The 144179-nt window shown below is 41.9% G+C and overlaps 2 protein-coding genes across 4 annotated transcripts; one reads left to right on the forward strand and one right to left on the reverse strand.

Annotated features, from left to right (window-relative positions):
- Positions 1-17027: 17027 nt before the first annotated feature.
- RAD23B (RAD23 homolog B, nucleotide excision repair protein) lies at positions 17028-55632 on the forward strand. Of its 2 annotated transcripts, none has more exons than XM_030467140.1 (10): positions 17028-17508; positions 34007-34088; positions 35980-36059; positions 37955-38202; positions 41638-41693; positions 45643-45770; positions 50231-50351; positions 51451-51578; positions 51972-52148; positions 53897-55632. In XM_030467140.1, exons 1-10 carry the CDS (start codon positions 17443-17445, stop codon positions 54008-54010), a joined length of 1200 nt encoding a protein of 399 aa, XP_030323000.1. In that variant the 5' UTR covers positions 17028-17442; the 3' UTR covers positions 54011-55632. The 2 variants fall into 2 exon arrangements, with proteins under 2 accessions (XP_030323000.1, XP_030323001.1); XM_030467141.1 differs by having other exon boundaries at positions 17153-17508; positions 45649-45770.
- Positions 55633-100301: 44669 nt separating this feature from the next.
- Positions 100302-105344, reverse strand: KLF4 (Kruppel like factor 4). 2 transcript variants are annotated; one of them, XM_030467975.1, is made up of 6 exons: positions 104958-105344; positions 104759-104876; positions 103725-104631; positions 103470-103634; positions 101827-101962; positions 100302-100449 (listed from the first exon to the last, which is right to left on the reverse strand). In XM_030467975.1, exons 1-6 carry the CDS (start codon positions 104960-104962, stop codon positions 100446-100448), a joined length of 1335 nt encoding a protein of 444 aa, XP_030323835.1. In that variant the 5' UTR covers positions 104963-105344; the 3' UTR covers positions 100302-100445. The 2 variants fall into 2 exon arrangements, with proteins under 2 accessions (XP_030323835.1, XP_030323834.1); XM_030467974.1 differs by lacking the exon at positions 100302-100449 and having other exon boundaries at positions 100861-101962.
- Positions 105345-144179: the final 38835 nt, after the last annotated feature.

Raw genomic sequence — 144179 nt, forward strand, 5'->3', positions numbered from 1 at the left:
ACTCCTACCTAGTCTGCGTATGCACTAATTGTCTCAAGACACGTACTGTGTCCTTGGCACAGAAATGTGGATTGCTTCTGCACTGCTATGTTGTTTTCCCATCAAATATCAGGATAGCTGAAAGATGGATAACTTCTTGCACATGCCATTCATTGGGTTGAACTGCTGTTGTTTATCACATGAAGTCTCTTCCATCAAACGGATGGGTTTCTTGCAAAAGGTATGGGAACAGAGACTGTCCTGGATGTTTTTGCAGGATGTGATGTGAGTGTGTATGCTATTTCCCTAGTAAACTGAGGTAGAGATAAAAATAAAATTTGAGAGCTGATCATTTGTACATAAAATAGACCTAATCCGAATTTACTGCTGCGGGTGAACATCCAAGACTTCAAAACCTGCTGGGGTAAAAGATCTTTCACTGACAACTCTAAAATAAAGTTACCAGTTGAAGGAACAGACAAGGCCTTTTAATTGTGACACTGCTGACACTGAAAGAAGTAATGAATTCTGACTGAACCTTCTAATTTTAGCCATAGCCAGGCTACATTTTATCCATGAAAGAGAAAAAAGCTGGACACATTGGCACAATTTGGCTGCAAGCAAGTCTCACCTATGCTTGACTGTCCCTACCATTTCACTGACTTCAATTATGACAAAGAAATACCTGGCTGCTGAAATGTGCTCACAAACTCAATTTGTTCACCTGCAGCAGAATACATAGAATCATAGAACCATAGAATGGTTTGGGTTAGAAGGGACCTCAAATACCATCTAGTTCTAGCCCCCCTGCACCTTCCACTAGACCAGGTTGCTCAAGGCCCCCATCCAGCCTGGCCTTGAATATTTCCAGGGAATGGGCAGCCACAACTTCCTTGGGCAACCTGTGTCAGTGTCTCAACACCCTCAAATAAACAATTTCTTCCTAATGTCTAACCTAAACCTCCCCTTTTCAAGTTTTAAACCATTTCCCCTTGTCCTCTCACTACACACCTGTGTCAAAAGCCCTACCCTAGCTTTCTTGTAGGCCCCCTTCAGGTATTGGAACCTTGCTATGAGATCACCTCAGGGTCTCCTTTTCTGGACAATCCCAACTTCTTTATCCTATTTTCATAGAGGAGATGCTCCAACCCTATGATCATCTTCCTTGCTCTCTCCTCTGGGCACATTCCAGGAGTTCTATGTCCTTCTTATGCTGGGGACTCCAGAACTGGACACAGTCATCCAGGTGGGGTCTTACAGAAGCAGAGCAGACGGGGAGAATCACCTCCCTTGACCTGCTGTCTGTGCTTCCTTGGATGCAGCCCAGGACCCGGTTGGCTTCCTGTGTGGCAAGCACACACTGACAGCTCATGTTGAGCTTGTGGTACACCACCACCCCCAAGTTCTTCTCCTCAGGGCTGTCCCCAGTCCTTTTTCCTCCCAACCTGTATGTGTGCATGGGATTGTCTCAACCCAGGTGCAGAACCTTGTACTTGGCCTTGCTGAACTTCATGTAGTTTGCTCAAGTCCACTTCTCAAGCCTGTCAGTGTTCCTCTGGATGGCAATCTGGGTATGACCCAGATTATCACCCTCTGTTTCATAAAAATGTGAGCTTCAGGGGAATTGTATGAGCAGGAGTTCTGCTGGAAGAATAGAAAGCCTGTTGTTATTTGTACTGCAGCAGAAAATAAGGGCTCTGATGGAGTCTCTGCCCATTGTCACACTGTGAAATCCATGTCCCAGAGATCTCACCATCTGGAAGGAGCAATCAGACTGTGGTGCTGGGGAAGAGCTGCTCTACTACTAAGCCTCATGTACTTGGAGGTCTGTGAAGGTTTTGGACAGACCAGTGGCCCTGGACTGGGACACTAGTAGTGAATGCAAGCAGTGAGACTTTGCTCAGCAGCCTTAACCAAAGCCTGATTCTGATGAATGTCCCCCACCTGTTATTCCTCCTTTTTCAAAACTGCATGTTGTTCTGAGAATAAATGTTGGCTTCTGGTAGTAAACTACTAGGCCACTCACACAATCACTTAAACTGGTAATCTTCAATATTTCTTAAACATTGACAAGCAGCATTTTGCATTATATTTTCCACAGCTGATACTTTCATTTTCCTCAGTGGTGGAGTATCAATGAAATTAATGCATCTGTTAACTAAATATATATAAATATATATACATTTTAGAACTCTAAATATTTTAGAATATTTAGTAGCTAAAAAATTTTATATCTTTTCAGAAGCATCTGCTAACAATGGGTACTATTTGTCTTTTTGTGAAAGCTATGCAAGTTTGCAACCATATAGACATACATTAAAGGAATATTACTAAAACCTGGCATATAATTTATTTATATACTGAAAATATGTTAATTAATTTATTTACTTACTGAGAATGTGATGAGTTCTGTCATACTATGGATCTGAAAATAACCTGTTGTTATCCAGCATGGATAGTTTCAGTGAAACAGAATTAAGCATGGAGAACTAGAGTAAGTACAAAGACTAAAGATTAAGTAGAATTAGAAATAATATTTTTTAAAAATCTTAACAATATGGAAAACAGTCAAAGAGGAAGCCACTTCAACAGAAGAGCATGCTCAAAGCCTACGCAGTCTTTTGAGAAATGCTTAACAAGACACATTGATCAGAACGCATGCCACTGAGTGATACAAAAAATTATTGATACAGAAGCTGATGCTTTGTCAACATCACTAAAGAGATGTAAAAAGGATACATAGAAAGCAGGCAAAAATAACTTACCTGACATCCAGGTCTGCAATTAAGTAAGTTGGATAAAATCCTATTGCCTGAAAAGGTAGCTTGCTATCACAGTTATGGACAAATGGACTTTACTTATTAAACTTCTGTTATCTACTTAATTGTTCATCATTCCCTCCAGGACAACACAAAAAGATCACAGAATCACAGAAAGTCAGGGATTAGAAGGGCCCTTGAAAGACTGTCTAGCCCATCTCCCCTGCCAGAGCAGGGTGACCTTCAGCAGGTCACAGGTGGGTTTTGAATGTGTACAGAGAAGGAGACCTGAGTACCAAAGACAGATTTGTTTAAATAGTATGACTGAACTTTAATGCTCACTCCAGTCAAAGCTGAAGATGTTCGATACTCGACACTTCAGATTTGAAATGCTTGTTAATGATTTCCTCAATCTACGAGGACAAACATCTCAATATTTTTGCTAAAGGACTATTCAAATTACATATTCCAGGGCTAGGGAGAAAAACCTTTGAATGTCATTGAATTGGAACTATTACTTTGACAGCCTTCATGTGCAATTTAATATTACTGTGGTTGGCAGTGTTAAAATGATTTTGTAAAAAAACAGAAAACAAAAAACCCCACACTAATTCACTAATAATACTTTTATCTTTGCCTCCATTTGAAGTGTTAGCTAGGAAATTAATTGGCACAAGAGTCTTCGTATTAAGATTAGTGTGTGAGGGAATAGACAATGACAGCAGTCTTTTGCCATCATGGAAATGAAAGAACAAATGAATTGTATCTTGCTTCTTGTAAGAACTAAACAGATACTTAAAATTCATTTCTTCTAGAAAAGTATATATATTGGAGACAACTAAATAAATGTATGACTATGCAGCTGAATTCATTAGGTCTTATATAGTCATAATAGGTTTTTGTATTAGTTTTTATATTAATGCATATAAGCAGTGGTTTTGAACAAAGTATTAATAAATCATTGAGTGCTATACAGAAAGTGAGCTACCACTTTGAAATAGAACATCAGGAAGCAATACTATTTAGAAGCAGTATTTTTTCCAAGATATTTGATTAGCATTTGCTATGTTAACTATGCCCATATTCACAATAATCAGAATACTGCATATACTTGGAGTACAGACATTAGTTTAATAATAAACTGGAGAAAGCAGACTTAAACTGAGAAATAAAACATAACCACACTTGAAATAATTTTAAGATAATTTCCTAAATTTACTTTAACTACAAGGAAGAAAATGAAATTTTCCAGACTACTAGGCTTCAGGAAAAGATCACCAAATTTTAAAATTATATACATATGCAGTCATAAGCTTCCTAAGTTAATAATAAACCACATTGAAGTCTCCTAAAGTAATTCTGTTGGCATCACTGTCCTTTAAATAGAGCATGTCAAAAAAAAAGTAAGAATTTCTGCAGGACCCAATAGTACGATGATGAACTTTTCTAGAGCTTCGGTGCCATCTGCTGGATGGGTAAAAAGAATACAATGAGTCTGACACATCTATGTGGTATTTCTGCCACATGGAAATCTGACAATGGACTGTCCCCAGAACTGCTAGTAGCTAGCAATATAACTTCAGAATTAAGAAACAAATGTTTCTTGGGACTGGGCATCACTCCAGGGAATGGAATAAAGATGAATAAAAGAAGATGTAAAACAGTAAACTGATGTCTTTATTCCATGAAAAGAGGAAGTTACCATTTCCAGAAGGATGAAAGTAGACACCAATTTAATAGCTTATGAAGAAGCTTCTCCAGCAAGATGCCTTTTCAAGACAATAACCTCTCAGTTTGAGCTCTAAATTTAGCACTTAAGTCTAGCTTTATGCAAAAGGAGTTACTCTTCAAAGATAAGAGACATAATGAGGACAGATGGTTTAAGATTTGCATCTTAGTTGTAAAACATGAAAGACCAACAAGTCAAACTCCAGAAATAAAAGATTCTATAATTACTTTATGCCCTCTCAAGACCTACGGGAGTGAAAGTTTTATTTTAATGTACTGGACTCTGGATTTCTGCTATGCAAGTTTGGACACACTGACAAACTTTAAACACTGTAATATATGCAAAACAATAAGCCTTCAGGGATACTCCCACTTCAGAGAGCAAATGACAGTGTCATTTGGGAAAGAAAAGTGAGACACTCTAATAAATGAGCAGTAAGATTCAGCAATCTTCTTCAGAAGCAGCAATCAGATACTTGAGGAATGTATGCTGAGGCACAACCTGTTTTTTCAAACCAAATACAATCAATATTTTAATATTAAGACTGATAAAATCATAACTTATCATATTAAAATGACCTTCTTACTGTAGGGGTGACCAGTGTGGACTTTTATCATTGTTTTTTCATGAGAAATGCAAACATGAATGTTCTAGCTAAGGCACTTCATCTCCACTTTGGTCCTGGGTATGGAACCTTCTGGTTCTTTTGGATGGTCTTATGCTCTCTTCTTTTCCACCTGCTGGAAATTAGGAGTGTCTTCTGCACTGCTGTAAATCTCTGGTGAGACCACAGCATTGCTTCAACCATTGCAAACAGCTGTAGTTACTGCATGGGGCTGCTGTGCTGAATGGTTTGTGGCTGGAAACTGTTGGGCTTCCTTACACAGTGCACATACTCTGTCCAGGCTTCTCAGCAGGTACAAGTAATTTGCTGCACTGGGTGGCATGTACACATGCAAAAGTGTATAATCCACATGGCTGGTCTATGGTGCCTCAGCTGAAAATGTGAAAAATGTATTTTATAAGAAGCAGCACACTGCTGAGGGTTATGGCCAGCTTTAGTTTTCTGCCACTCATTGTAAAGTGCTCTTGCTCCACTACCAGCTTCACTCTGTTTACTACATCACCCCTCTACCACTACATTTTATAAGTGTGTACATCTACGGAAGCAGAATCCTTTCAATCTCTCGTCTTATAGCAGCTGTGCAAGAGCAGCGAGCAGGAGAAAGAGTAATTCATAACTCCTGGTTACTCCTTCCATTTCTTTCCTCAGTGCAGATTAGCTTGGGCAGCATGACCTCTCCATTGCATCTGACTGAAGGTTCACTGAAGTCTGCCTGCTTTGCCTGATTTGATGTTTGTCCCTTATGCTCACCTTGCATGAATTTATGCTCAGCTTTGTGGTTTTAAAGTCCTTTTCACTTAAAAAAAAAAATAATTATGCATTCAGGCCTTTTGCACTACTAATAATCTTATTTATATGTGTCAACTGTAGCAGAAAATAAGTACTAATGTAACCATCAATATTTGTAACCAGACAAATGGAAGTGTATGTTGCATAAATACCGAGATGGACATGCTGCTTGTTCAGTCCTCTAGTTTATCTCCAAAAATGCCATTTAGCCAAGAAAGTATTAAGACAAACCCAGCAATACCTATCTAATTTTATTTTCCCCTTCACTGAATCTATCTTCCAACAAGAAATATGTCTTCATTTAAATTAAGAAAATATTGTGAAGTCAATTTTTAAGTCATTGCACTTTTGCAGACCTATTGAGTCCTCCCCACAGAGATGACAGAACTGCATGCAGCTAAAATAAAAACTACTAACTGGTTGGTTACTTTGGTGTCTGGCAGATGTCTTTACTCCTGGTCAGGCCAACCTACCCACTGCTCTGAACTACCTCTTAAACTTGCAGTTGGAGGCCTAGAGAAGAGAAGACAGTGTCAAGAGAAGAAACACTTGGTTAGGAATAAATAACAAATAGCATAATATTAAATCCCAAGAAAAGCTGTCCTCCATTTTTCTATTTTCCATTTTACTGGTAGCCATCTGAAATCAGAGCCAAACCTGCCAGCCTCACATGTACGACAGTCCCTCAGAACAGTGCAGATAGAGACAGAAAAGCTGCAATAGAAAGTAGCATATGAATTAAAGGTGACATATCTGCACTTCAGGTAGCAATAGAAAAGGCTTTGCCTGAGAAGTTTAGTAGTAACTCAACCCTGAATGTGAAATAACCTGTCATACATGCAAATTCATCCATCAAGTTGATGGACTCTGCAGAGGTCAGGTTGGTGACAACACCATTGAAAACTGTCCCGTGTTGTTCTTGTCTGTACACTGGAGAGACATGGACTTGGTGGGAGACCATTCTGGATGGCTGCACTCAGAATAGTGATCAGTGGCTTAATGGACAAGTGGAAATCAGTGACAAGTGGTGTTCTTCAGGGATCAGTACTGGAACAGGTGCTGCTTAACATCTATGTCAGTGATATGGACAGTGGAACTAAGTGCACTCTCAGCAAATTTCTCAATAACATCAAGATGTGTTGTGTGGCCAACAGCCTGGAGGGAAGGGAGGCCATTCAGAGGGACCTTGGCAGGCTTGAGAGGTGGTGGGTCCATGCCAACCTCAAGAAGTTCAATAAGGCCAAGTGCAAGGTCCTACACCTGTGTGTGCTAAACACAAATATAGGTTGGATAAAGAATGAATGAGAACAGTCTTGAGGAGAAGGACTTGGGGTGCTGGTTAATGAAAAACTCAACAAGAGCCAACAATGTATTCTTGCAGCCCAGAAAGCCAACCATATCCTGGGCTGCATCAAAAGAAGTGTCGCCAGGAGGTCAAGGAAAGTGATTCTGTCCCTTTACTCTGCTCACATGAGACACTAACTGGTGTACTCTGTCCAGTTCTGGGGTCCTGAGCATAAGAAAAACATGGAGCTCTTTGATAAGGCCAGAGGAGGGCCATGAAGATAACTAGAGGGCTGGAGCACCTCTTCTCTGAAGACAGGAGGAAAGAGTTGGAACCACAGCTAAAGAAGAGTTCATCCTAGAGAAGAGAAGGTTACGGAGACACCTTGTAGCTACCTTCCAAATACCTAAAGGGGGTCTACAGGAAAGATGGGGAGAGAATTTTTATAAAGTCACGTAGCAGCCGGACAAAGGGTAATGGATTTAAACTGAAAGAGTATAGATTTAGATGAGACATAAGGAAGAAATTCTTGACCATGGGTGTGGTGAGACACTACAACAGGGATGTTGTGGCTGTCCCCTCCCTGGAAGCCTTGAAGGACAGGGTGGATGAGGCTTTGAAAAACCTGGTCTAGTGGGAGGTGTTCCCACCCATGCAGGGGACTGAAAGATGATATTTAAGGTCCCTTCCAAAACAAACCATTCTATGGTTCTTTGATTCTGTGATTCTATGATATCGTATTTTTTGCAGGCACCTGATACTTGCATGAGCTACTGTGAGCACAGACATTCTGATGGTAAGTTGGATATAAAAATATACATATGCTAGCTGAAGATTTGACACTGAAGTGTGCAATGCAGTCTGTTACACTGGACTGTCATTCATGGCTTTGGGAGAAAAGGGAAGGTATCTCTGAGATAAGAGAGATTGCTGTTAGAAGCTCCTCAAGATTGGCAGGTGGAGGGAACAATCTGTTAATCTGTTTTACATTTCAGCCTTTCACAAGTCTGTAATTATTCCTTCTGGCCAAGTTGAATTGTTTGCCGAACCTTGAAATTTGGCTGGTAAGTAGAGCTCAATTGGAATCTGCACTACAGCCAGCTAAGAATCTGTACGGATCACTTCTAAAAGACAGCACCTAGCATGCTGCTTAGCCCTATAATGAAACAAGGTACATTCCCAGTGAGCTTGCTGCCTCATTAGCATTCAAAGACCTGCTGTGGCAGTTTACATGCCACTATCTGTGGATACCTTGATGAAAAATGACAATGACAACATAAAAGGGAAGGAAGACTGCAGAGCTAGAAAGTATGGGCCAAGTCCTCATGGTGGCCATTTCTGACCACACGAGAAACTAACATGAGTGACAATACCAATGCCAACTACATTGTCAAAAATATCAATACTGTTTTGGTAGTTTTCATACTTTTATTGTATTATCCGATCATTAGAGCTAGACAAATAATGACAGCCTCCTTGTCCTCTTGGAGGCTGATGGGTGCCCCAGCTGCTGGTTTTGTCAGATCCCAGGCCACCCTCCTACTGCCCCTGGTGGGATGACTTCTTGTTAGGATGTGAGCTCACCTCAGGGCTGCCAGCCCTCCTCTTCAGGGGTGGCTGGGGTCCCTCACAGGAGCCTTCTGTGTCCTGACTTGGAGTAGAATGTCTGGGCACCGTCCCCTGCATGCCCCCCTGTGATTCTTCTTATGCCCTGAGGGTGGGAATGGGGGCTTCAGGGGGGCTGCTAGGACCTGTCAAAGAGCAGCTCCTCTTCATGGACTGCAACAGGGTTGGGCTGGGGGAAAGAGACCCTCCTCATCAGGCAGCTGGGACTGGAAACAGCTGTAGGGCTGCCCCTGTACTCCTCAGTAGCACGGGTGTTGCCCAAGTTGATGCAGTATTAGGCCTCTCCGCTGCTCCAGTCCACAATGATGTTATTTAGTCAGTGCACAGATCTCATCATGTGCCTGCCCAGGGTGTCCCACAGGTGCTGTAACAGGTTTTCCTCATCCAAGCTAAAGAGGAGCAGGAGGGGCTGGTCTCACCTCTGTGGTGCTTCTGCTGCTGCTTCCAGGGCATTTTTGAAGATCAGCCCCAGCTCCTGTAGCAGCTGGGACATCACAGGCTGGAGCAGAGCTGGCTGCTATCAGAAGAAGAATGCTCACATGTGGGGACAGAGGCTGCCCACAGGAGCCCTGAGCACCAGCACTGCAGCTGAGGGCTGTGATGCTGCAGGGTGGTGAGAATTTGGGACAGCTGGGTGTCCAGGAACTCCTTCTGCCAGGCAGATGACTGATGGGGCTGCAGGTGGTGGGATGACACGCTCCTCAAATCATTGTCCCCCTGCAACCTGAGGGCGATGCAGTGACAGCACCAAGCTGACTCTACACAGTAGAAGTGATTTGGGTGCTGCCATAGGGAGGCTGTGCCAGGCAGCACAGATTATCAGGAGAGCACAGGCCTGGGATGTGGGTGCAGGGACTGCAGTGGGGAGGAGGCCAAACCTGTGGTAATGAGTGGTGGGGCACAAGCTGGCCTTGGAGACCTCCTGGTTGGGCCTTTCTGATGGACTTGTGGACTGGTATGTGCCCTATCTGCTGGCCTGGACCTCCTTTTGGCAGCTTCTGTGGCCTGGATTTAGTAGGGCTGGTGGGGTGGCCTCTTGCGGGGCTGGGAAGAGTCAGGGGAGCTGCTGGCCCTTCTCTTCTTGCCTCCCCTCGCTGTCCCCCCCCAGGGGGATGGTCAGCCGCAGGCCACCTCAGAGAGCCCTGGGCATGAGCCCTGCAGGCTGTTGGTCTGCTGCTGCAGGGCTGTGGGCAACTCAATGGCCAGGAGCTCCTCCTGGCTGGCAACCAACAGCTGATGGCACTGCAGGTGGCTGGATGACAGTCTCTTCAAAGTCGTTTTCTGCCCGTACCGAGTGCAAGATGGAGGTCACCCTCCTCCTGCAGAGGGGGCACTGGCTGTTGCTTTCAGCCCACTGCATGATGCACGGGTAGCAGAACTGGTGGAGGCATGGCATCACGTAGCTGGCCTCCTCCCAGCTGTCCAGGCAGATGGGACAGCTGTCTTCCAGCTCTGTGGCCATGTTGTCCACGTGCTGCAGTGAGCTCGGGGAGCTGGAGATGTTCAGCTGCTCCCTGCCGGTGTTGTGCTGGAAGAGGAAGAGAGGCCACAGTCATGGGCTGGCCCCTGAGAGGGGTGGAAGAAATGCCTGGGTTCCTCCAGAAGGGAACCTTCCCAGATCCCCAGGGGAAGGTGTCCCCTCCCAGCTCACCTCTGCTGCGGTGAGCAGCCTGGGTGTCCAGGCTGCCTGAAGCTGGCAGGGCCAGGGAAAATCCTGTCACGGCTCTGGGGTCGGGCACAGGGAACTTCAAGGAGAAACTCCCTGAGCACAACACCAGCACCAGCAAAAGCCTTCTGCAACACTCCAACCTTATAGGCTGCTCAGCTGGAGTGATGACATGAGTCAGCTGGGTGAGAATCAGTGCCCGGATATAAGCAGAGAGGGACACGGGGTCACAGTCCATTGCTAGATGGTATCACAGGCTGTCTCTTGATGGCATGAGAACCCATGGGTCACAGACTTAATGAAATAAGAACCCATCACCCAGAGTGACATCAAAACCCATTGTTTGGGGATGTCACCATCCATCACTTGGTGGCATCACAACTCTCCCATGGCACTTGCATGTTTCTGTGGTTTCTGTGACCCAGAAGTTAGCATTATTTTACATATGGCTTCTCCTGGACTTGGCTACACATACAAGTGAATTCCTGATGAACCTGAAGGACACACACTCTCCAGTTGTCAGACTATACATATGCTAGGAAAGCAACACACTGCAGCAGCTACATTATTCCACAGCAGATTGTCTGTACAAGATACGAACATTGTGGCAAAAGCCTCAGAGCATAGCATATTGTTCTCTTTTACTGATAGAGAGGATAAAAAGCAAAGTGTTGGAAAGCGCATGCTCAAAATCAAGTAATGCATAAACCCAAACTCAGGTCTCTTACAGGAATATCTATTTTGCCGTCTAATTCCTCACACCACACTGGAAAATATTAGTCTGTATGTAGTGAAGTACAATGGAGGCCAGGTTTGTTGAAATGAGTTTTAACTACACTTTGATTATATTAAAATACTTTCAGATAACCACAGTGATGAATGTAATATGATTAAAGATTCATACAAAACAAAACTGATCTAATTTACTCATAGTAGGCCCACTTAGAACTGTAGGATTTTATTCACTGTTTTTTCAGATAAATATTATTCTTGGAATCAATGCATCCAATTAGTTTATGCCAATTTCTGATGTCATTTCCATATGAACTTTTCATGGTACTCTCAGCAACAGTTGTCAAGAATCTGCACTCTGGAACACTGTAAAGTCCCCCTACATCAACAACAGCTCTTCCTAATAACAGACCCAATCATCAGAAAACTGTCTTCACAGACACACACTGCAAATAGTCAAACACATATAATTTTTATTCCCTTCCTTTTCAGCTGTCTGACACTCCAAAGAAACCAGTGAATAAAGAATGAAAGTTTTCACAGTTAAAAATGTTTGTGCATTTCCAAATAAATTCTCTCAAAGCATTCAGAATTCAATATTTTCCTCACTGACAGGTAGTTTTTCTGCATAAAACACTTTACAGAATTTAATCCTGATGCCCAGTCAATGCCTCGTCCAGGCATTGACACTGATGGACTAAGCTTCCAGAATCATTAGCCATGACTGTTAGAAGCCTGGAAAAGGACCACTGCTTTAAAACACATTGAGCAACATGCAGTATACAGCCTGGCATTTCAACCACAAGCCCCCATATGACCTCTCTTGGCAAACCTCATATCCTGAAGCAGAAAAATGACACTGATATGACTGCAAGAGAGCCTATAAACAAACAAGCAAACAAATATAGGAAGAGGTTAGATTATAACTGCACACATGGCACTGGCACGAAGCTGTAGCTCTCAGAAGAAACAGTCCTTGCAGCCACTCCCTGAATTAAGATTCCTCTCCCTATACTTTGTCCCTTGCTTCCTTAATAAATGTACTTACTATAGCTACTTCACCTACATTTCTGTAAGGGGGGAAGTAGGAGCAATCAAAGATTTTGCTGCTGAATGAGAAAATTTATGATAGGTTTAAGAAAAATTTACAGATTAGAGTCAGTTGAGAAATCTTTCGTGGGTTTTCCCATGTCTAGTACTGATTATCACAAGATGGGAAATATCATCTAGATATTCCTAACACAATTACTACACCATATAGTTAGTGCAATAAGTATATAAGTCTGTCAAGATGATAGTTCAATGCATTTGCCAAGCTGCTACTTCAAAGTGAATTCCCAGCATTCTTGGCAGCTGTTTGTGTGCCAATCAAATGAAAAAGTTAACAACAAAAAAGCAAGCACTCTCAAAGCAAAAGGCCTCAAGCATGAATTGCTACTTAAAAGAAATTTCAGTCCTCCCTTTAACAATAAAGACTGGGTTTCATTTTTATCTTGTATTATATGTTAGTGTGTACAAACTACAGGTGCTTCTGTACAGACTCCATGCTGTCCAAGCACTGATGGAAGCCCTAATGTGATTGTATGTGTTTCTGAGTGTGGTGCTGAAAATGCACACAATGATGCCCCTCACTTACATAAACACCACTGCTTTGGAGAGGGATTTTTCCAAGTCTGAAGGCTTCTTTAGATAACTTTTTTCAGACCTTGAGTCGACCATGCTGCTCTTCTGGAGTCCTTCTACACATCTACCTACGTAACAGCTCTTAATAATCACCATTTCAAACTCAAGATCTTGCCTCTTCCTCCTGTATCTCTGCTGCTGCTCATCTGCTGGCATCCGGCTTTACAGGACTGGACTACTACCCTGCCTCCTCATGGTTCAGCTTATCCCATACAAGCTGCTTTCTCCTCCTTCAGAGCTTTGTGCAGGCATTGCTATTGTTTCTGTTGCTTCTCCATTAGTTTTGGAAAGTCAGCACTTGCCTCCGAAAAGTCTGAAAAACTACTGCTATGAACGTGATGCCTTCTTGCAAGGATTGTTACATTCCTTCCTTCCATTCTAGACCTGGGGACACTTTTTCGCCCCACATATGTTTTCAAGGCCTTTGCTGTTACTTAATACACATTATACATATCATAACATGAGATACCATTAGAAAGCCCCATTTCACAAAGTAAGTTCTCACAGCAAGTCAACAAGCAAAATTGGCTCTGGCCCTCTAGTCTCACCAAGTTAGCATGTACCAACAACAGCAAAACTATTTTTGCTGGGACACCAACAGTTGTGTCCAAGGACAATCAGGTCCTTGCACATTCAATGTAAATAAAGAGGCTTTACCATACCTGTTTAATTTCTTGGCTGCCAGATTCTCCTCCCATTAAATATAACATTATTGAGAAAGACTGACAAGGTCACAGACTCCAGCTGCTAGCTACTGTGGGCTCTACAGCGTGTATACACACTCTGATAAACTGCCAGCAACTCCTGAAGCTCTGGATAACTCTCATTCAGAAAGGGGCCATGCTGTCTCATGTCCCTGTTCATTAAAATCTTTCCAAATTCCAGAAGTACTGGGGTTACATAACAAAACCTAGCTGCAGGCAAAGATGTACCAAATACTTTCCAGTTGGCTTCGGTAGCACACTTTGGTCTCATTGCCTTTCCCCCCGCCTCTGCAAAAGACAGCTGCAATTAATGGCTTTGCCAACTTGTAAGACATGAAAATACATGCCTCTATTGGGGAGACAGCAATTACTAGGCAATCATGGACAGTGGAAAAGTGCTGAGCAGGACAAAGCCACAGTGTCATGAAGTTCGAGTAACAGCTCCAGGGGTATCACGTTGCTTTGAAACAAAAATCCAGCAGTTCTGAAAACAAACAAAAAAATAATTGCTGTACACATTTGACATAAAAATCTCTTTCTAACTTTTGGGGTTTGTTTAACATCTCTCTCAAATCCGTGTAAGTTTTTCTGTTTGCACAGAAGAGGTTTGTGTGTTCAGTGAGCAAGCATACAAATAATTGTAAATGAAGCGGGTAAGTGTAATACTCCAGTCTGAAAGCAGGGAAAATAGCCAAATTCTTCAGGCAGAAAATGAAAAAAACCACCAACAACTATTGCTGGCTGTCAAAAGCACTATGTAAATAAAAGACAGAGTACTCTAGGAAGAAAAAACAGCCCTTCTGCAGCAGCTGGGAAGCAACCTGAAGAAAGACCTGGAGAGTCAAGCTCTGCCATAACATGTTTTATGGAGCTGAAGGGGCTAAGTTTAAAGGAACATCAAGAATTTGTTTATTTAATTTTGGCCCCATACAGTGAGTTGTTTCAAGTTCCTGTATGACTCAGCAAGGCAAAAGAAAAAAAAAATCACAATTTTTTTTTCACATTCAATTTTCTTGCAGTTCAAAAAAACATTCAAGAAAACCTTAATCCTTAGTGGTTCACAGCCTTAGGAGTCAATTTGCAGTTCTGCTAAGGCTTTTACAAGCCCTCACAACAGATTTTAGTAGCCACCATGTAAATTAACTCTTACTCCACCACAAAGTAGGCAGAACAGTTTCATACTATAACCCGCAACCACAAAAAACAGAATATGAGTAGTTTATACTAAATATATCCTGAGCAGAAAAGAGTTGTGAAACTGACATAAGCCCTTGGCACCACAAACTTTTATTTGCACGTGAAGCTCAACATATACATGCTGGACTACTGAATAAAAACTTTTTTTAAATTCCTTTAGTTTACCAGCAAAGTACAGATTTAGACCTGGTACCAGTCAATAGTGAAAGTGAGCATACATTAAATTTTAATCATCCATCCAAAAGATAGCAAACAGTATTTTAACTCATACTTTTTGTTTGTTTGTTCATTTTGTCTTGTTTGTTTGTTTGTTTGTTTGTTTGATGGGGATTTCCATGCAATGCAAGGAAGATATTCTACGCTGCCAAGAATGCTGGATTCCTACTTGCAACAGTCACCAGTTTACTCTTGGTTGTGAAAGCCCTAAGAGAATTTGACTAGCAGCTGTGTGTCAAAGGCGGATGGTGACAGAAGTAGCACCACCAGCTGGTTGTGCAACACATGTACACGCTCATGGGCTTCTGCAAGGAGCGGTGTCTCACCCTTCATATTTCACTGCAACCTGCTGGCCCCTGCTCTGCTGCACTTCTAGTAAGACATTGTTTTGAAAACAAGCTTACTGTAATAATAAGTTAAAATACGTTTTTTTGTTACAAAAATTACATTGGCAACATGGTAAAAGTAAAAATTCTAAAGGCATTACACAATACTCAGAAATCGTGTCTTTTAATTTCTTTATGGTAGTAAGTCAGCCCAACATCAGCATCCTCTTCTGCAAAGAGAGTCTTGGTTACAAAGAAGATGTTCTGGAAGATCCCATACCTAGTGTTGGAAGAGGTTCTAAAAAGCTGGGACAGAGGCTTTTTAATAGCATAGCTGGCTCAACTTCAAAGTTTATTAGTAGCAGGGCACACTCTTTTTACTGTTTAAGGAGTACCAGATGAAACAATGGTTAACAACTCATCAAGCACTAGCTTGATGAGGTAAGCTTAGGTAAGCACTTATTTTTGGAACCAGCACTGGCTGGATTGAAGCTCTGTGTTGTCCCACTGCACCCACCCCAAAAGTTAGGGATGGTAATGGAAGAGAACTAGCCTAAATCTCTAGAGTGTGCATTGTAATGCACTTTTTTGTGTGCATTAGTGTGCATTTTGTGTGCATAAAGTTTGTTCTGATTTTGAGAAGACATTCAGTCTTCAGAAAGCTTGCCTTAGGTGTAACGATACGTGGCTATCAATTTGGATGAAAGTCTACCACACAGCTGAACTGCAGCTTTGCTGTGGTGACAGGCAAAGATGGTTTCCTGATCTGAGGTCTCTGCAGGTCAGCTGATGCTGATGAGGAACTGCACCCATGCTAAATGGGCTTGTATCAGCCGACAGCAATCTGTGCCCTTTGGTGTGCTGAGGCAAGGAGCTGGCTTACTCAGCAGCACAGCCACCTCACCGTACCAGCAAGGAGACACTGGGCAGCCACAGCTCCCAGCCACCAGGGACTCACTGGAGTAACAGATGGGGCAGTGAGGGGCCTAGAGAACAGGTCTTATGCAATTACTGAGGGAACTGGGCATGTTTAGTTCGGAGGAGGCTGAGAGACCTCACTGCCCTCTACAGTTACCTCAAGGGAGGTTGTGTGTGTGGGGGGGTACCGGCCTCTTCTACCAAGTGAATGACAGGACCAGAGGAAATTGGTTAAAGTTGTAGCAGGGGAGATTTTGTTATTAGGAATTATTTTTTTACTGGTAGAGTGGTCAGGCACTGGGACAGCCTGCCCAGGGAGGTGCTGGAGTCATCATCGCTGGAGGTATTTAGGAACTGCATGGATGTGGCACTTCAGGGCATGTTCTTGGAGCCAAGATTATAGGGGTTTTGGTTTTTTGCTTGTTGCACGTGTGTATGGTTGGACTCGGTGATCTCAGAGGTCCATTCTGTGACTTGGTGTCAACTCCACCACCACCCACAGCCACCCTGCAGGAGAAACCTGCACCCTTCAGGCCCCTCTGCCCCCTTTAAACACGCATGTATGCATTTACAAACTTGCAACAACAGCTTGGACACGGTGCACAGGAGATCACGAGCCCCCGGGCAGTCGCTTCCCTCACAGCGCTCCCGGCACCCGCCGCGCGCCCTTCCGAGCCTGCGCTGCACGCGCTCCCCAGGCGGCGCCGCGAGCGCAATGGGGGGAGGGGCAGCCCCGCGCCCAACACAAGCCCGGGGCGCTTGCGCATGCGCGCCCTTCCTACCCGGCTCCCGCGAGGCCTTCGGCGGGCGGGAGAGGCCCGGAGAGCTCGCGCAGGAGCGCACTGCCTGCCCCGCCCCCCGCCGCCCCCCAGCGGCGCGCGCCCGTGTGCCATCTCCCAGTTCCCGCCGCCTGTCCCTCTGTCCTCCCGTCCTCCCCCGCAGTCGCCTGGGCCGCTGGGGGTGGAGCCCCCCCACTCCGCCTGCGGACTGTACCCCGCGCCCCGAGTCTGCGCGGCGCAGGTGGAGACGTTGCTCCGCCTCATCCTCTGTCCCCTCCTCTTCCTCAGCCCCCTCCTCTTCCTCCTCTTCATCACAGTCTTCTCGCTTCTCATTCCACTTGTCTTCCTCCTCCTCCTCCTCGCCTGTCCCGCTGCGCTGCGGGGCTGTGGGGGCAGGAGCTCGCCGGGCGGCCAGCAGCTGCCGCCGCCATGCAGATCACGCTGAAGACGCTGCAGCAGCAAACCTTCCGGATCGACATCGACCCCGAGGAGACGGTGCGGCCCCTATGGGGGGGTGGCGGTGGGGGCCGTGCTTCGACCCCTCCCGAGCTCAGGCCTGGCTCTCTCTTCCCGAAGGAGAAAGCGAGGCCCGGTCCTTGGCCGTGGGAGGCCCTTTTTTTCTACCCTTGGGACGGGGGTCGAGATGAGGAAAGTGGGGGGACAGGCCCCAGCGCTGGGTGAGGGGCGGGCAGCGTGTTCGGGGTGAGAGGTCACCGAAGCCTGTGGGAGGGACTGGGACCGGAGCTCCGTGAGGGTAATATGACCACCCGAGAGGACTCTTGAGGTGCGGGGCTGGAGCCCGCCAAGAGGAGTGGATGTTGTGGTCTCCTCCGTGGAGGAGAGGAGCGGCGAACTTGAGCATGGCGGGGTGGGGACCGATACGGTCCCCTTTCTCAGGGGATCCCTTTTTCCCGGAGTAGAGAGGGCTCTCCTGTGTGGTTGGAGTGACTTTGGAGAGCTGGAGGAAAAGGTCTCATGTGGTCAGTCCCCCAGTCGGGGACTTGCCTCGTTTTAGAGAAGAATGCCCAGAAGGTGGAAGGGAGAGCATTTCACACTGTACTCTGGAGCAGAGGAGCTGAACTGTAGGAATCTGAAGGTTTTCCGTTCAGGGTAATTCTGTATTTTTATATAGGGAGCACTGGGAGTGGGTCGTGACCTCTTGGAGCCGGGGAAGGAAAGTGAGGTGCTTGCTTTCCACGCACTCCCACCCAGACAGAACAAGTCGGGAGGACTGTAGAGTTCTTCTCTACAGGAGTGTATACGGGATAGGAGCTCTTGAGCGGTTGCTGTTACTGCATCCCTTTGTGCTTAGGCAAGTGTGTAGTGTGTTTGAAGGTATGTGATTGTGGGGAGGCTTTATTTTGCCTGTGTTATGACTTGTGGTGAGTAATCAGCTCTTAAAAAGATGAGGGAGTGCACGTAAGATTCTGCAAACCGCTGTAAAGGTGAGTGTTGGTGTCACCTGCAGAGCAGGAGTAGTTTGGGTGTGAAGTGAGGTTTATAATAGTCTCCCTTACTGGCGGGTTGCACTGACTTTGTCTCTGTACCTAAAGGATATGAGGGGGGAGAGGACAGCTTCACAGGTAAATGTTTTCTGTTGGCAGATGGGGAGTCTGCTGAAAAATCCTCAGTGAAATACAGCATTCTGAGATGAGAATAAATCCTCATGTGAGTGTGCAGGGTTGGAAATTGCCTTGTCACTTGAGTGAGCAAGGGTGGTTGCCTTTGATAGCCTTGTGGAGACATCCATGTGGTCTTCTTTTGCAAGATTTGGGGAGTTTGGCATCTGAAAGTGTGTCTGCAGCAGCCCTTCACATGATGTCTGGGCAGTGAAACTCTGGAAACACTGGAATAATTTTTGCATGTTTTTTATAAAGACTGTTGATTTATCCTCTTTCACTTATGAAGAATAAAGAACTAAGACTACTTGGACTAAGAATTCATTTGGTTGAACAGAGCAGCAGAGGGAGGTGGGAAGTGTCTAGCTGAAGCATTTTAAAACATTAGTCTTTGAGAAAAGTGTGCTTTTAACCTTTACTCCTGCTCTCTCTGTTCAGTAAGGTCGTGGGAAATAAAGTCAAGGAGAGGACTGAAGGAATGTTGCCAGCCAAAACCTTCATCAGTTTATGAGATGGCAAAATGCTTTAGCTAGAAGTAGGATTATGGGAAATTAGATTATGCTCTCTTGTTTATAAATACAGTTGCTACAGTAGCTCAGTAACTGAAATAAGACTGTTTCACATAAGCACAACACTTCATGTTTTGACTAAGAATGACTGGCAAGAATAAATATGAGTAGGATTTGAGGAGAATTTTGTTTTGAAGTTAGCAGAGTGAAACATTGATTTTATTAGCTGTCAGGGTGAAAAATGTACTTAAATTCTTAAATTATCTTGGCCTAGTTTTTAGAAAATTGCAGAGAAATCCTTCTTAAAAGTCTTCTAAATTGTAAATAAAGAGAAGAACTTTTTTGTGTCTTAATTAAGAAACCAAATGTGTTAAAATTGGAAAATGTCTCAAAATGTAGTAAGTTAAGTGTTTCACAAGTATGAAAGTTCTCAGACTGATTTTGAAAAATAATAATTGTAGCTATGTGTTCTGTTTTCTTAGCTTGATTTGCTAACATCCTGGAACAAGTGTTATTTGTTCTGTGGAGTTCAGGAAACAGCACATTTAGTCTTTGAACTGTATTTGTATGTTACTTTCCTAGAGGTAGGCTTGTCTACTTGGAGCTGTGCCCTATACTGTGACAAGGCCTAAAATCATCTGGATGTGATAGGCCCAGGAAACCTGGTGCTCTGTAATGGTATTCTGGTTCTTTAAAATTGGTTTTCTGGTTCTAGCAATTTCTCCCCTTATTCTCAACACAAAATTAATCTCAAGAGACTTGATGTTACAGTGCGAGGTAGTATTCAAACAAGTTCATGCTTGTAGCAGAAGCAGTTATGAATTGTAAGGAACATTTAAACAAAATTTCCATGGAGAATTTGGGAAGCAACAAATTTATTTCAAACAAGCTGTTACATAAAGCAGATGATTTTTATTGACAGTTGAATTTTAAAGTTCAAAACATGATTTTGATATGGTGAGTCTAGTTTTAGTTTGCATTTTACCATATGTGCTCCCTGAATATTTTGCCTGAATAAAAATTAGACTTGAAGCATGGAGTTTGTGATTTTTTGTTTGTGAAAGATGACTGACTAAAAGATAAAGCTTTAGGCCCTATATTTGACAAAGGCTATTATCAAATGGAGAAATGTTTGCAGGCATGTCTGGTTTTTTAAGTTTTGGGGGAAAAACCTCTTAGAGTGCATGGGAATGAATGTACTCCTCATGCTTTGTAGAGGGGTGAATATACTTGTTGTAATTGTTCTAGTGTTCTGCGCTGGGCAATTCAGTACTTGAGCATTCAGACTTAAGTAGGATAAATGGAAGTGTTATCTGTGCAAACTTCTTGAGTTTGTTGAAGTCTGTGAGAAAATAAATATGTTGAGCATTGTGTTAGCAGGAAATAATATGCCCTGTCTGAAACTGATGCAGACCTTTACAGGTATGACTTCTCTGAGTAACTGTGATGCTACTGTGGGCTTTTAAATGTAGTGCTTCTCTTGTAGTTATCACTATGTAGACATGAAGTAGGTTTTTAAACAATATGAACAAACATTTTAACATTCTTTAAAAATTAAATACCAGTTAAAAGCAAGACCTTTTTTAAAAAAAAGCATGACTTTTAAAAGCAAGACTTTTTTTTTTTTTTTCAGTTTCCTTGTGCTGTTAGCCTAAAAACCTGATTGTGAAAATGCAGAGAAATACAAAGAATATTCAGGATGTCAGTAGTCTTTTGGCTGCAGTCTCTGTCCCCCGTAATAATGGGCTTCCACATTTCACTGTTCAGTTACAATGTTTTAACACCCTAGAAATGCCTGCATGCTCAACACCATGTCAACAAGACGCTTAGTTGCAGAAGTCTGAGCTTCTCTATGTTCTGATGCATCCCTAAAATGTCAAGGCTTTATTGTGAAGCATGTGTATGTGGATTTTTGTATCTTGATGCTGTGCCTGCCCACGTGGTGCTGGGAGCTCCTGGCTTTTTGGTTTAGAAATTTAGGCTAGATACTAACCAAAGCTGTATCAAATGAGTGGGTATGATGCACTCCAACTTAAAGGAAGCAGGATCCAAAGGTTACATAAGGAAAAAGTGAGGTTTAGCGTACACTTCAATTTTCCGAATAAAACAGGTATGTGGCAGCGAAAAAGAGATACTAATTCTTTTCAATGACATTGTCCTCTGAAAAAAAGAATATTTTCTAATTTGTAGGGTTATTAAAAATGTTTGTAAAAACAATTGGGTGTTACATATGAGGGAGGCACTTCTTAATATGTACTTATGTGTTGTCTATGATAGAATGACAAACTGCTTCAAGAATTCTCTGAAGAGAGTGCAGTGATAAATTTCTGATTTAGTGTAGACTATCATCTCAATGGATAGAGCATGACTTGTGAAGCCATACTTAAGTGAGTAATTCAGTATTGTGAACCCACAAACTCTTACTAGTTGCATCCACTTATATCTATTTGGTATGCTGAGAATGATACAAAAGTATCCAATAAAAAAAGGAGATGTATATTGAAAGCCTGAATAACTTTCAGTCATAATTTCCATCGGTTCTTGTTCTGTCTGGAGCAAGGAAAGAGACACTGAAGCAAATAGTGAGCTGTTGTAAAAGGTATCATATTTCTTAAAACTTTTGTGGTAAACAGTGGGTTTCTGTTAAAAAAATGTCTCCTGATCTAGCAGCATTAGTGAGTAATAAGGACTAACACAAATCAGTATGGAAATGAATGAATTTTAAGTATTAGTACATTTATCACACAAGGAGGTGTTTTTCTTTTTTTGTGGTATGGGAAGATACAAAAATAATAGATTTAATTTTTCAGTTTTCATTTTTCAGTTTTGCTGAATATGTAGTTTATATTGTATTTGTCAGGAGAATTAACTTCAGAATCAGTTCTGCATAAACCAGAGAATATTGCTGGATGAAATGGTAAAACCTGGCTTTGAGGCTTATGACCTATGATGCAGTATGTGCTTACTGTGATGATCTGTGTTTCATTATAGGTCTGGTTTTATGTTTTCTTGATAATTTTTGTGGTTAGAGAAAAAGTGCTCTGATGATCCTTTTCAAAACCAGAAATACCCTTCTAGGTTAAAAATAACTTTGCCCTTATAGTTTTCTTTAACTCTTCTTTGACTTTATACCAGATGTGTTTTGAGGTTTGATAGATGACTCTGCAAAAATGGTAGCTTTGTAATTAGCAGAGTAGGAGTCTCAGGGAGCATTTGTAATTTTTTTCATCATTTTTATACTTCCTTTGCAAACTGTAGAGTTTTCTTGTTGTGTTTGCTGATAATTCATGTTTATTAACTGAGGTTGTTTTGCTAGGTTTTTTTTTGGTAGCATAGTCTTTTCCCTGTTTCCTGACCAGAGTTAGATTTTTCAAGCAAGGGAAGTGTTCTGATTCTAGGCTGAAGAAATGCAAGCTTTCATGTGTTCAGGAATATTATCATTAAATTCTAGTGAGTGTTCTAATATAATTTCCGAAGAACTTTGGGGAGAATGCCACATAGTCTTTAAAATTTAATAAAGGAAAGGTTAAGATAGCATAAACTGCGAATACAGCTAATTTTAGTAATATCAGAATATGTTTCTACATGTTAGCCATTTTTTAAATGCATGGGCACCATGACCATAATTTTACAACTGTTTTACTTGAAATGTTCTTATGCAATTTACCTGCCATCAAGAAAAAGTTACCTTTGTACACTTAATAATTTGTTAACACTATGTGCTATATTTCTAAACAGTCAAAACTTCTATTGGATCACCATTCTCAAGTTAGCCAGTAAACTCAGAAGTTTAATGTGCAGGCTGTATGCACTTACAGATAGCTCTGTACATAATTGTCTTGCATTCAACATCAATTTTGGAGGTGTGATTGATAAGCAGAGGTATCTATCCTTTACATGAGTAACAACAGGCCGGAAGGTGTTCCCTTTAGAACTTAACAGTTGCAGGGAGTACATGTTAACTAAGAATAAGCAGATGACCATGCCGCTGTCTCACTATTACCCCTCTGCATAGGAGGGCATGTTACTGGCCCTGGAAAGTGTTTTCATTGTACTTCTGAAAACAGAGAAATACACTTTTCTGAAAGGAAATTTACAAGGCTGTGTAAACTTACAGGACTGAAGGGTATGTGTGCCAGTGTTTTTTTTCAGCAAGGTTTGTACCTGGTCACCATTTCAGGTGAAGTAAAGTGAAGTCCACTTAAGTAAAGTGGACTGAATGCAGCAATGTGACTTGTCCAGAGACCACCTCAATGGACTTCTGCCCTACTCCTAAGTTCCAAAGAGCCAAGAGATGCAATAATAAAGAACCATAAGAGAGGAAGAATCTTGTGAACCCACTCAGGTGTACAGGTGTACAGGGTTAGTGAATGACTGGAAAAAAAATAATTTGTATTCAACTGAAAAAGACATTTAAAATTATTCCAATATTTTAAAAAAGCTTCACGGACAGTATAAAACAACCTTTTGTATTTACTGTGCTTAAGACTGGATACAAATACAGAAGCAGCACTGTCTGGAAGATAAATGCAACAAATTTGTTTTATTTTCAATGTTATGGTGAAGTGCAGCATGTCTAGCCTAGGCCCTCCAAGGGTGCCTCAGCAGCTCTTCACTGCATGCTGCCCTGCAGAGAGCATCAAAATGAAGGTGAAGAGGAAAAGGCTTGTGACTTGTCTGGTCTACTGTGTTTAGAAAATATTAGTGTCCTGTTCAGGAAGACAGTAGAAGATATTACTGCAAATATAGTTTTGTGACAGCAAAACATGCTTTTATTTTTTGTAGAAGGGCTTAACTAGAAGCAATCGCATTCTCACCACTAACACTACTATAAAGCATTTACTTATGAGCTAAGTGGTTTCTTACCCTCTCAACATTTCAGTAGTAGGCACAATATATGCCATTAATGTGCTGCTGATTGTGGATTTTGATTAAGGTAGTAAAACCTGTTGCACTGGTCAGTTTGTTGCTTCATTATCTGGTTTATTGTCTGATATGATAGCATCGTCATCACCAGACCTCATGCAGTACTGATGTGGCAAGATAATGTGGGGTTAATAGTTTTTCAGCTCTCAGTTGGAGAGAAGGCACTGGGATATTAAAGCAGAAGTTTTCCCATGGGGAGGAGGATGGCGACAATCCCTTTGGACTGCTTTTGTCCATGTCTAAATGGTGACTTTTCTCAAAGTCTGGAAGAAACCTGTTATTCTATTACAGAAAAGATGGAGCTAGGTAGGAAATCATAAGGTAGATTTAAAAACTTCTTTGCTCGGAGTTTCATCTCAAACAGAGAAACAGTTCAAATGTAGTTAAGTTGGTGATAAAGGTCTTTCAGAATTAGTTTTGGGATCCATCTCTCTATAGTCCTTTTACAAATTTGGGAAGAATTTTATAATTTTGAGTACAAATGAATAGAAACATGGTGTAGAAGAATACAAAGTATAACATTCATATTTGGCTGACTGATATGGGTTCAGTCTTTTAGAAATATCTGTCCAGTTAGCAGCATAGATTATTTTTTTCTAAAAGATGAAGCCCTGCAGATCATAAATCCCAGGAACATCGAGTAAGAGTAGTGATGCCCCTTGGCTGCATGTATGCTGGCCACCTGTTCCCAGTGGCAATGAATTTCCACCAGAGCAAGTGTTGGGAGCTTACGAAAGACTGAGGCTCTGGAATGAAAGGAAACTGAAGGGCCCTGGCTAGTTTAGCTCATAAGCTATAAGAAAGATTTGATAATGCTGTGTAAATATTTTACAGTGGTAAGCACCATGGGATGTGGGAAGGCTGTTCACACTTGACTTAAAACATTGGCATAAGAACAAACAAGAATTAAAAGTCTGTGAATTAATTTGGGCTGAAAATCAGGAAAAGGTTTCCAACATCAGAATGATCTATAGTAGTGGCCTTATGGTAGAAGTAGCAAAATCTACCTTAGTTGTCTTTAGATGAAGGTGGATCAGACTACTGTTGAAGACTGTGGTGTGGAAAGCTGGTATTTGGCTTTGTGTTGAAAGGGATCCTGTTGTTCTGTAGACCTCAAGAAATTCAGAAATTTATCTTGCCTGTGTCATTGTAAATTGAGATTGCTGAAAGTATACTGTTCATTTTTTATTTAGAAATTGTAAAATGTGTCTGAATCAAGTGATGTTTTTTTTTACTCTTCTGTTTTAGCATAGTGTATAAGGTAGGAGAAATAGCAATTGGTGTGTAAAAGGGAAGGGAGAGAGTTTGCTCAGTGTGCTGAGCTGTGGGAACTACCTGCCTAGATGGAACACAGCATGCCCTGCTTGTTTTGCTGGCTAATGTAATTGTAGAGAACAACTGGGCAATGTAGCACTAGCAGGTAACCCATTTTTAGGATGCATAGCTGGGATGATGTTAGGGACTGGTATTTCCTTGGAAGCCCTCAGTTTTTTAAGCTCTGATTCTTAATTTATTGGATTGCATGGCTATTTTTAAGGACATTGTGTTCTGGACAGTATCTGAATAGTAAGGAGAGTTTCACATCAGTATTCATAGGGAGCACAGGAAAATAACCATGTCTTCTAAGTTATACCCTCTAGTGTGTAAGTGCACTGTTTCTGAATCTTTAGGGTAAATATTTTCAGATAAGTTTATGCTTATTCTTAAAGGTGTTGTCCTAAAGTGTGCATTACCTTTATTCTGACTGTGAAATTTAGTATAGTAGGGCAAAAATGGGACTCTCTAAGGACTGAAATATATTTTGAATCAGGTGGAATAAAGCAAGGTAGCTTGGAGGTTTGGTTTATGGATCTGTATTTGTGAGAAAAGTATGTTAGTGTTATGGCTGCTGAGGCTCACTGTGTATCTTGAATCTGTTTTCTGATAGATCAGTGTACTGGGTGTGCTTTCCTGAAATCAGTTTTCATTTAATAACCCTAAGCTGATGGTCATGCTGAAGTCTAGATTCTCAGTGACCTAATTTACCAGAAGGAAAGTTTAGGATGGTGTTATTTTCAGCAGCTCACTGTACTAATAGTTTCAACATGCAGCTGCCTTTCTGAAGAACAGTAGAGAGGGCATCTCTTTTTCCTTTTATTTATTTATTTTTATATTTATTTATAATTTTTTTCCTTGAAAAAGAAGTATTTACAGTTCAAATCTAAATTAAGGTGGCTCAGACTAGCTAGGTGTATCTGAAATGCAGGGTGTTTAAGGAGTACGCTTGTATTCTTAATTCTGCCAGAATTAAGGTCATGTCTATCTTCTTGCTAGTGTATGCTAAGTCTTCAGTCATAGAATCTTAGAATTGCTCAGGCTGGAAAAGACCTTCAGGATCATTGAGTCCAGCCTTGTCCTAAACCTGTTACCCTATTCCTGATGACCCACCACTAAACTGTGTCTCCAAGCACCACATCCAGGTGATTTTTAAACACAGTCAGGGATGGAGATTCCACCACCTCTCTGGGGAGCCTGTTCAGTGCTTAACAACACCTTTTGTAAAGAATTTTTTCCTGATATCCAACCTAAATCTCCCCTGATGCAACTTGAAGCCATTTCCCCTTGACCTGTCATCTCACCAATGAGAAGAGAGAGACCAACCCTACTCTCATTACAGCTTCCTTTCAGGTGTTTAAAAAGAGTGATAAGGTCTCCCCTCAGCCTCCATTTCCCCAGACTATACAGCCCCAACACCCTCAGCTGCTCTTCATACAGGTGGGATGTTTTTCAAACCCTTACCAGCTTAGTTGCCCTTCTCTGGGCTTGCTCCAAGAACTCGGTGTCCTTTTATATTGAGGTTCCAAAACAATTCAGTACTCGAGGTGAAGCCTCACCAGTGGTGTGTACAGGGACAGAATTACTTCCCTAGTTCTGCTGGTCACAAAATTTCTGTTATAAGCCAGAATGACAGTGGTCTTTTTGGCCACCTGGGCACATCACTGGCTCACATTCAGCTGACTGTCAAATCAATACACCAAGGTCCTTTTCTGCCAGGCAGCTTTGCAGCCACTCTTCTCCAAGCCTGTAGCTTTGCCTGGGGTTGTTGTGACCAAAATGCAAGACCCAACACTTGGCTTTAGTGAATTTCATGCAGTTGGTTTCAGCCCAATGATGCAGTCTGTCCAGGTGCCTCTGTAAAGCCTTTCCAGATCTAGCAGATGGACACTCCCTCCCAACTTGGTGTCATCTGCAAACTTATTGAGGGTTCATTCAATCCCTTCATCAAGATGATTAATAAAGATATTAAATAGGAGTGGTCCCAGCACTGAGCCCTATGGGACACCCCTCGTGACTGGCCACCAACCTGACTTAACTCCATTGACCACAGCTCTTTGGGCCTGGCCATCAAGCCAGTGTTAAATCCAGCAGAGTATATGCCTATCCAAGCAATGGGCAGTGAGCTTTTCCATGAGGATGTTATGGGGAAAAGTGTCAAAAGCTTTACAGAAGTCCAGGTAGACTACATCCACAGCTTTTCCCTCATTTGCTATGTCATAGCTAGGTCACTGTGTCATAGAACAAGACCAGATTAGTCAAGCAGGATCTGCCTTCCATGAACCCATGATGACTGGGTCTGATTGTCTGGTTGAGCTTTAGCTGATTAATAACATCTCTTGAGATTATCTGTTCCATGACCTTCCCTGGCACTGAGGTGAGACTAACAGGTCTATAGTTACTGGGATCCTCTTTCTGGCCTTTCTTGAAGATGGGTGTCATGTTTGCCAGTCTCCAGTCCAATGGGGCATCCCCAGTTAGCCAGGACTTCTGAAAGATGATGGAGAGAGGCTTGGCAACCACATCAGCCAACTCTCTTAGCACTCCAGGGTGTAAACCATCTGGCCCCATCAATTTATGAATGTCTAGCTTATGAAGCAGGTCCATAACCATTTCCTGATGGGTTACATCTGTTCCCCAGGCCTGTCTTACATCTTAAGGGACTCTATGCCCAAGGAACAACAAGTCCTCAAAGACTGAGGCAAAGTATCAAGTACCTCACCCTTTTCTTGATTCTTGGCCACTGTGTTTCCCTCTGCATCTAATCAAGGATGGAGATTCTCTCTAGCTCTCTTCTTGTTGATGATGTATTTGTAGAAACATTTTTTGCTGTTTTTCAACACAGTGGCCAAGTTTGGTTCCAGTTGGGCCTTTGCCCTTCTGATTTTTTCTCACACATCTTCACTGTATCTTTGCAATCCTCATAAGGTGCCTGTCCTCTCTTCCAAAGACCATAAACTTTCTTTTTGTTTCTGAGTTCCAACCAAAGTCTGGCCAAGTTCAGCCAGCCGGTCTCCTTCCCTGCTGGCTCATCTTTTGTGATTTGGGGATGGTCAGCTCATGCACTTGCAAAATTACCTCCTTGAAGTATGCCCAGCCACCCTGGGCTCCTATGTCCTGCAGAACTTCATCCCAAGGGACTCTCTCAACCATGGTCCAGAAGAGATCAAAGTCTGCTCTCCTGAAGTCCAAGGTGGCAGTTCTGGAGAGTCCCCTCCTTGCCTCACTGAAAATAAAAAACTTGATGACTTCATGGTCACTTTGCCTAAGATGGCCTCCAACCGTTACATCCCTGACAAGACCTCTGTTGACAAACAGTTCAGTTCCTCTTGTTGGCTCCCTTGCCACTTGCGTCAAGTAGTTATCTCCTACATGTTCCAGGAACCTTTGGGACTGTTCTCCCTCTGCTGTATTATATTTCCAGCAGATACCTGGGAAGTAGAAGTCCCCCATTAGAACAAGAGGTAGACACCTTGAGACCTTGCCCAGCTGTCTATAAGTACCTTATGCACCTCTTCATCCTGGTTGGATGGTCTGTAGCAGACTCCCACATTGATGTCCATCTTGACCTTTCCCTTGATTCTTAAACCATAACTCTCAACCTTGTCATCACCATCATAATTTCGAGACAATGATATTATGGAGGGCAACCCTGCCACCTCTCCTTCTTTGCCAATTTCTTTTGGAAGGCTGGTAGCCATCAATTGCAGTATTCCAACTGTATGATTTATCCCACCACATTTCTGTGATGGCAACTATATCATAGTTTTCCATCAGCACTTCAGCCTCCAGCTCCTCCTGCTTGTTACCCATGCTGTGTGCATTAGTGTAGACGAACTTCTGCTGGGCCACCTTTTGACAAACCCTAATACCCTAGTACTCAGATGTTTCCTAAGTAACCAGCCTCTTACCAAATCTTTTGTTCCTCCTGCCACAAGGAATATCATCCTCCTCCTTCACAGAGAACTGAGATTGTAAGACCTTACTAGTGCCCTGCTCTTCCACAAGCACTGGCATGTTGCATCCACGATCCTCTCCAATGGTCCAAGTCTCACCCCCGCCCCCTTCATACCTTGTTTAAAGCCCTGTCCATGAGCTCTGCCAGCTCCTGTCCTTAGACTCTTTTTTCCTTGCAGAATAAGCTATATCTATCTCTAGTCAGCAGGCCTGGGTTCCTGTAGATCAAACCATGGTCAAAAAGCCCAAACCCCTGCTGGTAGCACCAGGCTCAGAGTCACGTATTGATCTGCTGGCTCATCCTGACTAGTCCCTCATCATTCCCCACAACTGGAGGGATAGAGGAGAACACTGCTTGTGGTCCTGATCCCTTAACCAGCCAACCCAGGGCCCTGAAGTCTCTCTTCATTGCTCCTAGACTTCTGGTGGTTACCTCATCACTGCCTCCTTGAAAGGTAAGTAATGGCTACAGTCACTCCAGTTAAAACTAGAAGAGGGAATTTTATGCATTAACTAGCATGTTACTATTAAACAGGATGTATCTGATGTTTTCCTTTCTTTTTTTTTGGAGACTGTGTATTGTATTGTCTGCAAATGAAGTGTTTGTAGTCTCCTAGCTAAGCAGTGATGAAAGCCAACAGAACAGGCAGGCACTGTTAATAAAAACTTACTTTAGCCTGAGTGCTTCTTGAATTTCTAGCAGGAGAATGCTGCCTATAGCTACCTGCATTCTTTTGCATAGTGAAGATATAGTAAAGGGTTAGCTTAAATAGAAGTCCTTTTCATTTGCTCCTTTGAATAGGCGTAATAATTTAAATTAATTAATTTGATAAATGTCAGATTCCCTTAGGTAAATTACTAGTCGTATAAAACAGTTCAACAATGTTCTGAAATGTATTTTCTGGAAGTTACTTGACTGTTTTGTTTTTGGTTTTACAGGAACATCTTGGAACTACATTACAGGATTTTTACTTAATAGTTTGGAGCTCATAATGTATTAAGTTACTGTCAGTAATCATAACACTTTATGGATTAAATGGCAGAAGTTCACAGTAGAGTGCTTGTCCATTTAAATAAGGACTCTTATGCTCTTTGCCTTTGCATATGGCAGTGTGTCTATGGATGTAGTTAGGAAAATACTGTAAATTAGCTGAGCTGTGTCAATCTGAATTTACAAATTTTTGTAAACTGTCAGCTGGAGAAATGCATCTCGGAACTGAGGTAACTTGTTTTTGAATTGAGCATATGATCTCTTAAACTAACTGACATTTGTAACAAGTACAGAGAATAAAGAAGACCAGTATTGAAAAAAATATTTTTTTTCATGTTCCTTTAAGAAGTTAGTCAAGGCCACTGTGTTAGCAGGCTTTAGCCAAAGATAGCCTTGGTTCTTTGAGGACCAAATGTTTACTTTGTTCCTGTGTTTCGTACAACCGTGGTTTGTGACACCTGTCTGTGGAATACCTCTAGGGATGCCTGGGACCAAGCTTGTGCAGCTGGAGTCACTGTGCTCCAAGCAAAGGCAGCTGGTACTACCAGTTAGCACTGTGCTCCTGACTGCTTACAGTCCTGCTCCTGTCAGAAAGCAAAGGGCAAGCAGAGATGACTGCTTTCAAGAAACTTTGTTCATTAATAAGAACTATTTCACCAATGCAATAAATACTGAACACCTTCACAGGGATCCATTATTGCATAGTAATTAGTGTGTTTAGTTTGTCATGTCCAAATCACAACATTAATAAAAATGCTCAGGGGTAGGAGTCTAGCAGGTACTGTATGTCACTAGTGTAGATAAGGTAACAGTAACTCAGAAGTAACTGAACACTAACTTTAGCTTAACTGCTGGCCTACTTTATAAGGCCAGGGGAATTTCTACTGTGTGTAGTAGAAATTGAGTTCCAACTCCCTAAATGAAACTCTAAATGTCATTATGTAGTAGTAGTGGGACTTAATTTTGCATCTTGAACACTGAGTTTTTTGAGGAATGGGCATTTTAAGGATCCAGGAGGACACAGGATTTAGCATTGCTGCTGTGGAAATGAGTAATGTTATTTCTTTGAAACCTCCTGACCTTTTAGAAGGAGTGTTAGTATAAGAACTGCAGGTGACATTTTGCTTGCTGCTGGCTGCAACTCTAATGGTGAACAGCAAAGAAAAATGGATCATTGGACTTTGACTTTCAGAATTTTACTGAAATGTTAGCTCCATGACGTGAGTATTGTGTGCTAATTAATACATTTAATGTGTCCTGATATAAACTACCACATTTAGCTGTGTATATATTTTTTTTAGTGAACACATTTTGGTTTTGTTCTTTATAGAGAACGAGAGTATTCTGGAATAAAACTCAAACACTGCAACAGGATGAAGACAAAGCAGACATTTGAAACCACTAGCTTGATTGAGGGCCGCTGATATGAAACAAGTCTCTTTCAGATAGATTATACCTGCTGATCGTGTTACAATATTAAAAATCTGCTAAGTATGGTGACTGCATGGGAGAACCAGCTTAGAGACATCATCTTTAAATGATCAGCAGAATTGCATAAATGTACGAATTGATAAGCAGTGCATTAAAAATTAGGCGTTTGAAGACATAACAAGTTTTTAACATGACTGAGGGAGTGCCTGGTGTGTGCAGGACACACATAGCTGTAGTTGCCCGAAGCATCCTATATTTCAAAGTTCAGGAAAAACTTCTTGATGGATTATCTGTGGCCTAAAGAGACTGTTCAGTTGTAAGGTGAGTAGCTTCCAGTCTTAAATAAACTGGGGAAGAATTCACAAATTAGATCTCTAGTTTTTAAGCAAATACTCTTTCAAAATAACTGTAAAACAAGGCATTGGATAGAGCTGTGTAAAGTAAGTGCACAAGAATGGTGATGCTATAAGCAAATTATTATTAAAATTAATAATGGTTTTACTCTGCCTGAAGACATATGGATGGCAGTTAGCTGCTGTTCTGCTGTGGAAAATAGGCTGGCTGGAGACTGATTCTAAAGCTTCTGGCAGGTGCTGGGGTGTTATGTATAACAGATAGACCAAGAGCATCCTTTCTTCTGCTGAGTGAAAAAAAGTTGGCTTCCTATTTTGGGGAAGTCACATGGACGGAAGCCATATCATCTGTATCTGTGGCTAGTGATTTACTCACCTACATGAGGTGTATGCTGAGAAGAGGTTTGATTCTGCAGGCCTCCTTTGCTGGGTTATGAGGCCTGGTAGAACAAGCTCTCCTTTTTCTGTATACTGCTGAAAAGATGCAGCTCTATTGTGAGTGTTAGTTTGGTTCATCCTTTTCGGACTGAACATCCAAATGCAAATGATTACCATGGTAACAAGACTGATAAAGAAACACAGAAATAAAATCTGAAAGAACGGGGTAGAAGAAGCAAGGGGACCTATGAAGGGCAAGGGAAAGCTTAACACAAAGGTCTAAGACATCATGAACTCTAGAATAAAGTGAAGCCAGGGAGCATGAGTAGCATGAGAAGTGGATGACAGATTTAATTATTCTGAGAATCACAAAGCTTAACTTCTGTTTACCATTTGGCGGCTGAAGAGATTGTTTCAATGTATATACTATTTGAGCAACTCTTAACAGTGAGCTTCAGCTTTAAAAATTGACAAAAAATTATAATATCCTACAGCTACCTGTGTCACAATTAACTGCCACTCTGATTGGTATGCCAAGATAAACACATTTTCACGGGTTTATCTGGTTAAATAGCTAGGTGTATGCACGTCAATTCATAAATCTTACAACTATAGAAAAAAACACTTTTGAAGATGGAGTTAGTTTGTAGTAATGTTAGTAGCAGATTGCTTGTCTTTGTTTTACATATATTGTGAGTGTCTGTCAGAAAGAAGAAGGAATGTTTCTCTACAGGCAGTTGGTCTTAAAACATTATTTCAAGTGTGTCAGTACAGAAAAGATTTTACAGTAACATCCTTTGTTGCCCCAGGAAAGTGTTACAGTCTGTCTGTGTTATAGGGGCATTCTGATACGTGACAGCTGGCACTATGTCATTGTGTCATGCTCTTGTACCAGATGCTCTGAAAGTATGGACAGTATGTCTGTGATCTGTGTAAGCAAGTAAAGTCAAAATGTTTTTGACTTAAAATTGCCATGCAGAGCTCAAAAAATTACAGGGGAGAGAGAAGAGCTGAAAACTACTTATTTAAAATTTAAATTAGCAACTGGACAGTTTGCACAAGGCTTTGCATATCAGGGCATCAAGTCGTTCTAGTGAGTCAAACTGGATGTCATGATGACCTTACAGAAAACCTTGGTGTTTTCTGAGAAGCCTCTATGATGAAGAAAGCTGTCATTTGTGTGTAGCATGTGTGCCCCCTGAGTTCAGAGAAAGAACAGTGAGGGCAAATGAGTCAGTAGATTAAAGCTTTTTTTTTTTTTTTCACTGTGTTTTAAACTTGTGCTTAAAGATTTTTCAGGGAGAAATTAATTATTTTACTAAGCACAAGAGATTGTTTAGGAAGGGAACAAGGTGCTCTGCAGGTGGTTACAATGACGTCTTTGGAAGACTGTTCTTGATACAACCAAGACATAACTGAAAATACTTTTTAGTATTTGAAACTTAGAACAAAGTGTACTTAATTAGGTTTGTATTGTGGAACAGCTTTTTTTTTAAGATTGTTTCTGTGCTTTAGGTGAAGACACTGAAAGAGAGGATTGAATCACAAAGGGGGAAAGATGCTTTTCCAGTTGCTGGCCAAAAGTTAATTTATGCAGGTAATGGATCTTCTGAAGATACTGTATCTGAATCTACATTGTTTTTTGTGTTGTACTTGGAATGTTAAGTCTTCTAAAGGTTAAAAGTACTGAAATACAAACCCAAACCAAAAAAAAGCCAAACCAAAACTACAAACCTAGTAGTATAGGCTAGATGAAGTAGGCACAACCTATGTTACAAGAACTGAGGATTTAAGCAGATTGTATTTCATATTCATATGAGTTAACGCTCACCTGTTGTTCAGATGGGGCTGTGTATAGCTGAAGTGCTCCTGCAGATATCTCAGAGAATTAAAGAATAGGTTATTTCTTTTGTGTTAAAAGAAAACCACTACCAAATCCTTGCTGTACAATCCTTGCAATACTTCTAAGCTGTGTCATTCAAAACATGTACAATGGGCTTGCAAAAAGCAGGTTAATGTCAGATAAAGACATGAAGCCACTTGATTTGAGCTAACATAGTTTGAATTTTTTCTGGCAATATTTTTTACTCTCTTCTACTTGGCTGGTCCATTCTGACACTAATGCACAGATCCAGATTTTTGTTATCATTTCATGTTAGCACATTTCATGTTAGAAATTCTATTTAATAACCTCTGTAGGGTTTTTCCCTCTCAAACTGTGAAAGAAGCTTTGGTCCTTTTACAAAGTGCATGGCTTTGTAAGCAGTATTGCTTTTCCACTTCTAGTAAGCTAAAGCCATGACGGAAAGATGCTAATGGAAGAAAAGTCAGGAGGCTTTCCATGTTTATACAGAACTATGTTTCTTATCAAGTTTTTATGTCTCTTTAGTGAAGGCAGCGCACATCAAGAACATGAAGGTGGAAGTTGCATGTTAATAGATAATAATAGATAAATACGAGCAAGGCAGAAAGCCTTGTACATTTTGTATAGTTGTGTGGCACTCTTAATAGTTTCTATGATTGAAAAAAAAATCAATTATTATTTAAGATTTTGATGTGATGAATATTTTCAAAAGCCAGAATTTATCAGTAGCATTGTACAGCCCTCACAAGCAGTGGGAAATGAGATGTAGAATAGTATACCATCCAAAGATTGATTGTATTTTTTTTTAGACAAGAGGTTTTTACACTTCAATTAAATTAAGCTTTAGAATTTTCCTGGTTGATAAATATAAAATAATCAATAAATTATAAATTGATACTTATAATATATCATAAATACCACATTATTTATTTATTTATTGTTAAATATATAAGTTTATTAAATATAGATATAAATAAATATATATTATATATAATGTAAATTTATTAATAATTGATAAATATTGAGTAATATCCCAGCTGAAACTGGTTGAAAGTATACCATTTGTTATTAAAAATGTTTTTTAAAAAAAGGTTATGGTTGCATTAAGGTGCATATTGTGCTAGTCTCTGGCAGGGAACAAGATATCTTACAACTGAAGGGCAAACAAGATAAGCAGGAAGGAATTTTCTCTTTGTGTCAAGAGTATGTAAGCAGGCATATGTTATTCATTTAAACTTACTGTATACTAAAGCTTTTCCTCTCCATTACTTGTATCTATGTTTTAAGTCTGATTACTCTTTCTCAAGATTAAATACTTTTATTTTAAATAATTTGAAGCATCTTCAACACTTCTGGCAGCAGTCTTCAAGCTAAGAACTTTGGACATCGAATGAGGAAAATTACTTGTCGCTCTACTGCCAAAGCATTAATAACCAAAACACTTTTTATGGGGATGTTAATGTTTAAAATCTGCATAAAATGTCCTTTTATGGGTATTTTTGTTTGTTTTGTGGTTTTTTGTTGGTGGGGCGTGTTTTTTGACTGTTTATATGATGAAATCCCCAAATCGTCTAATGATCTGTTAAATAACTACATCTTACTTTATATCTGCTTATTTTACCAGGTAAAATCCTTAATGATGATACTGCTCTGAAAGAATACAAAATAGATGAGAACAATTTTGTGGTGGTTATGGTGACAAAAGTGAGTAGTCCTTTATTATTGAAAAGAAAACTTTATTAATTTACTTTGTAGATTTTTTGTTGTGTTTAGTTGCTTGTTTGGGGTTTTTTGTTTGTTTTTTATTTTGATGAGTGATTGTATATGCCTGGCCTTAAAAGCAGTGGCATTTGATCATATGAAAGTTCTAATTAGCAGAAAAAATAAATGGTTGTATGAATAGGTATGTAGTATTGCTCCACTGTCCTAGTTTGTCTGTGCTATTTGTTATTTCTGTTCTATGCTGGATGCTTACATCAAAGAAAAAATCTGCTGTTGGCTGATTTTACTGTTTCTTCTGTCCTATCCCTGTGTTATTTTTCAATGATGCTATTAAATAGAATGAACCCTAGGTAGTTTGTTACTATTCATCTATACAGAACTCTTCCAGCATTCCCACATTGCTTTTCAAAACTCATGAATTGTTTCTTTTGAAAATCTCAGTAGCTTAAACCAGTATAGAAATAATACATATGCCAGTTAATGATCCTGTGAGGTTTTGAATTACTGCAGTGGCAAATAAAAGGGAATGACTATGATGTATTTGAAGTAACTCCCCTCTTAATGAGTGGTTAGATTGCTTCCAGGAATCAACCCACTGATTTTATAGGCATTCCAGACCCTTGAGATCTGGAAAAATCTTGGTTCATTTCTGTCTTGAGATATGAATTTAATATTGGAGCTAGCCTATATTCAGTTTCCTTCACTTCAGTCTGATAATTGACTCACTATATTCTCTTCAATATGTAAATGCTGCCTTCCCTAACAAGCAAGCATTCTAGACTAGTGATTTGCCTGTAGAAGAGGCATTTATCAATACCAGAAAACAGGAGCAGATTGAATTTCAGAGCACAGCTTTCATTTTGTTTATATCAGAACAGACTTCCATAGAGAGCTGCTAAATGCAATACCTTCTTCTATTACAGGATCTGTGTTTCCAAGTTGGGTTGCATTTTAGTGTTACAACCTTTTTGTTAAGTCTTTAGGCTTATTTCCCTTTCCTTGATACTTTCTGGACAAGACATGCCCTGTCAGATAAGCACAACTGCTAACTTTTTCTGATGATCAGACGTGTTTCAGCCGATTCTATGATTCTGTGATTTAGTTTGAATGCTTCTTGAAATGTTCTCAGTAGTGCCCATAATGTTGGAAGGTATTAATTCTTAAACTGTTCTTTCAGACAAAAGGAGGAAATACCTTTTTCCTTGTTTAAGCAAACATTGCCAGAAAGCCATTCACGGTGAATAAATAGTTGTGTTTTGTTAAAGTTCTGCTAATTCTCTTGGTAAAGAAGAGAATGGGGTCAGTTTTGTCAGTTCCTAAGTAAGGGGCTACAGTGATACAGCTTTCAAAAATGTTATTCTGAACCTTAGCTGGAAGTTACATGCATTCTTAGAAGTGTCATTTCTATATAACGGGACTAATACAACATCTGAGCAAAATTCATGTTTCCACTAGAGATGTGAAGAGTAAGTCACAATTATATGCAAATATTCCCCACTCTGTATTTGTTGCTGTAGATTTGGCAGTCCTTGTTTCTGCTGGATTTTGATGCTCACTGCAGAACCTCAAGTATGTGAAATGTTGTATAGCGCTTTGAATGGGAAGAGTGAATAATTAAAACTTCTTACAATTTAGGTAATTTTTTCTGCATTTCGTTTTCCAGCAAACAACATTTGTAATTAAATGTGATTTCTATTTTTCACTTTTTCCAAGCTTGAGTGGTGGGAAACTTTGTTACACTGGTTTGGTATCTTTTGACTACTGTTTTAGTTTCTTCTTGTGTTTTTATAAAACACAAGATTTTTTTCACTTCTGGAGTATTGCGGTCTATAACATTTAGCTTTGTGCTGTGGCTGAATTCTGTTATCCTCCTATAGCCGAAAGCATCAGCTGGAGCAGCTCAGCAGTCAAGTGCTACTACTGCTGCTAGCTTGACAGCTGCAGCTCCCTCACCAGTCATTGCACCAGGCCCTTCTGCTTGCCCTATGCCAGCTCCTATGCCTCCACCACCAGCACCAGATGCAGCTGCTTGTGACTCTGCACCTGTGACTGCTCCTAAAGAAGAGAAGCCAGGAGAAAAAACACATGAGCCATCAGCTGCTGTCAGCCCATTGTCAACTGACAGGTATGAAAGAGCCATCCGAAATGGCTTCCCTGTACATTTCTGTTGCTTCTAGTTTTGATTTCAAGTTGAATTTTCTTTTACAGTGTTAGTCCAATAATTTTCTCTGTTGTGCATAACAGTTCTTCCTTAACGGTAACTTCATTCTCTAGCTCAAGTATAATATTACTGATGGTAAGAAGTGCCCGTCCCTGCTTACACCTTCTTCCATGGGAGGTGTGGTCTTGGGACTAAACCTGTGTAGTAGAGAGTTAAATGACAGGACTTTTGGTCCTGCATTTCAGAGTTACTGTAGCATGAGTTTCTTTTCAGACTGAGGATATTCATTTACACAGGGATCTACTGCTCACAAGCTCTTAAAGATTTTTGAGGGATATGTCCTGTCCTGTTCATAGACCTCTGTTTTGAATTATGTAGATTAGATTTAAATTATAAGTTCTTTATTGCTATAAGAGTCTCTTAATTTCTGGAAAGAGTTTTTTTCTTCCAAAATGTTGGGTATAGTATTTCTCTTAGCCATGTAACATCTCTAAGCTACAAGCTTATTTGTTCTGAATGCTTATTGGCCCATCTGCAGATAGCTATGGCAGTTGGGATAGCTTTTAACCTCAGTTCCCTCCCATTAAGGAAATCAAAGGGAAGTTGGAGATTTCAACCCTGTTGTATACTGTGGCCTTCTTTTGCTCACTTGAAGTTGCTTAAGTCTGCATGGCATGAAAATACTGTTAGCTGTAATTTAGTGGCCATGGAAGTGCTACATAACATCAGATCTTCATTTTTCATACACTGGTTTTCATTTACTTGTGTTATTTATGTGACCACTGGTGCACAAGACATACATTTTTGAAATGGTTGTATTTAAACACAAATACTGATTTGATGGTAAGGAAACAAAACTTGCAATTGACTAATCTTTAAAATACCATCACAAATTTCTTGCAATAAATATCCTAATTGATGGTTTAATTTTTAAATTCTGAGAAACCAACATTTTAAAAGTGTGATAAAAATGAGGCTTCATTTATCAGCAAAAAATTGAAATTTTGTCCTAATGGGTGGAGTTTTTGCTGAGTTTGTCCAGCAGATTCAAAGGTTAGGTAAAGTCTTTAATACTGAAAAAGTGCTTTCCAGCTTTTCCATGTACAGATTTTAGTGTTGTAAAACTGCAGTAAGGGAGCCTCAATGTGCATACTTAACATGAAGCAAGAGAATCATTTAGCAATAAAATTGTAGCTGTCACCTGCCTTCATTTTAGTGAGTACTGCTTGTTTCTGATTTGCTTTAGAAGTTAAATTTCTAAGGCTGGTGAAGATTTATTGAGCCATGGCCAGGCAAGCTGATGTCCTGTTTCACCCTTGATCTTTTTCAGTTGTAAATCTTAATAGTGATAGATACCAGTGAAGCATTCTTCAAAGAATTTTTTTCCTTACATTAAAAAAAAACTTCTCTGCAAATGCCTTGACAGAATTTTGACGGAATTGTAACAGCATTTTCTGAAAAATTCCTCAGAGTGATCTGATGATCTTTCACTTGCTGATAGGAATTGCCAAATCTGGTAGCCTGAGAGATGCAAAGCTGCTTCAGCTCCATGCCTTCAGATCTGTCAATTACCAAGATTCCCAGTTCATACACACAATATGTATGTACATATATATGTATATGTATGTGGTGCATAGGCTAACACAGGCAGAAAAAAACCATTATTGAAGCAACCATTATAGCAGCAGCACTTTCATTCTGTTCCCCTTTGACTACTCAGAACTCAGACCACAGAAAAATACATATGTGCCAACAGAAAAAAAAATTACTCCAGTAGCTGGCCTTAGACAGTCCATTCTACTAGCTGGCCCCCAGATCTTCCATTCTTCCAAGTTTTTAGTATGTGGTCATGTGCTTCTGGGAGCTAACTGCTCCAGTCGCTGATACCTAGATTGCTTTAGCATGCTTACTCAAATGGAAACACGGGAGCTGGCTATAGACATGCACTGAACTTCATAGCTAGTCCGTAGATCCCCTGGTCTCCCAGTTGCCTTATTCTTGAACACATTATCAGGTCTCTAGATGATCAAGGTCTATGCTCTTACCAGCATAGACCCCCAGATGCTACACTCTTGCATCAGCTCCTCTCTCACACCCTTTGGTAAGCTCTGGCTTACAACCATACAATACCCAGCTCTAAAGCCTCTTGCCCTGCTTACTGCAGTTGAGCTTGATGCTTTCTACTGATTGCATGCACACCAACGGATGCATCGACACAGAACAGGCATGCACTCTAGTCTTTTCTGTTTCCAGCACCCCAGCACATGGAAGCCCCTTCTGCAGTTGCTGTTAATGAGGCTTCTGCAGTGTCTGATCTCTGCAAGCTGCAATCTCCATAGATGTGTAGATCTCTGTGACTCATGATTTCCTGCCCAGTTGTGGACACTTAGTCTTCCATACACACACATTTAAGTAGAGACACCTCTCACACATGAAAAATACCTAGAAATTGAGTTTAATTAGAAGGCTAGGTGGACTAGTGTTAGAGTGCAGGGCATTGCTGGCCAAGTGCTGTTTACATGTGACTGGCCCATTTACTCCTCTTTTTGCTCTCTTTACCTATACTTTTCATCTGTTGGGTGCCTTGATGCTTCCTTTCCCCTGCCTGTTGTTCTTACCCTAGATAACCCTGTAGATTGCATGATCCCCCAAAATTTTTTTCCTGTGACCGTGTGTTGAGTTGCACCACTCTGTAAGCAGGAATACCCTTGATCTGTAAGGAGACCTGGAGTGCCTCTCCAATTGATCCATTTGGGTTGTAACTCTGAGACAGAGGGTAATGCTTTAAGTTGCAACCCTGGAAGGAGCCAGGAAAGGCATACTCTTGGCTCTGACCGAATTAACTGGGGTTCCTCTGCTTGATGTTGTGCCTCTGTGCTCCATCATGTTCATGGAGGTGAACCATTAATTCTATAATTTAACAGCTTTGATAATTTGAGATGGAGTAATTGCAAATGCCAGCACTTTACATTCTTAGGAAAGTTGGATATTGAGATTTTAACAAGTGCTTGCCAGTAACCTCCCTAAGTCCTCATTGAGGTCAAACCATTGACTGTGGGGAAGCAATTAGTGAGACTGCAGTGTGCTTTTGAAAATCCACGTTTTTCTCCCACCCTTTAAAGCATTTCAGCAACCAGATGGCTAATCCCTGAAGAGATGGGCAAGAGGCAACTATGGGAGGGGGAGGGGGGGAAGGTTGGCCTTTAAGTGTTAAAACCAGCAGTTTTAAGTTTGTAAAATCTGGTCTCACGTAAGACCAAGAGAGAGTTTTTTGAAAGCTTTGTTGTTTTTTTAGTAACAAAAAGGGGCTATTAGAGTTACAGCTGCTGCTACGTTTTAAGAAAACACGAAGTTTTCCAAAGTTTTGTAATTACCATTGCACTTGTCTTCATCTTACAGTACAACAGGTGATACATCTCGGTCAAATCTTTTTGAGGATGCTATAAGTGCACTTGGTAAGTGGAGTGTTTTTTTAATGTAGACATTATTTTGGTGCAGCAGAAACAAATGACGGATTAGCAGACATTGACATTCTCTTCTGTTTCTGTCATTAAGTTATAATCAAAGTACTCTTCTCTAAGATATGAAGTTGGTATCTTAGGACCAGCATCAGTAACTTCTTTACTGAAGAATATTTCACTTTATATATTTTTATTGTGTAAAAGGAAGATCCTTATCAATCCTGGGTTTTTTTCCCCTTATTGCTTTAATTTCTCACTGTCCACTTTGAAGTGTCTTAAATAGAAGATTGGAAATAAATATGCATACACTTTTCACCTTTACTTCACAGTATGCAGGTCTGATAAAATTACTTCCTTTATTATTCTGTTGTTCCAGCCTCAACAATACCGTCTTTTGACACATTTAGATTAGACAAATTCATGAAATCTGCTACTGTGTGGGTAGTGAATGCCTCCGTATACCTACAACCAAGCCACTTTTCTTTTAATAGTTTGAATGTCTTTGTTTCAAAGTGGAATAAACAGGGTAAAAACAATCGAATGTTGTGCTCTGCATTCATGCAGATTCTGGTAGCCGGGAAATCACTGGGCACACCCACAACTCCTTATTCCTCCTCAAATTTTTTGCAGGGAACTTTTGGAGTGTAGCAAATCAGGGCAGAGAAATAAGGGTGATTGATTTTTTTATTTTGTCTTACCTCTTTAAATGTTAAGCTGCAGTTTGTTATGAAAGTTAAACGAACTCCAGAGTTTTGCTTACATGTGTGTGTAGGGCTGTGTCAGTGTTTTGGAGGCTGGTGTTGTGATTAAGCAGTCCAAGGTGACTTAGGAGCAACAAAATGTTCTACCTGGGTTGGTGGTAGCCACCATGTATAGTCTAAGTGCATCATAGGTCTTCTGTAATGACATACTGGTTTAGGCTAAAGAAATGTATGAGCTGAAAAATCTAACAGATACAATAGGAGACAACCAGTTGAGTTCCTTTACATTTTTAAAGTAACTTCTGCTACAAAAATTGCTGCAGACTTCATTAAACATTTGTTATACCTTAGTGGCTGACATCTGCATATCACAAATACTCATGTTAACAATAATGACCAGCAAGCTTAAATAAGCTGGTGGCTTTTATTCATTGATCTTCATAGTTGAAAAACATTTCTCCTTTCCATATAGCACAAGAGCATCACCACACTACCCATTTTATATGGAAGTTCTTTGGTATCCAGTGCAGTAAGCCCACATATTCCTAACAGTTTGGAAATAACAGGCATTGAGTGTGTATTCCAGGACAAGCATTTTGCACAGGTTATATGCCAAACAATTTTCAGACGCAATAGGCATGAACTTCAGTTCTTTTTCTTTAGAAATGTCTTAACAGTTACATGTTTGCACAAATGCAGGTAGGATGGTTTTATATCCTAAGTAGGATACTAAGCAAGTTCTTAACCTTGGCTTTTCAATTGCATTGAGATAATTGACTTCACTTCTAAGATAAAGATTGGTTGTTACTGAATTGGTTTTGTTTTCAGTTAGAATAAGCAAACTGAAAACTAATGTGGCTTTGTATGCTACCTACACAGTATTCATGTGTACTTAAGCAGAGCAGCCCAAGCTTTCTTCAGAGCATAGGACAAAAATTACTGTGGGGAGTGTGATCAACTGGATTTGAGAGTTTATACAGCTTTAAAATGTTGTTTGAAAGGCAAAAGCAAAGACCAGAATCAGTTCAGCGTTGACCTTGCACACGTTCACAGTAGCACTATGTAGAGATAGGCCTGAACAGATCATGAAATTGCTGGTGTGCAATTCCTGAATTACTGTTCTCAGTCTTCCTTTTCCACAATTTGTGTAAGTAGACTGTATATAGTGTTCATGTGCCTAAACTCTCAGTAATTGTTTCCTTTTTTGGCTTTTCATTGTGGCTTCTGTATAAATCCATCCAGAGCAAGTTTACCTTCTTGCATCTTTTTTTCTGTACCAAATCTCTTATGTTGTTCTTGTCTCTCTCTAACTTACATTGAAAGGGTACTACAGAAATGTTAAGTATTAACTAATTACATTACAAAGTGTTCTGTCTTCTGTTTACCTTGATTAGTTTATTAACAATGGTAAGAGTAAACCAGTGCTGTATGAGAAAGAACATGAGCAGTAATTTTATTAGAATCGCTGTGTTGAGACAATTATTGGCTTGGCTTTTTTGCTATTCTGAAGATACAGAAAAATATATCTTTAGAGCAAACTTTAGGAAATTTAGGTGATTTTTAAAATTATGACTTTGAAAAAATGGAAATAGGTGTAAAATGATTGATCTTGTATATGAAGACATGAACTTACCATTCCTTAAAATCAGGTGGGCGCTATTATTTAGAAGTCTGAATAATAAATATTCAAATAAGTCAAGGGTTGTAAATCTATCGTTTATCTTTATAGACAGTGGACAGGTACCCTTTGGCTAGGGCTATTTTATTATTTGTTCTTGAGTAGATTACCGTCAGTCATACATCTGATTATTTAGAAGCATTCTTTAAGAATCAGGCAGTGGGATTGTTTAAGTCAAGACAACATTAACACACTTTCTTGAGTGTGTATAAAACTTTTTTCTTTAGTTCTTGTAATTGTGACTTAGTTTTCAGAACAGAGTAGCTGTAGCAGTATATGTTTTGTCTACTTTTTTTAATCTGTTATCTTTTACGGTGACTGTTAATTATCTAACTCTGCTACCACTAACTGGCTAGTGTTACAGCATCAGTAGTGGGTTTTCACTAAGATCAGGAAAATCTTTATCTGAGGACGGAAAAAGTATCTTAATGCTGGAGGGAGGTAAAGGGGTGGAGGGTGGGGAGACGTGGAGAAGCAGGGAGGGAGGGTTGTGGTGATGAGTTTTGGTTCTTTTGTTTGTTTTGTTTGGAGGTGTTTTTTTGTTTTGTTTAGGGTTTTTTTGTCTTTTTCTATGTTTTTGTTGGGTTTTTCCTTTGTGAGTTTTTTCCTTTTTTTTGTTTGTTTTTTATTTGCCTTTTTCCCCCCCAGTTTTTGGATGGGAAGATAACCTTTAAGATGTTGAGCTCTTTTTGAACAGTTAAGCTTGTTCTCTGCTTTTAAGGAAGGGAAGTAAAATGCATTATGAAAAGAGACAATTGTCCCTCCAGTACTGTCAGTGTAGTGATCAGTTGTCCTTAAATTGCTCCATATGTATAGTCTACACCTTTTTGTCTTGATGGCTGCAGGTGTGGACCAGGTTAGTCCATTCTGCTGTAAGAGGTGGGGGTTTTGATGTGGTGGATGTCTAGTCAAATATACATGAATTAAATGAGAACTTGTTGTCCTAAACACTCACTTAACTGTTGAATGACTTTCTTAGATTTAAGTCTTCTGCCTGATTTGAGTTCATCCATGTTAAACTGATAAAGTAACTTCGATCATCATCAATATGTAGCAATACACAGTTGGTCATGGCTTTTTGTCATATATCTAATTGTATTATAGTGTAAAGTCATTATTTGAGAAAACCTCAGTGGCTAATAGTTTTACAGGCACATTTCTGCCTAGAAAGTTTGGAAATTAACTTACAGTGCAGGAGGTACTTCTTGTTTACATGAGGAATTTAATACTAGATGTAATGATGCCCTTGACTTGAGATGAAAGTGTGGAGAGGGAATATTGTTTCAATTGCAATTACACAATTATCACTAGTGCTACGTGTTTTTCAGTAGAAGTTTGCATTGCATTCATTATCCTCTGTTATTCCAGTCAAAAAGCGAAACTGTCAGAATGTATTTGGGGGTAAATCAAGAAAAACATGGCAAGTTTAATGTGAACTGTTGTTCTTTATTTTTCAATGAATGACCGAGATTTGAGTTGAAATTAAATTTATCCATTGAAACATTTTTGTGCTTTTTTTTTCCCCTCCCTTATTCCCTTAAAATGGTGGCCATTATACTTCTAGTGACAGGTCAGTCCTACGAGAATATGGTGACTGAGATCATGTCAATGGGCTATGAACGAGAACAAGTAATTGCTGCACTGAGAGCCAGCTTCAACAATCCTGACAGAGCAGTGGAATACCTATTAATGGTGAGCAGTTTATTTTACCTATGCTCCTATTCTTTCATCTTTTATTTTCTTGTCACTAAAGAATGATTTTTACTTTGATATACTCCTTATGTTGAATATTATTCAATATATATGACAATAATGCAGATTCACAGAGGAACACCATTTCTAAGCAAAGCACCTGGAAGGCTGAGTATTCAGATTTTGAAGGTCATAATGTGTTGCAGAAAATACTGAAGTCATCCTAAACTGCCTCTGTCACTTCTTCACTTGTATTCTTTGTTGATTTGCATGTAAATGTATGTAAACTGGTGCAGGTGCAATGACAGTTTTAACTGTGAGTTCCAGGATCAAGGAATGACTTTGTGTCACGTCTTTGTTACAGCATTAGCTATGGATTTGTATTATTATTTATCATTTGGCAAAGGCAATTTTTAAGTCTAGTTCATAATTTTTACTAATAATGCACAGTATTCTTAAAAACATACTTTTCAAATAGAAAGGTTGGAAAGTTTTTTGAAGTGTGCTTAATTTTACTGGTGTTTTAATTTAAGCAGTGTTTTGGAGAAGAAACACTTTCTCACTTCACTGTTATGAGAGGACATAGAGTAGCTTCACTTCAGTGGAAATCTTTTGAGTTGTTTTAGGGGCTTTTTGGATTGCTTCTCATTTTATACCTTAATCTGGCATGAGAATTGTAGCCACTAGCGAATCTGTCTGGGAAACCTGCTGCTTAATAAGGATTTCCAGTACATTTAATTATCAGCCTAGTGCAAGCTTTTTCCCTGAATGGGGTTTTGCGTTGTTCCGTGTATGAACTTGGAATAAAATCTTGAAGCCATGCATCTTGAACTACTCCTTGCCAAACACAAGCAGATTGAATTTCTGATCGATTGAGAAATTTTTGCATCCAGTTACTTCTCTTTTGTTAATATAAGTTTTTCTTCAGTAGTCATGATTACAAGTAGCTGGTATGCTAGCTGTTTACATTAATGATCTGAAGACTTTGTAGCATGCATTTTTTAAACAGGTAACAAATACTGTGAGTACACGAATGTAGGAATTTCAGTTCTCATCTGGTATTAAGCTGACAAAAGGTGATAAGTGTTGTCTTGCCCTAAGGTTGAATGCAAATCTTCTCTGTCATAAGTCTAGAATCTCAAGTGTCTGGAATCTGAAATTCCAGACATTTGTTTTTCATGCCTTAAAACTGTTGGTTTTATTATGCATTTATCCTGTACATATAACAAAAATCCAATACATCTTGGTCTTGGGCTTGCTGTGCATGTGCCAATGATGTATGGAGTGAAGTGCTTCTGCATTTAGCCTGGTGTTTCCCAGCTTCAACTTATTTCTGTTCAGGAAGTCCTGAATAGAAATAGTGCATACTTACAATGAAGTTCAGAACATGGTGCATCTACCAAATAGATTATTTGGCTGGTCTGACCAGTTGATTTATAGGTCTAGTGCTTAAAGTGGATCTTTCTATTATGTAAGGTACTCCCTTTCTGTTTCATATTATACTTTATTTAGAATATCTTTGTTCTTCCTGCTGGAAAAAGGGAATGGGGAGGAACAGTCTTGCTCTTAGAGACCATATTAGCTGGCAGACTTGTGTGTTGCTCCAGACGGTTTTTCTGTGATCTGCTGGGTTCTAAACACACTTGTGACTATACTGCTGCTATAAGAAAAGCTTTAGTTAATACCGGTCCTTTGATGCTGTGCTTTGACCCTTCACTTTACCTGCTTCTAAATAACCATCAGTATCAATTTTTATAGCATCAGCAGAGTAGGACTGGGATGTTGAGAGCTGTAAGTGTATGCTACTGTCCTGTTTTAAAGAATCAGTACACCACAGGGTACCTGTAAAGTGTTGGAAATAAAATGTCAAGACAATATCTGTGCTTAAAGTGTAACTTTTTCTTAGATGAGCCTTGAAGATTCCACTTCTTCTTTAGGTTCAGATAACAAACTGTTCAGTTTTCAGGGCTTCATGGCTGACCAGCTAGTAATAGCCCCATGTCCTTGAGCTATGTTGGTGGAAGAAGCTCTTGATTACAAAAGACACTGTTTCCTTTTCTACACTCAGGCTCATCTTTAAAGGCATTTAGATTTGTATCTTCTTTTTACCAAGTATTTTTTAACCTTTAACTAAAAAGAAGTCCTGTCTTTCTTTTAAACAACCAGATCATTGGTTTGGAAATTTTTAGGAAATATTTCTTTACCAAGAGGGTGGTAATACACTTACCAGGCTCCCTAGAGAGGTGATTGATTCTCCAAGCCTGTCAGTGTTCAAGAAGCATTTGGACAGTGCCCTTAATAACATGCTTTAGCTTTTGGTTAGCCTGGAATGGTCAGGCAGTTGGACTAGGTTGATTATTGCAGGTTCCTTCCAATGGGAGCTATTCTGTTCTAAGTGTTTATGTTCCTTGGGCTGAGCCTGATGTAATTTTCCTGTGGAGAGCAATCTCAGCTAAAAACTGCTCTGGTGCTCAGTTAAATAGTAAGTAATTGTTTAATCCACCGTAAAGCAAAAGTGGCCTTTTTTGTTTTCCAAGCAGCATTTACCTTCAAAATTAATACTATTTGAATTGATACAATGCTTTATTCTTTTGGATAGTTGTATAAACATAGTACACACATCTCACTAGTCTCTCCTGATTACAATTGTACACAGGCTTGGTTATTAGGAGAGATATACTATATGCTGGTATTTTAGAGTTCATTTAGACTTCATTCAAGGGTAAACTTATGGTTTACAAGTGTGTGCTCTTTGATCTGGGCACAGGTTGCAGTGACAACATATACCTGTGAACAAGTGAAATCAACCAGTAGTTTCTTAAGATTAACCCAGATTCCTACATTATACTTAGAATACCCAAAATTACTGCTTTGATAGGAAAAGGTATTTAAGCAGCACTCTGTAAGAAGCTGGTAAGAGGGAGCTACCTCAGAGTTACGTCATAAATGGAATTTTCTTTGCCTTCTGCGGTGGGAGGGATGTGTAGCAAGCTGATGAAGCCATATAATAGGGAATGAAGTGTGTCACAGGGAAAGCTTCCATTTGTTCCTCTGAGTGCACTTGAAGATTAGGCGGTTTATACCTTGACGTGCTTCTTATCTCACAGGTAAGGCAAAATTTTGTCTGGAGCACTGTCCAGTTCCTTCTTTGTAGATGTGGCCTTTATATTAGTTGTGTATTTGCCCTTTTAGTTCACCTATAGTGATACATATATCCTGTGATGAACACACTATAGCAGGATTTTTAATGTACATTACCTGCCTGTGCTATCTGTGGTAGGTTTGCCAAACTTCTTCATTGTCTGATTATACTGAAATTCTGTGATCATTTCCACCCACCCTTTTCAACATGGTATTTGGTTTGCAAACTGAAGGGTGTCCTCTTCATTTGAGGAAGGTGAAATACATTCAGTTAAACCAGTGTTACCTTCTCAGACTTAACTGAGTTCCATATGCTGGAAGACAGAAATAAAACTGAATTTTGTGATGCCCTAGTAACTGAGTGTTGTGAAGTAGAGGATCTTGTATAGTGCCCCTTTGGGGTTGGGTTTAACATGGTTCCTTCCATTATTACTGTTTGTGTTTCAGGAGATATACTGTTCTCTGGAGTCTACCTTTTTTGGATTCCTGTTGAGCAACTTACCTTTCTTGCTCTCTTGTACCACTAGGACTAGTAGCTATGTAATCTTCCTTGGCGTCAGTCCCAAGCTAAGCTGCCAAAGTTTGTGGGTGTCAGAGAGGAGGATGGAGAGGACAACTTTGGTACAGGAATTCATTGACAGTGAGGAAAGCATGGTTAGGATGGGAAATTAGAAGGATTCCTGCATAGGAGAAAGGTAATAGAGTGAGGTCTCATTTACTATTATCCTGGTTGAGATTTGTTAGTTTCATCCCCCTGATGTCCTATACAAAGTTGTTTGCATATGGAAAATAAACAAAATGCAAATTAACTGGGTTTTAACTGCTAAAATTTGGTAACATACAGGCCCTTTTGACTTAATTTTCATGCAGTTGCTTTGAGAAAAGAGGTCCAAATAGCCATGTTCTTATGCCTCTTAATTTCTTGCCAGATTGTATAGGTCTGTAATCCCATTGCTAGCGTTGTGTACCACAGTCCTGTTGCTGTAGTGTAGCTTTATCTGCATAATACTAACATATTGTAACACAATATCAAGTTTAACTTTTTCACCTAATTTAGCTCATTTCCAATATCTTATAACAGGTTTCAAGACTTACGGAGCGAGGTATATTTTAAATTGATGTGTTTTCTTGTAAAAAAAAAAAAAAGGCTCTTTTCACAGAATTCTCTTCCAGTTGTAAGTGCATATGTTTCACAACATCTTGCTTTGTATTTGCAGTGAAAGCATGAATGTTTTTATCTTCATTCTGAAAATTAAAACATGCAGTAAAAAAAGTAACTTTTAGCATTCTGTAGGTAATTATGTGAACTGTGGCTTTAGGGTATACCAGCAGATAACCAGGTTGTGGCTGAACCCCCTCAAGCAGCAAGCATTGGTGCCTCTCAGTCTTCAGCAGCCGCAGCTGCAGCAACTATACCTACAACTACTAGCTCATTAGGAGGTAAGAAAGGGTATATTTAAGATGATATGATAAACACCATACAATAAAGCATTTTCTGCTTCAGTAAATTTTAAGTTCAGGTGATTGTGAATAGATTAAAGGGAATTGGCTAAGAGCTGTAACAGTTATTCTGAAAGTGTGGTGCTTGCTTGGAAAAAATGGCCTGTTTTATATGGATATATCTGGAATAAAGCATGAAGTTCCTAAAAATGCTGTGATTCAGCACAATTCCTTTAAATCAGTATTCTGACCTTGAAATAAGACAACAGATATGGAATAGGTTGTGTTTTCTCTCACTTAAGTTATGGCTTCCTACTTCTGTGGCTAATTGTGCACTGTTGACTGTGACTATACTAACATTTACTGGCTGAAAGTTGGTATGTCAAGGGAGAAACTGGCAATAAGGCCATGAGGTGTAGCACGTGAGAGACCTATCCATGACCTGGCGCTCATCAGTCAGTAGATCAGCACATGGACAGAGTTGTTAGTGCCTGTTGAAGACAACTTTGTCTTGAATGGAAATAAATATATGAAAAGAGTAATCAGGGAGTAGGAAAGATCTGTCTTAGGCTGTGGCAGTTCAGCCATCACTTGATGTTCAAGATGTAAGCTTTGATAGAGGCTGGTGTTCACCATACAAGTAGTAGTGAGAGTACACATGACATCTGTTAAAAGGGAACTGATGAAATGAGGTATTTCAGAGTGCTTTGACACTGCTGCATTCAGGGCTGTATGGGATATATGAGAAGGCAAGACTCACTTGAGGATGAAGGTGATCTATTGAAGGAGGTTGAGAACTGTTGTAGACATGGAGACAACAGTAGGCTGAGTAGGTGTTTCTGAATAAGGCTACTTGAAGATAAGACACGAAAGAGAAAAAAGTGCTGCAGATCAAGGACTGAAGACTTGTGACTCTTGTAATAAGGCTGAGTAAGAAGAAAATGCATTCTAGATTAAGTTAGTATGAGGAAGCAAGTTCTTCTGTGATTTGTTGTCTGGTCCTGTGCCCTGTTTCTGTCTATACTTACATTGTAGGTATATGTTTCATAAAGATTCTTGGTAATTTCTTAAAAAAACATGTTATCCCCTTAATTTCCAGGACATCCACTTGAATTTTTACGAAATCAGCCTCAGTTCCAGCAGATGAGACAAATTATTCAGCAAAATCCTTCATTGTTACCAGCATTACTACAACAGATTGGACGAGAAAACCCTCAGCTACTACAGGTGAATCTTAAAACAATAAAATAACACTCCTAATGTCAGTTCAGCTTTCCAAGAAAGGGATATGTTCATGTTAACTGGCATGCTCTGTTAACAGCATTTAGAGCAGTCTATTGTTGGCTTTTCAACATACTTTTAATGACATTAGAAATAAATACAAGTCCATAAGAGATGCAGAGGGCATCAGGAGGAGGGAATGATCACTGCAATGTGAACATAGACATGAAATTGCATTTCTTGTAGTTAGATTTAATAATTTTTGTCTACACGCTTCCTACATATCCTTTTGACTGCTTAATCCATTAAAAATAGCTATTCCTACCTGCTTGTTGGAAGGCTTAAACATGGCTTATTTCAATATATATTTTTTTATTATTATTCTCCCATGCATCACAGCAAATAAGTCAACATCAGGAACATTTTATTCATATGCTGAATGAGCCAGTGCTGGAGTCCCGTCAGGGTTTGAGTGGCAGTGATGATGGTGCCAGCAGTGGAGGAGTAGCAGAATCTGGAAATGATCATATGAACTACATTCAAGTAACACCTCAGGAAAAAGAAGCTATAGAAAGGGTGAGCCTTTCTACTTTGAAATGTTGCTTGGCTGTTTCTGTAGAGTGTTGACTCTGGTGCATGCTTCACACACACCATAACTTATGCTCAATAATTCTTCATCACTGTTGGTATTTCATACTTCATATGTCCTGGTGTTGCAGTCTCGTTTTAAATCACATTTCCTCTTGGTTTATAGCATATGAGTCTAAAATCTCTTGAACCTGCCTTAGACAATGCATGGCCTTTTAAGTGATCAGAGACCTTCTGTAATAAGTGATTGAATGGATTTCTCTCAGGCAGTAATTCATCTTGCGAAAGTCTCAGGCAGTAGTGTTTCTATATCGTGCTGTCCTAGATTTCCAGGTACAAATGTGTTTCTGTATAAGCACTCTTTGCAAAGTACTTGGATAGTAAAAGCTCTCATAGTTAAGTAGATTAGTTGAAATTTCTACTTAGCCCAGTTCTTTTTCTATACATAAGAATGAGATAATTTTAGCTTTCTAAAAATACAAGTAAACATGTCTGTAAAAGTACACTTGAGGTGGTACATTGCATTCATAAATACTGCACGTAACACTGACTAAATGTGCATATGCATAGGTGGCAGTACCTCATTTTTCTTAGAATAAATTGCAAAAACTTAGGTCATGCAGTGCTAGTGTTTTTTTACATCAAAACATTGGCTGGCAAAGCACAAGGTTATGTAAGGGTCATCAGAAAAGAAAATAAATGTGTTGTTTCACTAGATTTCAAGGAAATTGACAATCAAATGAGTCTAGTAAAACTGTATACCTTTACATATCATCCTCTCTAGTCTACTTCTACAACCATTTCCAGCAAAGAGGCCTGTATGCTTTTTACTCTTCCCATGAAAGACACACCTCAAATTTTAGTTGTTCTAGTATTACAGGTGACACAGTCATGCCATTTGTAGTAACAAAGAATGGTTGATAAGGATTAATAGGACATCGTTTCTCACAAAGATTTGATCTGCCCCATATGTAAAATACCTTCCAGGTGTTGTGAGCATTTTAAGAAAATCTCCAAATGGTTGTATGTACTTCCCTTTGGATAAAATGAAGATTGGTTTCTTGAATGTCTTAAAGTGCAGGCTAAACTAATTTCCCTTGGCACAATAATAAGCTCTTCTCTAGTATGCTTATCTCCTGTTGTCATTGTGTCACAGACATTAATTAGTTCCTTGACTTCTGAAAAACATGTTATCCCTATTTTACTCTCTGTGGATATAATGCATAGTCAGTGTTTTAAAAATTCATAGTCCAGTTGGAACAATTGGAAGTGTGGTGTAAAGTGAGGTGTTGGGCCACCTCCTAGTGATCCACAGGCTGGGAGCTTTTACTCCAGACAACTTTTGGTAAAAAAATTGAGCTTTGTATAATTAATAGTTTTAAAATATGTATTGTTTCAAGTGTTTTTCCTGCATCAGTACAGTGTGCCTATAGTTCCTGACATTGCTGACCCAAGTCTCTTCTAGTGACTCACTGGCAGTGAAAGAGAAGTGAAATGCTTTCTGAGCATATGCTTTCTGAGTCTCACTAGACTCAATGCACTTTTTAAAGTGAGAATTCTTTTAGTAAAGACACAGGCAACACCTGATTATTTGTTCACGAAAGGCTGCATTGAGCTAGGCAGCAATATTTGTTTCAAGAAGGCAGTAATTGCTTACCTGGCATTTCAAGGTGCTCGACATACAAAGCAGCTTAATATACAAAATGTACTTTCTGAATGTGTTGTTTTTCTTTCAGTTAAAGGCACTGGGATTTCCTGAAGGACTTGTGATACAGGCATATTTTGCTTGTGAGAAGAATGAAAATCTGGCTGCCAACTTTCTTCTACAGCAGAACTTTGATGAAGATTGAAAGACTTATTTCACACCTCACACCAGTGCATTACACTAACTTTGTTCACTGGATTGTCTGGGATATTTGGGCTTATATTCATGATGCTTGGTGTATGGTATATGGGGATAGAGGAAGAAAAGAAACAAAGCAAAGAAAGCAGCAATTTAAATTAGCAGATGCAGAAAATCATACAGTGTAAAATATTACTCAACCAAAAGTCAGCTCCTGCAGATAGTTCCTTGTATAAACTGTAGTTTTAACTTCTAGGTTTTCACTGTGCTAGTTCCAGAAATGTGTAATGCCCTGCTTCATGTTTTTCCTACTTAAGTATTAGCGTTGGAAGTAGCCTTGTGCTACCTAGATCCTACAGCTCGTATTTCATGGAAACACTGGATAGCAGCTTTGTGAAATCTAGAAGACATGAGCAAATGCAAACATGAATGCCAAAATGTGGGTAGTTATTTTGCTTTTTCAGATGTGTTAAAGCAACGCAAGAAGCACAGTATTTTGCTTGATGCTGGATTAAAACAAAGTTAGCTGCTTTTTTCCAAATGAAAATTCATTTCAGTTAAAAGCGTCTTGATCATTCAAAAACACCACCTCTTCTTTTCCCCTCTTTAAATGATCTCAGAAGCTACATACACAGAGGTAAAATTATTATCCTGTTTACATCTTCTCTCTTGGGGAAAAATGTTAGGTATCTACTGTTCACATCAATGTTATGTTGCAGTAAAAGTTTTGAAAACACTAGATTGCATGTTTGGTTTTTTATATGTGCTCTTGTGAACTGAATGTTCTTTTTTGGCAGCAAACAAAATGCAAGATTCGTTTTTGTACACTTCTAGGAGACTTTCTCAAATGAAGTTTCACCTTCCGACCTTTGTTGACCAGCTTTTACATTACAGCTGTAATCGGCTGAGATACTGGCATTCTGTTGCTCTTGAGTAGATTGTAATGATCAAGCTATTTCTGTTCAGTAAGAATTTTTTTTTATTTCTTTCCATTAGAAGGAAAATCAATTGATAACTTGATATATCAAGTAAATGATCAAGTTATTCCAACCCAAAAGAATCTACACTTACACTTTTCTATTGAAATTTAAGCTCTGCTTTTAATGTTTCAATCTTCCTTCTTAGTACCTACTTGTCATTTATTTTCATTAATCAACATAAAATTTAACAGTCTTGCTTTTAATATATATTGACTTACAGAAACAATTTTACTCATCATCATGCTAGCAAAGAAAAGAAATTCTAATTTCATCTAAAGCTTTTATATGTAATATTTCCTGAAAAACAACCTGGGGATGTTTTGAGTTTTTTACTGTTGTATTCCAGTTCCCTGGATTACAAATTTATTTCTACAGTAACCAGTAAAATATTATTAGTGGTACAGCACTAAGGTGTTCTGCCATTAATGATACCAACAAGTGTTACAGTGAAAGAATGATTTTATGCTTAGACTATGTATCAGTGAATTTAACTACTACTAAAGCTAAAAGTACATGTCAAGTGTGTAAGAAGAGAGTGAGAAAGAATGAAACGTTTGTATTTTGTTTCTTCATTGGTTGGCTGCAGCCTGTTAAATAATTATCTGCATAAAATAGTGAAATATATTAAAGCCTTTTACTTTGTCTTTCTCTCCTGAGAAAGCATCCTGTGATGCTTTTCCAGATAGTGTGTATTTTAATTATTTGATCTTATTCTTTTAAAGTTTCATAGGTATGTAATAAGTGACCAGTAGTGCAACCCAGATCAGTAGAAGATGTGATACCACTAAATGGAAAATAACTCTTTTGTAATGCTTTAATTTTAGAAAAGTTAGCATAAATACCAGTTCAGCCAGTAGACTTGGAGTCTCAGTTTATTTTTTTGTGGACTAGAAGGGATGGATTTTGATTGAACACTGCAGGCAAAAAGGGGCTATTTACTATCTGTAAAAGGACCAGTTGCTGGGTACTTGAAAAATGCCAAATTCATACAAGGATTTCTTGAATGTATTTTACCATGTATCTGATACCTTAGACAGAAGCTTTTAGTCTGTAGCAGTCTTCAGTACTGATCAGAAGTAACCATTCCTTCTTTAGAAGGATGGAGAGTAAGCAAAACTGTCTCTGGGAGTTCCAGTCTACTTCCTCCAGTTTTGATTCCAAAATGTTTACTTATTATATATGTATTTAAATTAAAGATTCTTCAGCTTGGTCTTTGTAAAAAAAGCTAGTACTTTTTGATCATTTGTAACTTTGCATGCTGTATGACTGATGAATTTGTAGCTAATATGTCTGAAGAATTTTTAGTAATTATGTTCCCATTTTTCAGCAGTAGAATAGTGAATAAATGACTTCTGATTAATGACAGGTACCTGATCTTACATGCTAGCAAAACCTGTTACATGTTCAGTAATGGGATACTTGCCAGGGAGAATCACGTATCTCTCTAGTTGCAGCCAGAAGGGAGGAATACATGGAACTCAAATTGTGTTGCGAAGGTGAGTGACCTCAACAAGGTGTATAAGTTGCCTAGATGTGCTGTGTCTGTTTCTGCCCAAATACTACCAGAAATTGCACAGACAGCTTTTCAGCTTCTTTGCTATGGGCTTTGCTATTTGGGGATATCCTGTTATTTGGGAACTGGGGAGCAGTCTCCAGGACTTTGTGAAGATTAGCTAGGAAAATCACATATTTCTTGCTAAATTTTGGTACTGGAGTCCTTAACTTTGTTGTAAAACTTCTGTCTGCTTAGTGAAAAGCTAATCTTGATGCACTTTTAATTGGAATTGAAACCTTAATATTAATTCTATAACTGTCCATTCTTATGTTCTCCATATAGCTGTATTTTAGTACTGTGGTTCATTAGCTTTTTCCAGAACCCTCTTACGAATACTACAAATAAATAAGTTTTCTTCTGGTTTCTGTCAAGCCTGTCTCTGTCTGTGAACTTGAAAATGCTATATAATTCAGTCAAAACAATTAGGTGAGAGTGAAGAGAGAACATCTTTTTCAGTAACACCTTAAATTCTTCTTTGCCTGGTTTGGGATGCCAAGAAAGTGTTCAAGACACTATCTTTTGAAAAACAGTATTTTGAAAGTACAATGATGTAGTGAAACTACAAATTATAAAAATTTGTGACTTCAGGAAATAATCCAGAAAAGTAGGCTTATTCCACCTGTGATGAAATGATGCATGGATATAATGTAATTATTAAATTTCCACAAAATACATGAATGATCATCATTGCTAATGGTTGGCATTTATGTCTGCAGCCTGTAGCTGCTAGTGCTGACTCCTGTCAAGTGCCAGTGCTGCATATATAGATACACTCACAGAATATTCGATCTGCAAGGGAAAAAAACTCCAGACATTAACTTCCTTGGCTCTTGTTAGCATTCAGCTTCTTTCCTCCTTCTTGACAGTGAGAAATACGAAGCAAAAAAAAAAAATTAATAACACAAAAATAAACTCCAGTTCTAATCCAAGGACATTTGATGACGACCCTGGTGTCTATGGCATTTCTTGTCCATAGTGCAGTGAAATTAATAGAGACACTTGTATACTCTTCAGGACTAGTAGTAGTCTGGAAAAATAGTAGTAGACTGAAGATACTTAATACCACTCCATCTCTTTCCTTTGGCATGTTATTCACTGAACTCATGCAAACCAGTATCTGATACATTCTTTTGTTTGATAAAAGTCAAGTGCTAAAAAAAGTACTTAAGTGAAAGTTTTATGTTTTGTATACCTTATGCAGCAATACCCAGAGACTTGGAATAGAAAGATTTTTTTGCTTACAAAAAGACTGAGAGGCACCAATGCTTGCTGCTTGTGGGGGTTCAGCCACAGCCTGGTTATCTGCAGATACACTCTGAAGCCACAGTTGACATAATTATCTACAGAAGCTAAAAGATACTTGGTTTCCCACATGTATTATTTTGTTTTCAGAATGAAGGTAAAAACATTTGCACCCCCTTGGCTTTACCCTAAATTTCTATATTTTTTTTTCTCTTTCTCCTCACTGTTGGAAAAATTATGCCAGATGCAAAGGGAGTGCTATAGCTCCAGTTAGAAAATGGGAGAGCAAGATTTCAGTTATGGCTAGAGAATGGTGTACAGAACCAAGGCCACTGCACAGTTCTGAGGAACATCTCATGGTCCGGAAAGAGAAAGGAAGTAAGGAGGTCACACCTGTAACCCCCCTTTAGGGAGGAGCAGACAACATAAATGACCATAATTGACCAAAGAGAGTATTCCATCCCGTACATGTCATAGTCAATATAAATCTCAGGGATCACGAGAGTCAAGCTCTCTTCCTCTTCACCTTCACCCTTCTTCACCTGTCCCTGTTTGCTTCAGTATCCTGGGAGGATTCCATCCCTTCATCTGCCTGTGGTCCTGATCCCTGCCAGCCTGAGACTGTGTTCCTGCCTCCAGTTCTCGACTGCTGCTGACTCCAGGAGTCCAGCCTGGACTTTCCGAGGGCTGCCCTGCAGCCTCAGTGGTGATGTGAGAGTTACTAGGGGAAAGAAATGGGAAGGAATGTGGTATCATTTTCCTGTATATTTGTACATATTTAATTTTTTTTTCCTTTTTTATCATTACTGTTCCATGTTGTTGTGTAATGCTGTGTAATTTTATCATTACTGTTCCATTACTGTTGTGTAATTTAGTTTCCAATCCATAAGTCTCTCTCTCTTATTCTCTCTCCCTTCTTTATCAGGGAGGGGGATTAATAGAGAACATCTGTTATTTGGTTAATTGCCTTCCCAACGTTAAACCAGGAGAGATTCATGGCACCCAGTGTGGCTTAAGCTAATTAGGTCGAGCCCAGGTACCAAGATGTCTTCAATGAGTAGGAATCAGACCTTATTCTTTGGAAATTTTACAGGAAATTGGAAATTAAACCAGTCATTCCATATCTTTTGTATTCTGGGTATCTGATGTGTGGTTTTTACCTGGGATTAATGTTGCTCTGTGGTTCATTCTTGGTGAGAGCTGCTTAAGAACCCTAGTCGTGATAGAATCTTCAATACCAACATACTGTGTGGCACATGGTACAGTGGTGTTTCATTGCTAATTACACTTCCAGTTTAAATTTGGGAGATTATACCACTCCATTTCATTCTGGGCTGAGTCCACTCCAGTGTGTTCAAAATAGCTTTGTGTTTGTGAACCTCCTGGTGGGTACTATTAATATTGTTCAGATGGTGCTGAGGAGTAAGACAAAAGCCACAATTGTGAGGGAGCACACCTCTTCAGAGATGGAGAGTTGCTGCTTGGAGAGCAAGAGCTGCCTGGTAAGCAGAGCACCACTGCTTCTGCCTCATCAGCTGCTGCTCCTCCCCCCAACACAAGGGCACAGCTCTGATAGGGCAGGGAGCATAGCCCGTGTATCTGCTAGAGCTGCAGCTGCTGCCTTCACCCCCACATATGCTGCTACTATTCAGGAATCAATCTCTGCTTATGCCGCCGCTGCTGCTACTGCTGCAGACACCACAGCCTCTCCCCCTCAGTCCATGCAGCTCCTAGTCAACTTTGTGACTTGGAGAAAAGTAAAACAAAGAAAAGAAGGTCTTAGCCCTAGTCCTTCAAGGTCTGCATAAGATGACCAGGTGATAGAGGAGATAGAGGATACAACCTCTCCTTGTAAAGCAGCTAAAGCAGAGGAGGGCTCAGAAGTGTTTGTTCAGTCCTGTTCCATGAGGGACTTGTATACTTTGAGAAAGGACTTTGGCCATCTGGCAGATGAATCTTTTCTCACTTAGTTACTCCGATGCTGGAGTGATGGGGCTGCTACCATAACATTAACTCAGAGAGGAGCCAGGCAGTTGGGATCCCTGGCCAAAGATGCAGGTATTGATGGGGCATTTGGGGAAAAGGCTGGAACCAGCATCTTAAGGAGACAATTCTTGTCATCTGTAAGGGAGAGATACCCCTATAAAGAGGAAATAGATGCCCACAAGTCAAAGCAGCCACACTTAAAAAAGCTATCAGGTATCTAAAAGAATTGGCTATACAAGATGTGATCTATACCAATGTATATTGGTACCAATGTATATTGGATTGCAGATCCTTATCACATGTCATGCCCTAAGCCTATGTAGCAAAGGTTTGTGCATGCTGCGCCATCAGCATTCAAATATACACCATCAGTAAGGTTATGGGTTCCTGGAGAAATGGAAACAGCTGTGGGTGATGTGATTAAAACAGCATGAGCATATGAAGATGCTGTCATGGCTGCTTGTCAGGGATGGGTCTCAGCTGTAAAGGAAACAGCTGAGAACCTACACCATTTTTTTGCAAATGTGGGAAGGAAGCAGCATTGCAGTCGTCAGTCTCCTACGAGACTGAATTGAGAGAAACAGAATACAGCAAGAGGTATTCTATGGTCAATCCTAAGTGAGTTTGGAGAGGAAATTAAAAAGTGGGATAAGAAACCTACTGCTTATCTACAGTCAAGAGTACACAAGCTCATAGGTAATGCAACTAAAAAAGGAGGTCCTTCTAAAAGGATGGCTTCTCAAGTCTCCAGTGTGCAGTTACCCAATCTTGAATATGTTGGTGACTCAAGATCCCTGTACATCAGGTGTAAGTAATGGGGATGTAAGCCCCAGTAATGCACATGCTGCCCATGCTATATTTGCTCAAGCTTAGAGGTGCCCTGCCTCCAGCCAGGAGGAGAGAGACAGACAAACTTATTGGACTGCATGGATTCGATGGCCTGGCACATTAGAGCCACAAAAATGTAAAGCCTTGGTGGATACTGGTGCACAGTGCTCCCTAATGCCATTGAATCAGAAAGGGACAGAATCCATCACTGTTTCTGGAGTGGGGGGGGGATTTAAAAGAATCTAGTATTGGAATGAGGTGGCATCAACACCCTATAGTGATTGGTCCAGATACTCTGTGCATTCCTGGCATAGACTGCCTCAAGGGAGGTGAGTTCAAGGACCCAAAAGGGTACTGGTGGTCCTTTGGTATAGCTGCTATAAAGTCTGAGAATACAGAATGGCTGCGTGCTTTGATTGGCCTTTGTAAAGATAAATCCTTTGTAGTGGGGTTGCTGAAAACTAAAAACAAGCAGGTGCCAATTGCTACTTCAATAGTGCATCAATGACCATATCGCATCAACAGAGATGCTGTGATCCCCATTCACAAGCTGGTCCGGCAACTAGAGAGCCAAGGAGTGATCAGCAGGACTCACTCACCCTTCAATAGTCCTATATGGCCAGTGAGAAAGCCTAATGGGGAGTGGAGGCTGACAGTGGACTTTGGTGCCCTAAATGAGGTTACACCACCACTAAGTGCTGCTTTGGCAAACATGCTGGAACTTCAGTATGAGCTGGAGTCAAAGGCAGCCATGTGGTATGCTACTATTGGCATTGTTAATGCTTTTTTTACCATTCCTATAGCACCAGAATGCAGGCCACAGTTTGCTTTCACCTGGAGAGGTGTCCGATACACTTGGAATTGACTGCCCCAGGGATGGAAACACAGCCCTACCATCTGCCATGGACTGATCCACAATACCTTGGAAAAGGGTGGAGCCCCGGAACATCTACAGTACATTGATAACATCATTGTGTGGGTGACACAACTAAAGAAGTTTTTGAGAAAGTTAAGAAGATAATCCGAATTCTTTTAATGGCTGGTTTTGCTATTAAAAGAAGGTCAAGGGACACAGTTTCTGGGGATTAAGTGGTAAGATGGATGTTGCCACATCCCAATGGACATGATTAAGAAAATAACAGCTGTGGCCCCACCAACTACTGAAAAGGAAACTCAGTCCTTCTTAAGAACTGTTGGCTTTTGGAGGAGGTACGTTCCTGGTTTCAGTCAGATTGTGAAACCTCTCTCTGAGGTTACCTGAAAGAAGAAAGACTTTGGATGGGGCTTAGGGCAACAAGCTGCTTTTGAAAGTATTAAACAGGAGATTGTGCAGGCAATGGCCCTTGGACCAATTCGAACAGAGCCAGACATTAAAAATATTCTCTACACCAGAGCAGGGAGTGATGGTCCTACATGGAGCCTCTGGCAGAAAGCTCCATGAGACACTCGAGGTCGACCTCTAGGATTTGGGGGTCAAAACTACAAAGGCTCCGAAGCCAACTACACAGCCACTGAAAAAGAGGTATTGGCCACATATGAAGGACTCCTGGTGCCACGATTACCTGTACTGGGTTTTATGTACACAGGTAGAGAATCTCCCCTTTATCATGCTACTGATGCTACTTGGAGTAAGTGGATTGCCTTACTCTGTCACAGAGAGATAGGATAGAAAGTTTCAATCATCTGGGAATTGTAGAAGTGATTACAGACTGGCCAGAAGGCACACACTTTGGAATGCCACCGGAAAAAGTGGTAAAACAGGCTGAAGAAGCCCCACCATATGACCAACTACCAGAGAATGAGAAACAATATGCTCTTTTCACTGGTGGATACTGCTGTCTGGTAGGAAGCCATTGAAGGTGGAAAGCTGCTATGGAGTCCTACACGACTAGTTGCAAAAAAAGCTGAAGGAGATGGTGAATCAAGTGAATTTGCAGAGGTAAAAGCCATCCAGTTGGCTTTGGACATTGCTGAACAAGAAAAGTGGCTGAGACTTTATATTGACTCATGGATGGCAGCAAATGCCTTATGGGGCTGGTTAAAACCATGGAAGCAAAACAGCTGGCAATGTAAAGGTGAACCTATCTGGGCTGCTGAACTGTGGAAAGACATTGCTGCTAATTTAGAGAAACTTGCTGTAAAATTGCATCATGTAGGTACCCATGTACCTTCATATTGAGCTACTGAGGAACATCAAAACAACCAACGAGCAGATGAGGCTGCTCAAGTGTTCCAAGTAGATCTAGATTGGGACCATAAAGGTGAACTGTTTGTAGCTAGATGGGTCCATGACACTTCAGGTCATCAAGGCAGGGATGGAACATACCGATGGGCTCGTGAGCGAGGGGTGGATTTATCTTTGGACTCTAATGTGCATGTTATCCATGATTGTGACTTACGCGCCACAATTAAGCAAGCTAAAAGGTTGAAACCTCTGTGGTATGAAGGGAGGTGGTCAAAATATAAGTATGAGGAGGCCTGGCAAATTGACTATATCACACTCCCTCCAACCCACCAGGGTAAGAGCTATGTGCTTACAATGGTGGAAGCAAGTACAGGATGGCTGGAAACATATCCTGTGCCTCATGCCACAGTGTGGAACACCATCCTGGGCCTAAAGAAACGAGTCTTGTGGAGATATGTTACACCAGAAAGAATTGAGTCAGATAATGGAACTCATTTCAAAAATAGTCTTATAAGGGCCAAAGAATATGGTATTGAGTGGGTATACCACATCCCCTATCATGCACCACCATCAGGGAAAATTGAAAGGTACAATGTACTATCAAAAACTACTTTATAGGTGGTGGAACCTTTAAAAACTGGGAAAAGCACTTGGCACAAGCCACCTGGTTAGTTGACTGGGGGTTCCATCAGTTGAGTTGGTCCTGCTAAGTCAGATCTTCTGCACACAGTAGATGGGGACAAAATGCCTGTGGTGCGTGAAAAGAATCTGCCAGGGAAAACAGTTCGGGTTTTTCCTGCCTCAGGCAAAGGCAAACCCATTCGTGGGGTTAGTTTTGCTCAAGGGCCTGGACACACTTGGTGGGTGATGATGGAAGATGGAGAAGTGCAATGTGTACTTCAAGGGCATCTAACACTGGGTGAGAATACCTAATTTTTGTTCAATCAGTAGAGCAGGTAATTTTGGGGGTTGTGGATATGAGCCCCACATTAATTGTTATGGGAATTGTTGCATATACTAACAGTGTTCTCTGAGTGTTTTTCAGGATAACGTGGCAATGAAACCTGAACTAGGTTCATCAACTGGCATCCAGTAACTTCTTTGAAGTTTACATCTGTAAACTGCAACTTGTGGGCCATGGACATGAACTGTGACAATCATTTCTTGCTTTGAGAGTCTGCTACAATAGATGAACATCTGCAGTTATAGACTAAATTAACTTAGTGGGTTTTAGCATAGAGGAATAGTAATAATTTGTGTATAGCTGTATTTAGGGATAAGAGTAATGACTGGAACATGATGCAAATGGTATGGAATAAGGAGTGGATGGAATTTATAAGTCTTCTGAGTGGGATGTGAGACAATGAGGAGTCCGCATCTTGAAGAGGGAGTGCTTGTGGAAGGGCATGTCTGGAAGAGTTACACAGAATGTTGAAGGCTGAGAGGAATGGAGTAGTGTGAGAGGACCAAATGGAGAGTCAGAGTAAACTTGTGGTGAGACTGTATAATGTATTCATGGAGACTTCAAAGACAAATTAATGATGGGTTCCTTCTCAGCCAATAGCAATTTGCTTCTAAAAACAGCTGTATTTGAGAGATGATAAAGAGGTTCCAAAACAAAGAAGGCAGAAACAAACCAGTTTGTACCTTTGCATAGATCTCACAGACAGCATGTTTTCTTGAGTAGTCTTAACCACACTGAAGTGCTCCTGCTTAAAGGAGAAGAAAAAGAGTAGTTGGATTCTTATTTCTGGCTACTCTAGACCTGATCTGATATTTGAGTCTCTTCAGGAGCCTTTGTTGTTTAAATTGAGAGAAATTAATGATCCACCTAAAGCGTGCATTTCATAGTGGTATTACTGTTTATTTGTATCTCCATGTAAAATATAAAATTCCCCTTTGGCAAAGAGTGGGCTTATGCAGCATACCACTGAAGCAGTGCTACAAATTTGATTTGGGCAGCTGTTCATGATGAGATTATGACTACAGAGTGTGAATGTAATTTGTGACCCAGGAATAGGTGCCTTAAATTGTAAATGGTGATTTCTGTGGCAAGCTGCCGGAAAAACTGGGAATAATAAATCTCAGCAGTGCAGCAGGGTTAAGATGAGAAGCTATCAGAATATATGAAATCTGGCTGTAAAACAACAAGGCCGTATTTTTTTTCTTCAGCTCTGTAAGAAATTGTTAAATGAATATATAGCTATACAGGTTTTCAACAGTTCTCAGAATTTTAAGTAGCTCACTGGTACACAAAAGACTGTTTTCTACACCTGGTTAAAGTGTGCATGCAGTATCTAGGTTGCTGTTCAAAATCAGTGGACAATGATATTCTTGAAACACTGAACTGCAGTTAGCATGAATAAGAGTGATGATTTTGCTTACATGCAGAATACTCAAATGGAGAGCTGTGACTGGTGAGTTATGTTTTGCATGACTGTAGTAGAAGCCATTTAATGATGCCTTTGTCATCCACTGCTAGCCTTGTTTTCTTGATTCAGTTCTTTCAGAGTTGTTGGAAAGGATCTGTAGCTTCACAAACTTACTACAGACTCAACTTTGTCACTTGTGAGTTGTATATCTTACATTGCTTAAAGGAGAGGCTGTTTGAAAGCCAAGAATGCAAGTGAGGAGAAATGAGACGGTTACTAATGAAGTGATAAGACTTAGCTTTTTTTTGGGAAGAGTCATAATACTTGAGCATAGTGATGCAAAGTGAGGCAGAAGTTGGAGTAATACATTTGATGCAGTGTATCTGGTGCTCATGCCGTTGAAACCATGACAATAAAGTGTTATTTTCAATGAGAGAGAAATTCCCTCTTGGAAGCTAGTGTGATGAGAAAAATAGATATGACTAATGTTGTATCCTTCCTGCCATCTTCTCTGTGTTTAAATTTTGAAGTTGAATGCACCGGTGCTGAAATTGGTTTCCATTGCTGCACTGCTAGAGTTTGTGCTGGTTTTGGACCTGTATCATGCCTAACTAAGCCTTAACATGCCCTAATGATACCTTTTGAATGCCTTGTATCTAAGTGATTAAGCCTCTATATACGTAAGATGTTTTTTACATAACTGGGGTTTCTAGGTGAAGAAACTGCAGGCTTGTCATCATATTATGTATGCCAGATGAAAAATTTCTCTCTACTTGACTGTTATATCTTTATAGTCTGCATAAAACATTTACTTCATTTTACAAGTGTCTGGAAGATTGGTTTTGCCCCTTACGGATCTTCTTGGGACTTTTGCTTTGTGGCAAGAAGAAACTAAGTTATTTAGAACACTGAAATAAATGAATATATATGATGTATATTTACCCTTTACTAGATTAAGCTAATATCTGGACCTGTGTGTTTGTAGATGTTGACCTGAAAAGGACTGCAGTTTTCTTTCATAGAAACAGCAGCAAGGGCATTGTTGTGCAGTGATATTAATCAGACAGAAGTGTGGGTTGCTGAGTTTTAGTCCTGCTCTCTCTTCACCTCTCACCCCAGCTAGAGCACTGCTTGTCTTCTGATTTTATAATTGCAGATTGAATTGGATTTTGGAGATGAAAATGAAGAATCAACAGTTCAGCTCTCAAACTGCCAACTACAGAATTGTAGATAGAGCTCACATAAAGCTGATAAGGCTTCTTGTATGCTGGCTTAGAGGGTAACTGAGAAATCAGGAGAAATGGACAGTGTTCATTTTGCACTTGAGGCAGGAAAACGTATTATCTTTGCTGGGTTACTATGAACTGCAGTCTATTGAAATTCTGCTGGGACTGCAGAGTTGAAGGCCTAGGTTAGAGAGTCTTAACACCATACAGATGAGGTGGCTAGAGAGGGTAGATACCTGAAGAAACCTCGGTTGTTGATGGTTTTTTTTCATATGTATGAAAGTATATGCTGCTTGGTTGGACTCAAGTTGTTATTTCTACTCAAAATTTTGTCACTTGTAATGCCAACTGATTGTAATTATTCCTTTCACTCAGAAAAAGTAATGATTAGGAATGTGGTAGGATGTAGTGTTTGGAAATATTTGCCATTCTGGTTCTTAGAAAGCTAACTTCATTAATTTAAACTCTTAATGTAACTTCTCATGATTTGGTTTGCCTGCAACTGTTTGTGGTTTTTTGATTTGGTTTGGTTTGGTTTCGTTTGGGTTGGGGTTTTTTATGTTTCAGAGAAATAGTTCTGCAGTTTCGGTAAGTAATATTGAGATAAAGAGAATGCATTCTTTTTCGGATTCATTTCAATGAGCAGAGATACTAGATACCTAGATGCTCTTGGATGTGCTCTTTTTTTTTTTCCACCTGTATGCTTAGGTCCACTAAGAGGAGCAATTCATAGAACCATACAGTGGTTTGGATTGGAAGGGACCTTAAAGATTATTGAGTTCCAACCTTCCTGCTATGGGCAGAGACACCAACCACTAGACCAGGCTACTCAAAGCCCCATACAGCCTGGCCTTGAACATTTCCTGGGAGGGGACAGCCACAACTTTCCTGGGCAACCTGTGCCACTCCCTCACCATCCTCACAGTCAAGAATTTCTTCCTAATGTCTCATCTAAATCTCTCAGTTTGAAACTGTTCCCCCTCTCTATTGTTGCTATGTGGCCTTGTAAAAGGTCCCTGCCCAGCTTTCTTATAGGTCCCTTTCAGGTACTAGAAGGCTGCTCTGCAGGCTCTCTAGAGCCTTTTTCCAGCTGAACAACCCCAACTCTCAGCCTGTCTTCATATGACAGTTGTTGCAGCCTACAATTGTAGGCATGAAGAGGTGGTTGTTCTTGATTTCTGGGGGAAGTTAGAGAACTTGAAATCTATAGCCTTGAAGTTGGTTCAGGACCAGTAGAAAGAAAGAGTGGAACAGGTAATCAGGCTTTGGATAAAAGGCATACAGTTTTGAGCCACTGGGGCTAAAAACAGAAGCAAATGAGATAATTGTGCCACTACAATAACTTTAATTTACAAATATGTAACACTTTGAATTCTATTGATTGTACTTTAATTTCATTTTTGTCATCACTTTTAAAATCTTTGCTTATGTATTATTTTGAGATGTTTCATTTCTGTTCAGCAGCAATTTGTAGGACTCCTTGCAGATACTATGAACATCACAGGATGTGATGTGACCAAGCTTGGCACACACCCTGGAAATGAGTCTTGAGAACTTGGAGCATTGCCTAGCCTCGTCTGTCTGCAAGCATCAATGAAGGCTACTAAGAAAATTTGTCATTGTGTTTGCTATTGTGCTTGAAGGTTTTGGCTACTATCTGAGAAGCAGCAAGGAAGGGGATTTGAACCCATTTTTCATTATGAGCAACCTTAATTTCATGGTCATGCTGGCAGATGGATGTGCTGTTTACACTGGATCATTTTATATCTATGCTTATTTTAATAATAGAGGACATTTTTTGTGATACAACAAGATTTGAGTCAAATGTTGGAACAGGTTGCCCATAGCAGCTGTGCTGTCTCCATCTTTGGAGGCTTTCAAGTCCAGACTGGTTGAGGCCCAGCTCATTCTGGTATGATCCTATGGATGACCCTGTTTCGAGCAGGAGGTTGGGCTAAGTATCTCCCAAGGTCCCTGACTGATCCATTGTCTCAAATTTAAGTGCTTTTGGCATTCTGGTGGGGACATAATTTCTGTGGAGGCTTATCCTGAATGCTTCATATCCAGTCCTTTATTTTTGTTCATTTTACTTTCAGGTATAGAGGCTGATTAAAGAATGTTATATTCTGACACCTTCATCTTGTGTCTCCGTATTTTAAGCAAACTTGTAGAAATTGACAATGCAAGCCTGACGTGCTTAAAAATTCATTGGTGATGTCAACACAAGTAAGATTAGGATTAAATTTTATTAGGTTCTGATGTGTGAGAAAAAGGATCTGATAATTCTCATCCAATGATGTGTGACATTAACATAAATTCAGAAAAGGATTCTTGAATGACATATACATGCCCTATGCATCTCTGTACTGTTTAAAATTCTGTGGCTTCTTTTACCTGCTATGGAAGTAATTGACCATTTCTTTATTTTCAAAAAACATTGCTTCCACAATGGGCCTACTTTCCTATTTCTCCTCCTTTAGCTAAAAGCATCTACTAGTGTTTACAAAAAATCTGCTTTTCCACAGAAATCTGCCCTCCGCAAAACTAATTTTTTTTTTAACAAATCATCCAGATGAGTAAAAACATTGATTTTCTATAAGTGTAGGCTGATGTATTTTAGAAAATGTTTCTAAAAGGCCCCTTTATATTTTTAGAGCAGCTGTACAGCGATCTTGATTACTCTGGGTTGGGGAGAAATTAATAGAATAAATCATAAATATGATAGAGACTGCAGTGACCTGGACTCTTGAGTGCCTTGGGTGAGTTGTCAGAAGGTGGAAGAAATGGCATGGTAATGGGGAGAGCTTAAAAATTATGTACCCAGATTGTTCTGCTGGAAGAAAAGGCAATCTTTCACAGTGTTCCAAACGTGGGGTTTTCAGACCATTCTGGTGATCATGGAACAAAGCAGGTAACACAAGCTAGTGCTTGCTGTTTTACTTTCTGTTCTGGATTGTGTCAAGCTAGATGTCATTTCCTTTGATATTCTCTTAACTATGGGACTGCCTTGATGGCTTGTCCAGATGGGGTCTTTTATGTTGTTGGAGTATCTTTTAAGTTCAACTGGTAACATTGATAATGAATGGAGAAGTAGCACAGTGGCACTTCTAAACAGAATTTATTTTCTTTGTCAGCAATTTACTACTTTGGGTGGGTGCTGGGAAGAGGGGAAATCAGTTCTACTGCTTGTAACAGCTGGTTTTTAAAATTTAGAAACAAAACCACTTACCACTGTGCAGTGACTACTTCTGTCAGATCTCCTTAGGTTTTTATGCCTTGGAACTTGCATAATCCAGCTACAGTAAATATGAGGCTCTCATTATTCTAAATCAAATCTGTCAATCCATGAGGTCTAAAAAATGCGTCTTTATCAAGACTTTAAAGAGCCAGAGGTCAAAGCTCGCTTTCATCTACTGAAGTAGATGAAAGCATTTGCTTCTTGCGAGATGCTTCCAAAAATGTGTCTTCATCCTTTTAAAGCTGAACTGCTTTGGTTGCCATGCCACTAAAGCCCTTTGTTTGGTGAAAAATGACAATATGAAAAGGCATGTCCATATGGAAGCTTCTCAGAGGATTTCTCACCTGATAATCTCTGAACAATTGGGAGCAGATTGGGTGCCAGAGGAGGAATCCCTGTTCTGGAATGACAGGGCAGCAGACCAAATGAGGTGCTGTAACTGTCTGTCTACTACTTGACTTCAAAGGACTCCCTCATTATCAGTCCTAAAGATACCATACACCTTTCTTAGCTGTGAGAAAATGGAGGGATAGAAGAAAGCATTTGCTTCTTACTCTCTCTCTTGCTAATGAATATAGTCCAAGCTATCTCAAGCCTGTAAATTTTTTATCTCAGTCCTCAGCACTGAAAGTGTCTTGACAAACCAATAAACCAAACAGTGGATGTGGAAAGAGAAATAGGCAAGCTAAGAGTGCTCCATTTCTGAATGAAGGCCTGCATTTTGAGTGCCTGCCTGGCTGGCCTTTGTCCAAACTTGAGGCAGTAACTAAATTAAACAAACCATGCACTGATTGGGTACTCAGTGCAAAGAAAAGACCTATCTGCTGACCAGACAGTGTCATAGTGTACAGGGTTTTCTGATAGAGAAAACAAATAGCAATACTGCTGTTGTTTGTGTGAGAACAATGTACTTGGTGTGCTGTGAAGGATTCCAGATTCACTCTTGACAGTATAGGAATAATTCTTTGATTCTATTTGGTTATTCCTTGATACCACTCTGCAAGCCTGAAAATTGTCTTGTCTGTTTTTTAGACTTGCATACACCATTAAGTAATGTCTTGTTTGCATGATGCCTGCTATCTCTCTGATAGCAGTAACAAGTTAAGAAACTTAAACAGCTTTCCTTTTTTCCATCACTTCTGGACCCTGTTTGGGAGATTTTCTTTGAAACAATCTCTGACAATAAATGAAAACTCTCTGGTGAATTGAAGGTGTAACTGATGGAATTAAGGAGGGAGGAAGTTTTCACCAACCTCTCTGTCCAAAGTCACCTCTGTTGCATCTTGGTCTTGTCTTATGAAAAACATGGTGCTGGCTAAATAAAACTGCAAGTGCAATTTACATCAGTTGGATTGCACTACAGTGTATAGTAAAGGACCTTTTTATCTTAGATCTTCTCTTATTTCTGCGAGTTTCCTATAATCATTATGGAGACCTCGCTCCAGTGGCAAGCAGGGTGATCTGTAGGTTTTCTTGCTTACACTGGTTGTCAACCTGAGTTGGGTTTTCCTGTTTGAACCATGTTAGGTGGGGCTCTGTGAGGCCCTTGAGTTACACCTTAGCTTGAATGTGAGTGACTGGTATGGTTCATACAAATGGGAGGCTTTCAGTGCCCAAGTGACAGGTCATTTTCATGAGGATTTCACTGAGAGTTTCTTTCTTTAGAAAGACTTCATTTCTTTGGAAATTTTTTTGGAAGTTGAAGTGTCATACTAAATTTTTGGCAGCTAGGTCTTTTGTCATCACCTCAGCACTGGTGATTTTAATCATTCACAGCAAGTAAAAGTTCAGACAAATTGTAATTAAGAATTAGCTTTATGGGAGTTTTTAATAACTAGAACAAAGGACAAGATCACTTGTGGAGAACAGGTCAGCTGACACACAGCCTGGTGTGTATCACTCTAACTAGGTTAGCCTGCATCATCTCTGCTCTTGACTGAAGCAGCTGGTTGTAATGAGGTCAAGTACTAGGATGCTTTTGATCTGAAGTAGGCTGATAATTACCCTTCTCAGAAGACACTGCAGTCTGTTTTGAAACTCTGCTTGTCATGTGAATGTGCCTTACTGAAAAGTCCAGCTGTCTGTGATGATCTGATAAATTCAATGCACATACTGCAGAAAAATAGTGAACTGCAGAAGAGAGATTTACTTGTCCGAATAACAAAAATAAAAACAACCCCCATCAAGTAGTCCTTTTGAGTGCCAGAAATAATAAAGCCTTGCTACCTGCTGATTTGTTGGCTCTTAATATACATTGGGCCCTCATAGAACTTTTCTCCATGCTGAGATGCTAATAAGACTTTCTCTTGTCAATTTGTTTTATTTCTAACTGCATACGGATGAGTTTGCACAACAGTCTGCTTTTTTGTAGCATTGTGATCACTTCTTTGGCTGCTTAACCTCCTGGGGTGCAAACCTTTCTCTCAGTCAGATTGGTTTGGGAGAGGATGGAGATGGCTAAATGGATAGATACAACCACAACATGCTTTAATATAGCAATCTCATTTATAGAATTTCTTAGGAAACAAGCTTCTCTTAATAAACTTAGCAAAAACACCAAGCCCTAGAAATGTACTCTAAATACTCCATGGCATGTGAACCTGTGACAATGATTTTCCGATATGCCATTTTGGACACATTCCTCCATACTGAATGCCTGAGCCCATTCAGCTTTTTTAATGAATATGCATTATTGAACTATCTTATTTGCTGAGGGATATCTCAGCTACTCCATTTTTCCCAAGTACCCTTCTAAGTCGACTTTTTATTATTTTTAAAGTGTCTGATAAAGATGCAGTGACCTTCAAGCTAGAGCATAGAACCATGTGTGTTGCATAATTACATTTCAGATCTTTTTTTAACTTTTCCAGGTCTCCCATTAACCCATCTGTAAGTTTTAACACTACTCCAAAAAAGCACTACGGTAAAAATGCTCAAGACTTCACAATGGTATGTTGACTGCTGTGCGAGTTTCAGATGATGCTGATTTTTTTTTCCAGATCCTTTTCAGAACAGAAGGAAGTGAAACAAAAACACTGAAGTTCTCTCTTGGAATTTCAACTTCTCTTGGATTCCTTTCCAAAGCCAGAGGACTGTAAGGAAAGCTAAATCTAAATAATAAACAGACATAGTTTAGTGTGCAGAAGGCTGACAGATCCATTAATTGCCTGCTTGCAATAGAGTAGCAAAGGTTATTTCAAGGGTCAGAGCATCTGCTAATCTAAATTAGCTTAGTTTTACTGGTCAGGGGATTCATATTCTTTCATCCCAGCTGGGAGTGTATCACTGAGAATTTAGTGATTTACACCATCAACACTGAGGGAAAGGAAAAAACATCAAAAAAAGCAATTGGTTTAAGTCAATATATAGGGCATTAAAAGTCCTAATTTAAAACAAAACAGAAGTCAACTAAACTTTGTAATTTATTTGGAAATGGTGTTCTAGTGAATGTTCTTACAAGTACTATAATTGTTTAGGCAAGTGGTCTTGTTAAATACAAGGATTTTGTTTGTAAATTCTGTCTATACAAAAGTTAAGACATTCCAAATTAGTGTCCTGCTCTTGCAAATGCTCAAGTATTCATATAAGTATGTCCTGAGATATCAAAGGGGTTACTCACATGATCAGAAAGAAATTCAGAACTGTTGTGTTTTCATTCTCTTTCTTCTGGGTTTTTGTCTCCTGGTGTAACTTGGGATGCTTCATTCTGAAAACAAGACTAAAATCTTCTGGATAGCTAACCAAATGTGTTTAATGCTCTCAGTTGTACAACATATTTACAGATGCATTTTATACTCAGAAGACTCAAATGACTTGGTTTACAGAAACAGCTCCTTGAGTATGTTATATGTGACCCAGCCAACAGACATTATAGCTTGGCTAATTCAGCATTATTAGTTCTGAATGCCAAACACAGTATATTCCACCAAAGTTGAGGCAGATGTTTCTTCCATTACTTCCCACTGGATTTTTTATGTAACTTCTCACATTCTGTTGTGGGATGTAGAGTTTTGCTGTTTAACCAGATTAGAAATCCTGTACTTGCCCCCTCTATCTGCACTGAATCCCCTCTTTCTGTCCAGTTCTGACACTTCCCAAGTCTATCTGCAAGTTTGCAGGCATGCCTCTAATTACACAAAGGTAAACACAAGTTCTTCATCTAACTTCCATTAAAGTCAATGAGAGTCTTCCCACTCACTTCAGTAGCAGTTGGAGCAAGACTTTAATCTTTCCTTCATAGAAACTGGTTGATCCAGGTCCCTTTTGTTGTTCTGGCCTTTGTCCCCATCACGTCTGAGACCTTCAGTCAGCAGAAGATTACTTTGTTTTGTTCTGGGTATTCTTATTCTCCATTGCTTGATGAGGCTGGGGAATAATAGTGTCATGATTACTCTGCATTTCCCCATCTTTAACTGAGGGTAAGTGGCAAAGATGAAAAGCCAGATTTTCAAGATGTGACTGACTGATAGTCTGGTGTGATTTCTCAAAGATATTTAAATACTTCAGAAGCCACCACTTTGTTCCTGTTTATTTAAATCTGTAACTAACCTGAGAAGACCCGGCATTAAATAGTGTGAAGAAGATCATGGGCAGAGGAGTGGAGGCAGAGGGAAGGACATCAGTTAGTGGAATCATAGAATGGTTTGGGTTGGAAGGGACCTTAAAGGTCATCTAGTTCCAACCTGCTTGCATGGGATGCCTCCCACTGGGCCAGATTAGTCAAAGCCCCATCCAACCTACCTAAGCATAGCAATACATAGTGAGAGTGACATTTATGCTAAAGAATACTTTGGTTGGCTGGCTTGGGTCAGCTCGCCCTCTTAGCCTACTGACCTGCATTATTCAAACCTGGCCTCCACCTTGGTCACTGTGGAAACCCACACACTGGACCTGGATGTAAATGAAAACACATCTTACCTCTCTTGTCCTCACAGAATTGAACACTGAAGCTTCTCAAAACCACAGTTTCTATAAACAGAAAAATTATTTTGTAACTCCATCCCAGAAAAAAAAACAGGACAGAGGCATAGAGATGTGCAAAAGAGCTCAAACTCCAGCTTACCCAATAGATTTTGCCTGGTTTATGGCTGCTCTGAGGTGCTCAGATATTCATACTATAGCAATTAGTTAAGCTAGCAATTAGTTTTGCCTCCAAAAAGTGAGTCGCTCATTAAAGTCTGGTCTGAGATGTGAAGACCTAGCATTTCTCCTGGAATGTTTGAAGTGTTTGAATGTTGAAAGTCTAATAGTTGTAATTATACATAAACACATAAACACTTCTTGACTGTCTCACAGCCACATGAAGGAAATACTCAAGTGTGTTGCGAGGAATGCAAGAATACCAAAATACCAGAACAACAGTTTAAAGGTATTGACTGTGTATCTTCATAATCAACATCACTATTTTTATAGCATGTATCTCCCCTTAAATCATATTTTCTGCTCTGTTACATAGGTACACATTCAAGACACTTTGTAGCAGAACTTAATCACTAAGATTACAGAGAGAAGGACTGGTGTTTTCTGCTGTGACCATGTGACATGATAGCCATGGTATGAAAGTGTTTCTGAATGATTGCTTGAAAGGTTCATGGGAGTATACACTTGCAACCTTGACTGGCAGGTAGGAGGAGATTATTGAAATAATGGCAATGACGAAGCTTTGCTCCAGGAACTGCTGTGTTAGGTAAAAGGACTGAAGGTTTGTAGGACAGGTACTGCCATTCTTGGTTAAGGAAGGTTTGTGCCTGTAAACTCAAGAATATTTTGAGCCACCAGAGAAGATAAAGGGTGGGAACTCTGCTCTTCAAAAAACCTTTTCCAGTAGATAATAGACAACTAATTATTCCTTGGCCTTAATAAAGCCATCTGCAAAAGGTGTTACAGCCTTTGTCAAATAATATGGATGTGGCACAGTAACAAAAGTTTTGAGCCATCCCAAGGCTCAGAAGCTAGCAATTGAACATCCAGAAGGACAGCTAGCTGACTAATTTATAGTTTCAATAGCCCTCACAGACAGAGACAATATTGTTTTACACAGAGCTAAGATTAAAATTATGTGAACAGCATGTGGGAAGCATGATGCTATGATGTTCTTTCCATGTGGAGTTTGAAGCTAATCTGAGTGTCTTGGTGAACATACAGCATTTGAGAAGGAGTTGGGTTTTAAAGGTAGGACTTTGATTCAGTGCTGGGGAAATATAAATGGTTACTTTTCACCACTGATCTCCTGCATGTTTTGATGTAAGTCCTTTGCCTTTCTAGCACACAGAATGATGTTTTGTGCTTCCAGGGTGAATGCTTATTCAGTGGAAAGCTGTGTTCTCTTAATTTTTTTGCATGGGTGAGGTGTAGTACTCAAAAGCATGAGCACTCCTGTGCTTATTGCTCAGTGGCCATTGAGGACTCAAAATAGTTGCAAAACCACACAGTGATGAACAGATAATGAAATCTGTGAGCTGTTTCCAGAGTTAAACCAGTGAAACATTTCCAGGCAACCTCAGATTTCTTTCCAACAGGGTGCTGAACTAAATAGCATAATAAATTAATCTGACCACAAAAATTCAAGCATATGCAACCTGTTTATGAATAGAGGCTTTCACTTCCTATGAAAGTCTGAAAGCTTTTTTTCCAAAAAAGAGACATCCTAGTAGATTGGTTTGCAACTGATAGTTGCAAACTGATAGGGCATTACAGTTGAGAGCATATGAAGGAAAAGGGGACAGCATTTTGCATGACATAGAGTGAAGACTGTAAGTATGTAGTGGGCCATATTTTCAGGGAGGAGTAGTGCATTTAGAAAATTGTTTGGATGGACTTTTCTTTGTCTGTTTGTCTTCTTGAAAATTGTGTATTACTTCTGAAAATGTATGTTCTTAGGACTTAATAGGCTGTTCTGAATCCCCAGGTCCACCCAATGTGTTCTGTCACTCAGGCTCTGCTGCAAAGATCTTCAGAGCTGTAAACCCGGGAAACTGATCAGCATTACAATAAACTACTTCCTGCTCTCTTTACAGGAGTTCTAGTCTGAATGAGGGTATTGCCCTTTTTATGAGATTAAATTATGCCAAGCACAGAAATGAAGTCCCAGGGATTTGATTTCTGAGACTTAGCTACCTAATCTATACTAGCAACCTAAGGAGGCACAGGGCAGCATCTCTGTTGTACCTATTGGTATAATTTGTGTTCTGTGTCCAGAGATGGTACTCTAAGCTCTAAGGAAATAGATTTTTGTTGTCTTATGGGCTTAACCAGTTATTTTGGATCATTCTGTAAGCATGCTCCATCCTCTTTAGGCTCTACTATCCCATAGCCTCTGACTCATCCTCTGAGTTTGCCTGCACAGATTTGGCATTGTTGTCTAGATAGCGGGTAGTCAAACAAAAGAATATTGCAGTAAGGATTTTATCCGGGGGTGTTGGTAAAACAGACCCACACATTTCTCATGATTTCATTAGCAACCACAGAACTTGGAAGACCTGTAACTGGAGAGACTGTTTATTCATGTCATGTCTATCTTCATAAACTTCCATAATGCAAGATCTTACAACAGACTGTAAGATGAAACACCTTGGAAGATTCAAGTATATCAAGTCAACACAGTAATCTCAATGAAATAAAATGTTTATTCCATAAAGTGTGCTGGATGGTATTAATTATGTTAGTTAGACTTTCCATATCTCCCAGAACCAGTTGTCATACTGCTCTCTGGAGGAAGCATTATTCTGAACCCAGGGTACCAGAAATGACGTGGCACTTTATGTGGTGGCTGTTTGTAAATTCTTCTGGAATTAGAGAATATGTGTAATTCCTCACAAGCATGAACATTCCTACAACAGGCACTCCTTTCTACTGCAGATGTCCTTGCATTGACTGGAGCTGAGTAGGGGAGAAGGGTGTCCATTTATCCCCCTCCATCCGTCTGTGGCTGGGGATCACTGATACCAACACTGTGTCAGCTTGCTCAGGGTTCTGCAGCTCAAGCTTGCTTCAGAGAGAAATGAGATGGCTATGTGTGTCCTTGTGTGCATATTGCAGGTGTAGAATGTGAAGGATTGTCTGGGAGGCCGTGTGGTTGTGAAGCACTGCCCTGTATGTCCTGAGGGTAGCTAAAGGGGTTCACTGGGCAACTGCAGTGTGTAGGCTCCCTCAATCGGCTGCACCTGCACCGGTGTCGTACAGGGTCACAAGAGGTGTTAAACCCTGCTGTTGATGTTGCCACTTCTCAAATTCAAAGAGCAGGCAGATGATGGACTCCTCTGCTGCGTGTGTTGGGTTCCTTTTGTGTTGCTTTATTTTCCAGTGTTGTCCAACTTTAAATTTCTTTTGCCTGCTGCACTGTGGCAAAAATGCAATTCATAGCTAATGCTTACCTCTTCTAGAGTCCTGTGAGGTATCTAAATAATACACATCAATTATATATACACATCAATCTAATAATACACATCAATTAACCAAATTACAGAGGGGAAAGTCCATAATGTAAATTAGCACTTTTCTGCAGACTTTCTTTCCTTGTAATGGCCCTACATCAAGGAGTAGGCAATGTAAAATACATAATTAAGGTAGGTGTTGATACCCCACGACTTCTACTATCTTCTTTTTGACTGACTGCAGAGGTCAGCATTTTGCAGCACCTTGAGCCAAATTGTCCCAGGAGCAGCTTTAGCTCTTTGGAAAACCAAAGTACTTATTTAGATGCAAAGTTATTTTAAACTGTTTTCCTAAGGAAAAGAGGGATTATGCATGGCCCCTGCTTCTCCAGCTTTGACCATCTCTGTCTTTGAGGGCTCACCTCTGAGTAACTTCTGAATCCATTTGCTAACAACAGGTGACCCAGCAGCAAACAGCCTCAGAGCATGTGAACTCTGTATCATAACTGATTTTTCATGAGGAGGTGGAAGAGCCAGTGAAACAGCCTCTCATTCCACTGGCAGGAAAATCAACATGCCTGTTGTGAATCACCTTCTGTTTGCTTAACCTGAGGGATAAAGTGATGTAAAAAAGGGGGTGGTGGTTTTATAGCAAAAGGGAGTGGAGACAGAGAAAAAAACCAGGGATGCTTGGGGGATCAAAAATGAAAGGGACATGAAAATACTTGGTGCAAAGTTGTAGCTCAGCAGGCACCCTCATGATATTTACCAACAGAGCAAGTCACTGTGGTCAGAAGCCTGCCACAAAGATCAGTTCTGCCCACGCTCTGCTGTGGTGTGAGGTTGGTGGGTGTTGCTCAGCAGCTTGCAGCTTCTTGTTGCCACCAGGAGCAGGGAGGTGGCAGGGCACTGGGAAAATGCAGCAGAGACTGTGGTGGCTGCAGTCCTAGCTGGGCTGGGGAAGGATGAACTTAGGCCTCTCACTTGCTTCTCCTCATTCACCACCTGGAACAGGAGTGAGATTTGTCCAGCATGTGGTTTAGGAAGGCAAAATAAAGCTCAGTCCAATTCTTCATCTGATCACCAGCTATCTTGCAGTTGCCAATATGTTGAGATCAATAACTAGTTTTAAGTTGTGCACTACTTCCTAGCCTGACATCCTTTGGAAGTGTCAAAGGGCACTGACTTTGTGGCTTCCCTCTGCTTTTGGTTACACTGTCATCCATCCTTCCTCTTAAAAAGGTAGCTCTCATTCCTAGTCTGAATGTATCCACTTCCAGCTTTTCTTAGTTCCTCATAAGCCTTCTTATGTTAGATATATTAAATACTGTAGAATGTAGAATGTACTTCTTTTTAAAATGGATCATTTCTTCACTGTGCTGTAGTGCAGATACCCAAAGACTCAAAATGAGCAAAGTTGAGTTTCAGAGAATTCTCAGTATGGCAACACATGCCTGTTAATGAAGCAGATGGTATTGGTCACAGTGGAAACACATGAGCAATAATATGTGCTTTTGGACTGATTTATTCTTGTGTGCTCTCTGGGGTTTTCTGATTGGTCTTGATGTGCAATCAATTAATACTTTTCTCTGTCTGTGGAAGTGCAGAATCGCTATTCTGCCTCAAAATATGACTGCTGGGATATTTCAGTGAAATCCTTAACTCTCTTTGCTCTGTATTTCAAAACAGGTAACATCAAATGCTATAGCTTGCCACCACATCATTGACAGTCATGAAGTGCCTTTGGTTGCCTTTCCTTCAGATTTTCATTATGCAATGTGAAATACGTCTTGACTCTCCTTGGATTTGCATGGCCCCAGTTTCCACAACCTATGCTAGTTCTGACATTCAGTGACTCCACTGAGACTCCAACACTGCCAATGTGATATTATACACTGGGATAATGAGCTTGCTGTCTGGCCCACTCATGAAGTGCTATACATGACAGTGTCTCTCCAGATTTGTGTCCTGCACTGCAAAAGAAAGTCTGGACTGCTTCTAAGAATGCTTAGGCTTGCCTAGCTGTTATATTTATATTAGTCCATACACTGCAGGCTCGTGACAGCTTTCTGCCACATCCATACTAAATATTCTGGTGCAAATGTCCCCTTGAAGGTTTTCCAACTTTTCCAAGCACAGGTCTAATATTTGTAAGAAGCTGCGATTATGTGAAATGGCTTCTTCCAGTGAATGTGGATCTACACAGAAACAGACACGCATCTTCCAGGGGACGAAGACTTGGAAAATCACATTGAGCCATTTTCTTCTACTATTGTGTCTTCCCATGAACAAGCTCATCCCTATTCCTTGGCCTCAGAAAGTGGGCACCACCTCTGTGTTAACTGTGTCTGTCAGGAGCTGATGGTGTTACAGAAGCTTTGCACTAGGCCACAACAGCTCTTCAAATCCACTGGTAGTGGTGAGTTTGAAAGTAAGCAAGATATAAGCCCAGTGCTGAACCTCTGCTGAGTTAGAAGAGTAATACAAACTTATCAGCCCTGCTGACAAAGCAACCCTCCTTGGGGCTTTTGGTGGCATGGTCTTGACATCCAAGGAGGATGGAGAAGATAAATGTGGTGCAGCACTTGCTCTAAACTCCCTCTACAGAGACATTTCTCTCCATTTACAAGCTGGAAGAGCAGGTGATGCAAGGCTGGGAAACTCAAGAGTTGATTCTATATTTTCTAAAAATAATTTTTTTAAAAAGCAAATAAGAAACAGGTCCTTATCCTCTCCCACTCACCTTTTATGAAATGGATCAGAAGCAAAGCATAATGTGCCATCACTATGAAGACTTAAAACAGTGAACATCATTTCCATACAGTGAGTCTGCGCAGGCTTCCTTGAGCAGAGATTATTTTGTTTGGGGACTTAATCAGTATATGAATGATAACTGAACAGATACAAAGAATAGCAAGTCAGCAGTGCTCTCTCCTCACCACGTAATGGTTATCTGACTGTTTATCTGTACCCTCCCACTGAGTAACACTGAGTCTCAAAATACATTAGCTTTGCTGCTTATGCTGGTCTAGCACCCATCTGCCAGCCCTTCCTTGAGTGCAGTACTAGCAGCCCAAGCTCACATGGTCATACACCACATTTTATTGTGAAACACTCAGCTTTTTTTTTTATAAATGCTAGATACAAATTTCTGATAACTATAATGAAACAATGGGTCTGCTTTGTTTTGTTGTGCTTTTCTCATATGCTAAATAACACACTGAAACGTGTTCACACACCAACTAAAAGGAGGTATTTAGTTTCACAGCCAAATATGGACACTGGTTGAATCAAATTCTAGGACACAGATTTTTGAGATAAAATCTAGACCCAAAAGTCAAATTACAAATTGTTGTTAGGTACCGAGAAAGTGAACAGCTGAAGCCATTCACCACAAGTAATTCTTTAAAATTTCTGGGTCTTTTGAAGCACAAAGGATGAGCTGCTGAGGTGTAGCAGTACTGTACCCTGCCTCTCAAAGAGGCCAGCAGCAGGGCTGAGATCTACTCCCTAGCCTGCTGCTAATTCAGCAGAAATCCTGGATGAGCCACTCCCCATCCCTCACTCCAGTGCTACACACAGGGGAAAAGTATGTCTGAGGCCACTTGGCAACACCATTTAATGTGACACAGGGTTTAGGTTTTATAGCGCTTCATCCCTATAAACAGTACAGCTGAGTGAGCTCACCTGATGGCCAGAGCTAACTGGCCCTGCAGCTGCTTGCCTTCAGGGGCGTACCTGATGCCATGAACGTCTTTCAGGTGTACACATGCTGCACCTCTGCAGCCTCTGTCAGAGGATCTTGGCTCAAGGGTGGAAGACCTACTTCCTGTCCATGTTGCAAGGTGGAAAGAATCCTTAGTGGCTTTAAATTAGTTTTTGTAATGAAATGTATATTAGGCTGGTACTGAAATGAGAGACGTCAGGGATGAGCACAGATCCTGAGCTCCAGGACCTGGTGCAGCAGAGGCAGGTGAGTGCGTGTGCCAGGCTAATGTCAAAGCTGTTCACCTGGGGCACTGAGACACCTTACTGCTTCGGATACAAAGCACAGCAGCATTTCAGGTTGTTCTCAGCTGGTGACTGTTCATTTAGAAGTTGTTTTTTTCTTTTTTGAAGTGCCAGATTTGTTGCTGCGTCAGGCACATGCTGTGGGGAGAAGCATATGGCCCCTTGATTTCATCAGCTTCAACACGCACTATTACATAAGGGAGGGGAAAGTCTGGGTGTAAACAACGTGCATTAAAAATGTGTCACATAGGTTGCAAAGCACAAACCTCCTCCTAAATGAGGCAACACAAAATAAACCTTCTAAACTAGGCTCCCACAGTGATTCTTTGGTTTGAATTTGGCTGTGGTGTGGAGAGAAAAAATTCTCTTTGAACTCAGATGTGTCGCATACATTTCCAAGAGAGGAGTGTGAAGTGTTTTGGTTGTTTTAAGAGGGGGCAGGAGCATTTGTGTTTTGAGGTCTGCTCTGGCTGGATAGCAGGATAACTGCATAAAAGCAGAGACTCAGTTGGGAAGAGGAACTTGTAATGGCATTTTTCATTCTTGTATACTATGAATCTTCTCATCATTCAAATCAAAGCAATCAGAACCACCACCTTATCCTTAAAGGAGAAATTACAAGGATAAGTCGTTGGTGTATAGTTGTTTTTTGGCTACCTAGAACAAGCAGGGGTAGGAAACTGGAAGTCAAAGCGTTCTTAGAGGCCTCTCTCCTGGATTGCTACTCCAAATCTCAGCTAGTTGTGTGAGTAATGAGAAGTACCAGAGTATTTATTCCAAGAGCTGAGAAACTGAAATAATCTTTCTGCACCAAAAATTACCTCTAGGGTGATGGACACTTATTGCTTGCACCAAAATATAAAAGCTGTTTTTTAAAATGGCATGAGATTTGGGAATCATACTTGCTTGATATTCCTGAAATGTCAGATTTGCTGGTCTTTGCTACCCACCCTGCTCTGACTGCAGCTGACCGGGTGGCTGTTTCAACATGCCAGACAAAGAGCTCCCAGAAGAGGAGAAACTTCCAGGTTGTTTAGGCCCAGCAGCTCTTCCTGGCATGCTTTTTGCCAAATGCATTTGCAAACCTCACCAGGGTCCTGGCAAGCCTGCCCAAATCAGGCATGTCCAATTATGCACGCACAGCAGCCTTCAAAGCAGGATGCCTGGCATGTGGCTCTGCAGCACTGAGAGCACGCTGGAGCCGCTCCACTGCAGCCAGTGGGCTAACAGTGATTTATTTTGATTAACAGCCCTCCTGTGGTTTTCCGACAGAAATCTCTGCAGCAGCAGGCATGAGGCAGTAATTTGGTGCAAAACCTCTGCTCTAGGGCATCTTATGCATTAGCCTAACAGCTGTTGTCTAGAAGTGCTTTTCGATCACTGACTGATGGTTACAGAACATCCCTTCTTGGCCAGCAGGTCCGTGTTCCTGGAAAAGCAAGGCAAGCTCTGGATTGTTTCTAGCCCAGCTGTGGCTTTGAAACCAGCTGTGGAGTGCCCCAGACATTTCTGCCCTCCTGCACCTGTTGTGGCCCATTAACAGGTTATCATGCTCTGGTGAGAAATGCATTTTGTCTCCAAAGTGCATTAAGGTTCAATGAGCAGGAGGTTAGGTAACCTACCCACGACTCTGGTTGTCTCCAGAGCAGATGCACCAGCTTAGCAGCTCTCTGGTCAATGAGGCTGTGTTTTAACTGAGACAGAAGGACAAAACAACATTTAGATGCTTCCTCCTTATTAATCCCCTCATGTGGCAGACTGCAGAAGAAGTGCCTCCACAGTGACTCTCCCAGAAGCCTCAAAGCAATAAAGAAATTTTAGTGATGCCTTCTGTGCTGGAGAGCAGAGGACCGCTCTGCCTGCAGGCATCAGTGATCCATGCAACACGGATGGAAGAGGCTCAGGCCTGCGCTCGGCTGCGTGGGGCTGCAGGTCTAGCATGGCCTTCAAGGCCTGTTGAGGTGCCAGCATCCTCATCCATGGGGCAGCCCCCCAGCTCCCCTTGTGGGGACAGCTTGCAGGGAGCTCCCACTTGGTGCCAGCAATTACACCACCTTCATGGCCTCGCTTTTAACTAAAAGTTCAGCAAGAACATCATCTTTGTTTGACTGTAAGAATGGTGAGTAGAGTTGTTGTAAGGAAATTCTGTAATGTCTCAAAAGACCAAGATAGGATAATCCTGAGGACAAGATCATGCTGCACTTAGTTTGGACCATTAGATGCTGCACAGCTCACAGTTGCCAGTGTCTGAGGTGATGTAACCTTATCTACAGTTGTCTATAGTGTTATCTCTAATAACAAGCATGTAAAATGATACTTCACAAAGTCAAAGTGCCTTTCTTAGAAGAAACACAATGGACCAGCACCTCCTGGTGCAAAAGCACTGCTGTGCAGGCAAGAGTTTACCACTGTAAGTAAGTTAACAAATAGCTGCAAAGTTCTGCAAAGAGAAATATGATTTTGCTGAGGTGAGATTTCTGCTGGACTACTTTAGCTTAGGGTTTTCTCATTCATGACTGGTTCTAAACACCTCGTGAGAAGCTCTGACCTTTTAAACAGGATTCATGCATTTACAGGCAATAAAAAAAAAATAAAAAAAGAATCCCTAATATATATCTGATACTGCATTTGAACACAAAGAGAGAATAATCAGGAGAGATCTGCTATGGTGGGCACGGGGTTTGTTGAAGGCACCCCATCTCAGAAGAACTACCAGCAGCCTGGGGTGTTTGGTTTCAGCTCTTCCACTCAGGCTTGGAGACAGCTCATGTGCATTTCCAGCTTCTCTACCACCAACTCTCTGAAGGTGGTAGTGTTCTCTGCTCAAAATTTGAAGCCCTCACTCCAAATGAAGAAGTTAAATGCTTCTCTGCTGTAGGGTAGAGGAAGAACCAAGTAGGTGGGAGGAAAGGAAGTCAATAGAGGGGAGCCCTTGCAGAAGTTACTCTTCACTGTCCTAATGAGCTCTTAAACTGTCTTGTTCATCTCACTGAAGAAGGATCTCTGCTGTGTCCTGCTGAGGGCCCCTTCTCCCAGGATGTTAAGTTATTTATTCCTTTTTGGAGCAAAATGAGAGAGGGACACAAAGATGCACAGGACACTGTAGCCACTGCCTCATTCTGTTGCTCCTAGGAGTGATGTAGAAAAGATCCTTTTGCTTGGGCCTGCTCACATCCCAGGGAGGGCAAACTGGAGAAGAAAAATGCAGCACAAGGGTATTTAGACCATCTGCACTGACTGTTCTCATTCTGGTGACTCATGTAAGGACAGAAACACTGTATTTTTTAGAGAGGCTTATAAATGCGTTCCACCTCATTCTGCAATTGCAAATTCCAGGTCTTGTTCAGAATAACCTCTGCTGGATCCAGTAGAATCCCACCAGCCAAGGTGCAGCAAAACAGTTATGAGTTCTGCAAGCTGTCCTGTACCTTTGGAGTACTGAATGCAAATTAAAAAAAACCTCCAAAAAATAAAGGCCCTCCAAAACATTTATTTTGTTGGCAAACTTGCAGATAGGCAGGGAACCAGGGGTCTCAGGGAATCAAAGGTCCTAGTTCACAGCAGTGCAGTGCTTAAATTCAGCATTCAAGTTCCCAGGTTTGTACACGTCGGACAGGAGGAACATTTTCTGTGAGTTGGTAATACCTGGTGTTCAGTATTTTGTTGAAAAACACCACCAGTGACACTTGAAGGATAGCTACCACTTTATGAAAACCAGCTTGTGATGTGTACGTCATGAGAGCAGCTGACCCAGAATAACTTATTGTAAAACAATGAGACACAGGACAGCTAAAGCTCCTAAATACCTGCTTGGTGGTTTCTGAACATAAATAGTCATGAAGCCACAAACAAGACCAGAGCTGTGCTGTGGGCAGTAGAGAAGGCTCCATGATTGATGAATGCCTGTATTCTTGTGTTCTATGCTAATATTGGCAGAAAATTACTTAATAGAGGAAGACTTTTCCAGATCTAAGTTTTGCTTCTTCACATGCACAGAACTTCCTTAAATTTTGCCTGTGCTGCACAGCACATGAAGTTACTTTGTATGCTTTACTAACAAGCCTCCCAGGGTGCATTTGCTAGATACTATTAACAGCTGGTCAGAGACATGGTGACAGCAACATCCCTTCAAAGCATGTGGCCAATAAAGCTCAGCTGCTGTCACTTGTGTTTTGCTTTGGAAGAAGAAACAAGGCAGGAAAAAAACCAAGTGTCTTAATTCTAAGATCCTTTAAGCTGCTGCACATGGGTCAATGATGGCCACAGACATTTTGGAAAACCCTGCCTTTGAAATCAGATGCAGGCTGAAACTTTGCAAGTTGCGAACTTTTCACTGTAAATTTTTAAAAATTAAAGTATGTCAATTTGTGAAAGGACAGCAAGAAAAGGAGAGGATACACTTTATTGACAATCATTGCCTTGACATCTTAAATACAAGAAGACAAAATACAAAATTTATCTGTAAGGTAGGTTGTAAAGGTAAACATAAAGCAAGTTTTCACATCAGCTCACCAGCTCAGCTGTTGATCTGAAATCAAACCAAACCAAAGCCTGGTGGTGTTGGCCTCTTAGTGTCTCTAAGAAGCGCCAGGAAGAAACTTGAATAAAGAGAAGAATTTAACTTGAGCATATTGAGGAAGCAAGGAACAGAAATTATGGCATCACTGCAGTCACTGAAGTATTTTGAGCTGCCTTAATAAAAGATGGATAAACAGGTTCCAGAAATATGTGAAACCACCACACCTAAACCATAGCCCATTCCTAGCATTAAAATGTTAAATTAAACAAAATGCTTTCCTTCTAAATTCATTTTCTTTCTGTCAAATGTGCATACAGGCTATCACGGTGCAGCTGGAGAGGCAACAGCAGCATGGGACCTGCTTGGTTCCTCTTGTGGCTGTCAGCATGGTTGTGGGCATACACAGGAGGGTTTTCTGGCAGGCATTTAGAGGCTCTCCACTATTAAGAAGCACCCAAGATTGTGGATGAAGAGGAGTTATGTCTCCGGAAGCTGCAAGACCTCTGGTCTGTTTCTAAAAAGTAAGGTACCACCATCTCCCCAAGCCCTATAAACCAGAGCTGAATTTTTTGCATGCTCATCTGAGTACCCTGTGCCTGAAAATGAGTTTAATTCCCCTACAAGTACCATCCCAAAGACAGTTTTCAGCTCTTGTGCTTCTGCCATCTGTTTGTTGTGGGGTGCCTGTGAATTATAGTGTCATCAGGCTTTGCTAGCATGATTATATATAAAATGTGGTGGAAGGGAATTGCATGTGTGCCTGAATATTGGCTGATGAAGTTTCAAGCTCTGAGCATCCCTGGTGTAGTTCACGTAGCAATTTTCCAAGGAGGGAGTAAAGCTGTTGCCTGTTTTCCCATGTGACACTCTGCAGCGGTCCCTATCACTGCTGTCTGGATACAGCAGCAAGGCAGGAGCAGAAGCATGGCGCTGGCATCTCTACTACCATAGTCAACAAACACTGTGCTTTTTTAAACCTCTGCTCATAATTTACCTGTCTGACTATCTCCATGATACCCTCAAACCACATGCTTGTAACTAGTACGTGGGAAAATTGTGTGTGAGTTACCAGAATTTTTGTAGATGCAGTAAGGGTAAAATAAATAGACTGATTAGATTAATTTTACCCACTTAGTCCAAATGTGGGGGCAAAGGTTTTTTTTTTACTACAAGTGTTTATTTCTGGTTATGATTCAGCTTGCCAATTGTTGCCATATGACCAGAACATATTTATTCTCATAACTAGAGAAGCATTACTAAACATTTAATCAGTCAGGTGTCTAAAAATCTCATTTGCTGTTCCCAGTGCACATCCCCGGTATGGAGGGTGGCTGAACTAAAGGGCCTGGGTTTTTTCTGCATCTCCCATGGACTTTTTACCTTCCTCTTCTGAAGAGCTAAACAGACTGCTTGACATATTTTATACAGAAATAAAAAACCTCGTGCAGAGGGTGAGAAGTTCACTAAATGTCCTGGAGGGCCTTGGTTGTGCTTATTGGCTTAATGTTGGCTGTAACCATCAAGTTGGAGCCATGCATATGTACCTAAGGCTTAAATAACTCAAGTCTCACAAAGGCTGTCTTCTGTTGCTGCTTTGCATATTCAAGCTTTAAGTGGAGGCAGCTCAGAAGTCACTGCTGTATGCCTGGCCAAGTCAAGCTGCCACTGGCACATCAACTGCCCAGGCAAAAGGAGGACATGGACATGCAGCAGGGATCTGCAAATGCCCGACTTTCATCCAGCATTAGTTGCAACAATTTGTGGAGGTCTGGCCATATTGCCTCTGCCCTGGCGAACATAAGCCTGAAATAAATACGCAAATAAAACTTGAAAGAAGATGTTGTCAAAGGCCATCCCGAATGATAGAGAAAACTTTTTTTCTTGATGCATGCGAAGTGAATTAGCATGTTACTGAATACATGCTGGGAGACGCCATCATAATAGGAACAATCAGGTCATTTGAATAGCCAAATATGCTTTTCTGCTGTATTTGTTTACCTTGTAGAGCATATCTGCGATATGTATGTAAATGCCAAAGTCTATTTCTTGTTAAGCATAGTAATCCCTCCTCCCCCCAGCTATCACTGTGGTTCCTTGTTTGTACCTGTCAAGGGTTGCTGAAACATACAACTGTTGGTTTAAGCAAATGTGCAGTCCTTCACCAACAGGAATATCCTGTTTAGGGAGTGCTCTAAGGTGCCAGTTATATAAACTTAGCTGTATACTTTCACAACTGACCACTCCATGAAAAAATTGAAAAGCCGTCACAGGTAAGAAAGCCCCATGCTAGTAACCTACCCATTTGTCTAAGTAGGGACACTGGTTGATCTCTATTAATGTGGGCTATGAATGATTAATTCCCAATTATCTGTCAGCAGTGGGAAAAGCCCCTCTCCGTGCAGGGGCTGGAAAGGTACAACAGCATCTAAGTGCAAATGAAGGCAGCAAAATGTGAGGTGTCTGACAGGTCTGGTTCTCACTTGATCTGCAGTTTATCAGGGGAACAGGAAAATGCATAAGCACAGACCTAGTCAGTCCGAGGCCAGACTTCAGCCTAAGCATGCAAAGCAAGTGGAAATAGGGAAGTGATCTTTGTTCTACTAGGTGTAGGAAGCTGAAACGTGGGGAAGTTCTGGCACTAATTCACTAATTCACTTAAGCCTGTATTTAATTTTTAAGCTCTGAAATGTGTGGGTGTGAGCTGGCTCCATGAAGTCAAAGGCAAAACTCACATGAAGTAGGATTTTGCCTTCTCTGGTTATGAAAGTGCTTTGGAAGGGAAATTGCCTGCCTCAGGTCACACTAAGAATCTGTGGCAGAGCTGGGAGCTGATGCCAGCTCTCTGGAGCCCCGAACTAGTACCTTAACCTGGTTTTAACTTGCTGCACGCTTCCTCCAAAACCAACACTGGATATACTAAGATACACCAGATATTCCTGAATGCCTATAAACACATCAGTTGTCCATCTTTGGAGGACAAGATGAAAAATACAGCTTTTATCTCATCCTCTGAGTGACATTAAATGAGATGCAAACAAACCTGACTGCATGCACAATGGAGTACTGTGTTACATGACATGTTACTACAGAATATCTGTTTTTACATATCAGCAAAGCATACAGCTAAAGCCAAAGAATTATGGTATGGCATCAGCTTGTGTAGGTATTGCTGTATCGATCTTCTTTCCTAGCTTTTGAGAGCTGGAAGGCAGCACAGCTGTGCTAGGATTGCTCAGGGATTCCCACCAGCACCAGCTGCATCACACACCCAGTCCCCTGTAGTGTTTTATTTACTCAGATTGATTCTGACAGAAAATGATGCTGCTAGCCTAAACTCCTGAAAAAAGCCTCACCCCGGTCCCCGTGAAGAGAAAGGCCCAGAACCTTCAGCACAGCGCCCAGGCCCAGTGCCAGGCCGCGGGGCTACTGGCAGTGCTTGGCCAGGGCAGGAAAGCCATGAAAACACAGGCCAAGCCCTCCCACCCGGAGCCGCGGATGGACAAACTTCCGCGGTCTGGCCCGGGCAGCGGGCCACAGGCGCGGCTGCCGGGCGGGCTTTCCTCGGCCCCGGTGCCGCCGCCGGTGGGTCCAGGCCCAGCCCTGCCGCCATACTGCAGCAGCGCCCCGAGGCCAGCCTTACACCCCGCGCCGGTTCTGAGGTGTCGCCTCTCTTTTTGATCCTGCGGCGTTTCCCTGCTTTTTGTTTTATTTATTACTGCCATTATTATTTTTATCCTGGGGTGAGCCACCGCCTGCCCTCGACCCGCTCCCCCCGGGCCGCCCTCACGGTGGCACTAGAAAACAATTAATGACGGCGGGATGAGCCCGGCCCCGCAGCCCGGCCCCGGCACCTGCTTCAAAGATCCGCCTGTTCACCCGGGCTGAATTGCCTGCAGAGAGAGATTTTTCAGAGTATAGACTGCACCTACTCCAGAACCCACTTACTCTTCTGGAATACCTCAGTATTTCGAAGCTAGGCAGGTGTGAATGCTTCCTCATGTGTAAATGTTTGGAAAAGGCTTTTACCCAGCCCCAGCTACCAGAAAGTGGTACCTCATATTAATGCCTTCTTTCATGTCCTAGCAGCAATACTTAATCTTATTTGCCTCAGCTAAAACACTTAACATTTACAGGAAAGTAAAATCCTCCAACAACACACAAATCCAACAACTCAAACATCTGGAAACATAAGTATTCTTAGCATTCAATTAGTGTTGTGGCTATTAACACCTAAAAATCAGCATACAGGTTTTCTAACTCAGGAGAAAGGCAATAACTCTTTCTTATTGGCTGATGGAGCTACAGAAAAGCTAAATCCTGCTCATGTGCCCTTCAGAAACCAAGGACAGCTGTGTCTCTGTAGGGCCTCAGTCAGCCAAGGTAATAAAGCATGTAAGCAGTACCTGAGGGGTGATCAACAAGCTCTGGGTTATCTATGTGCCTGCCAAAAACAGAGTGTGAGGAAGAACACAAACACAGCCAAAGTATCTAAATGGTGTTGGATGTTCTGGAGACTGAGGATGCTATGAAGTATGTAGAGTTATGAGAATAGCTGATTATTCTGCCTCTGTGGATCTAGAGCTCTTCAAGAGATGATCTTCAAGCATCAAATCAGTACAACTGTTGTGTCTTTCTGAAATGGGAAAACCAAACCACCCTCAAACAGGAAAGGGCTACATTTACTTCCTCCAATGGGAATGTGTGATGTGTTCATGTTGGTTACGGTTGGCACAGCCTTGGGACTCAGGCCACACTGCACATCCTCCAAATTCCTACCTAAGAGGTATACTAGTGGATGGTTGGCCCAGGTTGGGGGGATGACTTCTCTACTGAGGAAAGTCAGACTCTAAAGAGACACCTTTTACTTCTAAACACCATCCCCTCTTTATCTGAGTATGAATATGGCTCCCCAGGTACTGCCATGCCAGGCATCACTGTGTTGGTCACCAGCCCGAGCCAGGGAGCATCTGCAGGACTGTCATCTTAGCTGGTGCAAAGCCTGCTCAGATCTGCTGTGTATTATATGAAAGCAGAGTTGCCCTCACCTGGTGTCGGTCACTCAGGTGCCCTCACCTGAGTCCTGTTGAATTCAGCATTCCATTGGGATAGAGCTGACTGGTGTGACTGGCAGACCTTTGCTCCAACTCTCAGCATAAATCTATGCTTGGCCTGTTACCAGCTTTTCCTCACAGTCCTCAGCTCCACAGGACACTTGGAACCTTCCTTTAGACAACAGGACACAAGTCACATGTGAGGGGAGAGGTGACCAGTCTCAGGTCATGCTACTGGCTCCTCAGAAAGCTCCAGCACTTGCTGCTTCTCCCCTGCAACTCCTGACCTAAGGGATGTGCTAGCCCATTCAGGAGCCCTGGCCACAGGAATATAATAAAAAGAGCAAGTAGTCTTCTTCAAAAAGACTCTCATGGGGACTCTTACTTCCCCACTGGGGATTAGTGTGTGTTAGTGTCTTTTCAACATTCTGCTAGTTACATAGGCAGTGCCTGGATGTGCAAGGGAGGCTGATCATGCTTCAGGGTCCGCAGGCAGCTGTCAAATCCAGCCATCCCAGAAGAGCCTGCTTCCCTGCTGCTGCCCTGCCACTGACACACTGGGCTGCTTCTTAGCAGCCCCACACACCTGGGTAGGAGGTGTGTGAGCATACCACCTTAGCAAGACTATTTTTCCCAACTCACAAGTACATGGAAGGATACAGCATTGCAAAAGCAGTGTTTAATTGCAGTACACAAATCTCTTTCATAAGCAGAGGGTTTTTTTTTACCCCTCTCTGCCAACAACATATGTACTTTGTATAGATTTAATTGCATGATATAAAAAAAAGATTTGCTCAGATACTATGTCATAGAGATGCCTATAAATAAATAAAAACAGAGGAAGATCAGACATCTGCAACAGAGTATAAAAAAACCAACAAAAACCCAAACCAAAAAACTAACCCACAAAAAAAAAAAAACAACCCACCACCTTCCTAGAGCTTTCTACACAATCCCTCATATTAAAGAAAGAAAAGCTCACCACCACCCATTTCTGACATACATGTTCATTTAGACTCACTCTTTCTGTCACCCTTAAGAATTACAAGTGGGCACATCTTTATTTGCATTCTCCAGCCTCTCCTTCCTGCTGCAGCTGTGAATCCTCATCACCTGAGAACTTGTTTGTGCATACTAAATAGTGAAGGCCCAGAGTGCTGGGAACCTCATGAACTTTTATGTCATTTTAATTTAGAGAAAAAAACCTGAGCTTTCACACACACCTAAAGTTGAAAATCCTGTCCATGTTAAACCTTTTTCGTCATTGCAATAAAGTAAGTAAGATGAAGCCCTAAAGGGGCTTGAGTGGTGATGCATTGCTTGCTTTTTCATTGCATCTAATAGAAATGGAGAGCACCTGCCAAGATGCTTAGTGAGGCCCCTTGCCATCTGGTTTCTGATCCTTGTTATGTTTTTGAGTCTTTCACCTTAGTTCCTCTGTTTAGCAATGTATTTTGTCATTTCACCTAAGCCACAGGACTCCAAGGCTGGATATTCATGAACAGCACCCAGCCATAAAGTGAGAGGTCCATCTCCCAAACAGAACTATTACCTGGCTCCACAGCACAATTGTGAATTCACTTGCACTACACTGGTAATGTTAAACACTGTTACTCTAGGGGTGGGGTGGAGGAGTCAGAGAGGAAAAGACAGAGCAGAGAAAAAGGGCAGGAGGGCGGGAGGGAGGAAGAAAGGAAGGAAGAAAGGAAGGAAGGAAGGAAGGAAGGAAGGAAGGAAGGAAGGAAGGAAGGAAGGAAGGAAGGAAGGAAGGAAGGAAGGAAGGAAGGAAGGAAGGAAGGAAGGAAGGAAGGAAGGAAGGAAGGAAGGAAGGAAGGAAGGAAGGAAGGAAGGAAGGAAGGAAGGAAGGAAGGAAGGAAGGAAGGAAGGAAGGAAGGAAGGAAGGAAGGAAGGGAGGAAGGAAAAGAAAGAGATGACAGCAGCAGATGCAATGTACTTCAATTTATCATCTGCTTCAGCTCAAAACAGCTCTGGTTTTGATTAATGTATATATGAAGGGTGAGGAAATGTGGACAGCTATTGCTCTATTATTCACTCTAGCACTGCTGATCCATTTTGTCTGTCTGCAAATTTTCCTTCTTTTAAGCTCTCTACTGTTTTTACAGCTCTTTCTCAGGAGCTTTGTGGACAGTAGCAGAGTGCACCCAGAGCCCTGTGTGCCTCCAGCCACAAACATGTTGCAGAGTGCTCACTGACTGGGAAAAGCGACAGGGGCCCCAGTGCAGCATTATTGCATTCTGCTGTCACCTCACACACAATGTGCAGCCTGTGACAAGCAGCAGACAGTGAGAGGCTAAAAAATCTGCAGACTGACTTCCTGGGGCTGGAGAAAATTCATATACTGTGTTATATACAATGTACATCTAAAGAGGAAGAGATTTGTGTTTTGTGCTGTTTTGATCCATAGTGGTATGCATTCACGGACAGTCAATATTTATTTAAATTACTAACTTGGGCAGAGTTATTAAATATAAACTCTGACACCTTATGTTTAGCGCAAAATAAAACTCTGGGAGAAACTAGTCCGAAAAACCTCTGACTTATCCAATGGTTTGGGCCATCCTTAAAATGGTTTCTCTATATTATTCCATACCTCTCCTTCACCCCCTGCTTCTCTCCCTTGTTCACACACAGCTTCCAATTTTGGACCTTGAAGATTCAGATCTTAAACTTTTTCAAAGGGACACCTACTTTATAATGCTTTGGATTTGCCTATGAGGTTCATTTGCGTATCCCCAAATCACCATAAACCCTAACCTCATCTCACCAAGGGGATTTACCTGTAACCATCTGAATTTGGTTTGCTAATGAAGTAGTCAGATTCCCAGACAGCTATGATACACTTTGATCACTTTGTAGAAAGCCAATTCTCTCTCCTGGAATGAATTTCAGTACCCAAGACAATGGGACACTGTCTTTTTGACTCTTGCTCTTCAAAACCTGGGACATAATAAGGCAAGACATGTGGAAAAGAAGTTTTGAATGTGTAATCAAAGAGGAATAGCCAGAGTTAATCTTGAAAAGGTTGGATTTGGACTGCTGACTACTGCAGTGAACACTACTGTGATCAATTTCCCTTTCCATTTAACAATAAATGTAACAATAGCAAATATGCAAACCCCACAATTATTAGCAATGCCTTAGTAATAAATGTATGCAAATAAAACCTGAGTAATTCCAACCTATGAGGATGTTTAGGTACATGAGGTGGAAAACATCTTAACCAATAGTATTGCATCTTGCAAAGATTCATTAATTCAAAGAAAATTCTGAAAATTAGGTCTTTTCTGTTTTGAATAACGTGAAGAAACACCCATCCTTAATCAAAAAAGATGATGAGCAAAGGCTTCTCAGATATTCTAGCTAATAAAAAAAGACACAACAGTAAGCCAAAACATCTTTTAAATATTGACTGAAATATCATATTATGCTAATTCTCCTGGCATTCTTCCAGTGTACAGTAGACTAGATGAACTCATCCATATGTAAAAATACACATATGTAAAAAGCTCATATTTACTTTCTCTTCCCAAATTCATTAAAAATACAACCAAAGTGGAATCTTTCCAACCTTTGACAGTAAACAACAAATTCAAGGCTGACTTAGAGCAGGAGGTTAAATCCCTCACTTCTCTGCAGTAGATAGGAAAGAGAAAACAGCAGGCATCTGGAAGGCAGCAGCCTCAGAAACTACATGAAGGAAATACCCTCTTTTCCTCTCCCTCACCTCTATTTTTAGGCTAGTTCATAACTAACTACAGAACTCCTTGCCACAAGGTCTTTCTGAAGGAAAGGTCAGGAAGAGACCAAAGAATATCAAATATTTATTGAGTAAGTGGAATCTGTAGAGCTGCAGTGTAAAATAAACACAGGCTGGAAATGCATCTGTGCTCCTCAAGCCTCTGAGTTGAACAAACCTGTAATCATCGGGGCTCAGAATAGAGTTTTGCAGGGCCAACAAGGTGGGATCGCCCCAGAGGATAAGGTTTACAGACAGCAGCTGAGGCAGGATAATGGTGGGCAGCATAAACTGGCCACTGCTCTGCCCTGTGCCTCTTCTGCTCCTCCCAGAGAGGGAAACCCGGTTTCCCTAACCATAACAAGCTAGGCTCTTTGCATATGAAGCTTTGCCAGTTAAGTTTTACATTGTGAACATGGGAAAGCAAATGCTGGTTAGAAAGTGTTTACTGAAGGGAGATAGTACACATATTTTGTACAGGTAGCAGTGTACTTTCTGTGGCTAAAGAGAGCACGAGCAGCTCCAGAGGCAGGAAGGCTGGAAGTGTTGTATTTTGTTGTTTACTGAAAAACATTTTGATATTTTGAAACACTAATAATCTATTGCATGGCCAACAAATTCAGCCATCCCCTGTCAGAAAGGAGAGCCTGTTGCTGAAATGTGTGTAATGCAGAAACTGAGAAAGGACAGCCAAACCTAGTACATCCCAGTGCAAAAACAAACATACCCCTTTGGATAGCCTCCTTGAGTAGCCAACAGCATTATAGACTCAGTATGTCTGAAGCCTAAAAACAGCATATAAACTCACCCTGAACTTAGAAAATAAATTCCAATGTGCATCAGTAATTATTGTCAATGTTGCCCTTAGTTGTTTATGAACATAATGCATTCCCACACTAAGCCCCAAGGAAATCCCTCACTCCAGCTGAGATCTAGACATCGAATGTCACTGACACCATGACACCCCCCCAGAGGCCCCATATGCAAATCGAACTCACACAGGAACCTCAGAAACAATGTTTTTTATGTGTGAGCAAAGCACTCTCTGCAGCATTTCTACATGGCAGGAAGAACATGGTGGACTGGGAAGGCCAGTGGCCAAAGCCTGTGGAGGCAAGTTACTCCATGTGGCAACTGATAGCTTGTTTACCTGGGCCAGCAAAATCGGATAGCCATACCACACCTTTCTAGGGCAGGGAGGACAAAGCAGACCTGATGCTCTGCTCCTGCCAGTCACAAAGGCACTGACTCTAGGATGGGCACAGACACTGAGCACCATCAAGGAAGCTCCCAGTAAATAAAGCCCTGTGTGCTGGTGGTGCAACATTGCCCATCAGACAATTTCTAATTGGTGTGGCAGCAGAGGAGATAATTCTGAGTAACTGGGGTAACTGATTTTAAAATTAAGGATCTTCAGCCAACCAGTACAGGGAAGCAGTATCATTTTGTTGAATAAAGCCAGAAAGTTTAATAGCAGAGAACCTGAATGGCAAGAATAAAGCAAGCCTTAGCTTGTGCTTGATAAACAAGTGAGCTTTACTCAAAGCAAAACCATGCAAAACCACTGAGAGTTGCAGCAAGATGGCTGAGATGATAGCTGCACATGATTGCCCTTCTGCTCACCCAAGCATTAGAGTGGAAGCAGGTTGGCATGTTCTCTAGACCTTCTTATTAATAACCGTGTCACAAGTCTGACCCCAGGCTGACCAGGTCCATGTGAAAATCACCAACTCAGCTACAAAAGGAGTCACAGTTCCATGAGTCCAGAAAGCATCACCAAAGGGAAAAGGTCCAGCCATCTAATACCTCTTCTGAGTAGCTACCAAGGCCACTCATTCTGTAGAACTCTGGGCACTCAAACTCTAAACAATAAAGCACAACCCACTTTTTCCCCTCCTGTCTTTCACACTATTGAGGTTCCAGCCTTGAGGGCTCAGAGATAAGCATCTAAAGGTGAAAAGGAGACTAACTGATACCTATCTGCAGCCTGGGGTGGAGTACAAGGCTGCGGAAGCTCCACCACCACCCACTGCCATGCCACAGAGACAACTTCTGCACTTGGTGGCAATGCCCTTAACAGTAATGAAGACATCCCCTGGTAAGTCACAGCATGAGCAAAGGGCAGACAAAACATGAGTCACTTGGCTGTACAGCAGACAGGGAATGTGGGTGTGTTACCCTGTGGCTCCAAGCCAACATGACCTGAATTAAATTTCAGTGAATGATGGGCCTTTCCCTCTTTTATGTACATCCGCTGAGCCTACACACAGATATTCCATCCAGGGAGCTCTTCTGGCAAACACAAGTCAACACGTGGTGGTGGTGATGGCAATGGTTTTCCTATTCATCTCCATGTGAGTTTTATTTGGTGTACCTTGAGTTTACTTCTTCCACCCAGAATCTCTACCACATCCAGACCCTGGCCAGAGCCCTAGGGCATAACTACTGGTCTGTCTGTACACATTTGCAATCCATTCCTATTATCATGCTACTTTACAGCACATAACCGAGTCACACTCAGGAAGGAGTGAAACCTAGGGAGAAGCACAGTTTGCAACTCAGCTAATGTGGAAATTCCTGCATTCAAATGCTGTTAAAGGGTTTGCCAGGGACTCCAGTGGAAGCAGGCTAGCTCTAACGCCCAGCACACTCCCATAGGAAACCTGTGTAAACTAATTCAGTTGAACCGTTAACACTTGGGGTGATTAACCGCAAGAGTCTCAGATCTCCCCTTATTAAAGAGGAGAATGAAATTCACTGATTCATATCAGCTTAATATAAATCCTTGTGAAATTTGCAACTGACTTCAGCAGTGGCAGGGACTGGTTACCTCCACAAGGAAAGAGGAACTCTCTTGCAAACATACTTTCATGTGGCAGGGGAAAGTTGAAGGCATTTGTACTGGATGGCAAGTAATGACCGGGCCTGCAGTGTGAAGATTTCCAGCCTGTGGTGTGCAGTACATGGGCGCACAGAATCACTGCAGCCCTGAGAAGATCTTTATTTCAATGCTACTTTTGAATACTTGGCACTTGGTAAGCAGACATGTGCCATCTTGTTTTAAACTGCTCCATCTTCACACAGAGATTTGGGCTAGGGGTGAACAGGATTAAGGATGGCTGTAGATCAACTGCAGAGATCATTCTCTGCCACAATAACTTTTCCTTTCAGCAGCTAAAATAGTGCTCTGGGGCAGTTCTGGAAGTACTCGCCCCATGTCAAGGAGGTCACCCTTAATAACCTCAAACCCTGTTTTTAGATGCTCCAGATTGAGCAGCACATGAATATAACAGTAAACAAATCCTGTTTTTCAAGATTCTCAGTCTTACAAGATTGCTTGGTGTTTTACATATGTTTTATGAGATACGCTTTTGATACATGTTGTTCCACTGCATCCCTGTACAATCTTGCACCCAAGTGCAACTCCAGTACTCTCTACACAACAGAACAGGTGGCAAACAGTGTCCTGTTTCTAGCTCTACCTAACTTAGCAGAGCACAACTGGTGCAACCACTCATTACAGTATTTCCCCAAGAGACTTCCTTAGGAACAAGAACTGCTTCTCATGGGCAGAATGCTGTACAGCAAAAATCAAGTGTTGGCTCCTGTCCTAAAAGTACAGAAGCAGCATTTTGGAAATGCTTAAAGAAACAGCAGCATTTATCTTTAAGTACAACCATGCCACATTTATATCTGCAAAGAAAGCCAAACATCAGGATGGATTGATTAAACAAGGAAAAAAAAAACATGGGAGAAGAGAACAGAGCCTGTTTCAAAAATGCCACTGAACATACAACTGTAAATCTAGGGTCTGTAAAACCACCAAGCAGAAACTGAAGTTGCCTGTAGCAGATAATGCATTACTAAAAGCTAGAGCATCTCGTACAATTCTTAAGGCTGCATAAGAATAGAATACTTGAAAAACAAAAGAAACAAGTTTCTCAGACAATATCTTCAGACTTCAGTTCTTATGCGTGCACTAAGACATAGACCTTGCACAGATGTTAAAGGCTCTGAATGGCAGCTATACAGATAGAGGTGGTGGTGCAGCTACCAAAGTGTGGTCCAGCATTACTGAGATGGGACCATGCACTTCAGATGCTCAGTACGTACCAGGTGCAGCACTGCCCTTGCATCTCACATCCAGAATGCATAGGCAGAGCAACAGAGAAGGTAAAAAATAGCTGGTTTAATTGTAATGTTTTCACATAAAAAAAGCTTCAGATAAAAGATGACTCATAACTTTAAAATCACTTTAAATACTTGCTTTGCAACCCAAAAAAGACATTCCCTACTCCCGGTGTTACCTACAAACTAAACTAACAAAGATAGCTTTCAGTTGAACAAAGCTCAATCAGGAGGTAAAGGGTGAGAAGTACTTTCTTCATCGTTGTTATTTACATGAACTTAAGAAAGAAACAGCACCAGTCATCACACAAAGAACACACCAAAATGTGAAATGCAATAGCATTCCTAAGGAACATTTGGGAACAAAAAACTGATTGCTCTTTGTTATAACTACTGCAAAAATATGAATGACTCTTGCCTGTTGTTAGTTTTTTATGATCAGCTGTATTGGACATTACGTATCTTCAAATTCCTAGCTGACATTTTAAATCAGTGCAAGAAGAATAATTTCTTTCTTCACCCAAAGAGTAGTGAGAAAGCCAGGTCCTATTCATCAGGCATTCACGCTGAAATCATCTTATTGCTACACATTTATAAAGAAACCAGAGCAATGAGGTCCCTAAGAACAAAAATGTTAATCACCTGAAGCATGCATCAGGCTCACTGCATTTACCTGCACCAGGATGAGTGCAATTGAAGGTACGCAGAGACATCAGACACCATGCAGCAACACAGCTTGAATGCACAGCTATACCATTCATAGATTTTGCATCATCTGTCAGCCTTCCCAAGCTATGAATGTGCACAGGGATTCCCAAAGGTACTGTCTCTTCAGATATTGCCAAATTATTCTATTCCCTGGACAGAACAGGTTTCAGTTGAAGCTCCATTCAATTTTGAAAAGGTGTTTTATGCTCACTCCTTGAGTCAAGTTCATTCTTTGCAAGTTTACTTGGTTGATTTTGCTTCATTCATGTGAAAGGAGTTACAGCTTACCTGAAAAGTGTGAGAAAATGAAGCTAGAAATTGTTCATGCTGTAAAGACCGCTACAAAAAATGTCTAGAACTTTATCTTTGAATATGCTTGTGGGCTCCAACTGATGTATTTCCTCTAACAGTACTTCAAACAGTCACCTTAAAAATGGTAAGCTGCCATTTCATCACAAAGGTTAACAGACAATTTGGTATTCAGAGTAAAAATTTTCAGTACACCTTTTCCCCTAAAACGATGTTACATCAGCACTGCCCTTAATACAATCCTATCTTTCAGTCCTGAGACCACAAGTGTTCACAGCCAGACTAACCTCCCCTGTCCTAGGAAACTAGCTAGGCAACCATCAACAAATGCTCAATAAGCCTTCCTTCACCATACCCACAGACACAAGAAAATTATGGGAACCATTCAGATAAAATATTATAGGTTTATTTAAAACGCATTTTCCACTTGAATATGCAAAATACAAATTCCAACAAAATGTTAATTTCTACTTCGTAGTTTACAAATATACAAAATAGAAGTTTGCTTAAATTTATATTACATATTTATTATGTAAAGAACTATATAGAAAACATTTGTTCTGCTTAAGGCATATTTGGGAATAAACCATTGTACAAACTATTGCACATCGAAACCACAGTGCATTACAGACTGTCTGCATAAACTTATTTTCTTTTTTTTAAAGATAAATCAAGTTTATTTACCTGATTTAGGTCATAATTGGCAATCAGAATAAAAAATATTCCCTTGTCAGATATGCAGCAGTTTGAGAACTTTGGCTTCCTGGTTTTGGTACCTCTAGAACCAACAGTCACTAAGCACCATGAAATAGGCTTTTAAAATATAATTCTGTACCTGAATTTTTCCTCCTTTTTTATCATAATGGCTTTTGGAAGGTTAAAAAAAAAAAAAGGAATATAAGATGACATTTACATCTAATATTGCATTGGAAGAAAATCAAGGGAAAGTAATTTCCCTGTGTAATAATATCCCCACCCTCCGAACAACACACAGTCTGCTTAACCCTGATATCTGTGACATCCAGTCACTCCTTGGCATTTTGTAGTCCGGAAATAATTCAAGTTGGAATTACAAATGGAATGATAGAAGATCCAGTCATTGACCCCAATGTTTTTTGTTCATTTTTCTTTTCAATGTATATGTATAAAAAAGTCGCAATGTCTGTGTGCAATTATCCCTCTTTCCCACTCTTTGGAAAACTTCAATTTGATTATCTGTAGTGCTTAAACTGCGCTCTCCCAGCCTTGCGAAGACAGTCCTTGTGCTGTAAATACTGAATCTCTTTGGCAGTTGGGGTAAGATCCACTGCTTCCAATTAAAAGTGCCTCTTCATGTGTAAGGCAAGGTGGTCTGACCTGGAAAATGCTCTGTCACACCGCTGGCACTGGAAAGGGCGGTGGCCTGTGTGTTTTCTGTAGTGACGAGTAAGTTCATCGGATCGGGCAAACTTCCAGCCGCAGCCTTCCCAGTCACAGTGATAAGGTTTTTCACCTTTAATAGTACAGAAAATAAAACACAGCAGTCAGTTTTTTTTTTTCACGGCTACCACTCCTAACATTTTTCTTTCATGAAGCACTAACACACGTTGCCCTGGATAAGAAAAAGGGCAACCTAAAAGCAAATACAAGCAACTTCTTCAATCAGTTGCAAACAAACTACAAAGGCTAACAGAGTCAACACTTTTTTCAAACTGTACAGTTACTGTAAGACATCAGCATCATAGAAATATTCACTAAAATACTAATTTCCACTGTTTCTCTGGCTCACAAGGCTTCAGAACACACAAGCCCAGGCAATAATGGGAGTATTTTTGGCAGCTAACATACAATCAAACCAAAAATAGCTCAGCAGATATAATTCATTTAGATAATTGTAGGTCTAAGAATTAAAAACAGCTGGATACTGTTGTCAATTCAGCTTAAGAACTCAATTTTACTGTCTTTACTATAACAAAACTACTGTTGATGACACGATGAGTTTCCCTGACAATTACTAATTCCCTCTGTTTCGCCTATTAGAAACAGTGCAGACTGGCTTGTGAAAGAAATACTTGACTAACTCTTTTTTACTTGAATAACTTTACCCTCCCCAACCTCCCCCTCCCCCTGATGCTATCAGCTGAAGAAATAGCCTAACTTCAGCACTACCAGTACTTTCTCCCTTTCCCATCTCCTCTTCAGGAGAAATTTTCAAATCCAGTTCATAATACAGGGATTTAGATTATGCAAATTCCTAGGTTATTTAATCACTATTACGGAATGCCCACACTGGTGAAACTGCTCATCATGTACCTGCTTTCACAAGCTTAGCTACTGCAACACCACATTCAGCTGCATACTTTAGGTTTGAACTCAGGCTCAGACACATGTTTTGGCAGATTTTATCTGAATTTTAGCAGTAGCAAATCAGCCATTTAATTCTGCCTCTTCGGTGCCAGTACAGGGGCAGATGTGCCCCCATGCAGAGGCAAGGCATCCCATCCATGCTGCTGACACGTCTGAAAGCCCCACTCATGAAAGGTCCATGACAGTTTTCTCAGAAAGGGAACAGCAGCTCACAGAGGTGTGCAATCTCTTGCACTAGAGAGCAAGCCAAAACAATAGGAGAGAGAAAGGTTTAACCAAAAGCAGAAAAGAGTATCTTACAGGGGCGTCTGTTCCCCTCTCAGAAGCAGAGCAACAAAGCCCATCTGACTTCCAACTACCTGCCAATTAGCCAGCCAAACAGCAAGAGGAGCAAAAAAGCTTTGCCTTTTCAAGAAACGCGTCCGTTCCCCCAACTGAGTCATTCTGAACCATTAAGCAAAATGCCAAGCCAGTAAGTAAAGACTGCACAGCATTTCATGTAGCCAAGTGGGGAGGAAAAAAAGCCCAGAAATGCAGCAGTAAAAGGTTACTGCTTGCTACTTTTAGCACCCCTCTTGCACTTCCCTGTCTTAACTGTCTAAGGGGCCTACCCCATGCCACAGCTACCCACTGACCTACGTACAGGGACTAACCTGTGTGGGTTCGCAGATGCGCCTTGAGATGAGAGCTTTTGGTGTAGGTTTTGCCACAACCCGCGTAGTCACAAGTGTGTGTGGCCGTCCTCTTCCGAGGCCACGACCGGCGTCCCCTCTTGGGCTTGGTCTCCTCAGGCACGCAGCTCCCTGGTGGCATCAGCTCTAGAGGCAGACAGAGAGGAATGAACATGGCTATGGCCAGCTCCCAAGCAGGCGGCCCAGCACAGCCACCACCGAAGCACCAGGACTCACCTTGGTACTGGAGCGTGGCAGGCGGCAGCTGTTCAGGCAGGAAGGTGGGGTAACCGGGGGCTGGGGGATACCCGGGGGGCAGCGGCAGTGGTGGGTGGCTCAGCCCCGGGGCAGTGGTTAAACAGTCCCTCCCACTCAGCATCTCCTCGGAGGCCAGCGAAGGTGTAGTCCGGGCGGGAAGCTGGCGTCCCAGGGAGAAATCATGCTGGGGGACTCCTCGGGAGCCGCTTCCATGCGGTGGTGGCGGCGGTGCGGGGGCCAGGGTGCACGTCGGGGTGCCCTCCTGCTTGATCTTGGGGCACATCCGCGGCAGGGGGCTGTAAGGGGCCCCGGGGCCCTCGGTGCCGGGTGGAGGGGCGGCAGCTGGAGGCCCACTCTTGGGGCTGAGCCCCGGGTGGCTGTAGTCGCCCACGGCCTTCACAACGAACTTGCCCTGCAGGCTGCCCAGGGGAGGCAACGCCGCCGCCGCCGCCGGCAGGTATACCGGGTCCAGGTCGGGCCGCATGAGCTCAGCCACGAAGCCTCCCGAGGGAGACACGTCAGTGATGTCAGCTAGATTGAAGGGGGCGGCGGGCCCGGCAGCGGGGGCTCCATCGCGGCCGCCGCCGCTGTAGATGAGACCGGCGGGTTCGGGCCGGGACAGCGGGTAGGCAAAGGGACCGGCTGGACAGGGGCTGGCAGTGGGAGCCGGGGCGGGGGCCACCACCACGGCAGCAGCAGCGGGCTCCTGATGCATGAGGGAGTTGGAGAGGATAAAGTCGAAGTCCAGCAGCTCGTTGAACTCCTCAGCGTCGCGACGCGGTCCCAGGGCGGCGGCGCTCTCCAGCTCCGACGGCGGCGCTTCCACGGGCCGCGCCGCCAGCACCGGCGGCGGCCGTTTCAGCTGTGACAGCTCCTCCCGCCAGCGCTGCGGGGAGAGGGGCACGGCTTAGCCTCCGGCCCGCTGCCGCGCCTCACCCTCCCCAGCTGGCCCCCACCACCCCTGCCCTGGCCCCGTCCTGGCTGGCCCGCGACGGCGCGACACCGATACTCACGTTGCCGGGGCCCGCGGGCCGCGCCGCTTTCTCGCGACCCGCGGCGCCCGCCGCGAAGGTGGCGATGGAAGGGAGGAGCGTGCCGCTAAGCGCCATCTCGCACTCGCCGGGGGGCTGCCTGCGGGTGGGGAGAGCACAGCGGCGTCAGCGGGAGGAGCGGCGAGGGAGGGAGAGTCGGGTAGCCGCGCCTGACACCCACCGCATCCGCGCCGGAGCGTCACGCCGAGCTGCTGCCGCCGCCGTGGTCCCCAGCGCCGCCGGAGGGAAGAGGGAGGAAGGTTGGCAGGGACACGCCGTCCAGCCGCCGAGAGCCGGCCCAGCGGCGCCGGGGTGGTGCCTCGGGAGTGCCCTTCCTCAGTGGGTTACCGGAGATGGAAGGCGAGCGAGACTCGGCGCTAGCGGCGCTGCGAGGAAGCGGCCGCCGCCCGGCAACGCGGCTCCGGCACAGGCAGGGCGGCGGCGCGAAGTGCTTCCCAATGACCTGCGGCCATGGGGGAGCCGGACTGGACGGACGGGCCGCTGTGGTGCCAGTAAGGAGGAAGGGGCCGGCCCGACCCGTAGACTTCTGCTTCTACTCCTGATGATGCTGCCTCCTCCGCCGCCACCGCCGATCCCCGCTCGACACTGCTGAGCGCCCGCTGTCGCCGCCCATCTTATAACCTCAGCTCACGCCTGCCCCGCCCACCGTCGCCGAGGCGACGGCGAAAACAAACTGACACGTGGGGAGAGAGGGCGGTGCGCGCTCGCGCGGCAGCGGGGGGAGGGGGCGCACGAAGTTAGCGGGGGCTCCAACCCCGCCCATCGATCGCGCACCTCTTACTGGCGCGAGCGGTGTGTGACGCTCAGCCGAGAGAGGAAGAGAGGGAGAGGGAAAGGGAAGGGGAGAGGGAGAAAGAAGAGAAGAGGAAGAGGAAGAGGAAAGGGGAGAGGGAGAGAGAGAGAGAGAGAGGGAAGGGGAGAGAAGGGCTGGGAGCGAACACACTCTGTGGGGGCTCACGCACTTTCGGGGCACGGGAAGGGAGAGGGAAGCGCGCGCCTCCCGCACAGCCCCGACTCGTCCCCCCGCCTCCCCGCCCCACTGTCCCCGCCCCGCCCCACTGTCCCAGCCGGGCGCTCGCTCCTGGTCGGGAGTCACGGTCTCGTGTGGAGCCGGAGCGTCTGTGGGCGCGACACCGCTCCCTGCCGTCGCGGCTCGTGCGGGGTGCCGTCAGGAGTACTGTGACACGGCACGACACGAAACCAAATGGCATGAGACTACCCGAAAGCCGGGCTTCCCCTTTTCCTTTTCATTTTGTTCTTCATATCTTCTGGGTTTTTTTCTTCGCGTTTTTTTAATTTATTTTATTTTTAAAAATTTATTATTATTACTGTTTTGGTTTTTTTATTATTATTTCTTCTGAAGTGTTCCCCCTACAGCGGGACCCTTTATCATTTTTGCTTTGTGCCGATCATGGACTTTTTATCTGATCGACTTTCTCGTCGTAGGGCTCCTACCGGTTTGGGGAGGGGGACGAGTGGCGCCGGGGCCGAGAAGCTGCAGGCGGCGGAGGGGAGGGGAGCAGTCGAGAGTCCCCACGGTGGGGGCCCGCGACGGGGCAGGGTGGGCGGCGGGGACGGCGATACCTCTGGGTGCCGGCGGGAACCCCCAGGGACGGGACGGCTGGCGGGTGAGAGGGTTGTGCGGCACTGTGGGTGCGATGCTGGAGATCTACCAAACAAAAATAATGGTGGAATTAAAAATACCTTAAAATAGCCACGAAGCAAAACCGATCTCCATGGAAAACCAAAAGAAAAGACCGGGTTCGCCAACGGGAAGTCGGCGGGGACGCGGGAGCGGCAGCCCGGCTCCTCCAGAGGGCAACGGCGAGCAGCCGCCGCTCCCAGAGCCGCAGGGAGACCTGCCGGGCTCCCGCACCGGCCCCGCGGCCGCCCCCTCGGGCGTCAGCCGTCAGCCCGGCAAGGCGCGACGCTGGACCTGCGGCGGGCTCAGCCCAACGGGAGGGACCTCCCGTTCCGCTGCCCTTCGCCCTGCCGCTCCCGGCCCTACCGCACTGCCTCTCGCCCCTGGCCTTCCGCCTCTGCCTGAGCTGCCCGTCTATGCTGCCGGCCGCTCTCCAGAACTGGTCGGGCCAGAGGGGTGAAGTCCCTGCCCTGCGTAATTTGCAAACATGAGCACGAATAACTGATGATGACTAAATTAAGCCCTAAAATAATAATAAAATGCCCGGCTTTATTTTAGCAAACTGGTTTTACTAGTTCTGTGCAACAAATGTTAATTATTAATAACTTTGGCAATAGAAAATAGGGATTTTTTTCTGCACAAAGTCCATGTCTTGTCAGAAGATGTGCCAGGAACCACCGGTACAAAAAGGATTAGTATGGAGAGATGAAAACTGGTGAAATACTTGCAGGATGCCCAAAGACTCCATGTTAAGGGAAGTGAGGCACCTTCCCTGCTCAAAGGTGCAGTGCTGCCGTTCTGCTGAGCAATAGACTCCGCTGACAGCTGTGTGACTTCCCAACTGTGATTTTTATCCAGGGCTATGCTCTCGGTCTCTTTGACAACCACTTTAGGAATTAGCTTCCAACCTAACAGCAGCAGCTTTTGGCCAAACCCTCTCTTCTAGCTTAGTCTTGGGAGAAAGCCCCTGATGTGGAAACTTGCAGGTCTCTGGACAGTTTGTCCTCATTAATTGTTTTTCGTTGTCTGTTAATGAAAATGCTAATTTACAGATCTCCTAAGCAATACATTATTTTGCAGGTCCATCTTTCAAGCTCAGAATCACTCAAGGTCAGCATAATAATTAAAATGACAACCTTTATTTAAAAAAAGAACAAGACATTCAAAAGCATGTAAGTGATCAGATATCTTTGAAATAAATGGCAGAACTCTCTGGTTTCAGGAAGACAAGGCTTGAATAAGGCTGGCTAAAGTAATACATGCTCCTTTCACAATCTTATTAAATTAGACTTGGTCACAATATTTCTGGCTAATTCTGATGGACATATGTGAGGTATGTGTAAGTTTATGCTAAAATGATGTGGCCCACTTATATCTGAGCCTTGATTTTGAATTCTATAAATCTGCTTTTGAACAATCTGCATAAAGGACAACACATTCCCTTTCATTTAACGATGGAAAAGAAACCCTTTTGCCTTGTGTTTAATTAGTGAAAAAGACTAAGATTTAATGGTTGTGAATGTGGAAATTAAGTGCATTACATTTGCAACTGCTCACAGTTGATGCCTTCCCCGACTATGTAACAACCTAAACATTGCTTTCTTAAGGCAGATTTGTGTTTAAATGCCTTTGCTTGCCAGCCAGCCATTTATCCAAGTCTCAGTTTTCTCCATATTTCCCAATTTTCTCTAAAACTTTCCTTCCACTAACTCAGAACACAGCATGTTTCTGTGTTGTTCAAAGCTGACTTTATGGATTGCTTAATCCAGATAGAAAATTGCACAGAATTTGTGTTCCTCTTGCCTTGGGATGTGCAGTGACATTTTTCCAAATATTTCTGTGCTCAGATGGAAGTCTGCTGCATCACTCTTGTGTACTGGACTGTTGTGGCCTTTGTGTGTTTCTTTCCCTACCTGGGTAGGGTTAGGGTTTCTTCCACATAAATCACACTTTACTGCAAAAAGCAGGGTTGCCCTAGTCTTGCCACAGGTGCTATTGACCCATGTTGAGAAAAGAAAAATTATTACCTGATGCTGGCAACTCTTACCCTTGGTCAGTCCAGGCAGTAATTCACTTCACATGCAGGGCAGAGTAAAATGACTGCTTAATAGGTCTGCTTATGAGGAACCCGTGGTGGCTAGCCTGAACCAGTGCTATACTGATCACCTCAGAGTATGAAGCCCAAAAAGCAGGGATGCCTAGATGATGAAGGAGCACAGGTTTTTGGGACAGAGACAGCTGTCAGGAGATGGTATCCCACATTAAAAACATTAAGAACATCAATAACAAGAAAAAAACAGGCTAGCTGATTGTTCCTGAAACAAAGACTGACCTGCTTATCTTGATACATTTATTTTAAAGCCTAAGCTTGGAACTCAGTTTTCAATGAACTGCCTCTCAGGAACCACAGTGTGCAGCTTATCCCCTTTGATCTGGTTGTCTGAGACAGCAGCTGATGAAATCAGAGACTGCAGACTTTAGGAAAGATTGCATTGTGCAGGTCAAACATCAAAATGTTTATGTGGCATCTCTGGATAGTGTTTTGTTATCTTTGCAGCTTGTGGCCACAGATAGCCTACAGGGTAGCAGAAGCTACCAGACCCCGTGCTCCAGTCCTGGCAGAAAGTAGTGGGAGAACTGGGATGAAAAGCACAATGCTGAGTTATATCTATTAGCATCCTTTCTGCTACTTAAAATCAAACACAGTTCTATAATCCTTGGTACTCTTCTGGGTGATACCCTTAAAAAGTTGCTGTAAAGAAGGAGGAGATGGGTAGGTTCATGAAAGGACACTTGGCATCTGGAGGGTTTTTTACATCGCATACATCCCAAATTAACTCAATTACACTGTGGCCAAGGGCAAGGGGAAGGTGGGAGAGGTCTCACATATGCCTGATGAGCAAGGGGAGCTCTGGGGAGGTGCAATACTCAGGATTCACCTTCTACCACAGGATCTCTACACATGAAGGTGAGACAGATCATAGCCATAGACACCCAGTTGCCTTCCTGGGCTCTGCCCAGGGACACATACATCTGTTTTCTATTGTGTATTGCATACTCTTCATAAAATGTGATGAAGCCCAAGTTTTATTTGCCTTTTCTTGGCCAAGGTAATTTATTTTTTCTTAAACAGAAATAAAACCTGCCTTCATTGGCAGTTATACTTGTGGATTATTACAGTACAGTGCAAAGGATATTTTCCTGAAGATTATAGGTAAAGCAGGCAAATTTTAAGCAGTAGCAAGTACATACATACACAGATGGCACATGCAGACTTAAAACCATAAACATTCTAGGAGAGAATGCCAGCAGTGCCTGTGGTCAAGTCTATTTTCACCCCCCTTTGTGAATTCCTGACCATATCTTGTTAATAGTTATTTTACTTTCCTACGTGAGTGAGGTTAGAAAGACCCAGCAAAGAGCCTTGGGCTGATTTAGGTCAAAAACGCTGTATTCTGGGTCTGTGCTGTTAGTCATCTGATCCCTTATAGGAGCAGTATTGCTGAGGTTGTCTTCAATGCCAATGGCAGGTGTTCTCTGGCCCACATGCTTTTTTTTCTTCTGGGCAGTGAGCATGCTATCACACTCCAGAAGAAAGGGCTCTGTGGGGGGGAAGGGCCTGGTGATGACTTTCACTGTACAGTCCAGTGTTTCTTCCTTGAGAGCCTGTGATTAAGCAGGGCTTAAATTCAGGGGTCCCAGGTTGCAGGCTGTTGATTCCCACTAAATTTCCCTCAGGGGGATAGCTCCCTCTGAGATTCAGGCAGCTATTGCCAAAGGTACTGATCTTCCTGTGAGTAGAATTCACTCAGCCTCAGCAGCCCCTGGAAGAGGCAACAAGCACCGTCGTGCAATTTAGCACCATCCAGGATCTCGCATGCAGCAGTTCTTCGACTTCTAAGCAGACTTCAGAGCTTGTTGTGTTCCTGTAAGAGGCAAAATACCTTGAGCTGTTTATGAAAATGAAAGAGCCACATATATATATATATATTTTCAAACATAGGCATTGTTGCTTTAATGAGTTTGCACCATCTGTCATGATTTTAATGGGTTTGCCCCATCTTTGAATTCAGATGTTCCCCAAACTTTAACAATGACTTATATAAGTAGCTCCCACAGTGGGACTGGTGCAAACAAGAACTCCACAATAAGCATCCTTTTCAAAGTCTTCCTTGTAATGTGGGGACACTCACACACAGCAAAGAGGATGAATTCTTGTTTATTTGTTTGTTTGTGATTTTTTGTATGCATGGGGCTGATTCATTGTTTTTTTCCAGACCCAATGGAGGAGCCACAGAAAAATAAGAGAAAACTTGAAAAATTACCCTCTGTCAGCTAACCAGAGGATGTTACCCATTGATGGGCGATAGATTTGGTATATCCTGAAACATATAGGGAGATGTATGGATGAGAAACCCAGGCTGCTTTATGGAGCTAGCTCTGAAGTAAAAGCCAAGTATTGGGGATCACTATTAATTTACCTTCCTGCACCTTCCTTGAGGTCTAGACTCTCTCATTATTACCTGTGTGAAATTTTTAAAGTGCTGCTGTCCATAGTCTCTGGAAAGGAAACGTTACTTCTAACTTCTCTGTCTCCCTGCAAGAATCTCTTTACTGCTGCAAGAAGGCATTTTACACGTTGGCCAACTCCCAGCCCCCTTGATTGCTGTTGAAAAAATATGTGGGAAAGATCTCCCCTGTTCTCCCCATATCAGGCTTCTCTTTTTCAGTCTTCCTTATCTTTTAACTAACAATGACACACACATTAATAATGACACATTAGTATTTTTTCTACACATAAAAGAACAGGTAACATTTTGCTTCTAAGGAAGGTCTAATATTCCACAAATCTGTAAGCAGGTCTCAAAACCTACGAAGCCTATGAACTGGCTTTCACTGCTGGTGGATTTTTCAAGCCCTTTCTCCCTGGCTAATCTCTTTTGTTTGTGTAAAAGTGGTGCTTCTTAAGAATGTAATCTGAGCTGATGATATGCTTCCTAACAAAATATACATTAAGGTGTAGGGTACAAAAAAACTACAAGATGGATGATTCTAGTGTGTAATGCATTTACATTTGCACAAGGAGAGAGTAAAAAAGAGCCTAATCTTAGCAGTAAAGTGTTCCTGCCACCTTCCACAACACCTTGCCACCTTTCCATGGTTCCTCCTATGCAATGCTGTGGATTAACTGACCTGGATATCTGATTTATCCAAGGTCTTTCTAAACTATTTGCCATGCTGAAGTCTAGAACATTTGTTGTTTTCCTGCACCAGTATCCAGCAAAGGAAATTATTAGATAAATATTCCCCTCACTTGAAGAGGAATAAAGACACTGTAGGAGAACACAGGGAGAAAGGATCAATGCTGCCTGCTCTGAGAATAAATACCAGGCTTCCACATTGTTTCCATAAATGCCTCCAGCTCTTCTTCAACATTAATGCACCAGCAGGAGCCCATTACTCTATGATAACAGTCCCTTGCTCTCTTAATGAGAGCAATATGGCAACTACTTTCAGATTTTTGACATAGATGCTAGAGAATCATGTTCTGATGGTAGTTCTGAAAGCCAGTTTTGGTGGCTCCATTGCTTCCAGGGAAGGTTTGCCACAGATAGCAGCACAGCGGGGACCCTACCCGTCAAGGGGCACATGAACAGCTGGTGACACAAAATGTTAAGTTTTCTGGGAAACATCTTGCTGTGGATGCCCCATGCCAGCAGAATCAATTAGATGCAATCATTGCTGAATGGAAGATCCACTGCTTACTTCACAGACTGCCAAGAAGCACATTGTGTTTGCAGGGCACAGAGATGTGGGGATGAAGAGTGCCATAGGAAATCAGTAATGAGGAAACATGAGGAAATTAATAATGCTGCATTCTGAGCAGGGATTGAATAGTGTGCAGTAATTGAGGCCCGGGGCCACACTCTGCACAATGAGGAAGAAACAAAATAAGGAATAGCTGCTCATTAGACTCCAGATTCAGCCGGTCTAAATTCCACCTAAGTCCTTGTGCCAAGTGTTTCTTACTGGCAGGCTCCAGGCCTCTAGGGATGCCAAGCCAATGGGAAGACCTAGGTAGAATTTAGGTTAGGGCTGAATCTTACTGGCACTCAGCAATACCTACCTTGAGCAATGAGCAAGGTGGAGCTGCTCTGAAAAGTGGATTGTCATCTTGTAGTGCAAGAAGGCCCAAAAGACGGTGGCATGGGTAACTTTAATTCTGGCACATCCAGTTTGTTAACAAACAATGCTGTGTGCCTGCTTTTGAAACATTAATGTTTTCACAACTTTTTTTCAACCCCTTTTAAATGGGAGCCATAATATCATCCATTTGTGGAGGAATGATACAGCTAAACTAGCTGGACCCACCACCTGGGAGCGAGAGCTTTGTGAGTTCAAATCAGATTTCTTTTTTGGAAGGTAGATGATCTGCTGTTGGACCTGTCATGGAGTCTGAACAGTTGTCCAGACTATAAGCCTGGGCAGAGTTGATACAGCTAAGTGGGGAAGTGGTGGGTGAGAAACTTGTAGCACAGCTCTGGGCCTGTTGGAGGCAGGTCAGACCTGGCATATGGTGGAGGTTCTTTGAAAGACTGCAGTACATGAGATGCTGGTGGATAGGGATTTCTTGGAAGGTAAAGTATACAGTATATTTCATACCAGAGAGAGAAGAGATCCATTTAATCCCAGAGCTGCTTCTTTGAGACCTTCATCTGTAGGTAAGTCCTATGAAACTGTGAAAACCTCATCTCTGCAAATCTGTTCCATGCAATATTTGCAGCTCCACTGGGAGCTTTTTCTCCAGGCAACTACTTCCTTGTGTGTCTGAGCCTCCTATGCTCTGACTCTCCTTTGTGGATATTATATTGCTTTCACTCTCAGATTGTCCCAGGTCTACATTTTCTTTACCTACCACCCCTCCCCAATTTTTCTATCATCCTCTTGTTTTGATAGCTAAACACACATGTCTGGACTTCCCCTCCTGTATCTTGAAGCTATGATACTTTGGGTGAGAAAAGCCTCCTCAGCTTCCTGGTGAAGCAGTGGGTTGGGCAGAGCCCCTGACACCACAATGAGTACCCTACACATAATTCTGACTGAATTCACCTGCATTTCCTTCCATTCTTTTCTAAAGAAAAGACTGACTTGGTTCGCAGCTATCAAATTTCCATGCACAAGAAGTGAGTGGTAGCATCCTTGTCTGTGCCCAGGTTTTTGGAAGCCAGGAGAAATTTTACAGAATGACTGTAAAGACAGACCCAGTGTGTTTTCAGGCATTCAGAAGGGTGCACATGATATTTCTTATGAGCAGCCTGGGGCACCATTACATTGTTATCTCTCTTCTTGGCTAAGGTAGGCGAGTGATGTGCAAAAATGCTGCAGAATAAAGAAGATGCGTCAGGACACATGTGTATCACAGCAGTTTCATAACTGCTAGTTAGTGTTCCAGCTCTGGGTGTGCTCATCCCTGCAGCCTTCACTGTAGCTGCCACTGGAGGGGTGCAGACACATGGCCCTTTCTGGGCTGTGGAACACCAGTGTGCTGTCAACATCATTAACTCATTTCTGTCCTAAGCACTAGTGTTTCACAGAAGGTCATCTCAGCCATCTGTGACTCCCTTTTGCGCAGTCTAAGCGAATATGGAAAATACTTATCTAGCTTATGTGTCCCACAGTGTTGTGCAGAGCATTTTAAGATGCACTGAAAATACGACCTTGAAGGACAAATGGTTAGTCTCCTGTCCAGGTATTTAGCGACAAGGTCCCAGTGCACTGGAAGCACCCAAATCAGATACTATCAGTAGTACATTGTATCACATGGAAAATGTAAATACTATTAATGAAACACTGAACTACTTGTATTTAATTTAAGACAGGGGCTGGGTTACTAGTGTTGTTTGGGAATGATTTTAATGCTGCTACTTTGTTTAAAATGTGCTAACTAATTTTGCTTATTCTGTTAGCTTATGCCAAATTTGTGTTAAATTTGTTAGTACTAAGAGGCACTTATTTAGCCATCAGGATCAGCCTCTGTGCTGCTGGAGGGTTTATTCATCAGCAAACCCTTTGTCTCAGACCTCTGATGCTTGAGAGAAAGCAGCACATGAAGGAAAGCCATCTGATTTCTTCAGCCCTGTGTGGTCCCATCAGATGTGCAGGGCTGACCACTTCTCATGTGCATTTACAGCTGTCGTTGACTTACAAAATGTCTGCTGATACATTGTAATCTGCATTATTAGTCTGACCTGGTCTTGAACTAAACCTTGAACTATTTTTCTTTCAGGATTAAGGCAGACTAAAGACTATATGCACCACACTACCATGGCTTGGTAGACAGGTGGTCATTTACCAACTCCTAGTGAACCTGTTACTATTGACCCTATTTCTCTACCTGAACTGCCCCAGGATGTGTTGTGCTTGGTGCAGTATTGTGAGGAAAATAAGCAAGATTTTATTGTTGTAGGAGATTGATTACATGGCAAAATAAAACACCTAGATCAATTTTAAATGTGAGTAGACATGAGTGAAATAGACAATGAAGAACATATTACTTATAATGTGAATACGTTCTTTTTACCAAAATTTTTGGGAAAAGGAAAAATTTCATTAAAGTCATAGTGTCAAACCTGTGAGTCACAGTGATCTCGGTGTTAATAGGAGATGGAGTAAACACAGACCTATGACTTTATTTCAGGAGTGAACCATTTGTGTGTGGAGCAGAAAGCTTACTCAGATACCATCTTCTGACAGTGGCAGCGAAAGCCTGAAAATTAGGCTGTGAAGAACGGTCCATTTTCTTTCTTCACCCACACATATCCCATCTTGGAAGGTCCTATATATCATATAGCCATATCTCAGCCATATCTCTCAGCTTTTTCTTGGAGCTGTATAGAGAACTCACAGTAACTGGGTCAGGCAAAAGACATGAGATGGGAACAGGATGATGCTTTACCTGGTGAGTCGTTGGCTGAGATAATCTGAAATCAGTGCAACTGTACTGATTAGTATGAGAAGACCGTTAGGCTGGTTGACAATGACTTCAATCGTAGTGCTATGTTTTTAAATTTTTTATTTTCTGAAAACAGGTCAGTGAAAAACTAGAGAGGAGCAGTTAGATGCTCTTCCTCTTCTGCGTACCACAGGAATACTGCAGGTTCTGCCAACCTTACCCTCAAGGTAGACCTCCCTGCTGTCTCTGTGGCTTGTCAATGTATGAAAACTAATGCCAGAGTAAAGTTAGTAATATTTTGTTTCCACAATTTACCTTTTCAATGGGGTAGCCAGTGCAAGAATCAGTATGAGGTTATGTACATGGGGATTATACAGAAAAAAACCCATTAATTTGGTGGATGCTCCCCTACAATAATTTCTTAACATTTACTGGGGACTGGGTAATGCGTGTAAAATAAATGACATCTTAAGTGTGAAGTTTCAAAGATATCTGAGTCAACCTTAGAGTACAATTTCTTGATCTTGACTAGTAACTCATGTTAGAATCTGGTTCACATGTGTGAGATTTTTGATAGCTGTCTTATGACAACAGAAAACTGTAAAGATGAAGTTGAATAGTAATGAAGTCTGGAGGAACAGAACTCTGAGCAGAGGTCTGTCTTTGCTTCACAGTGTGACTTCCTACAAAGTGCTTGTGACTAGCAATTCCTCCCTCTGAAAAGCGGAGATTGGTATGCAGGCACCTCTCAGCCCTGCTAGGGGCTGTTGCTTAGCAATGCAATCTGTGGGTATCAGTTGTGCATCCCCAACAGGACATTTTCTGCCAGCTCTGGACTGGAGACAGGCTGGAGCTGCAAGTCCTGAGCATTATTGTAAGACACAGATGTGCCAATCCTGAGTCTGCCTTGCCTTGATTTTGAAAGCTAGACTATGGTGTTCTATCTTCCCAAAGTGGAAGCATGTTTTAAGCAGTGCCCTTTTTTGTTATTTTGTTACTGTGTCTAATAATAAGGCTTGAAAATAAAGCATCCCACTAAATTAAATACCTTGGCAGTGCCCTTCTGAAACTGATATCACTGGGTTGAATTTCTAGCCCATTGCAGTGAAGTTGGCCAAACAGATGGCCTTCCTTCCCCGAGCTTTCTGCTTTGCAGGTCGTTTTTTTTCCTGGTTCTTTTAATGCAAGGTGCCTGAAAGTTTCTTTATGTATATTTCTTGTCTTAAAGAAAACGATCAACACCCTTCGCTATGTCTGTATCTGCTACAGTACTTGAGAACATTGCAGCTGTGTTTTGGTTACATCTGAAGTATTTATCACTCCTTTCTCACTGCAATTTTAACCAAGATTAACAATTTAGGGTAACTGGCAAGGAGTAAAACCACACTTGTTTGTCTGTTTGTATTTACACTGAATTGAACTTCTCAAGTTAGTCGAAGGACAGATGTTTGCAAGGTGAAGGCCTTTTACATGATTAAAAGGACATAACCATACAAGCAGGATATTTTTCAAGAACAGGTAGTTCAGCCCCACTTAAATACATTTCCTTGGTGAAGATATATAGCCTTTATTGAAAACTGATCAGCATGCCAAGTTTCAGTTGTTAAAATATGAGTTTGGACTGCTCAAGGATAAAACAAAGTAATACTTTTTCTTGGCATGCAACTATATCAGAAACATCCATGCTAAAAGTAATCACACATGAAGAGTGAAAGAGAGTGAAAAAAAATGAGCTGGCAGGAAAAAAATAGACTTCTTTCACTTTAATAAGAAACACAGAAAGTTCCAGCATCAAGGAACTAGTACTTCCAAGCTTGTTGACAATTGAAATAGGAGAAATGCCAATTCTAAGAGAAAGGTCTTGTGTTATTTTTAACACTGACAGAAATAAACTGGTGTAAGAGATGGTTAGTTAAACCAGTGTCTTATTAAAATCAAAGTATTTACTTGGTAGCTGTAGTGATGTTTTTCACTGTGTTAAAGAGCCTCTTCTCTGTGCATGGTGGTGGTTCTATATAGCAAAAGAAATAAGAGCAACATGAGTTTTTTTCCCTTCAGTATCCAGAGAGCCACCTGAACTTGGAGAGCTCTGAAAGCAGTCTGTGGACACCTGCCCTTTGATGAGTCTCAGTTTGTTCTCCAGGGTCTGGATTCCTGCAGCAGGGTGCCACCCATGTGTGCCCATCAGGCTCTGCAAGGAGAGGGACAGCCCAGCAGGACCACGATCATCCCCAGACCCACCACAGCAATAAGAATGGCAACTCGCACAATATGCTCACTGGCATTTAAGCTGAACTTCTCACTTCCTTGTGTTGACTTGTTGTGCTTTTGTTTCCCAGTCTGGAAAATGCTGTTTTCAATTTTTTTTGTGCCTATTTGTGCATTTAGCTGTATTGGGATCAAATACAAAATGTAGCTCCATGTGCAGTTTTGCACCCTTAAAGTTCTTGGTAGGCCACAACAGATACAAAGTGAGACTATTTCTCCAGCATTTTTTGTGTTTTCTTTACTTCTTATAAAATAGGATTGCTACAGTGGGCCACAAAGTACCTTGCCTTAGAGGGAGGGTTTTCTTACTCTTCAAATTTATCTTGGTTATGGCTGGGTCTTTTTATCAGCCTGAGCTCCTCAGGTAGACACACTAATCATTCATTAATGGTTTTGACAATGTAGCCCAACCAGGTTTTGCCCAGATGCTAGCTCTGTTGCAAGCCAAACACCAGGGATTGGATTTACCTCCCGTGGACATCTGTGTTTGATATTGCTGTCAGTGAGCGGGCAGCAGTTCTGTTATGGACTGACCTCACTACCATGGGTCATATGTGTCATTTGACCTCAGGATGGACCTTCAATGTGGACTTAGAGTTCCTGATTATTGAGCCCTTATTTCAGCTTCTGTACTTGGCTTTCATTCTCATGGTAAACATGGGAACAAGGAGTTGTGTGTGAGCCTGGTCTTGCCCTGCCTGTCAGGAGGCATCTAAGGTTGTGCCTGGTAGCTGGGAAGCTTTTTAAACATAAACATCATGTCACCACTAGATGCAAAATCAGACTGTTTATCTGTACTATCATGGCTGTCAGTGTCCTGAAGACTTAGAGAACCTGATTGAGGTTTCCCTCAGAAGATAAAAACATGACCTGATGTCTTTAAAAAAGCAGGAGTGAGATGCTGAGGTGGGAAATGAGTTGTTTTCTTCACTTGGGCTGTAAACCTTTGTAAATGCCAGACAGACTTAGTTTTCTAATGTCACCAGATTCCTCCTGCTAGACATGAGTGTTCTGCTGTTTGTCTCAGCAATCTTCCTGTCTGGTATCTAGTGAACCATCATTAAGAAAACAAAGAGTAATAGTTTGGTGAAAGTGCAGCGTCGATAGTGCTGAGTAATGTATTTGCATGCTGGCATATGCGCTGTGAAAGTAAATAAGATTATGTCAAATTCATCTGGAACAGTGTTAATTTAACATCCTGGCTGAAGTTATGCAACCAGAAGGAGGCAGGGGTGGGGGTGTGTGGACTTAATAGCATGGTTGATGAAGCCAGGGGGACAAAATGTCCTAGTGAAAATTTTATGTAGCACAAAAGAATGTAACATAAGACATAACCAGCAGAACAGCACTGATAAAAGGCTGCTTATAGACAGAAACAACTGTGTCCCTGTTAGTTTTAGGAATGCACAGGAAGGGAAGGGGAAAAAAAATCTGCAAGACAGATCAGCTGTCTCATTCATATCAAGCTGCTTATTGGTCCTGATCCAAAAAATGCCTTCAGGACACTCTGGGGTGTGACCACACTTCAGTGCATTTGATGCCATCCTGTATTTCAAACTGCAAGACGGATGCTCAGGTGCTGATTTCAAAAATGTGACAATGTTGCAAGAGACGATCCTCCCTTCAACACATAGTGTATTGAGAAGTTACAAGACTTCTTTTTAATAATTTGTTTTAAGCACTTGTTTTGCACAATTCCAGATTTTTAAACAGCTTTGCTCTGTACTCTCCACAGAAAATTTTTGTAGCTCATGTTTCTCTATCATGACAATAGTCTTGGAACTAACTTTGCTATAAGGATACAAATGTGTTGTAATTCACAAAGCCTTAAAGGAAGAACAAACCCGTACGTCTAAAGGTCTTTGCCTTCACATCATAGCAGAGAAAGCTCTTTTCCTTCCTGCTGATAGTCCCATGGCTCTAAATTCAGCCTGACCCTCAAAACTAAGTCCAAGGAGTAGGTTATTAAAGCCTGGAGTTCAAGAATATTTTCCTTCCAAGGAAACTTAAGTGTAAGCATGTCAGATGTATCAAAAGTTGTGGACAGCAAGAAAGAGTATTGATGTTGTTTCACAATATGGTGAATGGAAGCTGTTTGATTAATGTGCTGCATCAGGCTGCATGCATGTAAAGAAGCAAGGTCTTTAAGCATCATTACAGTACCAGGATGTGAAGTTTTTAACTCTGTAAGCTTGGGCCTCACAGTGAGTATTGATGGGAAATCAATCTGCAAGAGCGATGGGCATTAAGTAAACTTAATGCTAAGTTTACTGATGTTACAAAATGCTTCTGCACGACTAATTTGAGAATATCTTTTCCACGTTATTGGCATAGGCCTCAGAAGTTTCCTGTTCTAAGTCTTTACCCAGAAGGTCTGAGACTTCTTCTCAGGCTGCAAGAGCAAGCAGTTCCTGTGGCTTTGTAGCCATGTCTAAGCTGGGTCTGCCAATGGGAATAAAAATGTATCTGGCCTGCGCTGAAGGGGCAGGCATTTTGCCCTTTCTTGCTATGGCCTAGGCAGGTTTGAGGGCCTTGCAGTCAACAGGGGAGACCGATGCTTCCACACAGTGGTGTAGTGTAGGTACCTAATCCTTTTCACTGAATCCTCAAGGGACCAGACTGCAAGGTCATGCAGAAGACAAATTAAAGATTGTGGGATCCTTGCAAGGGGACCCAGGAGGAACAAAGGCCCTTTAGTATTGCGGAATTAGTGGCAGCAAAGCTCAACAGAGAGGTACATGAAAAACACTTGTTCTCAGTACCTATCTTTAGAAGGCTTTACCAAAGAAAAAAGCAGTGATGCCTGTGAGGAATGGTATTAGGATGGCACATCTATTGTTTTCTGAAATCTGATAACGACTGAAGTACCTCACCCTTGGAACAAATTTTACCTCATTGGCCTGAGTGGTGTGCCATCAGCATTGAGCCCCAGGAACACTCTTCTGACACTTAGTCATCTGGCATGTGAAGTTTGAATGAAAGATAGATAAAGAGCTGGAGGAAAAACTAAATGCTAAAGAGTGCACATTTAGGAATGCCTCTCACTCATCTTCTACTTCAGCTGTTGGTGATCTTCGAGCTTCTTTGGAGTCCCAGTAGTGGTACCCCGTGAAATGCTCAGCAACCAACCCTGGTGGCATGAGCTTCAGCCTTCTTTGCCCATGTTTTCCTCCTATTGTCTTATGTCGTTGCATTCTCACAAAGAAGCTCAGAAATTATGAGAAGCAGACCAGCTTTGAATGAAAAAAATGACAAGAATAAGAAGTATGTTCTGCTTGAGTATAACATTTTTCCCTGGGATTTCTTTGTAAGTTCTCGATAGTTTCTGAGAACGCCCTGGATAGAGGCAGAAGCTGCTCTTTCATAAACTTTGTCAACATTTTTATTACATCAGAACTAAATGTCTCCAGCTGGTTATTAACTGAAAGAAAATAGTCTCCAAGAGAATAGGAGTCCTTTAGCAAATATAAGATACCTCTGCATATTTCAGAGGTTACAAATACGTTTCAATCTGCTGATACAAATTTAAAAGAGTTTGCATTTGGGGATGTTGAAGTGCACTGTTAATGTGCTCTGTTCTGTACCTGCATCTACACAGCCAGTGGTTTCTGGGGGTGCATTGGTGACTCATATCAATGTCACAGATGCCAAGTCCTGTTAACTCATGGTTTGCCCTGAAACTTGGCCCCACCACCTGTCCCTCCACCACTCATTACCCATACAAGCTGCCTGTACAGCTTGTAGGCAGGCAGGTATTTATCTTCCTGAAAGGCCTCTGGTGTGAAAAAGACTTCCCTCTACCTGTTCCTTACAGGAGAGGGAGGAGGAAATGAGGGAACTGATCTCTACAGGTGCTTATGCATATAAGTCACAATTGCACAATTGCTTTAGGGGTAATGAGACATCAAAATAGCTCATTAACTATGGTCAATAAATTTGTCTTCTTCTGGAAGAAGCAGGAACTCTCCCCAGTAATTTTTCATTTCCTGAAATAAGAACCAGCTTTTTTTTTTTACCTTATACTTTTCCCCCAGCTGCTTTTTTTCTTTTCTTAAGTCAACATCCTTTGACTACATCTGACCATTTCCTAATTGTTTCTCTTTCACTTTTCATTTTTGCAGATTTGTAGAATGAGACAAAGGTTTAAAGGCTGGAAGAGAATGTTCTAGAATCTTGAGAAACATTTGAAATGATAGAGGTCCAAGAACCCCATTTCTTCTTTAGTAGCATTTTAACAGCTAGTGGAGACACAGTTAACTTTATTGTTGCAACTATCTTATCAACACCACATAAAATGCTCCCAGACTAGTGTGTGTCTGTAATTATCTACCTGGCACATGAATAATATTTTTGCAATCACGAAATATTTTAATGGCATTTGGCTACAGGCATAATTTCAGTTTTTAATTGTGCTGTTGTGTTTACTGCAGCACCGTGCATCTGCTGACTTTAGAGGACTACAGCTAATGAGTCTTCTGCTCTATATGACCCTCCTCCTCCTCTTGGAATAGGAGAAACAGAGGCACAGGGAAATGAAATAAGCATATGGATCAAGGAAGATGCAAGGCACTACACTCACATCCAGACCTGTACTATAACGTCAGAGGTAGTGTTGCTTGGTTTTATTGTACCCTTAGAAGAAGCTAAATTGATTCTTTTGCCATTGGTGTCACAGACAATTTCTGTGTTGCTCTGCTGTATCTAGTATTTCCTATATTACATAGAGGAAGAGTTCTAGAGCTGCTGCTGCAGCTGTTTTACCTGGACTTAGTACCAATGATAGCTAATTGAAGCCTGCATTTCTAAACCCAAATAGAAGTTTGGCTGGGATTTTCAAAGAAATCTCCAAGGTGACAGACCTACTTCATGGTATCCTGTTTTTTATCGCTGTTTTATCTTTTTTTTTCTCTTCATTCTTTGTACTCCTTGTTTTCCAAAAACTGAGATTTCAGATTGAGAGTCTTGCTTTCTAGGCCTCAATCTTGACCAGTAAAGCAGATAATCAAGCTTCTGTGCTGCAAACCTTCATTCACTCTGGAGATGCTTTCAAATTACCCAACTGAAGCAAATGGAAAAATCACCATCTGTGTTTCTGGGAAGTCCTTCAGTGAGATTTGGATCAAGTCAAGTGGATAGTCATCTTGCAAGGACCCATCTCATACCCACTGCCAGCACTGTACCCTCTTATTCCTGATGCCTTCCAAGCACAGCTGAGAACCTCAGACACCAAGGAGGTAGTCCCTTAGCTCTTCTTTGGTGCTGGAGACAGAGCAGGAAGTGCAAAATGGCTTTGTACCATAATCTGAACTACATGTACCCAGAGCAAGAGCCAGAGGACAAATTTTGAATCCTGCCAAAATACAAGAGAGGTGGTTTTTCTTTGTCTTTAGTCTACAGTGGGGCTGATCATGACAAGACTGCATGAAAAGAAGCCAAAGAACCTTCCCACTGGTTGCTATCTCTTGAACTGGCAGCTTCCAGACTCCCAACTGAGGTTTTTTAGCCTCATGTATGGTGTTGCACTAAGGTAGCCCTCCAGCCTCTGGTACTGAATTCTGTCCATGGGCAGAGATGCACAGCATTGCTGCAGACCAAGTCTATTTTGTGTTTCCTGGGACATCATCTCCATTTATGTCTACAAATTTTACTGAAGCAGAACTAAAGTATTTTAAAAATTGCTTTTTGTCATAGATTTCCAGATTTCCATATTATGGTGAGGAAAAAAATGTGCACGTCATCTGCATGGGGGCCAGGCAACACTGTGTGCATGCCAGATGGTGAAATGGTGATGGGATGCCTGAAATCCAGACAGAAATGCACCAAGTTCAGCTTATGTATCTGTGCCCAAATTGCCCACAGCACAGCAGAGAGATCATTGCAGAGGGAAGTGTCTCTGTAAGAGCTCTGAAAGCATAGATATGGTGAAACTGCGAGCTGGCAGACAGATTTTTCATTTGATAGGATGCCAGTACCTGGTGTTTTGGTTTGCAAAGTTCTTGACTGGCATATTTAGCAAGCAACTGCTGATGTGTGAACTTATCCTCCTTATGCCAATACAGAGGGTTGGCAAGTCTGCCTGCTGTGGTCTTTTGCAGACATCCAGCTATCCCTGTATGCTTGGCAAAAGGCTTTGTACTCCGTCCATAAGGCAGTCCGTCACACGCAGTCTTCTCTGCATTTGTTACGAAGCAGTGTTATGATAGGATGCCTGGCAATACAGAAGGTAATTTGAACCCTGTTGATCCAAAATGATTCCCGGATAAAGGAACAGCCTTCTGAGCTGCCCTCACAAAGAACTTTGGTCTCCACTTGAGGAAAGAAAGCAACACGTAAAATACACCATGAGTGCAGATGTGGCATTCAGAAGCTTCAGCTTCCTGAATATGGAATTTGGCAGTGCTAGGCAGTGGTCAGTTATCTAGAAGGGGATTTTTCTTGCCCCAAATGCCCGTCAGCTTGGAAAAACAGGCAAGGAATGCTTGTGAGGCACTGAGTTTGAGCATTACTTGGCTAGAAGAGCACACCATTACTGTCCAACCTATTTCTTGTTTAACTTGAGCAGTTTTAGCAACAGCTTAAAATTAATTCAGTAAGGAACATGGCACTCTGCACTAGTTACTTCAAGTATTTTTTCTGGGATAGAATTAGTTCTCTCCAATGGTAAATATATGTGTGCCCTGATAATGTAAAAATGTAAACCCAGACCGCTTTTGAGGAGGAAACTAGTGTGAGCTCCGTTAACTTATTCCACTGAAGTCCCTGATCTTTGGCCAGTTTGGCCCTACTATGGGTTTGGCCCCAGTTAAACTCTCAGGTCATGCTTTAGTGAGATGTATGGACCAACTCGAATTGCAAAGTGTCATTCTGTGGAAATTGTTAGGTACATCTGCTTAGACACATATGCCTTTGGATTATTTGTAAAAATGATGAAATCCTTCCTAATGACTCTCTGATAATTAATGGGTAGTCTGAAAAGGGGTATTTCCCATGTCTTAAAAAAAACAGTGATGTTTTGAAATTAAATTCTGGAGTACTATGTAAATGGCAAAATATGTGTTTAGTTACATGTGGTAAGGTTGGAAAGATATGTTTTCAAAAGAAGGAGTCTAAAATTAGGTCTTTAAGACACAATTAGATAAATAAACAACTGGGCTTTTTAAAAGCCTGAACACCCATGAGCTGCCTGGTGAGAACACTAAATACAGATTTCAACACTTATATCATCACTGAAACACAGTACCAAATGTCCTTGATTTCTGAGCAGGGGTCTAGGCCAGAGCATTCACATTCATACAGCTGGGTTACCACCTTGATTTTTGAGTGATGGCAAGACTCTCCTTAAAGTGCAGAGCCAGCCTGATTGACAGAGAAGACACAAGAGCTTGGGCAGACTGGATGCTGTATGCATTTAGTCTGGCAAAACATACTTTTCTGCTCCTAATTTTAAAATCTTAATTAAATGCATTTAAATTTATTCTATAAGCAGTGTACTTTATGGCACTGATAGAGATTCACTTGTTTGTTTTCATTTGGCTGTTGTTGGTGATCTTATCAGTAAGGAGCATGTTGTCCGATCCCTGCGTGGTGCTTGGGAAGCAGTTGGCTGATCCAGGAACAGTGGATGAAGCTGGGGTTTTCGTGTTTACGCACCGTCTCTTTTCCTACTGCACCACATACGTGTTGACATGAACATGTATTCCTTCACTTACACGGCAGTCCTTCTCCTGCCTGCCAAATCCATCATCTCAGTTCCCCCAGAGAAGGGTGGGATACTGATGCAAGACACTATATTAGATGGCTGTTCCCCTCCCTTGAACCAGAGTCTGATGATATGTCTGCTAAAATGTGTCAGACAGTTGGGGAAAGAGAGGGAGTGAGAGTGACGGAGAGGGAAGTCAGGGTGGAGGGATTCGGTTCTAATTAAAATAAGTAAAGTGATGTTTTCCAAGCCCCAGATTGTACTCAAGTCTGGCAGAAGCTGCTGGGTGAAAGTGAATTTTCAGGTGGCTTTGTTGTTTTACAAAGGATCCTCTGCTCTGGGAAAGCCATGATGCCAGGACACATTTGTCCTGGGTTTGCTGGGGTGCTCAGACTGGAGGAGACCACCATAGTTCTGAGATGGGACCAGACAGTGACTCTGTTGATAGCCTTAAAAAATTCATCTGCAGAGGAAAAATGGTGTTTTCCTGGCTGGAAATGTGTTTCCCACTCCCTTTGATCAAAAGGGAAAAAATACAGGTCTACTCTCTGTACTTTACCAGCCACTGGGATACCCCGGGAAAATCTTGGTTCTGCCACTGAACGTGTGGCAACACATACCCCCACCCCATGCGCTTCTTGTTTCTCTCCTCCATTGCCAGTAGAGACACTGAACTTCTCAAGTCTGAAAACTTTCATTTTGCCCATGTATGTGTTAAATGGAGGGACACCAGTCTCTCAAGGGCACCCAGGCAGTATGACAACAAGAATCATATGAGTAAAACAGAACAGATGTTACAGAGCATCCTACTGTCACCAGAAGCTTTTTCTTCTTATTGACCCAACTCCAGCAGAAGCATGTTCCTCTTGCATGAGATAGCACTGGGTGCAAGAGAAATCTAGGAGGTTTGGATGGCTGTCTAAATCTGGTGATATAAGCTTTGTCTGCATAGGCAAATGCTGGTTTTGTGTTTTTATTTAGAAATGGGATTCATGTGTGAGACAGTGTTTCCCTTCTCAAGCATGCTCAAATCTTCCTTGTTAAGATACTTTCTCCCTGCCGTCATTCTGGTGTTGCTGGAGATGATCAGTGCTGTAAATTTGCCTTGTGAGTCATAATCCTCATTGTGCTACACAGCACTCTGTAAACCAGCTCTAATCCCATGGAGAAATACTCACAGTACTCCAATTCATCCCATGGGAAAAACTTCAGATAGCATTGGAAAAAATGCAAACAAACAAACAAAACAAACTAGGGAGCTTTTTGGCATTAGTTTCCAAAGATGCTTCAGGAAGAATGCAGACAGGAACACTCTGAGGATCTGTTTTTGCAGGACAGTGTCTGGAGGCCTCTGAATCCTCTAGAGTGGTGTCAGTGTCACTGCCGGATAAGGACCCACATTTCTGAATTGGCTTAATATGAAGCAGCCAGATGAGCACTGGAAATGAACTGTTACAGGCTTGTTTTTGCTGCTGAACATGGAAGCAGGGCTGAACTTCTTTTAACACATCTGGAAAAATAGTGATGCTAATTTCTTCAGTTGTAGCATCTTTTCTTCCTCTTTTTCCACTTTGGTCAGAGATGCTGTAGCAGTGGCAGGGGGTACCCCCCCTTTCTATTCATCCTGTCTGTTTGAAATAGGTCAGCTCATTTATGGTTTTCCCCCATGTCTTCCTTGAAAAGCCCTGACAAGATCACTTGAGTCACGTAGCTTGATTCATCTGCTCAAGGACATGTTTGAACACTATACTAAGAGCTCCTCCTCAGAGAAATTGTATTGATTCACTGTAGGTGGATGCAGACTGGCTTTCAGAGTTCAGGTTGAGCTGGCAAACAAAGCAGAAACTGTGCTGCTCTTACTCTGAGCCTTGGTTTCTCACCTTCAGAAGGAAGGTAATGAGAAACCCTGTCTCCTGCAGGGGTGTCAGAGAAACATCAGCAGTGCCCCACATGTCATGGACAGGCTACAGGAGTGTGACCGCCCGTTGTGCAGATGCCTTGAGAGTGATGATGTTTCCATCCTTTCAACCACAGTAAAAACCCCAAGCCCATGTGAAGAACAAACAAGCAATTGTTTTTGGTTTTTATGGTCCATGCCTCACATTTGCCAGGAAGATTTTAATTCACTATTTAGATAAGATGGAGAACCTCTGCTTTAGCCAAGCCAAATATGCTCTCTCAGACAAAAGGAAGGATTACAGGGAAAGGAGTTAATGGTGCAGGTCTGAGGAATTTTCTTAGTTGGAGTCTTTGCAGTGAGGAAGGGCTCAAATGTGATTTCCCTTGTAGGGGAGTCGTAGAGAAAATGTGTGCAGCACCAGCAGGTTCCTCCAGGTGCCCTGTCTCCATGTCCCCAGGTGACCCATGTAGGTGATCTTCTACAGAGATGTTGCAAAGAGCCAAGGCTGGTCTGGGCTGAGGGGCATATCCCTGGGCAGGGTGGGTTTGCTCTTCCCAGTCATGGGAAAAGTTCCTCACGTGTGTTCTTCATGCAGACATCTCAAAGAGGCTGGGCCTCCTGTTGCCTGCCTTGTCCCTGCCTACCCACTCTCGCCTTTCTTCTTGGCAGTCGGACAGCAAGGGAACTCCTTCATTAGCTCATGAAAGGCCTGGAGGTAAACTCCCTGCCACACAGAAACCAGCACCAGCTCATTACCTACCACACACAGAGCTTTCTCACACATGCAGAAGTGTGTGATGTGCTATGCACTGCATATGAAATACACTGCAGGCATGTATGCAAATTAGTTAATACCAGCAAATCCCTGTTAATTTCCTGACTAACTGCTGGTTTGTTTGCTGACATTTTTCTTGAAAATGATGTTTCCAAAGCACCAGTTTTCCATCTCAGTACATGAAATGGCTGCTTAGTTTAAAAAGTCTATGTTCTACTTGCTCTAGACCTAGTTCTTCCTGTAATTAAATACTGCTTCTTTTTCTAGTGTAATGTTTTTTTAGACTTGGCAAGAAACAGTATCAAAGTATGTTTTGAAAGTATAACTTTTCAGAGCTAAATGGAAGAGCGTTTCAAGGGTCTGAATGCTGTTTTCTCTCCCCAGGTGTTGCATACTGCCCTTTCTTAGAAAACAGATACATATCTGTGTGGATCCTGAGTCTGACCTGCTTCTTGTTTTCCAATGTCTTTTGTCTGTTGCAGATGAAAAAATCATAGTATGAGCAAAACTGTTTTTCAATAAGGAGTTTCTTTTATTTACTAAAAAACACTCATTAGATTAGCTAGCTGTCTAGTTATCAGAGGAAAACCATTAGGAGTATTAAGTGCCAAAGCATAATGCCAAACTACAAGAGCTGGCTAAGGGACTCTTAAGCTCACCAAAGCAAATGGTTTGTGGGCAGAGAAGTCAGTCCCATTATTTGACCTGCATAGTACTGGCAGTTCCATGTTTCGTATGCAATATTCAAGCAAGAACATGGCTGAACATGATTTGCCTTTTGTTTTCATGGTTATGTTGGAACTAGTTTACTTAAACGGCTTGCTGACATCTATGCTATGTGAAATTACTTTGCCTTTCATTTTAGTGACTGGGCAGGAAAAGATTATGCTGGACTTTGATGATCTGCTAAGTGTCTTAAAAAAGCCTAGTTCACCTTTTCAAAAGATAGTTTACTGTGCAAAGTTTTATACTCTCTCTCACCACTGTGATACCTGAGCTTTCTTAGTGCAGCCATTTTGTTGGAAATAACACATCACTGGAGACTTTAAAGTGCTGATTACTGCCAACAGCCTTCCAAGTACTTTTTCAGAAAAAGAGATTGCTTTTTAGATAGAGCAGGAGAGCCGAGGCAAAACAGAACAAATATTGAAATTCACCATGAATGTCTTTTTTCCCCTTCTGGCACTACATTACCTGTGCCTACATAAATCCATGCACATCCATGCTGCTGCTGCATGAAATAACAATTAACCTGCCCTTTGTGGTCACCTGAGCTGGCAGCTTCATGCTGCCACTATTGACACAAAGTAGTTGGACATCATGGTTTATAAAGCGTAAGTTATGACTGAGCCCTGACACACAAATCACTGAACTGGGAGCATCCCTGTGGTTAAACAGACACATAAGCAGCAACAGCTGCAGCAATTTTTCATTGCAAACCTTCAAGCTGTACAACTGTAGGGGCATACCACAAATATGGGTAAGCCACAGCTTCCTGATTGATAAAAGCCAGATCTTTGTCAATGGGGTAAAGTAATTCTAACCTCCAAAGATTTAACTTTTAAAAGGAAAAGTGTATGAGGATGTTGGTGTGACATCTCCAACAAAACAGATCTTGTTTCTCTGTTGCTATACCCTACAACATTAGTGCAAAGAGCTTCTGCTCTTTGAACACCTGAATTCTGGGGTCAGACCCTTGAAAATCCACCTGAACACATTACCCTGGATGATTAATTCAGCCTCACTTGTATGGCCTATGGGGATGTGGTAAAAACTCTTTTACCACCCATGCTTGGGGCATAGACACATGAAAGTCAACCCTATTCCTGCCCAGTGAATAGGATGAGGGCAGACAGGCTTTGGGTCATAACATGGAGTATAAGTAAAAGTAGTTGTTCTGTCCTCAAGTCACCTCACTGCTTCTGGTTTATTACTGAAGGCTCATAGCTGAAGTCAAATGCTGAATGGTTGCCAAGTATAGCATATTATTTTGAATGTATGAAATTATGGGAGAACTACATTGCAAGCCTGTTCCTGCAGGTTTTCCTTACATAGAACTTGGGAAGCCTCACAGCAGAAATAACCTCTACCTCTGAGCTTGGTGGCATTCGCAGCCTGGTGAGTGGGACTAAAAGGATAGAAATGCTGTCAATTTTCCTTGAAGATGAGTTAAAACAGAGACTTCTGATGGGAAATGTTTTGTAAAACTCTTCTCTTTTTCTGTTGTGAATAAACTATTTTTCTGCTTCAAGGCTGTTCGTGAGTATAGCGCAGCTAGAGTGTTTCATAGGGAATGGCCTCAAATGCGAGGCAAGAGGGACGATTTCTGGAATATCTCTCTCCTCAGAAGCAAAAGGGAGTTCATTAAGTAGTATGTCATTTCACCTTATACACCCTTCTGAGGTCTTTCTGGGTCAGATTGCAGTTTCAAATATGCCAAAGGCTGGGTGTAATCCTTTAAAAAGAGGAAAGATATCTTCAAAATGCGAAGTTTTTGTGGTCTTTTTTCTCTTCTTTTTCTTAATATCAGAACTGTGCTGAGAGGAGAATTTGTTTTGAAAACATTGTGTCAGGACGTGAAGCCCTGAGAGCCCTGGAGTCCAAATGGTGGAGAAAAATCTTCCCTGCTAACAACCTTATTCAATACTGGACTTCTGCTGGTGGGATGTACAGGCCAGAAGAGATCTGATGGTTTTGTGGGCAACCCAAGACATATCTGGGCTGGGACTGAAGGTGGAATTTACATTAAACTTCTCTCAGTTATGGCTATCTCTAGAACCAAAACTCATGCCAAGCCACACAGAACACCCATTTGTCTGCACGAACCTTCCAGAGCTCACAGGGCCTCAATAGACACGAGATCTGAGGAAAAATCAGCTTGGCTAGAAAAGACCTATTGCTGTATGGCTTTGTCATCCCCAACATGTAAGTTCCCAGTATTAGGTGCTCTGTAGTGCAAAGGTTTTTTTTGACTTACCTGTAAAGATTTTAAAACAATGCTGGTGCAAATCCTGCACAAGCATACACTTCTTCTAGTTCAGCTCTTGGATTCAATGTATGCATTTTCTTCCTTGGGCCAAACCCATTTATTTGAAGATAAAGAGGGCAGTTGTGTGAGTAGAAGCAAGTTAAATGAGTTAAAATTGAGCAGTTCTTCTAGTGCCTAACCTCTTACAAAAAAATTCCCCAAAATTCACATGGGAGGCCTTTAATGCAGCTTGTCCTGTGTGCCTTTAATCTCTGAGAAACCACAGATCAGTACTAATCCAGACAACAGCCTAGAGATCAGTGATTTATGATCAAAACAAGCTGCTTCTTATGAAATTAAAAAATGGGGGGAAAGATTGAAAGTACAAACTTTTCTTGCAGCCATCCCCTTTTCATTTGTCTGTCCATAACTGAAATAAATAACAGGGATTGCTACCATCTGAGAAATCAAGGTAGGGCTGCAGCTGGCTTTGAATGCTATTGTGTGTTGAGTCCTATTCCCTGATCTGAAGGGAAAGACTTCTCAGGATCATTCAGTGAAGCAGGCAGAAGGACAGGTTGCTGAAAATGTATATCCTTTTTCTCCGTGGAAATAGGGCATTTGCATGAGAGAGGGACTGCTGTAAACACTGCCAGTCTTGGCTGGGAAATAGGACTATCCAGGTCTCTTTGGAAACCCCTTCTGTTATGGCCTCTCTAGATACGCATTTGCAAAGCTAATAGCTGGTAGACTGGCCTCACAAGACTTATGATAATCAAGGTGATGTGACAATAGCTAGATAAATTGTTTCATTATTCCTTATCCACAACCTGGCTAGGAGCCTAGGCATGCTTAGGAGCACAGCACCTGCCAGCATTGCAAGAGGTGAGTGTGAGTAAATATGAATGACCTGCCTTACCCACTTCCAGCACAAGCAGAGCTGGTCTTTCTCATCCAAGAAGGTAACATTGCCACCTTTGGAAGTGTGGATGTCTGGCCTTGTTCATCCCACTGTTTCTGCATTTCAGAGCACTGGCATGGTCTCTGCTATTGCTCCTGGGAGCTCCTGAACTGTGCCACATCTGCCCGTAATAAGTGAGTGCTCCTTAATAATTTCCATGGGGAAAAATTAAAATTGAGACCTGGCATTTTGTAAACCTATATCACATGCTGAAAATAGAAAGGTTCATTACAGTGGGGATGTGTAAGCATAGTGACGTAGTTAGAGGGCTCATGTGAAAGGCTGTTAAACTTTGTCCATTGGCATTGTAATTAAAATATAGCAAGAAGCTAAAATTAAAGAAAGCGAGTTCAGCTCTGCCCCACCTTTCAGCTAGGGTACACTGGTGTAAAATAGAAGAGGGTGACAGGACAACAGCTTTTGGCTGTTTCATACTGGTGTAAGTCACAAAAAAAAATCCAACACATGAAGGCTCCTGCTTGCAAGCTGTTTTATAGCAACGATCACACAACTGCGCAGGAGTGAGAAATATAACTCAGTCACCCCTCGGCAACCCTGTTGTGCTGCTAAACAGAAAGGACTGGGAGTGCTTTTCTGCTTTGAGGCAAGATGGTGATGAACTGTTAAGGGCTTCTGGGGTGCTGGACAGGTGGAATTCTGCTGTTTGAAAAGAGGTGTCTGGCACTGTTCAAGACACCTAAAGGTGTCCCACCTAGTCTCCAGCTGCTTCTCCAGAAAGGGCTGACCACCTTCATTCTGCATCCAGCCACCAGAGTCTAAAATTACTTTAGAAACCATTGAGTGATTTCTAGCTTTTATTTCCACATTACATAGTACTCGTGGTTAGCTTTCCTCTGGGCACCATATAATGCCCCTTCTGAGAGGCAGTCATTCTTTGAAAAGTGTTCCCTTGGCTTGAAAATGTCTGAAGTAGCAAGAAGACCCCATCATAGTAGTATCGTACAGCAAAGACACCATACAGGCCCAACTGCATGCCCAAGAGTGCAATTCAAATATAAGCAGTAGCAAAACACAACAGTTTTCTTTTGTATTAAGATGTTTCACAGTAAAAGAACAGGTCTGGGTGTGTTGTTATTTAAACAGAAGTAACTTTGGGATTATAGCTGTGCAGGTCTAAGGCTGTGGTGGTTGTGGTGAGAGATCCATTTTATTGGGCTAAATTAGCTGGAAAACCAGAAAAAAAATCAGGCAGACATGCTGCTCTTCAGACCTGAAGCTGTAGACTTTAGACTAAGTATTAGTTGACAACAGTTGTTCCAGGTTCTGTTATGTTAACTAGCTGGACAAGAAGAGGGAAGAGTCAGCTGCTTCGTGTAAAGCAGAGAGAGATAGCACACTCAAAACCCAAATACATCATATTTAGTTTACATTCTTCAAGAAAATCTTTTCTTGTCTGAAGAGCTGTGGTAGTAGCTGGACTCTTCATAATTTTCATATAGTTAAATCCCATAAAAATTGTGTGTACAGACTACATTTGTAAAAGCTGGTTGATAATTAAGCCAGATATTGTATTGTAATCATCCCTTTAATTCTGGCAGCAGGCGAGGTAGGTCAACAGCCCAGACACTGTTTAATTCAAACAGCTAGTAGTAGATTTTTGAGTAACTTTGGCACAACAGGTAGTTTTGGACAGAAAACCAAAATATACTGGAAACAGGCAGGATTAACCCTCAGAGGAAGTAAGTTTTAACAGATAGAGTTAGCATTAACATAGAATGACTGGAGGAAAGATATATGTATGGGTTTTTTTTTTTTCCTTTGATATGGTCTACAAAATTAGTGATTTAAAATCTTTAATCCAGAATGCCTCTTATACTTAATCCACTTTATTATAGTTAATCACATTACAAGTTTTTTCCCTTTCGCATGAGCTGTATTTTTAACAGCCATCATCACTATCATTGTTGGATCTATCAGCTAGCTCATAGTGCTTATAATTAATCATATAAGGTAGACCAAAAGAATATAAGGGCTTCAGTTAAAACCTTTGATCAAGCTGTCTTTAGGAGACCTATATTCCTTATTTATGTTTAAAGATGGCTTGCCGAAAAGTATTTAGCTTAAAACCAAGCCCATTTATAATGTATTCAAAACAATTTTTAAAAGTTTGTTAGGTTTTCATTAATTTAAGGGCAAAATTATTTGCTCTTCTTTATCTGACTGCAGAGCAGCAACAGATTTTAGCTTTTTTTTTGGAAGGGGTTATGAGAAATAATGTAGACAATCTGGCTAACTACTATAAAGACAGTTAACTGCCTTAAACTGTTCAACTCACTGCTACCAAAACATTTATTACAGAAAGTTATATGGCACCTACTAGTTTTCTACTTTTTTGCCATTTGAGAAGAAGGCTGTTCTGTCTAATAAATGATATGTTATGTGGGTTTAATAACTGGCCATGGCAAATGCTGTAGATGTGTCTTTTAGACCACGCCTTCATCTAGTAATGTGTTCTCTGGAAACGACCACCCTGTTTGAAATTGTAGTTGCTCAAGAAGCAAATCCTCATTTAGAGCTGTGAGGGCAGAAGGATCATGTGAAATATTCACCTGTGGGTAAGCTGACCTGCACTGGGCTGGTTCATTCCTTCCCTGGTGTCTTCTTGGTTACCAAAAGCTGCCAGTCTCAGAGTTGCTGTGAAGTGAGCACCATGTGAGAACAAGCACAAAGCATGTTTCCTCCAACAGTGTCTCAGAGTCTTAGTTCTCTCTCTTGACTTTCAAGACTTCCTCTCTCAGAATTCTAAGTTTTGTCTTGGAATTAGGCATCTATGTGTACGTACCCTCCAGATTGGGAGGTTTAACAAAGCACAACACTGGAAATCTGTGGGTTCTAGAGTTGTCTGCCTTCCAGCTCTTTGGTAGCCCAGTGGTAGTGACCTCTCCCATTTATTTTTGAGGCTTAGACTCCACTTCAACCTTGCATGACTCTGTGACATTTGCCAGAACCTGCCTAGCTAGATTCTCAAAGGAGGACAGTTTATTTGAGGCCAGCGACAGTTCTCCATCAGATTTTCAAGGCATGCTGTGTACTTAGGGGATGTTTTGTTGGAGAATCCAGCCACATATGTCCCACAGGAAGCTAGGTGGCCTGCATTTTCTGGCCTTTAATAAAATTCACTGAAGGAGATTGGCACTTGGAAATCTACTCCATCGTGATTATCCAGCCACACAGTGGCACAGTCACTTACCCTGATGGTGGTTTTCTTCCTTCAACTGGTTGGAAAAATGAACGCCACTGCAGGCATTGTGGGTCAGCTGGCAGGAGCCTACCCTGTGATGGGCACATGTCCCACTGCTCCCAGCAGCTCATTAGCTCCTGACCTATCCTACTCAGTGCATGCCTCTAGGCAAGCAGGGAGCAATTTTCTTTGCACTGATGGAGTTAAGTACAGGAACAAGACTTGTACATGCTGGTACAAACCACCGTTTCTGGAAGTATGTCACTAGCACCTAGTGCAAACAACAACAGCTTAAGATACCTGCTCAAGGCCAGATCTAGATCTAGGACGGGGTGCTGACAGAGTCACTGCTGCAGGCACAGAGATGATAAGTAAGCTGAAAAGAAGAGGGAAAATCATCTGATGTGCAGATAGAAAGAAGCTCCTAACCTTGACCTAAGATGTCCAGCAGTCTAGCAGTAGCTTTCCTCAAGGCAGTTGATGTTCATACCGGGAAATTTGGTTTTGTTTTCTCCCACTGAGCAAACATGTCAGAGTGCCCTATTAATCTGGGTGAGAACATGCTACTGTCTTGTACAGCCTGTAGAATGAAACAGAATGCTAGAAGCTATAGGGTAATGATGGTGTTAGATGGGTTACTTCTTTCCTGGGAGGGAAAAAACCAGTATTTGGCTTCAAACAAAAGTCTGACAGTTTGCCTTAGTGCAAGCAGAGTACATATTACTGCAAAATAGCTGGAATGTTTTCATTCACTTCTTTCATCCAAAGAATACCTGCTTTAGAATTATTCCACACACAAGTGGTGCTAGACATCTCTGCTTTCTGACTGCTTCTCCTAAGAATCCAGGTGACAGTCTGAGAGACACACCAGGCAGGCTAACAGCACCGAGTATCCTACTCACTTCCCTGTCATTATTGCTTATTTTATGTCACTGTGAGACCTAGTAGGCAAAGTAATAACAGTGCTGACACATCCCAGCTTTGCAGGTACAGTGGGGACTTGACCATAAATAGCTGTTACCAGAAACCACACTTTACAACCTCTGACTTGGTGCCACAGCTGATGAGCAGGCAGCCCCAGTGCATCCTGCCCCACAGTATGATCTTCTCCAATCTGAGGATGCTCCTCAGGATCCCTGCTTTGTGCCCCAGTCCTCTTGTGCTGTCAGACCCTGTATGTTGTTTAGATAGGAGAGGAACAACAGTGAATGACTGGAAAAACTTCATGGAAGTCAAATGAACTTGCAGAACCCATGTATGTTCCCTGATAAAATTCAGAAAGTATTGTAAACCAGATGCAGGATTTATGTCTTGACACTTACATGGAGACAATTTCTTGCCCAGCCCTGGATGGTACCTACTGCAGTGCAGGCACCACAATTCCTCCATCCTGTCTGAGAAGCTGCTACTGAGGATGGAAACAGAAGACAGAGAGAAAATGCTGGTGAACACCTGTCTGTCCCCGCACAGTTATTCTCCCAGAATGATTAACCTGCCTCTTGTTTGTGCCCAAGGACCTGCCTGACACAGGGAATTGCCAACATGCATCTCTCACGGGCAAGACAGAGTTTGAGGAGCATCTTGCACACCACACCACATGTACATGGCTGCAAATGAACTCTTGATACACTGTCACTGACAGTGTTGTACAGCAACAACAGGTGCCACAGCCCACTGATGCTCTATTTATTCCTCTTTCCTTGCTCTCCTCCCAGGCACCACTTGTGGCTTTAAAAACAGAGGCAGCCTGAACAATTGCCAGTCTAAGAAAGTCTAAGAGTATTAGAGTCCAGTGTAAGCCAGAGGGAGAGGAGAAACCTGGTAAAATTAGCTAGTAGTCCACTAGGATGGAAAGGAGGAGCTGGATTGAGGTACAGCTTTAGAGCTAAACATATGAAGTGTTGCCTGAGCTCAGGGTTGCTTGTACTCTCAAAGGATGCCCTTTCTGCTGTCTTTTCTCATTTCAGGCACTTTAGGGAGACTGCAATCAAGGGATGTGTGTGGAGAGGGGGCAAAATATTGAGTGGAGATGACCTTTCTTAGAAGCAGCTGTTTCTTCCTAGATGCTGTCACCTTTCTGACTCCAGTGGGAGCAGCTGCAATTGGTCTTGAACAGCTAGATTTCGAGTTTGCTTACACTGCTAAGAGACCCACATATGGCCCTGCTCAGCATCTTAGCTAGTTCCCAGAACTCTCTCACTTCAGTGCAGGGGTTTTTTTTCTTGGCAGTGAGAAAATAGTCATTGCCTGGACACTGCTGGAATTATACTGGTGCACATCAAGGGTAAGCAAGAGAAGAGCTGATCTCATGTCAGGATTTTACACTTGGAAATAGTGTCAGGTCACATAATAGGACACAGAGCATACAGTAGAAGGCATAACCCCTGTTTTGGGTTTCATGTCCTGATTCAAAGATGAAAGCTGCCCTAGTGCAGTGCAGCTCCAAGCCTGGGGCTCCTCCTGGGAACTGATGAAGCTGTGAAAATTCATTGTCCTGTGTCTTCAGGAACGCATGCAGCTTTGCTCCTTGTGTGAATCTGGCTTTGGGCAGGGGTAAGTGGAAGCAGAGGAACCTCCCATTCTCGGAGGAGGCAATGAATATTCTGAATAATTTGCAACTAGAGGAGAAAACTGAGGTGTCAGACATCTCAGAATCCACTCTTATACCTAGGCAGAGAAGCATGGTCATACTACCAGCCTGTTGCACATTGCAGCTGCATGAATGAGAGGAAGGTCTGGGCAGCAGCACCATTGGCACACTAGCATTTTTCCATCAGCAATAATTCAAAGAGAGAGGGTGGGCAGTTCAGAGCAGTCATTTGAAGGTTCAGTATTGTCGTTGGGCAGTGGTGAAGTCGGCTTTCTACTGCACCAGCAGTCTAGTCCTGCCAATGTGTTGGGGTGAAACCAGATGGCTGTCAGACACTGTATGTCTTGGCAGTAACTCTCTCTCTAATTAGACTTAAAGGGCAAGGCCATAAGGCTGTAGCACTGTTAATCATCCTGAGTTAATTTTTTCTCCTTTTGCCATCTGGCACTGGGGATATAATAACGACATAAAATGTTTACTGAGCAACGAAGTGGGGCACAGAAGTTTAATGTGACATCAGTGATGTCATTTGGGACACATGAGTATTGGTGGTATTGAAGCTGAGTGACTGCATGATAGGAGGTCAATCCTTTCCACTGATCTCTTCAGGACTTAGGCTGACACCCCACCCCAACAAAATCAATGATCAGAGGAAATCTGGAAGTGTGAGAGCAGTTGCTTATTTACACAGGCACCTCTAACTATATTAAAAAGACTTGGGATGCTAAGGCAGGACTTCGTAGTAAACAAGGTGCCCCTGTCCAGTGCTCGCTGCTGAAACAGAACTTTCCTCTGCTGCTACCTAATCCTGAAGACATCTCTGCTGTACCCAGAAGCACTATAACCTTGGCTGTAGTGTATCTGAATTTGGAAGCTTTTGAGAATCTGAAACTCTCTACCTTCATCCCTAAAGAGTTCTCAGATTGACCTGCATGTACTCTTTCCATAGCAAACAAACCCGTGAAGCTTGTACCTAGGTATTGCTTGGGTTACTAGCTTAGACATCACTTAACATTGAGGTGAGGGTGGCTGGGGGTCTATGCAGCTCTGAATCCACCATAACTCTGGGAGCAGCTGGGGTCACCCTCAGCATTGCCCTACTGCTTCTTTCCCTGTGCTTGGGGAAGGGGCTCTTCACCCCCTTTGCTCTTCAAAGGCTGGCAAAATGAGATGATGCTCCAGGACACAGGATGGAGAAGAGTTTCCTCTGCTCATGGCAAAACCCTAAAAAAAGGAGGAAAGATAATTTTTGCTGGTGTCTAAAGAGGGGAAATAAAATCCACACTGGGCTTCAATTTTTTATTATTTTTTCTTAAAAACAACTGAATTGTAATTTCTTAACAGCCTGTTGTTTCCTATCCTTATGTACATTCTTATATTTCAAGTGAGTCTCACCCCTTCCTTTAAGCTGCATATTTTCCATTTTAAGATTTCCTGTTGAAGCTACAGGGCAAAGATCTTTTAAATATCAGCATGAGGCTGGGATTACTTGCAGTGTGTTACAAGTAGCTAACTTGTAGCTCTTGGTCTGGCTGTGGCACTTTCTCCTTATCAGAGAAATTGAGGTCCCAAGTTCAGTGTCTTTGACTTTCTAACTGATGTGTTGGACTAAAGTCCTGATGGTGCAGGCAGACAGGTGGGAGACAGCTGAGTAATCTGCGTCTGTGCTTGATGGCCATTATTGTCATAATGACTGGCAGTAGACACACAGACTTCTGTCTTCAGGGTGTTTTCGTTCCTTACTGCCTCTCTTTTCCATTTGCATACATCCACTTATTTTCTTCTTGACATCTACAACTGGGCACGAGTGAGTGGATCATCAGGGCAGCAATGCAGGGGAAAGTGTGTGTGCTGGCTTCATCTGCCTGCATCTGCTGGTGTAGAAGCAGGACTCAAATCGTTATCTGTGCCCCAAACATTACAAAAGAGCCAATCAAGGAAAAGCTGTAAGCCCATGCCTCAAACAGTGGTATAAACAGTGGCTGCTCAACAACAGTTTCTCTGTTTAGCACTTATTGGGGGCCTGGATGGATGTTACCCAGATAGTTAGGAGCAGATGAGGCTTGACTGATCACAGGTTTGCAGGTCCACCCCTTGTGCATGGTCAACACTCTGTGGGGTGATGGCCCCTCTGCCACCTCTGCCCTGCCCTGCCTCCAGGCTGGTGCCCAGCACCAGTGGCAGCTGGACTGCCAGCTCTAGGTTTGGCTGGGTGCTGCAAGAACACCAGAGTTGTTTCTGCACCAAGGGGCAACACCCACCTTTCCCAACAGTGAGGGCTCAGCTCCTCCTGAGCTTAGGCATCAGTTATTCCCCCTGGGGACTCCCTCTGCTTGCCCTTACAAACAGCTGCCTCTAATGGAAATTGGATCATGTTCAATATAGTTTGTACAGGGGGTAGGAGGGTAGTCTGTGATGAGATAACCTTGAAACAGCTGCCACTGGTCTATGTCTCTGGCAAATACAGCTAAAAATACCATCAGATAGGAAATAAGATGCTGAGATAAGCATCAGTCATAGCTATTGAAAACTGTTTCTGGACAGAAATTGCCTGTTTTTGACAGAAAGTTAATTTTTTTCTGTAACTGGAATTTCCTTTGGGGCACTTCATCTTTTTGGAAAATGTTACAATCTCTGTTCCTCTCCCAGATCTACCTTAATAATTCATCCATTACTTTTTCCTCTGTGTAAAGGTGAAAAAAAAAGAGGTAGGAGGGGAGAAATCATTGGGAGAGAATAGCAAATTCACCTTCAGTCTGCTCTGCTTCCTCAAATGCTTCTTGCAGAGCAAAATGCAAACCAAACAAATCCCCTGTGTACCACCAAAACATGGATAAAGTGAGGGCCAAGGTGTACTATAAGCAGTAGATGGTTGGGAAAAGGCTTTCCTTTTCAACACAAACTTTCAGGGGTGCCAGTGAATTGCTTCTCCCTGTCTATCTGTAAAAAAGGCACTTTGCATGCAGCTGATGAGAAGGAGCCAGGATCATGGATGCCTGTAAACTCTATAGTACGTATCAACACACAACTCTTCTGGGCTATTACAGGGTGCTGAAATGCCTGGCAAAACCCGATCTTGCAGCCTGGTGTGTAAGCTGCTCCTTATCTCCCCAACTTATTTTTCCTTCTGCTTTCTGCAAAGCACAGTTATGGCTGGACAAAAAAGAGAATTTTGAGGGAAAACGCACCTCAGAGCTTTCTCTGCCCAGGCAGAGGGTGGAGAGGCATGGAAGTCCACTATGAATCAATGAGTTTCAGAAGGGTGAAGTCTAGTTTGCTGGATGAAATCTCCTGTTGGTGTCTCACCAGGAGCCAGATGCAGTGAGTGCAGTCCTCTCCCCTTCTCTTGAAATCTGGCATGGAGTAGTTTAGCCCCACTGACACCAGTGGCTAAGCTGGTGGCTAGGTTGTGCTGCTGTGTCCCTGGCCTCCTGGCTTGGGTACAGGAGGGCAGCTCTGACCCCAGGTCTGGTGATGGAGATCTTACTCATCAGAACAAAGCCAGGAGGCCCATGGGACCAGTGGAGAGTGAGGGGCAGATGCTGCGCTTACTCACACTGACTAAGTGTGTGATTCTGGGAAGAACCATCACTGACATCTGTAGGGGCCTTGGTGTATGGTGTGTTTTGGCACGGACAGGGGTGAAGGGCTTCAAGCCCTGCGTGAGTAAGCATGCCATCTGCAATAACTGCAGATACCCAAAAATCCATTCTTCAAATTTCTGGTTGTCCTGCATATCCCTGCAGAAGATAAATACCCCTGCCAGAGGGTTGTGCAGTGCCTGAACTGGTGTCAGGTACATCACACACAGCTGTGACAGCAAGATAAAGCAGACGTTCCAGGGTATGCACAACAGTGCAGACTCAACAAGCTGGCATGGAGAAGAAGATAACCTGTTGTGCCTATGGTGACTTGAGTACTGAAAAACCTCTATGAAGGTTATCAAACTCACCCTGTGCTCAGCCTAGCCCTGTCAGCTCAAGGTGCAGCCAGGGTTTTTGCTGCTTGTGGGGGGGTTAGTAAGCTGTGCCAGAGAGGGACATGTGGGACAGCTTGGGGTGAGTTGGATTATCATCTAGAAACCCTCCTTGGTTTATCATCTAGAAAGCAAGAAATTCCCTTCCTGCTGCCTTGCCTCTTTTATAAAATACGTCTGCAGATCTTCACGGTATCACATTTATGACTATTAATAGGGCTAGCAAAAAATGCTGGGTGATTTTTTGTTTGTCTTGAAAGAAGAATATTTGTAAATATCTTGACTCTAAGCAACTTCTTCCCTCGAAAGTGGAAGAAGAAGGTGTTCTAATTCTGGGAAATTTCCAGAGGTACATTTTTATTTTTAAGAGATTGTCTGGATTTTGATAATTTTTAGAATTAGCCTTTCTCAGGAATCTAAAAAATATTCTCCTTGATTCCAAATGAAAATCAAGGCACATATAAAATATTTAAACTTCCAATGAACTAGAGAGCCCACATTTAGCTCAGCACAAGTTGCCAAGCAATTACAAGTGCTTTTATTCCTTCCGTCAAGAATTCATTTCAACGACTACCTGTCTGTAAAATAGAAATAATTGCTCTATCTTTATATGAAAAGTGGCCCCTTAAGTCCTCTGGCTTAACTTCAAACAGATGCAGGCTGGACGTCTCGAGCTCATCCCATTGCAGCACTTTCCCTTTTAAGGTGTCTTTTCTCTCTGCATTAGTGTTCCCTGACTAACTGTGGATGGTGGTGCCAGGATCTGTAGAGTTGGGTCCCAGGTGAGCCTGACTTTCAGTGACTCCTTGTACCGCCCTGTGTTCCCAAGCCCTGCGTGCAAAAAGATGGGGCTTTTCCCAGATGCTCCCCAGCAGGCGTGGGGACTTGGCTGATGAAACTCCCTCAGGACTCCTTCTTGGGAGTACAAATGAATGCCAAAGTGATTAAAAATGGAGGTAAGTCTGCTGCTCTGGAAGAAAAAAACACAGAGGGATGTTTTTTGTTTTTTTTTTTTTTGTTGGCCGTTCTCTGCTAGGCAGGGTAGAGCTAGAGCCACCATGTAAAGGCCAAGGTAAGCTTGGTGCAATGCCTGGAGATCCTGTAGCAAAGGGAGCCTACAGAGGGACAACAAACTCTCCTGATGCTGAGTGTGCTAGAGGAAATAGATATGCAGAGGCATATTGAGCTCTCCAACAGACATCGGGGTAATGATAAGGAATGTTAGTAGATCATTTATTCTCATTTATGGCTCAGGTCTTTCTAAGAGTGCTGATAAGGTCATTGTTTCCCTTGAGTCATTGTCGTCAAGCTATGTTTGTACATTTACATGACTGAGCAGCAGGGGAATCTGGCTTTATCTTAATTTGTACTTTTATGGTTGTGTCTTCCTTGTATTTCACTGTTTCTGTCTGTGCCCAGGGATCAGATGAGCTGAAAGGTCTGATCAGCACTATGGTGACTTCTTAAGTAAGTTACCCAGGGCACATGTAGAAACCTGTTGCAGAACCAGTATTTGAGCAGATGTCTCTCAAATGCTGGTCTGGTGCTACAAGGACAAAATGATTATTCTACCTCCTAGATGGCTAAAAAAATGCAGAGATTCTACTTTCTCTTAAGGTTTGACTTCACAGAATCACACTATTACCAGAGTTGGAAGGGCCTCTAGGGATCATCTAGTCCAAACCAGACTTGTACATAATAGTGCATGATTAATGGACGTCATCAGCATATGACAGACATGTGTCTGGCTCTCTCGTACAGTTGCTTCTAAGTGCCTCATGGAATGTATTCTAGATGACTGAGTCAGGACCATAAACATTTATTATCCTGATGGACTCCAGAACAATCAATTAAGTCTTTATTAAAACTATTCATAAGAGGATCCTCCACATAAAGTAGGACCAGCAAAGACTTGTCTCTCTTGGCATCCCTGTCCACCTCTACTGATTGGGAGACTCTCTGACCACAATTGCTACATGCTTGGACAAGCTGCTCTGAGTAATACTGTGGTTATGGTTAAAGTTTGTCACTAATTGATTTAATACTCTCTTACACATACGGGAATAATGTGTGTCTCTTGTGGTTGTGAGTTTTTTGTTGGTTTTGTTTTGGTTTGCTTTTTCTTTTTTCTTTTCTTTTTTTCCTTGTTTTCTTTTTTAATTTTTCTCTCTCTGTTCTGTGAATTTGGACTGGAATGAGTAATTTTTTACAAACTTTCTACTGTGGTTATTAGGTTTACATCAAAAGAGGCCTTTCCTCCAGGAATGGCTCAGTGAGGCAGCACTGGTGATAGCAGAGTAAACAAATAAAATGACATGACACTTTTCCTGTGTTGCAGGACTGCTGGAGTCATACATGGTGCTTGCATCTCAAGTCACAGTGAAGATAAAGGCTAATTTCAGCCTCCCTGAGGACTGACTGGTCGTGTGGATTCTTTGCATGGTGTGT

This window comes from Calypte anna, chromosome Z (assembly GCF_003957555.1).
Source record: "Calypte anna isolate BGI_N300 chromosome Z, bCalAnn1_v1.p, whole genome shotgun sequence".
Taxonomy (NCBI): Eukaryota; Metazoa; Chordata; class Aves; order Apodiformes; family Trochilidae; genus Calypte; species Calypte anna.

Bases quoted from the DNA above. Each gene is read 5' to 3' on its own strand.
- RAD23B (XM_030467140.1), top strand. From the start codon at position 17,443: ATGCAGATCACGCTGAAGACGCTGCAGCAGCAAACCTTCCGGATCGAC. The intron at 34,089-35,979 runs GTAATGGATCTT...TTATTTTACCAG, and splicing joins CCAAAAGTTAATTTATGCAG to GTAAAATCCTTAATGATGAT. The intron at 51,579-51,971 runs GTGAATCTTAAA...CATGCATCACAG, and splicing joins AAAACCCTCAGCTACTACAG to CAAATAAGTCAACATCAGGA.
- KLF4 (XM_030467974.1), bottom strand. The intron at 104,632-104,758 runs GTGAGTATCGGT...CTCTCCCCGCAG, and splicing joins GGCCCGCGGGCCCCGGCAAC to CGCTGGCGGGAGGAGCTGTC. The intron at 101,963-103,469 runs GTTAGTCCCTGT...GTACTATTAAAG, and splicing joins GCATCTGCGAACCCACACAG to GTGAAAAACCTTATCACTGT.